General features: G+C 39.7%; 4 protein-coding genes and 1 long non-coding RNA gene across 8 annotated transcripts; 3 read left to right on the forward strand and 2 right to left on the reverse strand.

Annotated features, from left to right (window-relative positions):
• Positions 1–6,053: 6,053 nt before the first annotated feature.
• Positions 6,054–35,042, forward strand: LOC134521128 (uncharacterized). Of its 4 annotated transcripts, XR_010072632.1 has the most exons (11): positions 6,054–6,166; positions 9,282–10,909; positions 13,969–14,142; positions 16,713–16,799; positions 23,011–23,160; positions 24,929–25,020; positions 25,771–25,868; positions 28,631–28,885; positions 31,309–31,871; positions 33,593–33,613; positions 34,815–35,042. It is a non-coding gene; the product is annotated as an uncharacterized LOC134521128 (long non-coding RNA). The 4 variants fall into 4 exon arrangements; XR_010072631.1 differs by lacking the exon at positions 23,011–23,160; XR_010072633.1 differs by lacking the exon at positions 23,011–23,160 and having other exon boundaries at positions 25,771–25,853.
• A 3,670-nt stretch (positions 35,043–38,712) lies between these two features.
• On the forward strand, positions 38,713–61,491 carry TMC3 (transmembrane channel like 3). Its single transcript, XM_063347068.1, has 22 exons — positions 38,713–39,260; positions 40,545–40,688; positions 42,009–42,084; positions 45,060–45,141; positions 45,848–45,954; positions 46,989–47,087; positions 47,180–47,322; positions 48,750–48,897; positions 49,831–49,874; positions 50,032–50,179; positions 50,953–51,062; positions 51,221–51,299; positions 51,786–52,025; positions 53,571–53,699; positions 54,378–54,445; positions 54,704–54,832; positions 55,613–55,723; positions 56,251–56,376; positions 57,644–57,722; positions 57,921–57,963; positions 59,306–59,603; positions 60,342–61,491. Exons 1-22 carry the CDS (start codon positions 39,151–39,153, stop codon positions 61,180–61,182), a joined length of 3,354 nt encoding a protein of 1,117 aa, XP_063203138.1. The 5' UTR covers positions 38,713–39,150; the 3' UTR covers positions 61,183–61,491.
• A 906-nt stretch (positions 61,492–62,397) lies between these two features.
• On the forward strand, positions 62,398–67,620 carry STARD5 (StAR related lipid transfer domain containing 5). The gene is made up of 6 exons (XM_063347046.1): positions 62,398–62,630; positions 62,709–62,758; positions 62,883–63,015; positions 64,344–64,461; positions 65,483–65,576; positions 66,147–67,620. The coding sequence occupies exons 1-6, from the start codon at positions 62,541–62,543 to the stop codon at positions 66,292–66,294; spliced, it is 633 nt and encodes a 210-aa protein (XP_063203116.1). The 5' UTR covers positions 62,398–62,540; the 3' UTR covers positions 66,295–67,620.
• Positions 67,621–70,121: 2,501 nt separating this feature from the next.
• Positions 70,122–103,380, reverse strand: IL16 (interleukin 16). Its single transcript, XM_063347204.1, has 20 exons — positions 103,054–103,380; positions 93,281–93,417; positions 92,476–92,608; positions 89,533–89,626; positions 88,935–89,077; positions 86,530–86,640; positions 85,105–85,219; positions 84,814–84,887; positions 84,507–84,720; positions 83,284–83,401; positions 81,968–82,100; positions 81,014–81,101; positions 80,085–80,560; positions 77,471–77,612; positions 75,161–76,256; positions 74,471–74,654; positions 72,791–72,892; positions 71,826–72,078; positions 70,804–70,929; positions 70,122–70,546 (listed from the first exon to the last, which is right to left on the reverse strand). Exons 1-20 carry the CDS (start codon positions 103,363–103,365, stop codon positions 70,353–70,355), a joined length of 4,245 nt encoding a protein of 1,414 aa, XP_063203274.1. The 5' UTR covers positions 103,366–103,380; the 3' UTR covers positions 70,122–70,352.
• A 25,219-nt stretch (positions 103,381–128,599) lies between these two features.
• CFAP161 (cilia and flagella associated protein 161) lies at positions 128,600–135,884 on the reverse strand. Its single transcript, XM_063347324.1, has 7 exons — positions 135,809–135,884; positions 135,555–135,644; positions 135,146–135,381; positions 133,781–133,865; positions 132,834–132,992; positions 131,651–131,724; positions 128,600–130,683 (listed from the first exon to the last, which is right to left on the reverse strand). Exons 1-7 carry the CDS (start codon positions 135,869–135,871, stop codon positions 130,497–130,499), a joined length of 894 nt encoding a protein of 297 aa, XP_063203394.1. The 5' UTR covers positions 135,872–135,884; the 3' UTR covers positions 128,600–130,496.
• Between the last annotated feature and the right edge of the window lie 8,295 nt (positions 135,885–144,179).

A 144,179-nucleotide genomic window follows, 5' to 3' on the forward strand; every position in this document is an offset into this window, starting at 1 on the left:
TTGCCCGAGGAAGGAAGGGATTGCTCTAGATGGTGCTAATAAGTGGTAATTTTGGTTTTGGCACTGTTTTTCCTCCCCTCTCTTTTCCCGTCTGCCAAATTCACTATACTTTGGCACTGTTTGGTTTGTGACCTTTTTAACTAACTTGTTTCTGGGGTTTGTTACTTATTTTCTTTCATTACCCTCATCGTCTAACCTGAGCACTTGCCACTGCTTACACATCCTACTCCAAAGGCAGGGATCATCATCCAAATCCAGGAGAAAATGCTTGGCCAGGATTGAGAGCTAAACATCAGCTAGTGGGTTAAAAGTAAATAGACCGAAAAGCTGGTCAACACCAGCTTTTTTCCAGTTTTTGAAGATGGTTAAGTGGCAGCTTGGAGAGCCTTCATGTCACAGGGAGACATGAGAGAAAAGAAGGAAGAGAAGTCTATCGAGAGTTTCACTTCACTGTCTGAAAAATTGTGCTTACTCTTATTCTTTCCGTGCCATCACTTTTGTCCTTCTTCCAGAAGTTTCTGTTCTCATCTTCCTCAGCTGTATCATAGCAAAAGCACATCCACCCAGCTGCTGCTCAGGTGAGTGATTCATGTGTTCAAATTCCATTCAACACGTAAAGTACGAGGTATTTTTGCTTATCTGTTATTAACTTATCTATTATTATCCCAGCAAGATTCTACTCTTGGCATTCATTTTAATTGCTCAATATATTTATTCTTCAGAAATCCTCTGTCCCCTGCAGCTTGGAAATGTGGATGGATCTGAATGACATACAAGCAAAATCTGATTTGGGATATACTGATACGGGTAGAAGATATATTGATATGTTCCTTTAATGCTGTATTTACGTGACAGGTGAAGTCAAGAGAACAGAACAGTTATGTCACAGTGAAGACCTTTCAAAAAAAAATCTTCACCGACACTGGTAGAAATACCTTCTGATCGCATTTAGGTAACTTAACACTTCTGTAGCTGGTACTTTTTGTTTTGTGATTGTGTTGTAGTTGTGCAACAAAATTGAAAAGAAAGAAGTAATATATTTGGGGTGGATTTCATGTCATTAAGTTGAAGTGTATCATTTCCTTAAAAAAGTTAACTTGGCAAGAGATTTAAAATGTGTGTTAATTAATAGATACAAATTACTGTAATCACATCAAGATATAAATGACTGTAATCATGTCCGCTTAAATCTTTCAGTGATTATAATGCCATCATTTCAGTGTCATGCTTCTAACAAGATATTAATTTCTTGTTGCGAGTAGTTTTGGAACTGGTATAACTGTGTATCTCAGAGCCCATCGCTCTCAGGGGAGACAAATATCACTTTCAGTGGCAGAAAAAGATTTGTAAAGGCAAGAGAAGTTACTGTAGGTGGACGTGCAAATCAGATAACTGTGAGCCTGTATTGACCTACCTACCAGAGTGCCATGCCATCGCTGCCCCTTTTTGGAAAACAGTTGTGGGGATTGCACGGGGAAAGCGGAATCCAAGGGGGCATCCAATGCTAACATTGACTTCTCCCAACTTAAGCGAAAAGGAGTCGGGGCACTGAAAAATTTTCAGAAGCGGAGATGTGATGTGTGTAATACATAGAGAGCCCTGAGGCTGTGTGATTACAAGGGTTTTAAACCACTGTTTTCTTCACTGCTGTATGAGAGTCCTGGACTTTACCAGGGCGCTGCACCCACACAACACAGAGGTCCCCTGTAGAGAAACATATGCCCACAGCACCCTGAATATTGAGAGCGACTTGAGAAAATTGTTATGAAAGTTAGTGAAAAGGGGCTGCTATTTCCTACAAATTTAAGGGTGAACTGCTATGCTGTTTAGCTCCTGCTTTCATCAAAATTAATATGGACCTTTGTAAGCCAGAACAAGGGAGAGGAGTCAGTTTTGTTACGTTTTTCTGAGTGTCACTTTTCCCAGTGTGGGTAAGGGAGAAGGAACTGTTTGGCACTGGAAGCTTCTGCTCTGTAGTCAAAGGAGGGCGTTCATAAGTTACAGATGTTTACTGTGTCAGGCTGGATTTTTTCCCTCTCTCTTTCGGGGAGATTTTTTTAAAAGTAAGTGTTTAAAAAAGAAAGTGCTTCTGGAGTCTAAACTGATTTCCAAACTTCTGATTTTCTTGCCTCTTTGCTTGATAGCGTCTTTGAACATCTATAATTTAAATAGTGGTACTTTTGAGAAATGTATTTTCCAGTGAAATATTTTCCTTATTTTCTCTTAATGACTGGCCCTGTTCATTGAGAAGAAATATGCAAATAATGTTATTTCCAGGGAGGAGAGTTAATAGCCTTTAATGGCTTAAATTCTGTGAACAATCACGCCCATGAGGAGCTCCTTACATGAACAGTCCTGGTAAACTCAACAGGACTCTTCATGCGGTAAAATTACTCATACACGAGTGTTTGAGAGCCAAAATGTCAGTGTTCCTCTCCCACGTTCCTCCTGTTCCTTCATGAAAGAAAGCCAGCACATGAACATCAGAAGGCATTTTTAGTCTAATATGTCCCAAATAAGGATTTAATCTAGACTAAACAATTGTTTTGAATATTTGTCGTAACTATTAATTATTGAAAATGTTTTGAATTTTTCTATTAATTTCCGAGCTTTTATTTCTTGATTTAAATCATCTGTAGCGTTCCTACTTAGTGTTTTCACTTGGTATTTAACGTTTATAATATCTGTTTATTACAATTTAACAACCTCTACAGTTAGCTGCGTTTTACTTAAAGTGAATTTATTACTCAAAAAATGTTCTGGAATGAGTGATTTATCAAAGAAGCAAAAATAGCTTAAACTTCTTTCCTGCTAACAAGGCTCTGCATAATTGTTTAATTGTAAATGCATATTTAAAGCCTATACAATAAGCTGTGGACACTTACCAAAGACATACCATCTGTAAAAAGCTGACTTTTTTTTTTTCTGGCATAAGGTTACTTCAAAAGTTGCAATTTCCCTTGCAGGTACTGAAGTTATCCAATTACACTTCTTATTATTTATTACAATTAGTGTATTCTTGGTACAGCTCTTTCGTGGATGCATGTTTCAATTAATTGATAAAACAGCTATTTTTCTGAGCCAGTTAGGAAAACTGATCACAGTAGGCCTGTGAGTTTTTGGAAGCAAGTATGCAAAATTTCCCATAGTGTTTTTTGGGGGGTTGGTTTTGTTTTTGTTTTTTTTTTTTTTTTGTTTGTTTTGTTTTTTTTTGGTCTACTGCATTATCCTTGATCCTAATGGAAAACTAAAAACTAACTGCATTTAATTTAGGCTGATGATGAGTTGACTCTGTATCTGATCTACAGCTGCTGAGAAAGTTAGGTGATTCACCCTATAATTAGGTCTCTGCAACACCTTCCTCCTACAGAAAGGGGTAGATGGATTCGGGGTTGTTTTCCTGTGGTCACCAATGCGAGGGACCCACCTGAGTGACAAGTGCTTACATTCATTTGGAATTTTTAATCATGGCTTAACACTTGTCAGCTTCAAAATATACACTGTTGGGAAATTAGTGTCACATCATGTGATACAGCGGTTGTAAGGCTGCAAAGAAAACAGATTGTTTGATTTTTTTTTTTTTTTTATTTTTTTTCCTTCCCTAGCTAAGGTTAACTGTCTGGACAGCTGTGAGTCAGGCCTTCAAGACACGCTGCTTTATCTGATTGGTCTCAGTCTTGATCTGGCACATGAAAGGAAATGTGAGGAAGTTTCAAGCAGAGATCATTTTGCAAGTCCAAAGATGAGGGTAAGGTCAAATTTGCTTGTGTTTTCACAGTATCTCATTACAAACGTAAAACAAAGTGCCATGCAGACAATATATATATGAGGTTTAGTGTAGCAATGATTTTCACCTTCAGGAGATTTACATTGCGGGCGTATTTTTCATGTTCTGTTTACCAGTATCAAAAGAAAATACCACAGTAAAGAAAGAGCAGTTATATTTTTTTAAAGGTGACTCTTCCTTCTAGGGAACAAACATATGGTGACTTTATCTAAGTTTTGACGTCTAACTTGCACAGGTGTTGCCAGCGTCTCATGAGGCCGCAGGGTAATGTTAGCATTTAGTTAAGGAGTAAGTTGCTATTATTCATGTTACATTAATTTAGCCCATAATGTTCTTGTGACTGCTTGTCTCCTGTAGGAAACTACCACTTCTTCCATGCATCCAGAGCTGTGGAGTTTACTGCAGGAATCTATGGGGTGGGAAAACAGACCTTTTTTTAAATTATTTTTTTAATAGTTTCCCTTATGGTCATTGTGAGCCGTGCGTGAAACCTAAGAATTTTAGCCTGCAGGGTGGAAGGAGCAGTCTCTGACCCATGAGGATCACCAGAATATGGATGAGCATTGCCTTACAAAGCCAGTCCTATGTACTGCCTTCCCACTGGAGAAACTTGGTCCCAGTCTCTGGGCTGGCTCCTCAGTTTGTAAAAGTTGTCTTAATTCTGCCAGGGTCTTGGTGAAATTTCCTAATTACTCATTTATCTGAAAATTTTTAGATCTTAAGTGTGTGCATTGTTACGCTGCAATACTTTATAGCTTCGTGTGCTCAGTTTTTCTTACAGGAGAATTGTTGGTTAGCTATACATTTCAGTAAAACCATATTTTAAAATGTTGTTAGCCATTGTAACATGCAGTAAATTCTGTGGTTAAAGGAAGAAGCATATTGAGCAAGTCTCCATGCTCTCTTCAATCGCGTGAAATGCTATTTTGTGTATGCTGGGCATGAGGAACAGGTCTGCACGCTTGTGACTGTTGCAGCGTAAATGTCATATTTCTCAATATCTACCACAGAGAAGCAGAAGTTGGGAGGGTTTTTCTCTCCAAAAATACAAATGCAGAAGAGGTAAGAACAGATGCTGTCATTGGTTGCATTTCAACAACTCCCCTGGGGTCGCTGGGCATCAGCATTTTTGCACTTTGCACGTTCAGCTATGCATGGAGGCCTTGTGCATGTAGTTGTATTAGATGTTTAATGTGATTCATACCCAGGCAAAGCACTTTGTTTCCTTAAGCATTTTCACATTTTGTTTTTTTATGTACAGCTGCATTAAATGTTGGAATATAGGTGATGCATCTTGTATGATGAAGAATCTTTTCTGAGGTCTTCAGGTGTCTTCAGCTGAGATTTTAAAAAGTAATATCGTTATCCCCCAAACTAAAAATGCATGTGATGAAATAAATCAGCCTCCCTTCATGAAGACGGTCGTTATAAATGCCATGAAAATATAAGATTATAAATTGGCTGTAGACTATCTTAATAGCTGTCATGCAAATTATTCTACTACTCTAATCACATAAATAAGCATAGTCAACGCATTATAAATATGGCCACAATAACTGACACCTTTCTGAATCCTTTTGGGATCTCTCTTTAGAGAGGTAATTACAATGGTGTAAACTATAATGTAAAAATAAAATCAAAGTGAAGTGAACGATGTGTTGCTAGACAAAACTTGATTGAAAAGGTAGAGCATTGATCTGTTAGAAATTAGCTATGTTTTTACTTTAATTTCTAAATTCTCCAAGGTTTTAGTCTGTTTGGGGTTCGTGTGCAAGTAGATGGTGGTTCTTTTGTCTTCATAAAAGCATTTTTTGTAATCGAAAGGGCACAGTACTGGGATGGTCTGGTCACTTGGATGGTTATTAGGGAGAGCTGTGCACAAGCTGGAACTAAACTAAACCCTCAACACAAATCCCCACTGTGCTCCAAGAGGAGGAGAATACAAACAGGAGCATGATATCTCCTCGTGTCTCCTGGCTTGCCTTAATAAGAGCTATGAGGATTTCTGGGGAATAATAATACATGCATGTTCAGCTATCCTACAGCAATCAATATAGAAGTGCCCTCCCATTAGGTGACAGAGTCTGCTCAGAAAAACTCAGTTATGTGTTAGGACAATTCCTGCATAATTTTTATCACTTCCTTTAGAAGGTCTTTCACTTACAAATTTTGGGAGTGTCAAAATACTCCTCTGCTTTTCTGTTCTGTTTTCATCATTTTTTCATAATACCATGAAACCATGTTTAACTTTCTTCCAGGGAGAGCTATCTCCATACAAATTTATCCGGATCAATCTGTGTCCAATCTGTTACTGGCTTGATCAGACAGAAATGGATGATATCAGTGGAGCTGGCATATTGCTCCTAACCCTTCCTGATGGTACGTTCAATACTTGAAAATACCAAAGGTCTAAATTTAAAGAAAGCTCTATAAAATCATTGTCCCCTTTCCAAGAAAAGGGCCAATTCCTACAACATGTACCTCATCTCTCTAAAAGTCTTAGTCTGAAATCACTTTTTGCTGCTATTTGGTCTTTATTCCCTTTCACTTCTAGAACGTGCTATATTTCCCCAAAATACACCCCTAGCTTTCAACTTTTCCTGATTATTTTGCAGGTTTTTATTTATAACAGTAATGAGTGCTTGCCGTTTAGCAGACTTGTTTTTCCTTCCAAAGGCAGTGCCTTTCATTATTAACTTTCAAAGAGCAAATCAATCCCACTAAGCTGCCACACTTTTTATGCTAATTATTTTTCCATTTGCTGTGAGTGTTTCTTATTCCACATCTGCATTAATATGATTTTGGTCTTCTCCCTTTTAAAAATAACATTAATACTCATTTATGTCCCTTTAATTTCCAGCTTTATTAAGGCATTATTGACTCCCACCTTCATGAATGTTTGCCCTCGAAGTTTTTAACCTTTGTCATAAACATGCACTTTTGCTGCTACCATTAGCTGGCGTTAGCCATATATAGCCCATTACTTGAGCTCCAATTCAGCTCCCAGTTCTCCCAAGGTGCTGTCAAGAATCATTCTCTCGTAGCCAGCCTTACACCAGAGGAGCAGGGAGAACAATTTCAACATTTTAAGAGCTGCACCTCAGTATGATCTTGTTCACAGTCAAGAATATCACCTCTTAAAGGATTCTCTTACTCTTTCTTGGCTAATGGAAAACCTTTGGATATTTCTGATAGTGTAAGCCCCCTGTGCTGTCTATGGTAAAACATCCAGACATTCCAAGACAATGGTGGTCTGAGCCTGAATCATAACTGTAGTACATTTTTGTGGGTATTACTGCCTTTTTCATTCTTTGTGGCAGATCATTTAATCCATGCACCCAGACTCTCCTCTGTCACGTATGTGACTGTGCGTGAAAAGAATAGCTGCCCAGTAACATAATACATTCCAGTGACATATACTTGTGACTTTGCTAATTTTGAGGTGTGACTACTGACTACAAGAAGAACCTGACAAGATACAGGTTCTTATTTTGGTCTTTGGACAAAAATATCATGCATTCCATAAGGATGTGATGGACTATATGAAAAACAATATTGTTTGTGTTTGATAATCTGCATTTTTAGCTTATTCAGTCAACTCTGAGTTTGAAAAGCAAAGACAAAAAACAAAAGGAGATAGTTTTGGAGAGAAGTGATAGCCAATCTGTGATATTAGTCAAGAAAACTTCATTGGTGGCGTGAGTCAATTGAAAGGAGTTAAAAAAAAAAATAAATCTGACAATTCCCTGTTAACAAGTTTTATATTTTAGGAATTCTGCATGTTCTGTTGTTGATTTGTAATTGATATTATACATACACACACATTTTCATCAGCTGAACAACATAGGTTGTTTAGGTCTCCTGGCAAAGCCCGTTTGTACAGCATGTACAACGGCTTTACCTCACTGTAAAGCTCTAATTTAGCCTTTTCCTTCCTTTGCTCTCAAGTTCATGTGGATTCTTTGTGTGCTGATATTTGTACCAGTGATGTGTATCTTTTTCTAAGGTTTTAGAAGACTGGTATTCGCATCTTCTCACTAGAACAGAGGAGATACCTGTCTGGGTCACAACAGGTTGGGAAGATGATTTAAAAGCTGCACAATAATAAGGCTTAAAAGTCTTAGTCCAAGGGAGAGGCTAGACCAGTGTCAAGTCATCCCAGAAGATTTGACTCCCACTGAAAAAGATATGCTAGTCTCAAAAACTTTGGAAAATTGCTTATTAATAAGCTTTTAGAGGGTCAGTCTGTAGGAAGGCGCTGCACTGTATAGGCTGGTAGAGTCTCTCTCTGGACACAGGCTGCCTCAGAAACCCTGATTTTTAATTTATTTTTTTTTCTGCGTTCTACCCAATGTATTAATTACTTTGTTAAATTTACTCCCGAATTTACACATAAATGTGCCAGTCCCCTTCTGCTCCTGTCTATCTTAGAAGCAGCATGAGAAATGCGGTTTTTCCTCACTTACTTTTCAGTACAACACAATGATTATTAGTTTTTAAATAGAAAATAAACTCACGTTAGGGATCTTGCGTTTTCACAGGCAACATTTAAAAACCCAAAGACTGATGGCCTCTCGCACTCAAAATTCCTTGTTATTATACTTCAATTTGAATTACTCTCAGTTGGTTTGGAACGTCTTTTTTCTAGGCATAAGCCCAATTTTTTCCGCTCTAGCTTACAGAGGAATATACACTAGATAATATAATATTGATGCATGGTTTTTTGCTCACTGTGAGATGCCTTTTAAATATAGACATTGAATACATGTACATATATTGCAAGGTAACAGTAAGAAATCCTAATACAATCTATACTGGGCAGTCACGTAGATTATTCAGGTTACTTTAGTGTATAGAATCAAATAACTCTTTTACAATTAAAAATTCACAGAAAACGTTCTCAGGATGCAACTTTCCCAGCAAATGCGTCCTCCAACATTTCAATATATGCTGCAGTTAATGCCCTTGGGAGGAAGGGTACAATGTAGTGATCCTACACTGATTGTAGGGTAGCCGATGTCGGTGGTGTGAAGCCAGCTACACGTACGTATCTATCCCACTGGCTTTGCAAATAGTGTTTCCCAACACTGGCGCTGTACCTAACTTTTCCATTTTAATAAGATGTAAATGTATTTTTAAACAGCGATTGCGTTTGATGTGCTTCTTTAAAGGGTTTTCTCTTAAAAGGGCTTTCTGGCCTCTGATTTCCTGGAAACTTAAACGCCTCCATTAGGCTGGTTTAGGTGAATGTGGGCTTTCCAGAGGGCCATTCACGTGTTTCATTCAGCAGTAAGGAATGGACATAATGAGTAGAGTGGCGTTATAGGCAAAATGCTTATCTTATGCCCCTAAGGCAGTCGTAGCCAATAGGTACCGCTTCAGCAGCCCTGCATAGATCTGATTTCAATGTGGGGTAGGGATGAATCCTGAAGCCGGTTTCTGATGATAACGTAAATGAATGTCAGGAAAATTAACTCACTGTATGGTCTTCTAGGCCTTTGTTTCATCTCTGGAGGAAGGTGGAGGAAATCCATGCAGGAAAAATCCACCAAGGGGTATTTAACAAAAAGACAAATCTCTGAACCAGAAATCACTGGAAGCTGGGAGAGGACACCTGGGAAAGTATCGTTTACTCTCCTGTTACGGTCTTCTGCATTTATCTTCTATCACACAGGATAATTTGTCTTAACCTAGTACAGCTGTTCTTATGTCTTGCACTAAGATTTCTATGGATTTATTGATACATAGTGGATATTTACACGTCTGGTTTAGCCAGTATGTGGTATAGTTCTTCCTAAATCCCCTGTAGAGCCGATGGGGACCAAAATATTCCTGCAGAAGGTGTTTCGGAGAAAAATCCTAGCTTGGGTTCTTTTTTTTCTGGGCAATCCTCTATCCGCTGACAACAGAGGGAGATAAAACAGCTGAGCTGGCTGATATAAGCCGCATAGTGTTGAGTGGTTTCTCCTGACTCCAGCGTGTCCATCGCCACTGAATGTACGCCCTTAACACAGAACATGCAAAATCGGTGGCAAGTCCTGTGTAACAAAAGTTTGTGTTGTGCTGTGTCAAAACACCACATCAGATTTAACAGAGAATAACAATCATAATGCAATTACACTGTTTCATAGCTACAAGGAGAACAAGACACAATGAGGCTTTTTGTTGGGTGCACGTGGCTTTTTATCACTAGTAAGCTGCAGTGTAAAATTCGCTGCCTCTCTCAAGCCCCCGAGGGACACCTCTTGACCCTTCTGACTGCTGCTCAGCATGGTGGATTGGGCAGCTCAGCGGGGCCGTGAAGAGCCCTTGTTCTGGTGGTGTACCCCGTTTGCTGCCGGCACAGTCCCAAGCCGAGAGCCCAACAGAGAAACAATGTGCGAAGATTTGCCCGTGCAGGGTGGGACAGAGGGGAGGACTCTGCGGTAGGTGGGGTGAGGCTACCGCAGTTTGGAGACGCTGGCGTAAATGTTGGTGACTGAACGTGCCCCTTGAGCTGTGCTGGAGCTGCCACGGCACCTGGTCCCGCGGGCCTCCAGCCCTGCTTGTGTTTTCTCACTTTATATGAGAGAACCAGCAGAATAACAAAAGACTATTTCTAACACGCTTCACATTTTTTTTTCCCCCTCTTTGTCTCGGATTATTCTGAACATAGCTTAAACCCTAGTGCCCTCTTCTGATCTTGCAGTAGGTGTCAGCTCTGGGCACACCTGTCCCTGCAGCTCCAGCTCAGCAGACAGCGGCAGCCGATTGTTTGAAGTTAGGCAAGCATTTGGGGACACAGATATTTTAATTTGTAATCAGCTTTAAAGCCTTAAAGCCTTCAACATTTGCTCTGATCAGAAACAGGAGCTTAGGCATAAATTAGTCTTTCCTATTTATAAAAACCATTTTTTTCTCCCCTGGCAGGAGCCATAGGCTTGATCTGAAGTCCACTGAAGTAAAGGGATAAACCCTTATCAGCTCTGGCCCAGCCCTTAATACAGCAAGTTCTTTGGCCAGTAGAGTCACTTAGGCTCAATGAGGCGTACTGTTACAAGATCTTCAAGGGACAAATGCTAATTAAGGATAATCTTGTAGAAAATGTTACTTTTTTTGACAAATTCAACACGGGAAATACTGGTAAGTGATAATTCTACAATTCCTTACTTTTGGGAGGCTTTTCAATGCCACTAACCCAAATTTAGCTTATGCGCGTAACGCATAGTAGGCATACCTCTTACGCTCAGATAGCTACAGACTATATGAATAGGTTCGTTCATCATTTATAGGCTGCCACCTCTGGGATGGAAGGCAGCAGCTGTCAAGGAGCACGCAGCGGTGCTGCACAGCAGCCTCCAGGCACATGCAGAAACCGCGTCCAGTTTGCATTGTAGGGCGATTCCATGCAAGGGGAAGTAGAAGCCTCTTCTTTATAAAAATGTATGTTTGTTTTCCAAAATCATGTGAAAATCATATTTTTAACTGAGCACCATTTAAAAAAATTCTAATAAAATGTTTGCCCTTACGGCACTTGATCTGTCCGAAATATGCTAAATGTTGCTAAATCTCGGAACGCTAAATTTACTGCTAAATAAGGTTATGAATTAATTTTCACAGTACTGGCTTTTCTAGACTGTGGCTGCTTGCTTATGTTTTAAGCAGCTAATATTCTGCAAACTCAGAGTTGTGCAACTGCAAATAAACATTCTCCACTGACAAAACTATTTGTTGATAATTTTAGATGGGAATTGTTGAGAGACTGATGGGCAGATTAACACTAGAGGCCTCTCTAGCAAGAGGTTTATCAACACATTAAGCAACAAAAGGGTTATTTATAGTACTTTCCTGAAATACGCTTTTTCCAGCTCTCTGTTGCCATCTTGAGTCTCTTGTCTTCTTCAACAGAAAATTCAAGTTGGGGCGTAACACTTATAGCAACGAAGCAAAAATAGAGTTCCACTCGTGATGACTAGAGCCCTCTCCAGTCATCAGGTATAAAAGAAACAGCATTGTTTAGTTTAATTGGGATTATACACATTGTGACAAACTATAGCAAGAGTTGAAGCAGAACACCGAGGCAGTGTGATGTTAGTGGAAATTTGTTGCAAGCAGTGGCAGAAATAAGGTTCTTGGAAAGGAACTGAGCTTGGAAACTTCTTGGAAAGGAATTCTTGGATACGTGCATCACGCAGACACCACTGGTTGTGTTGGTGAGAGGAGCTAATGAGAGTTTAGAGGATATTTGCAGGGGGACAGAGAAATACTGAAAGCGCTATCTGTTATGCAGATATTTTAATATCTTTCTCTTTGTCCTATAATTGCCCTTCAGAAATTTTTCGCCACCTTCTAAAAATGAGTAAGATAGGGCAGATCAGGTATTGTGGTTCCTATGATCCTAACTACATACTAAAGAAATTCTACGTATTTCAAAGTCCCTTGGAATAGATGGCATAAAAAGTAGAAGTCTGAGGTCTTACTATGTGGGCATTTCTCCAACACCCCCTGCTTTCTACTTTGTAATGTTCAGACTTCTTTTTATAACTTTTAGAAGTCTCTTTTTGTATTATTCCCTATTCTCTCCTCACAGCCTTATTTCACACTTGGTGACAGTCTTTTCAGCCAGTATTGAGAACTCAGTATTTTATGAGTAATCAGTGTCCCAGGCAGCAGGAATATTGTTGTGAGATCATTGTTACTAATTGAATACTTGGTGGGGGATCTCTTCCCCTCCACTGAGTGCTTGACATATACTAAAAATAAGCTGCTAAAATTTGGTTCTGATAAAATCTACTCTCCGTAGCCCATTTTAGAGTCTTGAGTGTATTTGGGCACAATATTAGCAATCCCAAGTATTTTCCTCTTCCAAACAAAGGGTACTGTTTTAAGGTGCCATTTACACTCCTTTCTGATAAATCTCATAGTAGCAGCTGACACTAACACAGTTTAAACTGTTCTAGCACAGGGTTAAATTAAACCCTGATGAAAACAGCCCGAGCTGGATTTTCCGCCCCACTTTCTGCTGCAGCAGATATCGGTGTTCTCTCTCAGCTTCTTGACCTGGGAGTTTCTGCAGTGTGTGCCAAGCCAGTACAACCAGCTTCTAGACCCTCCTGACTGGTGCAGGGGATACGCTGGGGTGAGATACAGAGGTGCCATTCATTAATGCCCAAACGCAAGTAAAACTTGGAAGGTGTAAGGCCTCAAGACTATTGCTCTGTAGAAGAACTGGCACAAAGGAAGAATATATGTTTTGTGCCTACCACAGCTGAACAAATAGGTGTCTCCCCAGTCCTCTGGAAACCTAAAGCCCGCTACCTTTTCGTGGTTGTGTACTCTTTTCAGTACTCACGTTGCCTTCCTAGGATTTGGGTAGTTCTTCGGATACTGGTTATATGTCAACCTTAGCATTTCTTCAAAAGAATGACCTAATTTATTGGATTCTGCCTTCTGTAATCTGACTGCTGGTAGTGGTCTTCCAGAGAAGTACTTGGGTGTGTGTTAGGCACACCAATTTTAGGCTCCCAGAATTCATGGAGCTGATTATTTTTAATAAAATTCTTGGGAATAATTTTTGGATGCTGTGTATTTGCATTTGATGTCCCCACACTGCTGTAGTGCTGTCTTCAATGCTCCTTTTTATGTATTTCCTGCAAATGCCACATTAAATGATCACGGGACTCTTGGAAAAACAACAGGAAATGATATAATGGTACCCACAAGTTCTGTATGTTGACTTTTCTACAGACTTGCTAGTCTCTGAGCCTAAAAATTGTTGGTAAAATGAAGATATTTGATCTTATTCTCTGTTCTTGATTCTTGTTTGCGTGCTAGAAGCCCTGACCTTTTGCTGCTTTATTATGGGGAAAAAAAAATGAAAAAGAGAAAAAGAACTAATTATAGAGATTACTGTGGTTTTGATTATAGGGATAGCTGTTTAATTTAGTTGCTTTACATTCCTAAGTAACTATTAGCAGGAATTCATATGGACACACTCTATTATCTGCAAGTAAGCTACAGCTTGCACTGAGATGCAGCAGCAATGTCTGTATAATAGAATTGTAGCTCTGCTATAAAATTTGTAGGACATGGAATAAATAATTGCCTTTTAAGTCTACCTCACTACATTCAAACGACAAAAGATAATGTATAAAATGGAGGAAAGCTATAGAAAAACTATTTTCTGTGGCATTTTTCCTCAGTAGCCTTACAGGGGTCATAAGCTGTGGGAGGACAAGACAAAGATTTCAGTGGAAAATTGTAGAATATCACCTGATGACAACATCGCCGAAGCAGGAATAGCTGGAAGATCTGTGCTTTTGGCCATGTCTAAGGGGATCTCAAAGTGCTTCTTGGAAGATTTTTAATTTTTATAGGTGAGTATTTTAAATCCTTATCTCTTTGTTGGCCTGGAAATAGCTTTGCTTTTGAAGATACGATGACTCTTTCTGGTTTATTGTAATGAATTTACCAAATAACTTCCCCGTCTTATGGGTTTAGTTTCCATCTGAGGGATAATTTACCCCCTAGACGCTAGCAATAAACAAGACCTATCAGATTGTTTAGTGCCTTCCAGCCTCATTTGGATAATTCCTTCAGTAAATTCCCTCCTCATCTGGGATGATTCCTCAATAAATTCCCCAGGCCAAGTTGGGTTTTCACCACGTTCCTTTAAAGTCTCATCACTGGATGAGTCCCAATAGATGTCTTCGTCTAGCAAAGTGTCGGGGTGGTGAAACTGTGCCTCCTTGCCTGCCAGGCAACGTGCTGTCTCTTCACTCGTGCCATGCTGTTGACAGTGGCTTGCCGGCAGCCTGCGGTGATGTTCCTACCTTGTGCATTCCTCGTATATGTTACTGTAGGAGGTATGAATACAGTTTTAAACTGATAGTCACAAACCCAAGGAAATGAAAAGAGCAATCTGCCTTCTCTGAAACCTGCAATGAAGCCCTTCCCTGTGTTAAAATAACTCCGGTACCAGCAACAGTCTAATCTCACCAGGATGAGGTCAAAAAGTGCTATTTTACCCTAAAGCAGGATATTTCACTTAAGCAGTAGATGAAATTAATCTCTCCTGATCTCTCCATTGCGACTGCTGGATGGCTTCCAAGACTCAAGCAGGCCTGTGCAGCATTTGCTGGAGTACTTCAGGATTCCTGCGGTCTGAAAAAAGACACATCCTATAAATGCTGCTTTAGCTCTTCATTCATGGGGCTGGCGGCTCTGTAATGAGGCAGAGGATAGAACGCAGCGGTGGACCTTGGTGGCTGCGTTTTCTGAGCCTTTCAGAAGGACTCAAACCAAGTGCAGTTGCTCTGGTTGTAGCTCATCAGTCCCAGACTGTATCCTCTCTAGAACGGAGACGCTTACAGTTGTCCTTAAATCATTAAGCACTTTCACGGTGATCTTGCTTTCACTTTCCTATAAAGGATGCAAACCCTGGCCTACAAATATTAACAATTTTTTTCCCTTTGAAAAATCTAGGTTCACTCCCCCGTCCCCTTCTTTTTTTTCTTTCCTCCTCTTGAGAATTGTCCTATTGATGTGACTGATTTATCCCCAGCTTTGACTTTTTTTTATAATTTCAGTTGTAGGGATTTTTTTCCATGCACATATTTTATTTTGAGGGGACGCTGATGTCAATCAGATGGTTTAGCTATTTAATCACTGTCTTTGGTATACTATGTATTATATACTATATATTTTTTTTTATCACATGAAATGATAAAAATTAAAGACATCTTGGGTCTTTTGAGAATATTTTAACTCCACAGACACAAGATTCTAAGGTCCACTGTGACTTCTGAGTTTTCTACTTCACAATTAATTGAAATGGGACATGAATTTGTATTTTCTGAATGAGAACAGTCCCTCTTCAGCATTTATTTTGTTAAGATAGACAACATGCAACATAAATTCTGAATAAAACTGACATCAGCTCAGTGTAGTAATATATTGAACAGAAAGCTTACTGAAAAATCTTTATTTTTCCCCCGCCAGCAGAAAACCACTGTATTACTGTGCTACGCAAGTTATTTGCTTTCTACTGCTTAGGAGTTTAGACTGTTTGCAAAGTCTGCAAATGAAAACAAAAAGTATTGGAAACTTCTGCTGTATTTATTGAAAAAAATACCACTCTTAGTTGTTCACTTAAATCTTTTGTCACAGATTTTTGTAGCCATGTTATATTGCTACCAAAAAGATTTGATTCAACTGAGGAGGTAAATGAAACCAATGCGTGTTGTCATAATTGACAATGAATTAAAATTAAGCCTCTTTCCACTGTAAATACTTACCTGTCAGGTAGTGCAAAAATTCACTTTGGGATACATGTTTACAGTGGGAACACTGACTGCTCTTTAAGTAGTCATAATGTTCTGAATGGTGTTGCTAAAACTTTGTTAGGCCTTCTTTGTTTTCTGACAGACTGTATGAAATGTCAGGTAATACACTTTCAGAGCATGAACCATCCTGCCACTCTGCTGTTTTAATCAGTGTGAAAGGAATCATTTAATTCACTATCCCATTGATTTCCCGAGTCTGCTCATTTTAATGGGCTGAATATTTTCCTAATTTATCTGCTAATCATTAGGAACACGTTTGACCCCAGTTCAGAGACTGTTATGTCCTAAATTTCAAGCATGGGTTAACATGGTACAGAGCAATTTTATGTAATGGAATTAGAGCATTTTGCACACACTGAGGTGAGAACAAGTAGGGCTGACTGTTTGTATGCGTAGGGTTGTGTGTACTCATCTACACCTGAACACATAAAGGGCAGGATTTTCACTGGTTAATGCAACTTCCCTAGCAGGGCTTAATTACCAGAAATAAAGTGCATGCGATGACAAGAAAAGCCAGTTTATCATGTAATTAAATTGGTCATGCATGGGTTTTGAGAGATGTTCTTGAGCTAGGTGAATAATTGTATGTTCTTTCATTGTAGTGTCTGTACTGTAAATGGATTCATGTATCTTCCCTGGAATGAAACATGGTTTTCTGAACAATTACCACCTGCCAAGAGTGAGGAAAGGTGAGATTAACTTCTCGCACTATCACAAACTTGTTCGGTGCAAATCTGCAAACTATATGTATAAATCAAGGATTAGTTTTGTTAGGATTCCTTCCCTGCACCAAATTAAATGCCTGGAAAACATTGCTCATCTTTCTCATCTAACAGAAAATAATCCTTATTCTCTATTTATGGGAATTTTGGATATTATTGATTTATACAGCATTATCAATACAAGTCAATGCTTGTTAGAAATAAGCCTGAGCAATTAAATAAAGGCAGGGATTTTTTAGATGTCTAAAATTTGGCCACATTTAAATTTGGACCTGCCATGAATAGCAAGAAAGAGGTTCCTACTAAGTCTCAGAGCATACTGCTAAATAAGACTTAGTCTCAAAACTAATCTGTTTTAAAATATGATTAGGTGCTTTCATAAAGCCTTGAGTCTTAATTTCACTGCAAATGGCAGTACTTGGGTATGAGATAATGTTCTGTTTCCTGTTGGGCTATTCTTAGACCTAGAAAACCAAGCTTCCCAGACCTCCCTAGAAATAGGCTTATTCCCAAAAAGAAAAGCTGACAACAAGAATTATTAATGTCCCCAAAACCTAACTCCTACTCTGCAAGATAAATAGAAATAGTTCAACCATCTGCAATAGTGTCAGTAGAGTTACATAACTTATATAATATCTGGAGTCAAGAAGAAAAGATAAGGGAATAATTAAAAGTCATCCTATAGGCAATACAATACTTTGTGACAGCTACAATATTTAGGAAAGTACGTATAGACTAAACGTAGTTTTGATATCGCTTCAGGAAACCTACAAGAGAAATTATGTCATTTTAACCGAACTCCTTTAACTGCGATGAAATGTCTGGTTTGATCCCCTCTTGGAGAACCATGTCTTCATGTTCCAGGATGATGTACTTGTTGCTCGGCTTCTTTTTGTTTCTAGTTATGCAGTGAGTGTTGACTGACAAACGGCAAATGTCATATGCCTCCTCCTCACCCTGTAACCAGAAGGTTGGGGTTAAAAGTGGGAGGGAAGGATGGGACAGGAATAAATCAGAGCACGAGAAATTTGGCAGCATCAGAAATCTGTATGTACAGTGAAGTGCGGAATGACACATTAAGGCCAACCACCTTCATTATAAATTACATGTGGTAAATTACAAGATAAAATTATTTCAGAAACTAAATCTATCCCGTATTGGTATGTTGCATTATCCTGAAGTGACCCTGGGCAGCCAAATGTTCTTGCAGTCTGTCCTTGGCTCCTTTTGCATTATACAGGTTCCTAAGCCAAATTTGTTAAGTTAAACATCTGAGCTGTAAATAAAGATCCCCAAAGCCTACTGTGCTTTCCCTGTTCTAAGAGCCCCTTCACAGTATGGCCCCAATTCAACTAAGTACTTAATATGTACTTAAATCCCACTTAAATCAATGGGATTTAAACATTTGCTTAAATGCTTTGCTAAATCATGGCCTATTAAACTGTCTATGCTGGAGATCAAATTGTAATTTATATTGCTCTGATTTCTTTCTGGTGTTATACATGTGACCCGAAACTACATTTCACTGTAGTCTTGCTTGGACCAAAGCTGGAAGTGTTTAGAGGGAATGTGTGCAAGACCTGTATTCGTCATGTGCAAGAAACAGGTTTTAATTGTTTTGGACACCAGCTATTGTAAACTTGTATTCCTGATAGAGTGAAGTCAAATAAGCTCAGCTAAGAGACTGAATGTTTTTCAAGCACCAACATTTTGAAGATTAGTAACATGAAATTTTCCTTTTTTCAGTAGTGATTGCAGCCCCTGGTAAACGTGGGAACATACAGTTTGTACAGAACAGGGATACATAAAAATATTTAAGGAGGAAGAGAGTTAGAAGTTTTTTTCTTCTTTGGTTGATTTGTTTGTGATCTTGTCTTGCTTTTTTTTTTTCAAAATGCAGCTAGGATTGACAAGAAAAACAGTCTTTTGTAGCAGAGGAGGCAGCAAGAGAAGAAGTTGCCAAAAGGGCCATCAAGACTCCCCAAGTAATTTGATGTGTAGGGAAAAATATGTCAAAAATATTGCAACTGTATATGCTATAAATTTTTTAGAAGTCACGTGTCTCACTATGCCTGGGATGCCCAAAGAGATTACTTTGGCCTTATCACTGTTTTTTTGGAAAAGATTGAGGACGGATGGTGGGAAAGTGAGGACTCTTCTTGACTTCTCCTATAATGTAAGCTCTCTGCTTGCAGTGGAAACCAGCCAAAAGACAGCTCATATGCCAAGAAAGCCCAAGTTAAGAGATGAGGGGAAAATACCAGATGCTTACACTTGTCTTGGATTTTCTCAAAGCTGCTAATACTGGTTTTCTGCTTAATTAGCCAAATAAGGGATGGACTGTGCTTCTGTTTCATGTACAGCTCTTTCTTGGATCGTATGAGTTAGCCACCTCTAGGGCACTGCTGTCCATGTAAGAGGAAGAGCTAGATGTTGGTTTCTTAAACAACATTGACGGGAGATAATTGCCGTAGAACACATCCCATACTCCTCGCCCACAACACAGCTACCCTACCAGAATTGCCCCAAGATTGGGATTCCTGAGACAGCTCGTTGTCCGAAAGTTAGTTTAGGTTTCTGTTCTGGGAAGAAATTACTCTCAATGGGTAAGTTTTCTCAAGTGGACAAGATTCATTTCTAGTTAAAGTGTTTTGTCTTTTGTTCACCACTTAGTTTTCTTTTAAGCAGCTAGGCTTTTCCCAAGACATCTCACTATTTTGTCTATAACCTCATGGGTATGGACGGACAAATAAGTCTATTTCTCTTGGACATGAAGTGACCTTTCTGTAAGGGATGTTTTTCATGGGCATCCGTAAGCATTCTTCAGTGGTTTTGTGCCTCCTGAAAGGTGCAGTTAAGTCAAACATGCATTGAGGTGGTCTAATTGTGCAGAATCATAAGACTGTATAGAAGGGCATTTCTAGTAAAGAAAAGGTGAGCCTCTCAACTGAGGAAAAACTGCATGGCATTGAGCAACTGTGGAATCAGCAGAGTTAAAAAAGCAAACAGGTTCTGGAGAGAGGAGTAAGTGGGATCGATAAAACCACCAATATTAGATATTATAAAGCCATTTAAAGTATACTTATTCTTTGTGTCACTTGTTTTGCTGCATAATTACAAAGCTTATGGCACTTGATTATTCTACCGAATATAACCGATGTGGCCTTTTCAGACAGCAGATGTAAGTGGTCTGAACGCATACAATTTCATGCGAATTGTAATATTCCATTTGTTTCCATAATTTTATGAGATATACATAGATATTCATCTGTATGTAGTATTATAGGAAAAATTAAATACATGCAGGATAAAGGTAATGTTTATATTCAGAATATAGTTTGACGATAATTTATTACTAGCATTTTTTTCCAAATGATGATGCATTAATTTTAATCCTACTTCAGAATGTAAAACGTTCAAAAAAATTAGAGTTCATCTCTGATTGACAATGCTTGTTATGTATTAATTGATATATATTATAAGACTGTTTCTATCCATGATTTTTTTAACATCTCCAGTGAGATGTTTCACAGACTTCTGTGAAAGGGAGAAAACAGTAATTTGTTGAGCAGGGAAAGTAACTCTCTTTTCATACTTTATGTGATGATCCAATTTCTTCATATTTGTGTATTCATTGAGGACTCTTTCTTTTTCAATTTCCTTTGTTCCCGAGCTTGGATAAAAATTATCACTTCTTTTAAAAATCTTAGAATATTGCAGCGCACTTTGTTTCACCTCAAAGGCTGGTTTGTGAATTGTACATGAAAGCATTCCGTGTTTTCATGTTGTTTTTTTAAGATTTAAAGTTTCCCCAAATATTTACTACTGCTACCCACCCTTTTCTCACAACCGTCAAGTGCAGATATAAAAAGATGCCCCCTCCCATTTTCACATTCTTTATCACATACTGAATTAAATTAGAAAGGAAAATGGAAAAGGAACTAAATTGTAATTATTACTATCTTCAAATGATCATAACTTGATTTAATTTCAAATAAAGCATTAATACAATGTAAATTTTTCTTGGTGGGAAATTCCATTAATGGAACGGTTTCCCAGGGAAACAGAAACAAAGTGATTAACTGTCCTTTCTACTTTAGTAATAGAGATATTTCTAAAATAAATAACTTTGCCTAGTTCAGCATTTGTCTCTTACATATTTATGTACGGGTCTGGGACCTCAGCCTATACATGGTATGTTCTGGACCTTGTTTTGGGATGTCTTAACTCTCTCTGTCTTAATTCTCGCACTTTTTAGAGGTTGTAAATTGCAAGGAGGCTACAACAGAATCTCCTTCAGATTCTATAATAAGAAAAAGGGAAAAAGTTATACATGTGTCTAATTTCAGTGACACAATGACTGAAAGTATTTTAAAAAAACAAATGAGAAATACGTCCAAATACAAATTCTCATGAAAAGTTCAGAGTTTCAAAATTAGATAATTTTAATGGTACTCTCATGGTTGTTTTTTCAGTTAGAAAATTAACCTCCAGAAATGTCCCCCTAGCTAAATGAGGTTTCTGCAATGTTGAAATTAATCAATCCACTCTTCAATAAGAGCAAAGCCTCAAATCCACAAGCACGAAACAACAGCTAGTAATGGCTATATAAATTGATTTCAGAAGGTTACGTGGGCACATTCGGGGCTTAGAGAACAAAGTCTTTATGGCCTTATCCAAGCGGATATCTGTGTGACTCACGTTATTTTGCATACACTGTAATAATGAAAATTAAGGGACTGGTTTTAGATGAGGCCGTGAAGTTTGATTTATGTTGGAAAGTTGGATCAGAGGTTTTTCTTCTGCTGAACGAGGTCCGTGGACGTCTGACACTGAATCATTTTGTTCACTACTGGGGCAGGAAGAGGGATATTGTCTGGTTTGAGGAGAAAAACAAAGGTACCAAGTATGTGTGTGAGGGTAGATTATTTTGGCTGACGGTTGGGCACATTTAAAGGATAACAATAGGGTTTCTCGTTAGACCTAGATGAAAATCAAAGTCAGCAACAGTAGCTGGCTTTCAAGCTAAGGTTGTGGCTGAGGTTGGCATCAATACTTTGACTAAACTTCAGAAGAATCAGTCTGAAAAATGGGTGTATGGTAAGAAGCGGATGTAAATCTGTAACTAATCATGCCTAAAGCCTGACTGGGTAGAAATAGGTAGGCTTTGGTTTACTGTTTAGACAAAAATTTGCTCCAATATAGGCATATCAAATGGATTTGAATAAGTGTAAGCATTCTGAATGGCAGAGAAACCTGATAAGTGCTAGATTTCAACAAAGAGAGGGATAGAGATGTATTTTGGAAAAGTCTTCTGTAGGGTTTCTCTGTGGGAGTTTCCAAACTAAGGCTGTAATTAGATACAGGCTAAAAAAGGGATCAGGGGCTGTGTCGACATTTAATATCTGTTGCAGAAGAGGTTCCCAGGCTAAAATCAATGCTATGTCCTTCAGACCTCAGAAAATTACAGCTAGGGCAAGGGCATGTAGATCTCCCTGGATGACAGTTTTTGCGTTGCCCATGCTAAAACTGTTTCAGGTAGGATGAGGTAGAATTTGGGTTGCAGCTGTTCACAGTAAGACAGAGCGCGAGTAGGAGTCCTCGGCTTCGATTTCTGTTTAGGTGGTGTTGAGATTCCTTGTCACGGCAAGGTTTCCAGGGCTAGGTGACTGCCCAAGCTTTTCCTACTCAAGCTTATGTTTGGATTTATGAGTATGTTTGGCTGAATAAAAGCGTAAGACCCACAGCCAGTGTTGAGCTAAGACATGGAAAGGCCAACTATCAAAAAATACAAAATGAAAAGGGATAGGTGGTGTCGTGACCTAGGCACTGTGAACAGTAGTCGAAACAGCTGAATGACAGCCAAACACAGGAAAGATGAAAGGACTGACAATCAGCATAACCAACAGAAAAAGCATAATTGCAGAAGACAGAAATGTAGTGGCTTCAAAAGATCTCCCGAAAAAAACATTTATTTCAAAAAAAGCAGAAAGAAAAACTAATCTGATGCTGATGATTTGAATCATGTGCAGCATATAACCAAAACCTGAATGAGAACAACAAAATGAAAAACAGGAAGGAAAAAAAAACCCAACACCTCCAAAAAAGGGGGTATTGATGATTATTTTTTTTTCCATCCTTTTCATCCTTTGCCTTTGGATTCGCATTTTGAAAGAAGCAACTTTTTGGAGTTTCCATGGGCGTTTGAAATACTTTGGAGCCCTCCGACAGCCCTCAGCTCCCATGTCGCAGTCTCTGCAGCCACCTCGCGGGGAGGCTGCGCCTCTTCGCTTGGGCAGAGCCAGAGAGGGACGCTCCTACGGCACACGTCAGTGAATTAGTGACTCTACATGCTGGTAGACGATTTCTCCTTTACATTTAAATCCTGCTTTTTTCCCCTCCCCTAATCACCATAAACTTACTATAAGAGTAAGTATGCAGCGTTTGGGGCACCGACTGTAGAGCAGCTGAAGGTCCCTTTCATGCTGAAGCTAAATCTATCGTGTTATGGCACGGGAATCATCAGAGTTGCTGCTGACTTCCCTAAGGAGCCTTGGAAGGGTTAGCTGTGCCGACAGGCTGAAAGGCTGAGCGGTCCAGTTCTGTTTCCTCCTTCCATCAACTGAGATGCCTTCTATTTTCCCGTTCTCTCTGATTATACCCTTAGTGTTCCCATCCTGCCAACTCAACCACCCAAATTCGACTTGGCGACAGTATTCCCTTTCTTTTTGTAACTGCTTTGCTGTCTTTCCCTCTATGTCTTCCTGGCAGTTCTTTGCTCTGCAAACCAGTGAAACAAAGGATGCTCACTTCACTAGAAACAGCAATCATTTTACCGAGGATTTTGTGGATTCAGCTTATAGGAAGGCAGAGCCCAAGCAAGCTTCCTAGCTTGCTAACTAGGTGGGAGAGTTGATCTGCTTGAGGGTAGGAAGGCTCTACAGAGGGACCTGGACAGGCTGGATGGATGGGCCAAGGCCAGTTGTATGAGGTTTAATAAGGCCAAGTGCCAGGTCCTGCATTTCGGTCACAACAACCCCAAGCAACGCTACAGGCTTGGGGAAGAGTGGCTGGAAAGCTGCCCGGCAGAAAAGGACCTGGGGGTGCTGGTGGTCGGACAGCTTAACATGAGCCAGCAGTGTGCCCAGGTGGCCAAGAAGGCCAACAGCATTCTGGCCAGGAATTCAGTCAGGAATAGCATGGCCAGCAGGAGCAGGGAAGTGATGGTGCCTCTGTACTCGGCACTGGGGAGGCCTCACCTCGAGTACTGTGTTCAGTTCTGGGCCCCTCTGTACAAGAGGGACATTGAGGTGCTGGAGCGGGTCCAGAGGAGAGCTACCAGGCTGGTGAGGGGTCTGGAGACCAGGCCATATGAGGAGAGGCTGAGGGAGCTGGGCATGTTTAGCTTGGAGAAGAGGAGGCTGAGGGGAGACCTCATTGCCCTCTACAGCTCCCTGAAAGGAGGTTGGAGAGAGGTGGGTGTTGGCCTCTTCTCCCAGGTGAATAACGACAGGACCAGAGGAAATGGTCTGAAGTTGCGGCAGGGGAGGTTTAGATTAGATATTAGGAAGAATTACTTTACTGAAAGAGTGGTGAGGCACTGGAACAGCCTGCCCAGGGAGGTGGTTGAGTCACCATCCCTAGAGGTATTTAAGAAACGTCTAGATTTGGCACTTCAGGGCATGCTCTAGTGACAGAGATTGTAGGGGGTTTTTTTTTTTGGTGTGTGTATGGTTGGACTCGATGATCTCAAAGGTCCTTTCCAACCATGAAGATTCTATGATTCTACGATTCCTTCAGAAACAGATTATTCCTGATGGGATCAAGTGATGGAGGTACAGACCATTCAGTTCACAAATTCTTCTCTAAGGACTCTTAATGCCTTTTGACGATGCTTATCCCTGTGTCCTGCTTCTGTACTGCTGCCAGCAGTCAGACTTTTGCCACAGCATGTGCTGTTACATATTCCAGTGAAGCTTTCCTTTCTACTTCTAGTGCTTCTTCAGCAGCTTGGGTCAGAAAGGTAGGGGCTGTTAACCCAGCCAGGTAGAAATACATTCGTAACACTGACTATCATTTTCCTTTGAATTCCTTAGGGGAGCTTCCTGAAGATCTCTGTCAAACTGGCCTACCCCCACCTGGCCTTGTTTAACCATGCACTTGCCTGCAGGAGGATTCCACTCCTCAGGTTTGTTTCCTGATGACCTTGTTTCCTTCACTCGGTGGGCAGTGTGGAAATGGTTTCTTGGTGATGGCTCATGCCTTTGTTCTAAATATACACCTTGTTTATTGTGGGTAAATTTCTGAACCAAGATTATCTGTGCACTGTTTTGGGAGGCCGTGGCAAAAGGCTGCCATGAGAAGCTCAGCTCCAAAGCCTTCTGAAGAGCTGAGTAGTTGGAGAGGCTGCGGCCTCTGCATCCTCCTGAGGTTCCTCTGGCTTTTGACCACCACTGAAGGTAGCTCTGTCAACTGTGCGTCAGAAATGTGCACACAAAAAATTATTAAAAAAAAAATAATAACATTTTTCTTGTAGTACTCATTTAAATGCTCAGAGACTACTATCCCCAATAGATGATCTTGCAATGAAAAGGATTAAACAGCCGAACCACCTACGTGTGGGTAAAAAGCAACATAAATTGATTAAGCAGTTGTCAACCAGATCTGAGATGTGGGATGAGATGTGAGAGCTAAATCAAAGTGTAATTACCAAGAGCGTAACAATTATTGACATGCCTATCCGGGTTTTGAAAGATGTTTGTTACTAAAAGAAAATCTTCAGACATCTCAATGTTTCCCCTGTAAGTTCTGTTCCTAGGAATCTCTCACGATTTTGTCCTAACCTGATAACTCATCTTCATACGTTACTCATATTATTTGTTGAAACACAGATGGTTCACGAACTATCATTGAAACTCATTGCTAATTGATCTTTTAGATATTCTGAGATCTGAACTTTGTGGCACATTTGGAGATGACACGCTGTTTATCATACCGGTCTCGCAGAGGAATTCCTTTCAGGTTGGTTTGGACATGGTGAGTCATAGCGTCCTGAATAACTGAGCTCCAGCATTGGGTCTCATGCAGCCTGTTCCCCTCCGATTCTTCCTGCCATGGTCTGGTGGCTGATGCCCTGCTACATTTCCCGTGTCTATAAAATTGTATCTTGTGGACACTTCCTCTAATCACGAGACAAACGCTTTAGGCATTGCTTTTATGCCTTTTCTTTCCATTACGGAATTTCCTGCTAGGTGCTGAATGAGAATAGGCCAGAGTGAGAATATTACCATGAATAATAGGTGCAGGAGAATTTTCAATTTCTAAAATGGAAATTTGTCATCCGGTGACTTGAACCTTTCCCTTTCAGGTATTCTTGGTTCCTAATTATCTATAGCAAATCACGTTAACGTTAAATGGTCCAGGAAATTAGTGCGTGTCATCTCAAATGATAGAATCTTGTTTAGCTACATTCATCTCAGATTCCAGTTGTTTTGTCTCTGTGTATGTCTGTGGAATTATTCTGTTGGCTTTTTTCCGCAGAGAAGTGCAAGTTCCTAATCTCATTGATCTGGTTCCTTCATATTAGGTCATGTTACAAATTCCAAATCAGATTACAACAAAATCAGATTAGTTTCTTGTTCTTAAACAGAATAGCTTAAATGTCTAGACCCGGTACTTAAGAATTCATATTTTACAGAATTTGTCTACTCTGGGTGTGCAGGAGCAGCAGAGCACTCAGTACTGGATGGATCACCTGATTAATTTTATTTCAAGGAGACTTTCCATAGTAAGCAAGCAGTGGATTAAACTAAGAGCCTGAGAAAGTAATTTTCAGAAGAATTCTCTGGCAGCTGAAATGTCACTGCTGTTCCCACTGCAAGATTCATTCACATTCTCCAAAAACTCTTATGAACATGACATATCACGTGATCTGCACTCCAAACTTGTTTTATGACCTGGCACTTACAGTATATTGATTTTATTATTCATCATTACGAGAAGAAAGAAATTTGTTCTATGACACTTAGACAACGGAGTCACATTTCTAGGAAACACACTACTCGTCTGAATCAGACATCTCTCTTTTGATCAAAAGCATCTAATTACTTATGAGAGCTTCACCTTTCAGCAGAAGGTGCTGTTTCTGTAAATGTATGAACCTGTTCTAGGTCAGAGGGTGTGGGACCAGACTTTGAAGAAAGCTGTATTGCATTCCCACATTTTCAGCTGCTCCATGATGGGAAATTAATTGAAGGTGGAGTCCTCATCCTACAGAAACAGTGTTTTCAAGGTCTTTACAAGTGGAATCCTTGCTTGCACTATAGCATTTTCAAAGCCCTTAGAAAGCACTGGAAAAACTACAGAAAAACCTTCAGTAAGCTTTGAATTGTAGCCTAAATATCCCTTCATTTAGGTTTCCTGTTGATAAATGTTAATAACAGTAATACTTATTTCTCTAGTCATCTGCAGGTATTAAGCAATTACCATGGCATTGAATATTTATGCTATACTGAATTAGTGCTTAAAAAGTTCACTAAAGACTTAAGCAAAAAGGATAAAGTAACAAAAATAATATATATTTTTAATGTTTCTGAGATTGAAAGTAAAGAAAAAAAAAACAACCCTAAATGAAAAAGTGATGCAGTCCATATATCTCACAGGAAGGAAGGATAATAAAAGTATCTTGCATGTTGCATAGGGTCTTTTTTTGTTCCTAATTAATTGCTCACTCTTTAACGAATCCAAAGAACAGTCTTTAGTTTAAAATGCTTACCTGGATTTCAAATGGGGATTTAATTGTTTCTAGTTTTTCACATCAGTTTCCTGTGACTTTAGTATTCTTGGGCTCATCTCAGATTCCTAGTGCCACCTTACACTGTGCAATTAAAATAGACATGCACAACTGTATCTGGAGTTGTTTTTCAGCTAGAAGTGTTTTGTTGTAAGTGTACTGCAAGGAAGTTGGTATAAAAGAACAAGGGGGAATAATATATAAAAAAAGAGAAATGGTATGACTTAAGGTTATTGCTATTTGAACGGACCATACATCTGACGTCCCAGATTGTACCAATTACTAGTTCAAGAACAGTGGTAGAGTTGCTAGTCAAACAGCCAAGAAAAACATTCCCAGTCTTCCCAATGAAATTGCGATGGTTGAAAAGAAATATTCAGGTCAGAGTACACCCTAATAAAACACCCACCTTTTTTCCGTGTTTAGAGGAAAATATCTTCTTTTGAATGTTTTATTTGCTTTCCCAAGAGCTAACGTAAATTTTATTAAGGATAAAACTCATTTACCAGAGGAACCCGTTAACTCGACAGCAAGCCATATCCAGGGAAGCAACTTGGCCACACGGTGGAGCTTTCTGCTCTCGCTGCGGGAAAGGATGGTCAAAAGAGCCGGCTGACTCGGCCAGAATCCTCCAGAGGGAGATACTAAGTCCTTAAGTTCTCCTAGAAATACCGTTCTTTAGGGTGATTTATGCTTATATCTGCAAGGAGAGGTGTGGATATTTGCTTTGTTTTCTCCCCCCCGCCCCAGGTCTGGAAACTGTGTCTAGTAGTGAAATTAATTACCAATGCATTTCATTCAGACCCACAAATTCCTGTTTATTTCCAGTGTTATGGTTGCACTTAACCTACTGCCACATGCAGCCTATTCATCAGCCCTAGATACGTAAAAATTCATCATACATATACATTTATTTTACCAATAAAAGCAGTATACTATCCTCACCCTGTTTCCTCACTGCTCTTCTGCCTACAAGGAGCTCATTATACACTTTGCCTTCCTCCAGGCTCATGTTGTATAGTACTTGACTTGGATTGCATTGAAAGGAAAGGCTAAGGACCAGCAGCAGATGCAGGAACATTACTTAATAAATTGCTAATCCATCCTCATTAACAAAGAAGTCCTTCCAGAGTGGATATTAAGACAAAGAGCTTTTGGCATTTGTGTAGACTTAAGGGAACGTCTGTGTTTGTGATGGCAGAAGATTCATTGTGTGATAATAGAAACGAAGCCTCAAAGGAAAATCTTTTCACTGATCAAAGTAAGACTTTTTATAAGAACTTTCACTAGTGTTCTTTTTCCTTTCTTCCTCTCCCCCCGCCTTTTCTTACCTATTGGTAGATATGTCATCCCTTTAGAAATGAGTGCTCATCTTGAAAGAACTCATCATTAGATTGTACAATGATACTTTCAGTGGTTCTGTTCTCCCACTCGTGTGTGCTTTGAATTAGAATACAAATGTAAAAGTCTGTTCATACGTACAAATTGCACACACCGAATTAAATAATTTCCTAACTTGGAGTTGGTTCGGTTTAATTATTTAGGCTTTTAAACCACTTATGCAATTAAACAAATCAGTATTAGTTACAGCTAAGATGATTTATGAGTACACAAAGAGATTGCACTTGCTTAATTAAACCTGCAAAAAATTATTTGATTCCATTGATAGAAATTCTGCATTTAGGTTTCACCTTGGAAACGTTTTTAAATTGTGAAAAGAATGACCTATCTTAAAACCTTGAGAAGAATATATGTTTTTGTTTTTTTTAAAATGTGTGAAAATTCAATTTTGTCTTTAGAAGAGAAAGCGACTGTAATCAGGGAAAGACAAGAAAGGGGAGCAAAACATGAAGCTGATCAGTTTAATTTTGTTGTGCAACATTTATGAAAAGCTAAATATTAACGTTAGGTTGTGATCCATGATCCTGTTATCAAGGCTTAAACCGCTTTGCATGAGCTGAGCCTTAGAGGCTGCCCATATGCATCTTCGTAGCACATACCAAATCTTAGATGAGTTAATTTAGCTAAGCCCATACTGTCTATTATAGGGCTCTCTCCAAGCATTCCACCTACAATGCATATAAAAATACCATGAGACCAGTGAACACAACAGACAAACTTAGGAAAACCAGCCCGGGTTTGATGGGTGCTGGCAGGAAAGAGACAATCGTTACCACAGCATCTGAGGAAGTCTCTACGTTGCTTATATAATTTGAAGTTTTTCTTCTAACTTTTGGGGCTCAAAAGCTCCACTTCCATAACCTCGATGATAACATTTAATCCAGCATCAGAGTAAGGCTTACGTATTTGCACCATGAGGTCCTTGGAAAGAACACTATTTGAAATACAGAGACACTGCAATTTTGTTAGTATTTCCTTAGTGTTTGTAAACTATATCTTGCATTTTTTGCATTGTTTTTATAATCCTTTTGCACTGAGGATAGCACACACAAAAGCCCCCCAAATCCAAGCAAGCAAAAAAATCCAGGATCCTTACTCTGCAAAAATGGGTTAAGAAAAGATCTTCCCTTGAAGATGTGAGTGGTCTGTGCTGTCTTCTAAAAGCTAGGCTATGAGCGTTTAGTGCAAAGGCTGGGGGTCTGACTTACCATCTGCTGAAGTCAGGGGCAAAAATGTTATTTTATTCACCATTGTGATGTTCACTTCTGTTCAGCTGAATCGCATCAATTTAGAATACTCAAAAGCTCTATAGCTGTGTCTTTTCCTTTTGAGACTAAAAAGCTATTATGAGAAAATCTGTTATGTTGAAAAAGCGAGGGTGCTAATGGATTATTAAATGTCTGGGTTAACCTTACTAGAGATGTTTTCATTGGGATAACTCAATTTAATACAGTATAATAGAATTTTCGAGTATATGTTAAAGTCCAAATGGTAATGTGTAAAAGCAAAGAATGAAAGTCCCTTTGAGAAATCTGCCTGAAAGCTGATTATTTGAAATTGCTGTAACCTTATAACTCTTTATTCCTGTGATGGGATGATATAATTTAGAAGTGGGTGGCTTAGTGATATACGTTTCATTTAGATTCTTCCTAATAGGTGACATTTATTGAAAGCTTACTCTTGAACTGTGTTCCATGCCTTGTGCTATCTATCTGCCTTGGAGCTGTTGGACGCTGTAATTACATTTTGCTTCATTTCCTGTATAATTTATGTGAAAATCCTTCCATGGTAGGAAAGTACAAAGTCAAGATAATGAGAACACGACAATGTATAAGATTTAAGATGGTTGTTTAGATTGCAGCTGGAATTGCCCATGACTCAGGCACTTTCAAGGTCATCCAACACAAAGTAAGCTCAGGCAGCACAGTGCTTTTGAGACTATATAAAATAAAAACATTTTGCTACTTCTAATAAACATCAATCTTAACATCATTATTCCTAGAAATTGAGGTGTGTCTTATGGGTAGAGTATGAAGAAACGCCAAATCTTACTGTGTTGAGTTACTGTGGCATTTAGCCACTAGCACGCTTTGTGTGAAGAATATAAAGAGTAGTTTTGTGCCAGGGCATAATGTTTTGAAGTCTCTAAAGCTTTGCTATTTTGTTTTATCACGCTTTCAAAGTTTTCCTCTTGGCAGTTTCTTGATGGCACAAGATGTATTTTTAACTAATGTGTTTTCTTAATGCCAATTTTTCTTTTTTCCCTTTAAAAAACTCTTGTAGCTACCGTTATGCTGCCAGTTCCTCTCTTCACCCGCCTGGTCTACATTACATCTAGGGACAATCAACTGGATTTGTTTTCCAGGCTCAAGATATTGTATATATTTATTCTGCACTGTTGATTCTGAGGGTTTGTGGACTTAGTTTAGGTAGAATTTCTGAATCCTGTTTTAATGCTGCAAACTCTGTATATGCTTGGCTGTCTTCCATTACATTCTTACCATATATATCACATGCTAAGAAACAGAATTGGGCCACAAGACAACTTCCAATGAGCATGTTGGCCACTGAAAGCAACGTTTGATTTGCTTCACATCCTTGGTCTAAAGAGAGAGAAAGCGTGCTTCAAATTCCCTGTGGGAAAACTACAGGGAGCAACTTCCCCCAGAGAACAAAAGTGATGGATTTTGGTGAAGCTTTGAAGTCTCATCTTGGGAAGATTAAAGGAGTTTGGGGACTGAATAAGGAAACAAGGAGACAAGTTTAACAGAGGAAGAAGGTACATTTCCAAGCAAGGGAGGAGAGGAGAGGACCAGCCAGAGCTTGGAGGAAACATCCTCTAAAAGGTACGGGCTGTGAATGAACTACTGTGGGGGGATCTTGTGGCCCTTAAAAACTCTCAGGCTCTTGTTACATGGCACCTTTGACACAAATCCATGCTACTGTTGAAAGGGATGAACCCACCCGACTTCCTGCATCCTCCTTGTTCGCTCCCACCACCTCTCTTGTGCTCACAGCAAGGGTCATGCTGCTGAATGGTAGCCAAATCAAAGAACTGATCGGCTGAAAACTAATCTGGGCAGCTGGGAGAGCAGGGGATTGTCAGAACTATTATGCAGAGGTGTTGAATTCAAGTGATGATGTACGCACAGCCCGGTACAGCTAGCTTTTCTAACTACTGCGTTGTTGCGATATCCTGGAGAGCAAGCGGAACAAGAACATCTCTTTGCAAACAATAATTTCAGTAGCTGTGTTTGGGTTTTTTCCTTGGACAAATGATGATCGTTGGTTGCTAATGAGTTAACTGTTGTGTATCTAAACAACCTCCTAGGTGATGCAACAATAGAATTAGTAACATTCGTTATGCATTGAATTAAGCTGATCCGGATTTCCTCTCCCATTTTTTGTGAATATCTGGTTTGTGAAGAGGTTAGACAACAAATGCAGGCGAACTAATCTTATTTCAGTGCCAAAGGCCCTCTAAAATTGGGGCGCAATTTTAGGCTGTGAAATTGAGCGGATGTTACAAAAAGCAAGGGAACTAGAACGTAGATTTTTATGGATGTCTGCTCCAGCCACACCCCACTTCTCCCAGGTTTTTGACCTGTAAGACTTTCCTAAGTATCATCACTCCATAAATTTTTAGTCTATCAGAACTGTTTCTTGTATTTAATACGCGACACATTAAGTGACAGTGTCACTTTTTTCTTCCCACTCTGTAACTAGCTGATATAGCCTAAGCATTATTTTAGAAGGGGAAAAGTATGATTTTTCTGAATCCCTTTCATTTGAGACACAGACGGTATTCAGGTCTTGTACCTCCTCAGTGCCTGCTTTCAACATTAGGGTACTGGACAAAATTATCATAATCTTTTTTATATTCCTTTAAATGAAATTGTTGTGGTAACTCTGTTGTTCCACGCTAGGCATGTGGGATAAAACTTTTTGCGGTCTTGGAATAAACATGTAGCACCTCAGCCCTCATGGATGGTAGAAGATCTGGGGAAGAACAAGGAGTGCCTAAAGAACTTGAGCAGTGCAAAATCAAGCTCTGAGAGATCAGGAGGTAGTTGAGGGGCTTCGTTATTGGTGCTCAGAAGCCCTTGTCTTGGCTTAAAAAACTGCTGACTGCTGTTTCACTTCTCCTTAGCTTAAGAACTTCACCACATGCATTTCAAAGTGACGCTGAAGGTTGTGGTTTTGGCGAATATCAGAAATGGTGCAGAACAACATTCTGATGTTTGAAGGGCAATTAAAACCAACTTAAATTGAACCAGTCCCAAACTTTCTGCATTTCAAATGTTGACAGTTCTTTGCTTCCTCACCACGGGCCAAAATGAGACAATCCCATGGAAGAATGTGTTCCCAAAAGGCCCTTAAAAATAGTAGTGCAAATTCAAGGTTTTCATCTCAGTCAAAAATGCAAAACCAACCCCCAGACCTGATTATTCAGTTACTTTTACCATTGTGAATTCCTTGAACATTTCCTCTTTTCTTCTAAAATGGGCAATTTCTTTTTATTTATTTATTTTTAAATGTCCTGACATTATCTTCTTCGTTTTCCTAGGTCTGGCTTGTAACAACTCACGTAAGTCTGAAAAATAATTTGGTTACAGTGCTTTCAGAAAGGTCTCTGGTGAAATGAATATGTCTGTAGGATGCTCAACATACTGCCGGATAGACAAAGCGGTGCAAAATCCAGGTTCCCTCGTAGCAGAAGTAGCTACAGCCTATGACACCCGAAAAATAAATTTTCTTACGGTGCCTCATTACTTTCTGGCCACCCAAAAGTAGAGAGGTGTGAGTCACGGGGGCAGTGTCGTGCACACAGGGCAGTGCTGCGAGCCATGTGCCTCAGTTGAACTGGCTTTAAAAGCTGGAGGGGCCTGCTCTGCCCCACCACGGGCGCTTGGCTTGGCATGTGGCTGCTTCTCTTTCTCCTCAGCCCCTCTCTGCTCCCCTTCTGTTTGTCCTTAGCCACTGCGTAGCATTAGGCCAATTGCCTAATTGCACTGACAATTTTCTGAATTCAATGGATTCTGTTGTGGATTGTACTGTCACGGGAATGTATATTTTAGTAGTCATGATACTCATCTAATGAATAAAAACAGTCATCTTATGATGTAAGATCGGTTAACTGCACAGGAAGGGCTTTTTAAATGGAATATTTTTTTATGTGGGATGTGAATTCACAAAGAAAATTGAACCACGATGGGAGTATTCCCCTTGATCCAAGTCTGATAAATGTCAGCAAGAGTTATCAACATGCTGAAATTGAAGGGCAAAACCTACTGTATGAAATTAAACTGTCCAAACAATCTTAAGGGGAGACAATGATTTAACAGAGTTCAGCAGATCAATTTCACTCTCAGTAAGTGAAGATGATGGCTTTGGAATTGTTATCCTGGAAATCCCGTAACTGCTCTTACGTCCAGCTGCACATCTTTAATATCTTTTGGGGGCTGAACAGGTGAACTGAGATTGTAATCTGAGAGTGGAGCATCCTTCTTTGAAGTCCAACTGCGTTGTCTTTTGATCCTTAGCTCTTTCAGCTCTAAAACTAATGGTCCTCAAACTAAAAGGAGTTTCAGAATTTTCACACAAACCTGGACGCTGTACAGCATCATTACCTATCACTGATTTCTGTGGGGTTGAATGTTTTTAGCTCTACTGATAATTAGTTCACTTAAAGATGCACAAGTCTCTTTTTCAGTGTTTCCAAATACTTATTCTCCCCCACCTGTTTTATGTACTTAAGGATCTGGAGGGATAATATTCTCTTTTTACAGATATGACTGGAAAACTTGGTCCTTTCTGAATTTTTTACCTTGGAATTGGGATCAACAGTGTTGTGAACCTCCCAAGCAGGGAGATTTTGAAAAGATCCGAGTTTAACTGCAATGCTGGAAAGATGGGTAAAATGTCAACTGAAACTCCACGGGAACGGATGAGCATAGAGAACATAGCCTACTGTTCGCCTGCATTTTCAGTAAGCAGAGTTCACCAAGCTGGCTTTTTCCTGGGTAAGTGTTTGAAAATGCAAAATGATCCTATGGATCAAATGTGAGGCTTCCTATTACACGCAGAGAGCTGCCACTATATGTTTTGCAGTAAAAGGTTAATGTCCTGGTTTACATCCAGTTAATGGCAATTGAAATCAAATCTATAACCCCTGTAGTATTCATTCAGAGTAAAACCAAACCCCAGTAGGTTTCTGGCTTCAATAGAGCATATTGAAATGGGCAGCTGGGTGTTCTGGCTGCTAAACTGCTTGCTGAGTTGAAAAGCTAAACCAAACCCCTCCTCGTGATCTGAGTTAACGCTTGAGTGGTTTAAAGAGGCCATTGCAGGGTTCAGGGGCGACGGAGGATGCCACCAACTTCAGGGATAAGCTCTTGAAGCCTGTTTTCTATTTTCTCTTTAAAAGCACTCTGCACCCTCCAGAGCCCTCCAGATGGGCTCTGAATTCACGAGTCTCTCGCTGCTCGTTGTGCTTTTAGTGTTCGGTACTAACTTCAGATTATGTATGTGGTTCCAGCACTGGCAGTACTAGAACTATATAAATGTCAGGCTTCAATTATCCCTTTGTTTTTCGGACTTTAGTCTTTCTCCTAACAAACAGAAACAAAATTAATATCCTTGTGGACGTGTTAAGATATATTAGCTAATTAAATTTATGTAAATGATTAATGTTAGCATTTTAATGTTTTTGGTAGTGTTATACCACCACCATATCAAAGGATACTGCTTGATCTGTGAAATGTAGTAAGCTCTGGGAGCTACCAATGATGTAAAGTCTTAATCTCTCCAGCGTGGTTCCTTCAAATAAAAACTAGGGTATCCAAAAGCTGAGGGAAAAGCGGGAAGTAGGAAGGGTAATACAGAGGGAGAAACAGCTGAGCTTCTCTCCTGTAGCTTTTGGAGATGTAGCTTAGGTTCTCTGAGGGATTCAGGGCATTACTGTGTCAAAAACCTACTCTCTGGGTGTAGGGGAATTTTCCTCAGTGAGATGTCTGTCTGCAACATGATTTTAATGTTTCTGCGCATAACTGGAATAAGCAGGAAACTAATGGACTTTAGTAGATTGGCCCGACTACAGAGGCACTTCTTGTGAGCTAAGGCATCAGAATCTGGCCCCTAAGGCCGTGCCCAAGAGGGCAAAGAAGTAACTACAACCAAGGAAATATATTTGAACTGACATATTATGGCTTTTAAATTGTAAAATGGAAAGCATATCTTGCAGCAGGTCAAAAAAAGTGGTGATGTGGGTGTGTTTGCAGTACACGGAGCATCAAAGGTTTAAAGGGGCGTTTCTGGCATTCAGATAATTCCTCTGTTTGTTTTTCCAGCTGGAAAGAGATGATAAGCCTTTTAGTGAAGACATATTTCTGGGCTGATACCCGTTCCTTTTGGCTGTTTGCTTTCACTTGACGCACAGCGAGGACAGTAGGATGATGCTTCTGTCCTGTGATCTAGAAGCCGAACAGGAAAGCCATTCCAAGGCTGGGGGATTTAAGTATGGTACAGATAGTTTGATATGCCAAAGCTCTAACAGCCTCTACTTTACAGATTCTCTATGAAAAATAATAAAATGCAGTACAGAAGAAGTAAAATTATTATAGTCCATCCTTCTTGGGAAGCTGCAAACTGTGGGAAGCCCACACCCTTTAAGTCTGTATTGTGGCTAAAGGAGGTGTGTACAAGAGATGCTTGGAATGGAGCTGGGACTGGCGAGTTCAGTTCATGGGAAAACCTGTGTAGTAAGTAGAACATGGCCAAGTGGTGGTCCCACCAGTGGTTTTTATGAGGTTTAAAAAGTCATGCACATGTGACAAAAGAGGGAGAGAAGGGGGTGGTGCAGAATGCAGCTGCCTGGTTTTACTGAACTCTGAATAGAGGCATTTCTTTACCATTTCGGTGCTTTTGTGCCAATGGAACTCCCAGATTTCTGGGGAAGCTTCAAACAATATACAGCTGGGGCTCTGGGCGTTGCTATTGACTACATTTTGGAAATGCAGAGTTGTCTTTATCTGAGATGACCCTTCCTTGTCATCTAAAAACTGTGGAGTGAATTACACCAAATGGACTTTCAAAACTGTAAAACCATATGAGTAACTCTCAGAGTATAAATAATGAGGCTTGTGACTGCTTAGCCCTTTAGTTATTTAACTAAATGAAGTATAGTGCAACGGACAGAAACATGATTGCGAAAAAATAAAATTTCTCAGAAAGCGGCAATATTTTAGATTAACTCAGGGCAGAGGGAAAAAGCCGCCTGTGCTATTCTCTACAGGAAATTTAGCAGGGAGAACTTAATGTTCTTTCTTGTCAGAGGTTGCAAATAAAAGTTAACTACAACAGACCATTGATTTACGTAACTCAAGCCCTTGCCGCATTGCACACAGAGTTATTAAGGAGAGAAAATACCACGCTAGGAACAAGTGAAAACTCTCTGTAAACTCTTGTTTTCTTTCCCACGTTCTGTGTGTCAAATTTTGGCCAGAGAAACTATTCATATCAAGATTTCTCGGTCTGTTTTCCTGTTTTAATAATGTGACCCAGAATATCCGCAACTTCTACGATGGAGAAAGGCACTGGAAATTCACTCGACCACGTGTCAAGTTCCTCAGCTGCCCTGGTCCCAGCAAAGCTCGGAGCAGTCTCTGCTGTCCCAACAACCCGACACCAGTATCACAGAGATGCTGGTGGAGAGGTGGTGTTGGAGCTGACTACAGGAACGATGTCAGGGGACTCTCCACCATGAAACTACGGCTGCCGGCAAGTACAGTTGCCCAGTAGTTAATCTTGGATGAAATGGATGGATTACTTTTTGAGTAGATGTAAGCTGGGTCAAAGCTATTGACAAAATGGTTGAGCCACTCAAAACTGAAAGCTGGTGGTTTGCTGTCAGTTTTACCATGAACGTGAATACTTGGAGTGAATTAGGAAGTTCATGCCCATGTGATGTTAGTTAATGATGTAATAATATGTAAGCATCATATGATAGGCACTGAGTGCATCATTACTGTGCAATGCAGAAATACTATCCTTATTTAAGGATGGAAAATAAGGCATAAAAGTGCAAGAATTTGCCCCAGGACATAGAGAAAGTAAGAGAAAGAATAGGTGTTTAATATAGGCTCCTCAAGCTCACAGCACCAGTCCATTTGTTGTCTTTTAAAGTGATTCTCAGTGTTAAATATACTTTTAGTATCTATTAAATTAATTTTGTATTAAAATTAGTTAAGTAATAGAGCTGAAGAAATGGGAAATGAGCATCAGATGATAACGTTTTCCAGTGTTCTAGCTCTAGAAATAAGCATTATTATTATCACCAATAATCTAGTCAACGCTTATTGTAAATATTAAAGATGACACAGTAATCACTGGAATTGAGCGTAAGTGAGATATTTCAACTAGCAAGAAAAAGCTAATTGCTTGGTAATCTGTACTTGTCTGAATAACAGGTATTTTGACTACCTCCAAGAGAAAAGCCATAAATTTTAGGTATAACAAATGGAGGCCATGGGGAGAGGTTGGGGCCAGGGCCCAGGACAGCAGCAGCCATGTGTTCTGTCCGGGCTGTCCTCTGGGAGAGGATCTGGAAGTCCTGCGGGAGAATGACGTCGCATTTTTCTCTGTTGGTAAAGGCTAAAATGTAAACTGTCTCTCTTTCCCCCAGCAAGAACATTCTCAAGCACGTGAAGCAAAGATGTCAGCAGCACATCCAGTGCATCCATGGGAAACACCACACAGAGCGGGCCAGCGTGGTACGGTGGGATGGTGCTTGGAGAGAATACCTCCCCTGCAACAAGGGAAACTTGGCTTTAAATTAAGGCCCGCAGCTGGCCCACCCTTGGACTCTGCTCCCTACCTCACCTCTGGGCATCTCGCTTAGAAGCGCCCTGGCAGGGGCTGCCGCGCGCTGCCGCTTTAAGGGATGCAGGCACTGCCAGGAGAGGTCCTCTCCAGGGCTGGAGCAGCAATCCTCTGCTCGGCAGGGCTCGCAGTCGCTCCCTGCTCTCCACTTAACAACATTTGGCTGCTTACGAGACATCTGACCGGCGAGCTGAAGGCTTCCTTCTAGTGCGGCAGTTTCACCTGCTGCGGGCGGCAGCTGCCACCATGGCAGCAGCAACGGGCTCCGCTGCGGCAAAAACTGCCAAGTCCTGCAAAAAGTACCGAACGGTGAAGCGACACGCCGGCATCTACACCTACCAGGAGCCGCCCCACAGGTAAGAGACCCTCCTCTCTCCTGAACTGCAAATCTGCCTTGCCTAGCACAGAAGTGGGATCGTGCCTTCTGGCTTTCATTTAGACAGCGTAGTAACATGAAAAGGAGCATGAGAAAAATCACTCTTCTCTCTATAGTAAGATGTATTCTAAAACTCTTTTTTTTTTTTTAAATTTTCACAAAAGTCATGTTTCATACTGCAACATAAACACTGAACATAAAACAGTGTAACTCCAATGAGTTCAGGGTACAGCAGGGTAAGAAATCTCTATGTACTTTTCCTGTCTATTATACATTTCCCTCCAATGTCACCTGTGACGGGAGGGGACAGGACTGTGGATTGATGGATCAGTGGTCTGATGAGCTATGTCCTTTGAACGTTCTTACAAGGCATGGCTTTAGGTTATGGTTTATTTCCAAGTGATTAAAAGGTGTTGCTTTTTCAGCAAAATTGCAGGCGACTTTCCCAATAAGTACATGGCAATACAGTTAGAAAACTTCCTAGCTGGTGGTTGTTGCAGTACTTCAGATCTCGTCATTTCATTCAGGGGAAAGAGTCACCACAGGTTTTTAGACCTGGGCCTTTACAAGGAAGGATATTTGCTGCTGTTTCTTATGCAATACCCAGTTTCAAAGAGGGAATTGAGAGCTGTAGGTTAGCAAAGGTGGTGACAGCATCAGAAAAGGTGATTTAATAATCATCCACAGGAATCTGCATCAAAGCACATGAATCTTTATACAGGGATGAGTAATTCCTGGTGTTGCGAGGTCCCACACTCCTGTCCCCCTCAGCAGGGAACAGGAACGAGGAACAGGAACTCTGAGCATCTGTTCCCCCCATTCTAACAAGAAAATACTTTATCATTATTACAATCAAAATAAAAGGCCAACACCACACGGTGAATAAATGAACGTTAAGTGCTTTTGCTGGAAATGTTTAGACAGCACTTTGTTCCAGAAAAATATACAGAGTGTGTTGGTAGCATGATGTACAAGCTGTATGCCTGGAAATGCTCGGAAAGACTGGGATTCCTGTTGGGGAGCGGGGATGATTTATGACTGAGCAGTAAGAGGTGGGGAGGAAGAGAGGCGCATCCTGGAGACGGGGGAATAATCCAAATTATTCATCGACTTTAAAACCATAAGGTTGTGTGAGTTCCCCAGCTCGCTGCTGTTATATTGCTGTAATAGGTTGGATCCTGTGCAAATCAACAGTTTGCTGGGGATCTGAAGGGGAATAATTTGTCTTGTTTTTCCTCTTGTGGGGTGTGTGCTGGGCTGCCAGCAACTCGGACGATGATATGGGTGAAGAGAAGGCTGAGAGCCATGACCCAGAGCAGATCTTTCAGAACATCCAGTACCAGAAGGAGATTATGTCCAACATCCGCTGCCGGCCGTGGCCGATGAGGCAGAAGCTGAGGGCGCTCAGGTAACTGTGCTGGCACGAAAGCTTTCAGGGCCACTGACTGTGACAGTGCTTCCAGCCTCAGAAGTTTTTTCAGTGTAAGCTGGAAGGGATTGCGCACAGAAATGATTTAGAGCCGCCAGGAAAGCATGCCGTGAGGCTGCTGTGACAAGATCCGAGGGCTGGCTGAAGGCAGCAGCCTTGGGGTGGGATGTCTGGAGGTGAAGTTGTCTCCTGTGGCTGCCTTTAGACAGCCACTGTACAGAAGAGAGAGCAAGAAACCACGCTTTGTCTATTAACTACTAAAACAAGTGTGTCAGCTATTCAGCAGCCTGAGGAAAGGCTGTTGGTAATGCTCAGTAATACCTTTTTAAGCTGACTTGTTTCACTCTGTCCCAAAAAGGAGAAACAGTCTGCTGTTTTCACGGTAATTGCAGTTGACGATCACCTGGTATGAGAACAGAGGCTGGTCGTAATCTTCAGGTAACATATTGTAAAGAGCAGTAAATACTGGACACTTGTAGGTTTAAAATGTACATTCAGGGTAGTAATAATATGTTTCACAGTTTAAGAGATTGCAATTATTATATTAATAATTCCAAATTTACAACAAAAGAGTAGGTGCCTCACTCCTTGTGCCACCTGTCTAAATTGTGTCAGCTTGTTCACAGCGTGATCTGTTTGGGGCTTGCTTTATTTTTCCTTTTCATCTGGCATCTTTCTCTTAAAACCCTGTATGATGCTAGGGTGGCATTTTAGTCACGAGGAATCCCTACCAGCAGCAGGGCACTTGTGTAATCTTGGAAGAAAAGAGAGATTTTTCTGTCTTGGGCAGAATCTGTGAGCTGCTCCTGTTGATGAGGTTTTGGTGGTCCCCATCCACCTTCTGCTGAGGTCAAAGACTGCGTACGACCAGAGGAATACGTACCTCTGCATCTTACAGGAGCGCTACACCGTATTTGCAGAAGAGGTGTTAGTATACACATGAGATTAACCAGACTGTAACGGGGATCTTGTTATTTTACTCATTTTGGTTGTGCCATTTTATAAGAAAGACTTTGCAACAAACAGGCAGAGACAATAACTAGAGGAATAGAAAACTCTCCCGGTCGTCAAACTTTTGAATGTTGAGTTTTCTCAGACAAAATTCTCAATGGTTTTAAAGTGTCAGTAAAATCCTCAATAGGAAAAGAAACAAGCTTTGCCTGAATAAGGATTTTATGGGGAGACGGACCATGATTGTACTTCAGAGCATTTGAGAACTTTGCTAGTCGCTGCTTGTGCAGGGTAAGGGGCTCGGAGTAACAGGATCAACGTAGAATGAACTTCCACCTTCTCGTGCAGACAGGCGAAGGAGATCGTGCTGAAGTACGAAGGGAGGCTCACTAGAACAAGAGGTTACCAAGCCGCTGGTGCAGAGGTATGGCTGCTTTTTATTCAGTTACAGCTCTTTTCTATACCAATAATCATCTGCGATTTTCATTCACAGAAGCGTGTTTGCTATGCAGTGCTGATCTCCAACTCAAGAGCTCTGTAGAGGGTAGAAAATGCAGTTGAAAGCTGCTTTTTTTTTTTTTTTTTCCTATTGTGAATTTAGTAATTACATTTTTGCAGACTAATTTGATGTGTTGAGGAATGGATGTTCTATTAACGCAGTATAAACTTCCCTTGCAAATAATCTACGAATACTGATGCCTGCTAGAGGGGGTGATGGGAACGGGATACCGACAACACGATGCCAGTATTCTCTGAAGAGCTGTTTTACCAGACTCTGGGGCCACAGTTCAATAGTTTAGTATGAAAAATGTGTCTAGCTTTTAGTTTGGAAGACAATCCTACAATAGCTTATGGTAAATACGTTGTTAGAGAAGGCTTTTGCTTGTATAATATTCAAAGAATTTGCATCCAATCTTAGCAAATCTATTTACGCCACTGAAAATAGACCCTGCCCTAATTTCGGGAAATCAATAACATGTAGGAAACTGTCCCTCATATGCAACCAACAGAGAAGAGATCTTTAGTCATCTAAGCAGTCAAGAATATTTTTGTCATCATAATCAGCAGACTGTTCATGAGGAACTTATCTTAATTCAAAAAGGCAGGGTTGTAACGGTAAAATAGAACACCATGCATTTTATTCATGTGAACAAGTGAAAGGCTGTATGTGTGTCTGTTGTTCTGTTACGTTGCCCCACAGCAAAGGTTAAAAGTACAACTCTCCAAGGTAGGAGAGAGTCGTTTTTCCTTGTTCTGCCTTTGCGTGTGCAGCAAACGCAGTGGAAGCAATAAATGCTTTTAAAACAAATACTGGTTTTTGCCTTTGACTCGAGCGGAACTAAGATGTTACCTAGAAAGAGAAGTGCCAGGGGTCTGCAATACATGGCGGTAAATCAGAGATCGGGCTCATTACTTCTTCATATTCCCCTCCCTATAAAAAAAAACAGAGGCTTTCATCTTAGAGTTCACAATGAATAAAAGTTTGTATCTAACCTAATTGCTTCTATTGCATGCATTTGCTTGAAGATATTCAGCAGTAATTAGCGCCACTCAGCATGTGTAGGGGAACTGCATTCTTTTTTCCTAGCACAAATTAGGGAATATAGCCTTTACATCAGGGATAAATTCAGCAAATGCAACAAAATGAGCTACCTTTTTTTTTTTTTTTTTTTTTTTTAACTGGAAGGACTTCATTTTCATGTATTCTCTCAGAAAATAGCATGGTGACCGAGACAAAAACTGTAGCGCAGCAAAACAAGCACTACATCATCAACATTAAGAGCTCAATAGTTGCACATGTGCTAAGAACAAAACACAGCTGTGAGCGTATACGTTTTTAAATAAGTTTTTTAAATTGGCAAAATATAAACTGTTCACAATTGGACAATACATTCATGCCATTATTTAAGAAAATCAAAGTTAAAATACCCTTTACTGTTTTGACACTGAAAGCATTTTTCCTTTTCAGTTCAATTATTTTATATTTGCGTTGTATTTTTTTTTATGTTTGCAGTTAACATCATATACCCATACTCTGGATTCTAAAGGTATAAATTATCTGTTCAGGTACACAGTAGGCAGGAAAAGAGGTGATAGCTATCTAATTATAATTTTAAGAAATACATGGTCACCTCTGTATTTTTTTATACATGTGCAGTACAACTGGCACAAGCTGCTCGATTCCTTTCTCAGCCTCGTGAACCCTGTTTTCCAATGAAAGCAGCAATCCTAGCAATTCTCATGCAATTCACAGCATCTACCGTTTCTTTGTTTAACTAGAATACTTCCCCTTCATGCAATAAAATACTCATACCGCCATAAAATTTAATTAACTTTGCCTAAAGATATTGATGATATATTCGATCATTAAAATGTTATTTACTTCTCTTTGGTTTCAGATTAGATTTCACGATATAATATTGACACTGCTGCTTACTAAAATATAGGGCTTTTTTTAACAACTAGCTGTACTAGGAATACTTTATAATGCATGATATACAAGTATTATTTTTTCTGATGGTACTGTAAAGTTATTAGCTCTAACTCGACAAATCAAAAACTGCAATTAGTTTTGCACATGCAGATTTTGTTTCTTCTCCCACGTGCGTATGCGCACCCCACTGTGCAGGAAGATGCTTTCCTCTGCCCACGCGAAAAATGGAAGATGAATAAAAGCTCTACAAAATATAACCACAGGTTTTCTGCAGGTGTCAGCTGTAAGACACACAGCTGAGATGATAGTAGTTGAATTTGCTGCTGTTGACTACGAAAGCTTATTTTCCAGAATTTTCCAGAAAAACTGGCATTATGCTTCTTTTAAATTTGAAGTTAGTTGCCTGTTCACTTGTTCGTCCTAGAAATCAAATTTTTGAGGCGCAGTGCAGCGGGATTCCCTCACAAATTACAGAGAGGCTAGGCGTCCCGGCCGTACCCAACTTGGATGACTTCTGCTCCCCGAGCCACTGCCCAGCCGCTGCTCCCCGCCACAGCCCCAGCCGTGGAGACGGGGACAGGGAATGGTGCCTGTTGGCCACCTCCTGTTGGTTCCTCACGATCTTTATGTGTAAAAGACGTAGATTGGTGGCTCCTGGCTGTCCCCTCAGAGGTGTATAAAGGGCGCTCTGTCTCACTTTTTCACTTTTCCGGAGTTTGGCGGGTGAGCAGAGTCAGGGACTGCTGTGCCCCCCACGATCTGTGTGTTTCAAAAACCCACCACGGTTTGCTTTACCCACCTTACCCACAGACGCGCTCTAAGACCTTAGTAATAACTGCTTGTAATATTTCTTGTGATACAAGACGAAAGATATGAGCAAATCACTCTGCATTTCTATTTTTTTTTTTTTTTACGTGTAAAACTCTTGTATTTCTCATTTCTCTGCTTTTTTTTTTTTTCCTCAGCTTTGGAGGAAGTTTATTCGGCTCGCATATAATTTTGTGGTAATCTTTATTCCATGGGAAATGAGAATAAAGAAAATCGAGAGTAAGTATAAAGATTTAATGGTATTGAACAGTAAAGCACTTGCTAAAATGCTAGATCTTAGGGTTTATTTTTTAATTTAGTGAATTCAATAATATTTGGAAGCGTGTTAAATGCTAACTTTCAGCAGTGACATTTTCATTTTAAACTGCTTTTTCTTCTTTTCCTAGTTCCTCAGACACTGCGCAGTCCTCGTCTATGGTCTTAGTGGGGGGTAACTCTTAAAAAGTCAAATTTGTCCCGTTGCGGTTCTGAAAACGCAGCGAGATTTGGTTCTGGTTTATCACGGTCCACGGGGCAGCATCCTCGGGCCAACATCCCGAGATCTGCCCAGGGTTAAGTGCGGTTGTAACCTGTGTCAGCAGCCCTTGAGTCTTTGAACTGAATTAAAGCAGCCCTTAACGTTACGTCAGCGGCCAGGTCACACCTCTCTGCTTCGGTGGTAAAGGAAAATGGATGGATGGTGTCAGCCAGCACCGCCGCTGCTTGCCTTAAATGCTGCTGGTAATTGTGAGACTTCCCCAACAGAGCTGGTGCTGGAATTACAATTTCCTCATTGACACATTAACATTTTCTCTACTTTGCCGTATGCCCTGCATGAATAAGAAAGGTTTTTCTTTTGTTTTATTGGCCGAATAATGCTTCATGAATAAATTATGTGAGCTTTTATAGACTGTGTAGCTCAGATAACTATTTTCTGTGGTTTAAGGTCATTTTGGGTCTGGAGTTGCCTCTTACTTCATCTTCTTGAGATGGTTGTTTGGAATCAATATTGTACTTACCATAATGACAGGAGCATTTGTAGTCTTACCAGAGGTAAGAACATGTTGTTAATATTTACAGAAAAATGCTTACTGTTGCACTTTCCTTTTTGAATTAAACAAATGCCACGCTTAAAGGCATACATCAATTTGAAATGTACAATTTAAAATGAATTATTTAAAATAAATTCCACTATTAAGAGGTTTTTTTCTCCGCCAAAGGATAAGAGAATTTTGCTATTAGTGTTAGAGATGATATTTTGTCAACATGGTACTAATGCTTTTACAGAATATGTTTGTATCCGATTACTAAAATGGAGAACCAAATCCTAAAAGCTGTACTTGGTGTTGAGTATGCTCAAGTCCTATTAGTGTCATTTACAGGCAGAAAAACATAACATCCCTCTTCAGAATCTGGATTATTGTCCATTAGAAATAATTTTCCAGATCTTCTGAATAGCCGTAATTTTGTTTAGTTCGTGCACGCAAGTAAGGCTATTTGTTAACTTTATTAAATTATTCGTAAATATTATTTTGCCTGACCCAAACTGTGCTTTAATAGCATTATCAGAAAACATGGGGATATCTGATTTTTCTTCTCATTGGCTAAACTAAAAAGAAAAGTAAGTACCAAACAAACAAACAAAAAAGTAAACTGAAATTAAAAAGGTATTCACTTTCATTTTTTACTTTTTTAAGGAAAAGGAGATTTAATCTTGAAATGCCATTTTGAGATCGAACTCTGTCATACTTAATTTAGAAATGCTTAAATTAAAACAAACGTAACTTTTAAAGCTGTTTTGTTAATGGTTTCAGTTGATCTCTCCCTTCATTTCTCAGCCATTTTGAAGATGTCACAGAGCGCTAAACTTCCCCATAGGTAGACCTTAGATAGCAAAAAAACCCCCATTGTTTAGTGGAAAATGAATGCAGGATTTCTCACGGGGTTTCTAGTTTAGGACGAGGAACGACCCAATTCTCGCCATCCTGATGGCATCGTGGGTGTGGGCGGCTCTTGGTGGGTTCTGCGGTGCAGCCCCAGGCCAGGGGGGCTCGCACCGCTTCTGAGACCTCCTCTCTCTTTCCCAGCTACTGGCCGGAGCACCGTTCGGCAGCACTGTCAGCAAGACCATCCCCAAGGATCACATTAAATCTGCTCAAGACCTGGACACCATCTGGTCGCTAGGGGCAAGACTAAAACCACTCTTATTGTTTCCCTGTCGCTGTGCTGTTGTAATCATTAGTTACTTGCTCCTACTTACGGGTTCTGGTCTTTGCAGGGCTACCTCCAGTACTCTGTTTTGTTTTATGGCTACTACGGTCATGACAGGAAGATTGGGAAAGCTGGATATCGGCTGCCTCTTGCCTACTTCCTTGTGGGAATGGCAGTGTTTGCTTACAGCTTCATCATTCTCTTAAAAAAGTAAGACTTCGCATTTATTGCTGTTCGTAAGCTTGTGTGTTCAGGCAACCATTAATGGTGTATTTATCCCCTTTCCTCTGTATTTATTCTGCCTAGCTCTACGAACCTGTTCAAATCTGCTGATATCAGGGAGGCAGACTGAGTTTAATTCTAGTTTGCTCTTCATCTCGCAATCAATTATCTTTGCACTCTCTTCAGTTTCCCAGTCTATAAAGGGAGGGCAGCACAGAAGATGACGTGTGATTTGTGTTTCTAGGTCTGTCAATCACGGAAGCCCTTTCTGTTCTCTTTTCTGGTATAAATGACAGAAATTTGTATTTTAAGTGTAATGCTTTCAGCGTTATAATTCCCATCTACTGAAATACAAATATAAAAATTCCATCCTAGATGTAATGCCATATGCATTGTTTCAGCCGGTAGATGGCATCCCGTTAGAATGTAAGCTTAATTTCTTTGCTGATGAAGGGGCCAGGAGTAGGAGTCACTTAGCAGAGAGCACCAGACCGCTGGCGTGGACCATAAATCTCGGAACGTGCAATGCTTGGAGATGGGCAAGGTCACTCTGTCCTCTCCTGATTTGCTTTCCCTTCCCTTCTGGATACCTATTTCTCTGTGTCAGTGCAGTCCAGAGACATTTTTAGTGCTGCCTGTAATAACTCTCAGTTTTGAAGCTGAACCTTCCCTTTTCGCTTATTTTTATTCTACCTGCTGGTTTGTGCCAAGGGTCACCCAAATGTCTGACACTGATCTACGCATCTGCAGTTTCTGGATACGATTAGCTCTTCCCCTTCTGACTGAGCTCCCTGACTCTTTGCTCAGCTGCTTACAGTCCCCCTTTTACCGTTGTCCTTTTGGATGCCCTTTCTTTCATAAGTTATTAATCTTCATTTCATTTCTTACGCTTTGCACTATTCTGCCATCTTGCCACTCTGAGATGAGTAGGTGGGGTTTTCTTTCTTTTTCCTAACGTCTGTAAAATGGCACTGGCTTTCTCTTTGACAGTAACATAAATTTTCAGGGCGAAAACAAACAGATCTTGTGCATGATCACAATTTTGCCAAAGTAGCTTGTAGTCACAGTAATAGTGACAGTATCTTCCAGCTGGATCCTACCTGGAGATCGTAAAACTTAAATACGGTTAAGCCCACAGCTCTAGTGAGATTTATTTGCTTTATTTGTCAGCTACAAAGAATGTAAATATCAAAATGCCCTTCCACAGTGAGTCACTCTGGCAGTAGAACAAAAGTGAAGCTCATGCTCTGAGCCTCACCCTGTTTGATTTTCTTCAGAAAGCTGCCAACAATGACACTAATTGCTGCAAATTTTTCGTTTCTAAAGGCATAGACATCTGAACCAAATCAGTGATTTCCTTCATATTCATCTTCACACATTAACAACAGTTGATTATTTGTTATATTTTTTTACAGAATGGCAAAGAACTCGAGAATGAGTTTAGCAAGTGCCTCTGATGAAAATTACACTTTCTGTTGGAGACTCTTCTGTGCTTGGGACTATTTAATAGGAAACCCTGAGGCTGCAGAGAGCAAAGCTGCTGCCATAGTTAATAGCATTCGGGTGAGCAACTGACCTTCAAATTATTTAGAGTTGATTTGTTTGTTAATCTGTAAGATATATATGTCTCTCCTCTTGTTCCCTTGCATTTCATGTTGGTTTTTGGTGTTCATTTACAGACCTCTTTGCCTAGGGGAGGGCTGGTGTCGCATCTCTGTGTGGTGTTGCAGCCACATCACACTTGCTGACACTGTCATTCCATCCCAGCGAGGCCGTTGTGTTCTTCTTCGGAAGAGTTTTCTTTAATGCCACTGTATGTGTGACAAGAAGTTAGATAACTAGAAACAAATTTGATCTAATGCAATTTCATTGAGTAATAGAATCAAATTCGTGTTAGCAATGTAAAAACGCTCATTTATTTCAACTCTCCGTAACAAACGGTCCAGGGACATCTTACAGCTCTCTCAATATTAGAAAATTGCTTTAAATACAGATGTTTTCCATTTAGAATTTAAGAACAGATGTGCTTTTCATCTAAAGTAATTTATTTCCAAAATGTAGCGTGTTCTCGTTAAGTCATGGAACAAAATTACTTCAAATTGTGTTAAGGATAAATTAATAAGCTGTGATATTTAGTTATTTCGATGACGGAGGATAACTTTTGACAGTTCTGTATTATATTACTGACACGTGGATTCTATAGGCACGTCCTGGAAAAAGATCCGGTAGTGTAAACCTCCGGTTGTACCCCACTGAACACGCATGACTGAAAGTGCCCGGATATTTGATTACTGTGTATTTGTTTCTCAGAAACCTCCTTCGCGAGTTAAGCTCGCTTACCACCCCTAAAGCACTATGCAGGACAGAGATGTATTTGTCTACTTGCACTTTCAGGATGTGGAATTTTTTATTAGTATACTTGATACTTTCTGTGAAAGATATATGCATTGTGTCTGCTGAACACTATTAAAATGATAACGCTGTGTTTCTTTCAAGGAAGCTATATTGGAAGAGCAGGAAAAGAAGAAAAGCAAAAACTTGTATGTATCTAAGACCAGAGACACTTTGCAGAGCACTGTTTCAATGCAGACAGCAGTGCTAATCTGCTTGTCTCGTACTTCTAAAACCTTGTTAGAAAAAACCCTGGTGTCATAAAACAACCTACTGTGTTGGCTGTGTCTTTTTTTGTTCCCCCAGGGCAGTGACTATAAGCTTAAGAATTATTGCAAACATCCTTGTGCTTCTCTCGCTTGCTGGTAGTATTTACATCATATACTTTGTCGTGGATCGATCCCAAAGGTTAGAGCACACCAAAAAGGAACTGACTCTTTGGGAAAAAAACGAGGTACACCGTCTTTCTGTCACCTCTGTGTTGGAAGCAGGATTATTGTCTCGGGGCTCTCCGCAGCAATGGTGTGCACTGAGGCGGAAACTGCAAGAGATCGGCCAGGAGCGATGAGGAAGGAGAGGGCAGCGTGGGGGTTACCAGCATCTCTCTTTGCCCACTTGCTGCCTCTGCTCTGCAGCGAGGTGTTGGCAGAGCTGCAGTGGGCAGGGGGACGCCGCAGGTCCTCGTTTCATGCGGACTGCAGATCTGCCTGGCCCCTGTTTTGTGAGGACAGAGCGTAAACTCTCCTGTCACTTACAAATCTACTTTTGCACCCACGATTGAGCTGAGCGAACGCTGGGCCAAGGGACTAGAAAGGAACGAGCTTTGACAACAGCTGATTTCAGCTGGGGGATACTGAATGTTCTGTGAATATTTCCCATCAGCGGAATGAGTGGATACTGAGAGTAGGAAGGGAATAGATATGGAGAAGCTACTCTTCCATTTCAGGGGAAGATGCTGGCTTCATATTTCCCATGTGTTAAGTCTTTATTTTAATTAATAAAGCAGAAACTTTGAAGCTAGAATGTCTGAAGTAAAGATTCCAGATCTATAATTCTGGATCACAACTACTGTTATTACTGAAGGCAATAATAGATTTTTTTCAGCATCTCCTCCAAGAAAAGCAATCACGATTGTATGTGCATCAGCAGTATCTCAATCAGCAGCCAAGGTACCACAGAAAATCCACACGCAAAGCCACAAAAAGGCTGCGTCTTTCTGTTCCGTAGGTAAGCGTAGTTGTGTCACTCATCACGATGATCGCACCCTCTGCTTTTGAACTTGTGGCAGCTCTGGAGATGTATCATCCAAGGACGACTCTTCGCTTCCAGCTTGCGAGGTATGGGCTTTATGCGGTGTAGAAAATATGTGGGAAGAAAAGGGAGGAAGAGGAGAGATGTGCTCTGCTCCCATGTTTTAGTCCAGCCAAACCAGAGAACGTGTGAGAAGCCGATGGGATAACAATGCCAGTAACCTGTATCTTACTCTCGTTCTCAGGGTTCTTGTTCTGTACCTGGGAAACCTCTACAGTTTAATCATTGCTCTCCTGGATAAAGTGGACAGTATGAGTGTCACTGTAAGTTTAACTTGGTGTTTTCTGATGTGTAAAGCTAGTAGACTTTATAGATTGAGTTCCATTTATCGTGATATATAGGAAGTCAGATGAAAACTTGTTTGATTAAAACATTAGTTTGACAGAATTGTAGAGTTAAGTTTAGTTTGTAGTGTTCATTTACAACTGCTTGTAGGTTTTTAGGATAACTGGATTCATTTGATTGCTGATGTAACACGATAATTAAATTTCTGTGCATTACTTTACTATTTAAAAAAAAAAAAAACATCACTTTAGGGCAAATATTTCCAGCTACCTAAAATCGTCTTTCAGTACTGTCCTTACAAGTTCCATCTGACTCCGTACACTGACAGTTACTTAACAGTCACCTTAACTGCTGCTTCAAAAGACATGAAGAAATGCCTCTATGTGTGTTATGTTGTAGCAGGTACAGACATCTTCAGGCATGTACAGCTGAAAAAGTAGCTTTCAGGACATTTATTATTTCAGGACTCTGACGTTAACAACAATGCAAGTAATTCCACCACCTTCTCAGCGACCAAAACTTTTTCTAAAGAAGACAATTTATCTACAACTATTCCTGACGTACAAATTAAGACAAATGGCATTGCCACATTGGAAGAGTCTCGTGCTCAAGGCTTCACAGTCTCTGACTCACTGGTTAACAAAACAGTTTCCTTCAACACCCAGAACCCACAGGATCAGTGCTGGGAGACGTATGTTGGTCAAGTACGTAATTGTTTTATTACATCACCAACTTATTCCTAATCCACATTTGACATAAAAATTACAATTATGTTGTGCTGTGTTCCATTTTAGAGCTTTTCTTTGTATAAATTCCAGAATTTAGCTAAGGATTGTGTAGAAAGTGTAAAGACTACGCCAAGTGATTTGGCCCCAGATACAAGCATTCTTCTTTGTTCAGTATCTACAACGTGTTTAGTGTTGTACAAATGTTCTTTCACCAGGCTTTGGTCTCTGTCTTCAGCTCTGCACAGGCAGATATCTACAGATGCGTGAGACAGATCCTATTTTAATAGGATGCATCCTATTGAACTCAGGGAGAGAAACACGACTATAAAAATGTTTAGAAGTAACATGTGCCCTGTGCAGATTCAGGCTGGTGCCTGGACCGATGGGGATGCAGACCCGAGCCAAGCACGAGATTGTGCGCTTGGTCATCTGTACGGTATCTCTGAATTCTCTATTCATTCTGCCTCAGTAAATCACTAGAGAATCAAGTGTTCTTGAGCAATAAAAGGTTTCAAAGTGCTGTCAGTCCATAAGCATGGAGGCAGTTGGGCGGCAGTATGCATGTTCCCACGGTCAGATTGCAGAAAATCTGCAGACTTCATGTGACACTTTTTGTTTCCCTGCGTGTGAAGCAGACATCGCTTGTGGCCTTTACTTTGAGTGACTAGCAGTGGCACTAACACATACAGAGAGAAAGTCTGACCACACAAAATTCAAAAGGTGTCATTTGATCCAGCGTACTTTGGTCTCTGTCAGTGTTGCACTAATGTCTAGGCCACTAGATTAAGGATGCTAACGTGCTTCTGACTTGCTGAGCTCCTGGTTCCAGAGTGAGCGGTATTAAAGGTCTTGTTTGATCATCTGGAGTAAAAGTCCCTTGCTAGGTTCGAAAGGCTGATTTCTGTTCTTGCATGCCCCTCTTCCTATTGCACAGGCACCAGGAAATTTTTGGAATGGGCTAGAGATGTTTGGAACTGAATCTTTTCTATTTAACTGTATGCTTTTAAAGCTCAGTTAAATATAGGATAACCTCATTCATTTTTAAGCACTAAACAGGTCTCTCTTATGGCTTGATGATCCTACTGCCACTGGGTTTGGTTTTGTAGGAGTAATAAGTATTTCTCATTGTGAAGCACTTAGCAAGTTTGTACTACAGCAGTTAGTATAATGACGGATTAGGTACAACATGGAAAAAAGCCAACCCATTTCAGCTTATCTAGATAAACTTTCAGAACAGTCATTAAAAAGAAAGCTTGAAGTTCTGATGGACCAGAGTTTTATTGCTGCAAGCAACAGGGGGCACACTGGAAGCTTGATTGTATTAGTTTTCTTTGCTAGAACAAAGGCCAATGAGGGAAAAATCAAACAGGAAAAGCTTAAAATGAAAAAGTTTATATATTCAAATCATATTTCATCAGTATACTAAGCTTAAGCCAAAATACAATCACAAATGCAAAAGAGCCACATGCATCCCATTTGCTTCCAGAATGACTCAGTATGTGTGAACAATATGTATTCCAGGAGATGCTAAAGCTTTCAATTATCGACATGATTTTCACAGTCGCAAGCATCCTGCTAATTGATTTTTTCCGTGGACTGTGTGTGCGATATTTAAGTGACTGCTGGTGCTGGGATCTAGAGAGCAAGTTTGTAAGTACGGTCTTTATTTTATCAAACTAAAATGCTGAAGATAGCTAGGCTCCTTCCCTTGGTATTGAACTTCCTTAAGGCCTTTCAACAGATAAAGAATTTCTTGGTAGCACACATCTATGAAGGCATAGCTAACACTGAGTTTCAATTGGAGGGCACGGGGTGAATTCTGAGACAGGATGTTTTTCTCAAGCCTACTTTCATGGCCATGGTGCAAAAACCTCTTTGTCTTTCCCAAAATGAGATCATGGAGCAGTCCCAGAGTCAAAGATGAGACTGAGGGCATGGGGTCGCTGCCCACATCCTCTCTTCTGTAGCTGTAACCTCTACCCATAATGTAGACAGTGGTCCAAGAAGCAACAACCAAAAACATACAGCCCTTTAAGAAAATTACAGTGGGTAATATTTGGGTAGCAAGATGCTGTTGGCATGAAAAGCCGAGGACTGTTCTCAGTCTAACTAAAGAAGTGAAGTAAACTAGAGAGGAATTAGTTTGTTTAAGCCCCTGCTGCAGAGTAGGTTTTACTGTGCTCCCACTGCCGGCCAAAAGCTGGTATTTGGTCTGGATGTTTCAGGCTACGTGTTGTCTGTGAACTCATGCCATCAAATGCTTCTAATAAATGATCAGGAAAAAAAAAAGATTGGCAAGGTGTTCATCCTACATTGTGTTTCTTGTAGCCAGAATATGGAGAATTCAAAATTGCAGAGAATGTATTGCATTTGGTCTACAACCAAGGAATGATCTGGTATGTATAGTCTGGAAGTGGTTTCTCTTGTCCTTTGTTGGCTGATTACTAAGTCAATCTGATGATTTCCAATGAAACCTATTCAAGCAGGATATTAGTAATGCAGTCCTTTATACTTTATTATAATAAGAGATTGTCTGTTGATAGTGAGCTGTTGTTTACCTCTGGTGGTTTGTTGTTGGTTTTTTTTCATGTGTTCTTTTGCTATTAAAATTGCTTCTGGCAACACTGAGCACTGAAATGATATTGTTTTTCCAGGATGGGAGCTTTCTTTTCACCCTGCTTACCAGCATTCAATGTTCTCAAGCTGATTGGACTCATGTACCTGAGGAGCTGGGCTGTGTTAACGTGTAATGTACCACATCAGCAGGTTTTCAGAGCGTCTCGGTTAGTCAAAATAAGAGAAAAAGATAAAGAATAAATAATGCAAATAATGGAAATGTTTTCTGTGCATAGGAAGAAAATGACAGGAGATTTTAGCTCTGAGAGTTGATAATCAAATTTGACAGTAATACTCGTAGCAAAGGACTGTGACAAAAACATAGTTAAAGCAGGGAAGTTAAAGATACGCAAGAACTGAAAAACAAATCGGGGAATATTCCTAGACCAATATATGTGGCCTAACATAAATGCTTTATTCCCATACAACTCTGAGCACAATGACCTACGTATGTTAACTGTTGCAAGTTCTATTTTTTGATGTTTCTTTCTTTGAAAGCTACAAAGTATCTGCTTTTGTCTGTTGCATCGCACAACAGAATTCCCCATTTTTCTGAAATAATTTAGGGCATCTCTAAATCTTAAGAATCAGTTATTTCTAACACGTTTTGAAGTGTTAGAAACTTCTGCCTTCTGAACTTCTGCCACTGTTCTGTTTGTCCCCCAACACAACTGGGCAGCCAGGGCGGTTTTTACAGAAGGATGCTAAAAACAGCTCCCTGCCTGCAGCAGCGGCGTCTGGAAAGCAGCGCAGAGAGCTGCTCTTAATGTCGTCATTAAGAGTCTGTTTAAACTGGTTCTGTTCAGACTTTCTAATCATAGCAGAATGATTTTGATCTTTCAGAAATGTAGATCTTGAACTTGTTAGGTAGATACGCTTGCACCTTTCTTGTTGCCTGTTTTTCTCTCTGATTAGGATAATCTGAAACATGTTACGCCTTCTTGCAGGTCCAATAATTTCTACTTGGCCATGTTGCTGTTCATGTTGTTCTTATGCATGTTACCAACAATTTTTGCTATTGCCCGATATAAACCATCTTTAAACTGTGGTCCTTTCAGGTAAGTTATAATGGACTAATGAAAATGGCAAAATTTGATTTCACCCTCTCACAACAATTCATCAGGTTCAATAATACCCAAATTACCGTTAAAAGGCAAAAAAAGTTTATATACAGGACAATCTTTTTCTGCTGCTGATGTTTTCCAGTTTAACTTTAACTAGGTGAATATGTCAATGTCCTGAGTGAGGCTTGACATTTTGCTTTGTATCCATGGTTCAGCTATTTTATGTTTACGTAAGGTAATGTGCCACCGAGCAATCTAGCAAACATCACTGTCCTGTGGCTCAATTCAAGCACCCTCCAAGCCTGGCCAACGCTTTTGTGCTTTGGAAAAATTGGTTAAAAAGCAAATAACGAACAAGTTGCTTTTATCTTTTTTTTTTTTTTTCCTTTCACCGAACTGTTCAAAGTAGTTCTGGATGAAACTCCGTGTTTACTTGGTGCAACACTGCTTAACAAGTTAATGTACTTAGGATTTCTTACAACTTAATTTTACTTTCTTTTTTTTTCCCTCCCTTCTTGTAGTGGACAAGAAAAAATATATGATATTGTTTCTGAAACGATTCAAAATGATTTTCCCGCATGGTTCAACACGGTGATTACTTATGTCAGCAGTCCTGTGGTTGTCCTCCCTGCACTGCTACTTTTATTGTAAGTACTCTGTTTCTCACAGGCACGTTAAATTGTTGTATTAATTCTGGCCTTATCTCTGGGGAGTCAAATGTTGATGCTGAGGAACAAATGCTGCATTATTGTAATTTTATTAAGCCTATCTGAAAAACAACCAATTTATTGAATATATGGTATGTGGATTAGATGGGAATGAGAGTATGTTAAAAAGACTGTCATCCCATTTTCAAAAGGAATTTCTTGTTCTGGGATACCTTGTTAGCTCAAGTTCACTACATCGCGTCAAGGCTTGCACTGCTGCTGGGTACGGGAAGATTTAAGATCCTTCTTCCCTCTTAAGAGCTCCTCGGAAATTAATATTCTATTTCCTCATGGTCATTAGTTTAGTTTATGACTCTGAACAGGGCTCAGTCTATCACCCAAAGCAGCTACCCAGTCATCCTGATTTCTGACGAGATAAATCAATTATGAAGGTCTGCTCTGAAGTGTTAATGTAATATAACTTGCTGCAGACTTTCCAGTGGAAGTCCGTTCTTACTCTCGTTTCTCAATAATTATTTACAGCTGGGAATTAATACTTACTTTGAGCTGTAAATTAATTTTGCTCTATGAAGTATCATTTGTCTTGCATGTACCTTTGTATCATTTTTTCCCCTGCAAACTACAGACGAATGCAGAGGTTGCCCCATCAGTGGGCTTTCCAGACAAATCAAAAAGAACGAAGCAATACCTTCCTAATTGTAATTTTTTCCTCTAAGGACCCATCCATGTAAATATGAACATATTTACAAATTTAAGTAGATCTATTGGCCAGGTCTGATCTCGGCTGTGCCAGTGTAAACAAGGTGTTACTCCCGTCAGTCAACAAAGCTACATTGGTATGAGTGTGCAAACTCAGCTGTAATGCTGGTGTCCCTGTTCCGTAACCTTGGACTAGGAAAAAAAGGCGAGAAAATATTTATAGAAATTTTCATTTTGAGCACGTCCAGAATTTAAACCAAAAAAAAAAAAGCTAGCAATGCACACAGGGTTACACGCACAATGAAAAGACCTGCAAAAAAACACAGGCACAATTAGAACTGCTCTTAAATCTGTTTTCAGCGTCACTTCTTTCTTTCTTTCATGTATGTTTGCTTGAAAGAAGGCAGTGATCCATTATCATGGTATAAAGAAAAGTGCTACAAAGCAGCAACTGAACCTGTACATCATTTTGATGACCTATGAACCCTCAAAGAGAAAACAGTCAAGAATGTCTGATGTGACTCATAATCACCTCTTTCACTTCTAGCATGTTAATCTATTACCTACAAAGTATTGCGAGATCATTAAAATTCACCAACAATCAACTGAGAATGAAGATCCAAACAGTAAGTACAGTTCAAAGCACTTTTACGTGCAATTTGGGGGGATCTTCAGGAAAGTACTAGCCTAATTAAATCTCTGAAGTGACTTTCAATGTTCCACGATGTAAAACCAATCCTGTATTTATCATCCTTATGCAGCAGTGGATTTACTCTCTAAACCATAATAATTTACTGCTTTTCATTCTTCTGAATGTATTTTAGGAAAGAACTGAAGACAAGAAGAAGGTGGTTCAGATGGCAGTAGGTAAGTTGGTGAGCTTTAGAGACGCCACTATTAATAAAGTATTTAGATGCAAAATCATTTTGATTTCTCATACACGTAGGGAAGTTCAACTACATTTTTAAAAAAACTGTTTCCTGTAGAGTCCTCCGTTTAGATGGTTTTCGAGCTCAGCTTGACTTAGTCTTGGCAGCACTGAAAGACGAGGTGTGTAGTTTATACCAAAGTTCTCCTGGGATCTTTGGACTGAGTGTTTCCTTGCTTTTATCACCAACAGGACAGGACCTGGGAGGCATCTCTGATTCAAATCATGTCAGACCTTGCATAAAATTGAGAGGCTAGCAGGCAGAAGAGGAGGAAGGGCATGGCCCCTATCCTTTAACCTGAGACGGTTGAATATTTCATCAGCAATGAAAAGTTTTCAGACTTAATTGTCTACTTTGCCTGAGGGAATTTGAAACCTGCACCTTCCACTTCTCAGATTTTAGCAATGAGAAACCACAGAAAGGTCCTTCTAATACCTCTCAGCGAAAGGAACAGGTGAAAATTTGCCAAGCCAAGGAGAAGACATGATTCAGTGGCCTTATGGTTAGATCTTGATGCTACTGTGACCCCCTTATAGCTCTCCAGTGGACACATAAATGGTGAAATACCTGATGTATTGCAGAATCACAGAATGGTTTAGGTTGGAAGGGATCTTAAAGATCACCCAGTTCCAACCCCCCTGCCCTGGGCAGGGACACCTCCCACTAGACCAGGCTGCTCAAAGCCCCATCCAGCCTGGCCTTGAACGCTTCCAGGGATGGGGCAGCCACAACTTCCCTGGGCAACCTGTTCCAGTGCCTCACTATCCTTACTGTAAAGAACTTCCTCCTCATAGCCAATCTAAATCTACCCTCTTTCAGTGATCAGGAGTGACTATTAAGGGCGAGTAGGTATGTGTCCTAGGTGGACTTCCTTTGTTACAGAAACCCAGTTCAGCTTTTGGCTGTGATGAGCACAGTCACTGGAGCCAGTTTGCTGAATTCGGCCACCTTCGTATTGGTAGTGGTATATATTGTGAACTAAAATGTGGGTCTTAAAAAGAGACATTGGATTGTTGCCCATATTGGAATCCTACAGTGCAACGTTCAGTGTTTTTTTGTATGTTCCTCAATACTACATCTGGCATGTACTGTAGTTATGTCAATCCACCACTTTATCACCATGTCTCCCAGCGCGACACCAGTTTCTCTTTTCTGAACACAGTGGGGTTCTGTTAGCACTGGACCCCCTGACTGAAGGGTGAATTTGAGCTGCTGCATTTACGCGGCAACTTCTAAATTTAGAGGCCTGGACAGTTCCTGTAATAATTTCTGTTTTCTAGCCAGAATCCAAAATCTGGATGGGAATGACAAGAGACCAGAGCAAGAAAATGATATTATGAGCCAGGAGTCTTCTGTTCGGTCCTCAACTCCCCGAAAGAATGGCAGTGTCTTGAACTTTGAATCTCCCGTGAGCAAAGGCACCAGAATACAAACCATTTCCCAGTCTGTGCCTCAAACTGTGCCCTCAACTGATGTTGCAAGACCTGTCAACGCAACTCCCACAACTTCCACCTCTTTAACGCCAGCTCCCTCAGTATCAAGCGTACAGAAACCAAGGAATGATCACATCACAAACAGGCAAGACTGCTTTGGTTTTGAAACGGCATTTCTTCCAGCAGCTCCATGACATACCTGTGTTTGTTTACAAAATAGCTGTGTATTCAGACTGTCTGGAGCAGTAAAACAGCTGAGGAATTTTTAAAAAGCAGATGCATTCATGGGTCCTATTCAGAGTGCTGGTGATACCACCTTCTTCACTCTCCCTTAACTGAGAGGGGATTATAAAACTTTTGAAATGATGTAGTTGATGGAGTTTAGACACACCTCAAGCAAAGGTAAATACTAAGCTTGCCCTCAGGCTTGTAACTGAAATAGTTTGTGCAGGACACTGTTTCCATGAACACAGCAAACACGGTCGGAGTGAAGGAACTCTGTGCAGAATGCCTGTAGAGCCTAGCCGTAGGACAACCACTTTTGGACTTGTTGGTTCAGACAGCAGACTAATGCTTTAAGCTACCTGGTTTTGCTCAAGTGATCAGAGACAAAGAGCATTTTTAAACGGTTCCCAGAATAATAAGAAAACAAAATGGGAACGTAACCTGAGAGGACAATTGTCTGCTGCCTTTTTCCAGGGAAAACTCCTACAGTATGTTTCTCAACCTGGTCCTAAAAATTTGCAACGATGAAGATTCCATAATCTCTACCCTTACAAACTAGTGTTTGATTTCCAGAGCAATTAATTTTTTATATGTATGAATTAGACTGATGGATGAGTGTAACTCTTGATATTTCCTTCTTTTTTTTTCCTTCCTAAAGGTACCCAAGCGTTGTGCATGGGAGTGCAAGTGAGCTCTGTAAAACAAAGCCTTACGCACCAGTGCCTTTCAAAAAGCACATTGAAGATGTTCATTCTGAGCCACTCTTCAGAAAAGGCATTCGGCAGGTAAATCCGGAGGCCCTCGGGGCAGGAGCTCCTGTTTTTGTGGGACGCAGACCGTATGCTACCAGGTATTTTGTTGTTAACGAAAATGAGCCCCGCAAAAAATCGCTCCGTTCTACCTCCCGACTCCAAAGGCACTTCAGAAAAGACGAATCAGGAGACGTTATTGAGCTGTATCCACGCAATGTCAGACGATACGTGGTTCGAACACCACACCAGATGTATTCTCCTCATCCCAGTGAAGATGAGGAGGATGAAGAGGAACTTGGGAGAGAATTCATGAACAGATCCCATCGCCCTCGCTCACTGTCTGATCTTCGCCCACCAGCAAGATTTTACATAGGGGAACGTGCTGATGGCCACATTCTTACAAGCAAAGATCTGGCCAGAATGCATTACAAATCCTGGGACGATGGTTTCGAGCTAGACCTGGACAGGCCTCCATACGCCTACAAGAAAGTGCACCTGAACTATCCTGAGCCCCGTGTGAAACCAAAATCAAAGCAAAAGGTGGAGCAATCTCTAACAGAATCTGATTCCATTTCCATTGAATCCAGCAGTGATCCGCAGAACAGCAGCAACGACCAGTATATCCAGGTCATTCACAGCAAGGAAAAGTATCCGAAACCTGGGACAAAACTCACCAAAAAGAAATCCAAAAACAGCGTTGATCTAAGTGTGTCTGAGCCTAACGAACTGGTATGCTCAAATGTCTGAGGAAGTGCCCCGACCTTTTCGTGTTTTGAACGGGTGTACGTGCATTTGCTCTATTTGCTGTGTGAGGTCTATCGGAGTAACTACAACATAGTCTTTGCAACAACAGTGTATGCTGCCATTCGAGGTGGGAAAAGCATAGTTAGCCTCGTGTTTTCCTGTAACTGTACCTCGCTTTAATATCACAACTCGTATGTTGCAGAACTTGGAAGAGAAAGTTATTCCAATTTATTACTTACTGTTACGGTGTTAAAAACCAAAACCACTACCTACTGGAAAATCAAAAGCTATGTACTTGGGGCACTCTCATTAAACCAGTACAAAAATATGTCATATGAGGCTCTCTTTGACACAGTCACAGCTAAAGATGCTTACACTGAATAAATTCAGCAGGTAATCAGCTTCCTACGAATAGAGTTGCTGTTTACAGTACAGTTTATGACATCTTGACATGCCTAGTTTGACTATGGTGTGTGTCTCAAACAAATCAGCAATAGGTTAATTACAGAGAACACTGAGTTTCTTTAGAGTGTACTGCACGGGCAATGGAGTTATTTGATCGCAGCAGTGCACGCCAGCCTTCTAAATGAAATCCTAGGTCTTCTATTAATTTTCTGGTGACACTCCTCAGCCCAGCCTGATAAGCTGCACTGTAGAGAACTTTCTGTTCCTGGCCTTCAAAAAACTTCCTTCGCTGCTCCTAATTTAATTCTATCCCGTTTTTTCGCACACCGCTGTAATTTTACGCCTTCTTTAGGTGCTGAAGATTGCCCTTTTTTGTGCGTTGTTCGGATTACGCGGGATAAGAGACCTGTCGGCTTTAGCCAGAACCGTGCTGTCTGCACCAAGCCGCGCTGTGCACTACAGGCTGGAGGCCGGACGGAGGACGGATGTCTGCCGCTGCCCCAGGCCTCGCAGGGCTGCGTGCGCCCGGCCGCCATGGCTGCAAGTGCGTGAGTGGGGCGGCCCCCTCTTAGGTAAGAGGACAGCAAAGCCTCCGCCATGGCTCCCTGTTGCTTTGAAAGCCGCGGGGCCGTTTCCGCCCGGCGGCTCTGCTGCCCGGAGGCTGCCGGAGGGGCGGCCCGCTGTCCGGGAGAGCCAGGCCACGGCCACCCGCGGCTCCGGGCTGGCTGCGCGGCCGACCCCGGCTCCGCCACCATGAGGCAAGGCGAGGCAAGGCAAGGCAAGGCAAGGCAAGGCAAACCAAGGCAACCCGTCGCCTCCGCGGTGCCGGCCGGGCTGGGCCGGCGGGAGGCCGCGGCCCCTCAGGTGAGGGGGCGGTGCCGCCATCGGCCCACGGGGCGGTGCGGCCCGGCGCCCTCATAGGCGGCGGCGGCGCGGAGGCTCCGCCCTGCCCGGCCATGGACTACGCGGTGCTCGCCGAGGCGGCGGCCGAGAAGATGGGGCTTTACCGGCGAGACCCCGGCGGCTGGCGGGGCTGCCGGCGCACGGTGAGCGGGCGGGGGCGGCTGAGGAGGGGCGGGGGGGTTCTGTCCCGGCCGGGCGGCTGAAGCCTCCCCTCCCCGCAGAGCGAGGTGTCGGTTTCGTGGAGACCCTCCGCGGAGTTCGCGGGCAACGCGTGAGTACGGCCGGCGCCCCGCCGCCCTTTCCCGCCGCGGCGGGGTGAGGGATCGCCCCGCGGGGGCGCTGGGGGCCAGGCGGGGCCGAGCAGCGGGCTTGGGTTTGGTTTCGTCCCGCCGCAGGTACAGGGGAGAGGGGATCGTGCCTGCCAGCCCCCAGGATGTCTGGGAATGCATAAAGCCGGTGGCCGGCGGGGCCAGGACCAAGTGGGACCAAAACGTGAAGGACTTCGAGGTCGTCGAAGCCATCAGCGATGTAAGTTCCTGAAAGCTGCTCTGGCGCAATTAACGCAGCGCTGCGTTTGGAAGCGTTGGGCTGTGCACAGACGTGGTGCCTCGTGAGACAGCCTGTGTTACCTGCAGGGAGGTAAAGGTCTCAAGAAGTTGTACAGCCTCTCTGTCTGGATCAGCCTGTCAATACTGGGATTGGACGTATTTTTCTTTTTCACGAATTGCTTACATTCTCCTAACAACGGCTTATCTTTCTGAAAGGAGCTACTAATATGTTTTTGGCAAAATACTGTGTACTTAAAAGATGTACATTTCTACCATTAAAGATTCCAGCACTGCTGTAGATCAAGCAAAGTATCATTTTGCTAAACAAGCTGTTTGCGGGAGAAGAGGAGGCACAGAGAATACGCAGGCTTAGCTAAGCAGTGAAGCGTTCATGTCATCAGCCATTAATTCAGGCCCCGTCTTTCACCACGGCAGCAGGCGACGCTCTGCCTTTAGCTGTCTGACTGACCTGGGGACTCGGCGCTTTGCCTCAGTGTCTCTGTCATAAAAATGGAGATGCTGCACTTGGATCATTACAGATGAAATGGGCTATGTACGAGCAGTCATTTCTGGTATTGCGATTATACAGTCTAATTTCCAATTTATTTTGATTTTTAACCGTGTCAGAACCTTAAAAGGGCATTGGATTTACATCCCCAAATCTGAAGTGGGTGTAGGTGCTTGGAGACGGGGTATAAACACAACCAGTCCAGGGATGTTTGTGGAAGTCCTGGGAAGATATTTTTTTCTTTTTGGGAGAACCTTACAGACCTACAGTATTCATTACAAACTTCAATTTTAGTAATGTTGCAACCTGCCACTCGAAATTCATAGACCTTATCAGACTTGCCAGCACTTACCAGTGTGGTAGAAACCTCTGTTTTGGGAAGCCTATCACCACAGAGTCTCCATAGAGGGGATAGTAGTGTTAAGGTTTCTGCAGTGTAACAAATCTCGCTATCAAGTGGTATTCCATGTGATATGGTACTTCCTGGAAGGGAGAAGTATTTTAACTCTTCTATGAGTATAGATGTGCCAGATTTGCTTTTCAGCATCCCTTGTAGTATCTGTCCTTAAACAACCTGGAAGCCACGCGTTATCACTGTTTTTCTCCATTAAACTGTCCTTCATCGACGTATTGTAGTGCCTTTTAGCTATGCTGATTTGCATTCTGTTCAACAAAGGGTGTAATAGAACTTCGTGATACAGTTTATAAAGTGTAACTGAAAGAGTACTAAAAAGTACAGGGATTTTTTTGCTGTACTTTTGAAAGCGTTAACTGACGTAACTCTGTTTTGTGATTTCGAGACTGTCTCTGTATGCAGAACCACAACCCCTTCAGCTTTCATGAAGATTATTTCACCAAGAGAATTTGTGGATGTGGTACTAATAAAGGAATATGAAGATGGGACAATGCTATCTGCTGGTAAGATGCTTGTGTTGTCAACGTGTTCACATTATGTTAAGAGATAACTAGCAGATACTGGAAATAAATTTAAAATAAAAAGTAATTAACGTGCTGTTTAGTAGTTCTAATCCTGATCTAATCTTGATCAGGACATAAAATACTAGTGGTCTCTTTACGTCGCTGTATATATGAGTATATAAGTCATGTTAATGTTCAGGTAACGACGATACTGTTGGCCTGTGGTTTCTTCCCTCACTATGCTTTTGAGATTGAATAAGTATTTCATTTACTATTAAGTTCTGGTTTTTTTGTGTGTGTGCTTTTGTTGCTTTTTAAGAATTTACAGAAATTCTAAAAGGAGTTCCGTTTAGGCTAAATCCTGTTTTAACATTTTCTGCAATGCCTCTAGATTTTGGCGAAGCCATTGAATAAACGTACCACTCCTGTATGCGGAACTAATCGTTCTTATGAAAATGAACACTGTGCTGATTTTTAAGGGGCTGCCACTGCCTGGAAGGATGTTTCTTTGTTTTTTCACTTTTATGCTGTTGCTTAACTGTTACAAGTCAGTGCTTTTATTGCCCCACTGTGTAGCTGTCCTGTTTTCCCATCCTGTTCAGGAATGCCTTGCCAGGAATTTATGTACTTGCTAGAGTGCGGCTTCTCAGCAGTCAGGTGGCATATACCTCTGTGGCATGGATTTGTTGGAAGTAACTCGAATGACCTTTCAAGAAAATCAATGCCCTCACGCCACATGGGTTCAATGAAACTCCCTCAAAGTGTCTTGATGCTTACTTCAGAGCTTAGTAACAATTGCTTCTAAATTTAATGCTTCTTTGATTTCTCCACTCCATGGCCAGAGTGGTTCCTTTTAATGTTTTTTCCTGACCACTTGTATAGCACAGCCCCATATTGAAAAAGTTTTACTGCTATTCTTCTTAAATGTATTCTATACTGAGTTTGCTTCTCAGCTGGTGCTTTGAGTACCAAGGACACTTTCTGTGAAAATGATGCTTTTCTTGAATGCTTTTTCTTATAGCCACCAATGTGGAACACCCACTGTGTCCTCCTCAATCAAATTTCGTGAGAGGTTTTAATTATCCCTGTGGCTGTTTCTGTATACCTCTTCCAGGGTAAGAAGTGATATATGTGAATGTTATGTATTCTAAAGCCCCTCTTATCCATTGTGTGGTGTGTTTATGTGTATGTGGCCCCATGTGATCTGTTGCCTCTTGGCAATAACATGTTTCTGTCTTCTTTTGACTGGTAATCGTGATGACTGTGACCTTTCCGTACTCTTTTTTGTGCAATGAATTACTCTGTTTTCATTTCCTAGAGGGAAGTCTTTAATGTTACAGGAACCGTTGTCATGGTAGGATTCTCGCTGACCTCTTAAACTGAGATTCAGCAGAACATACAAATATGGTCTTAATTTTTGGTAAATGAGTATTCAGTTGCTTATTACATTGGCATAATTCATAAACAGAATCATGTGCCTAGTTAAGGCCTAGTTTAACTGTAATTTGACTTGTGGAGATAGCCACATTCACTGAAATTTGGAATTAATATCTGGTTTTTGGTTTGTTTTTTTTTAAAAAGTACTTGGAAATATCTATTGTCAGATAATGCATGTAAGAGTCGTCGTAAAGTTCTTAATGCTTTTAAACCACTGGCTATGAAAATCACTTGTGTTGTCTTTGCAGGGAGCCAGACAGGACTCAGCTCCTCAGTTTCTTTCAGACTGATCTCGGTGGCTACCTTCCCCAGACAGTGGTGGATTCCTTCTTTCCAGCTAGCATAGCTGCATTTTACAGCAACCTGACCAAAGCTGTTAAGGCATTAAAAGTGTGACAAGACCAATAGCTGACATCGCCAGCTGAGGGCAGGAAAAAAACTGACAGCTTGATGGTAGAAATAGGAAGTTGGTGTTACAGGACTTTACTACCAGCAAAGATGCTTAGGAAAGGGGAATGATGGATTAAGTAAAGTAAATTTTTAAAACAGCATTTTCTACCTGTCTCTATTCAAAGCAATGCATTCTTTTCTTACACAGTATCCTTCGTTTTCATAATTTGAAAAATATCACACCAGAGGCTGGAAGAATCCTGGAGGCAGCACTGGTGGCTGTCTGCAGGGAGGGGATGCACACATTAGATCTGTTCTTGGCCACACTGTCCGCCTCTGTGAGGAGCAACGTTGCTAAAATCCACTTAGCACTACAGCGTTAGCCAGGTGCAGGGCAGCCCTGTTTTGTCTCTGAAGCTCCCCAAAGACTCCTGTGGAACGATGTTCTTTCCCCAAATGAAGAGGGAGCTCTTTTGCTGCCAGCACTCAGAGCTGCTAAGATGCTTCAGTGGGTCCAAGCCAGCAAATGGTAAAAGCCAGAACAAATTGTATCGTGTGGAGGATCAGTACTTCAGTACTAACGGTAAATATGCCTTAAGTGCTTTTTTTCTAAGTCAAAGTCTACCACTGCAAATCAGTTCATAGATCTGTGGGCTGACAAATAGACGCTCTTCCTTTCTCCTCTCTGTACCAAAAACAGTGATTTCCGCAATGTCATAATACAAGCTGCACTGACATAGTGGCAATAAAGAGGATTAAGCACTTTACTTGCATTTTTTAAAATGCTTGAAATGAGCATTTTTAACTGCACTTGAACGTTTTTCAGTCTCTTGTGGTGAGAGGTTTTAACGGGTAAATAATCTTTTCTGTAGCTTAGTCTTGACTTGACAGGCCATAAGGACGCTGCTTTTTTTCTAAGATTGGTTTGCCTCACAGCACTATCTTGGGAAATCAGCTCCTGATCTTGTGTGCATTGGTGTGTCCAGCTTTAGAAGATATTTATGGTGCTGGTTACTGCAGAAATGTCAGACATTACTATGGATTACGTATGGTTGCAAAAGGAAAACTAATTGCTGAATTAGGAATTTAAATGCAGGTTGTGATTTTAATGCTGTAACCTGATTATTTAGCAAGGTTAATATGCTCTGCTTTCTGTCCCAATATTTGTTTTATATTTGGTATAGGGCATGGACTTGCACACAAAGTTTCCCACTGTAAATCTCGCCCTATGGAATAGATTTTTCAAGGCAACAGTTTTTAATCTAGTCTTCTTTGTGTACAAAGATGTAAAAACTTGTATAAGTGTGATGAAATAAATATTTTTCTGCTACATCTTGCTGTTTTCCTGGATCATCCTTTAAAATGGTTCCTCATGCACCTGCTTTGCCATCAAGGAAACATAAGAGCCACTTGGACCTCCAGCATCTCACTGAATTCAAGGCAAGGAAAAGCCTTCACACCCATTTACGCTCCCCACTAACTGGGGATAAAGGTGTTTTGGGGAGAGCACTCACCCTCCCACTTTCTTTGCCCTTGGTCTTTATTCCCAATGTAGATTGCTGCTTTCTGTACTTATGAAGAGTAACAAATTTGCTGAGAAGAGATTTGGGCCCTGATCTTAGAGTCTCATATGTGTTTATCTAAATGTACTAAAGTTGTTAGGCATGAAGTTCAGTATCTCGGCAAGTTTTTGCAGGATTATGATTAATTTAATTAGCAAAATGTTCAAGGAGTAGAGCTCAGGTCATCACTTGTTATTCCTGCAAGTAAACCCTTTGCAGGCAACGGGGCTTTTAATTAGCTACTTATTGTATATTTAATTATATTTTTTTTTATTGCTCTGACCGATAAAGATGGTCAGTGAGGCTCTTCCTTGGAGTAATTTCAGGATCCCTTTTCTGGGTGCTCAACATGTTCTATCCAGAAGGAATTAAGAGCCCTAAAAATTCAACCTTCTGCTCTGCCAAGTTGGAAATGGAAATGTCTTGGCAAAGATCATCTTGTAAGATGTTGGAGGACTCCCCAGTGAGACACACTGCCTGTCACACAACACGTTTTGACTTCTTTTGATCTTGGCAGATGCCAAGAAATGCAGAGGCATGCAAAAACTGAAAAACTTTGGAAGGAAAGTGAGAAGAGTTCCGCTGGAAACAAACAAGATCAAACCTGTCTTGGTGGTTCTATGTCAGTTCTTAAATTGATAAATAGCTGTTTCAGGTGAGGACACCTTCAGCAGATGGCATTGAAGTAGTTAAAGCGTTCTGTGCTATTGCTGTAGCTACTCCAGTCTGTTAAAGTTAGGGACCTGACTAAAAAGTGTAATCTGTCTTTTGCAGGAAATAGATTTAACCATGCTAGAGGGTTCAGGCCTGCTTTGTATAGAAATCATTCGTGTATTTCCTATATTGGTGGTAGGGCAAAGAACTGGAAAATTTTAGAATCTTTTATATGCACCAGGCCTTTTCTTAGACTTTGTTAAGCCTAAACCAATAATGCAGATTAAGTTAAATACAAGAAATTCTACCAAAAGAAAAAAATATTCAGAGAGTTTCAGGTAGGTACCAGTTAAAAAATGTACAAAAAGATTCCCTCTCACATTTTTCCTCCTATTTTGGTTGCTACCCAATTCATAAAAATTTTGTTTTGAGGTTTGGTTGGTTTTTGGAAAAGACAACTTGGTTGGGAAGGGGTTTGGAAGCGCGGGGGCAGATGGCTCATCAAGAATGTTCCTTCCAGGTTTAACATAGAGTTGACTTGTGAGGAAAGGCCAAAGCAAGTCATGCCTGAATTCAATTAATACCTTCTGCTGTCTGTCCTGCTTCCCTTTATTCCTCTTTCTGTAACATTGTGTTATGTGCACAGAAAATAGCTTCTGAACTCCTGCAGTTTATGCTTTGGTGAAATTAAGTAACCAAAGAAGTGTGCAGTAAATTCCCAACTATGGGAAGGTGAACAGCCAAGGACAATAACCAGTGCAGCCACCTGGCTTTCAACGGGCGAGTCACTACTTCCATCCTCATGTTACACTTCTCCCGTTAGTGAAATAGGTCAGAGAAGACCAAATGGGTGCACAAGGCCATCTCGCCATAGATACATGGCCTGCTGCTGGTAGAATTCCATACAGTGCTTAGAGAGCGCTGCCAAAACACCTATTAGCAGCATTTGAAGCATAGATTTATCTCCAAGTTATTTGGTGTTTCCTGAAAAAACGTTTGGATTCAGAACTTTTAACTCCCGAATACTCTCACTGGTACTTTCCCTTACAAAATTAACACAAAGACATTTCAAAAAAAGCGTGTGGTTAGAAGGTAAGAGTTGGTTCTAAATGGCCTTGTTACTCCCCTGCTGTAGTCCTCTGTGACCTCTGGTCAGAGGAAGGTTAGAAAAACCTCCGCTGTATTACCCTCAGCTTCCTGCCTCACCTTGCAAGACCCTGAGACACTCCTTTTCCCCCCGCCCCGTGTTTGCTGGCTGGAGTTGAGGTGGCTTGGTCAACTGCTAGTAGAAAGTTACCCTAAACAGGTTTTGACTGTCCTGGCTGTTCTGTGGTTTGAATGGAAAAGCTGGAGTTTTCCAGGGCACGTTGTCATTTTGACACATAATGTTGCATCCCTTCTTCTGCCCTTTATGCATTCTCTAAGGCTTTTCCTTTGCTGCAGTGCTTAGGCTTGCAGACACGTTTCTCTCCTCCTGGGATGGTAAGGTAGGGAGCAAGACTTGCAGAGCAGGACTGAAAACTTACCATAGAATGTGCTTCTGATATTTGTTAAGTTAATTAATGGCTTAAAATAGAAGAGTGCTATAGCTGTCACATATTTTATTACAGCCGGTATATTATTAATAGTCATTGTTTTATAATTCTATACTTTGGAACATCTGTTTCTGAATGTTGAAATAAGAATCGTGCGCATTTTGTGCACATCTTGTTTCGTCACAGACAGCTTGCTCTGTAACTGTGTACTTCTCATATGCGCTTTCTGAGTATCTGGCTGTGGTAGCCAAATGGCTGCAAGTAATAAAATCCCTTTTTGTTTGTAACATTGGCAGTAGTCTAATTCCTCCTCTTACAAAGTTTCAGATGACTTGGTGGTAACAGAGCTTGGATTCTTCCTCTTGATGATAGCTGTGATGGGCCCATCGGGTAATGCCTTGATGGTATTCCATGCTTCAAAACGAGTGAGTCCTTGCATGGCAGTTGTGTGCACTTGTAACAGCTCATCGCCAGGCTGAACAGCGCTGCTTTGTTCTAATGCAGTCCCTGGGGAAAGAAAATTAATTTCCTTTAATTCTTTGTGCGGAGGAGTCTTTAACGGATCTTTCACTTAATAGGGTTCACCAGCATGTTTGGTATAAACCACCTGGTCTCAGCAGGCAACAAACTACTGGTACTGTACAGGACAATGCTGCATTTACAAAAAAATACTGTTTTCATGGGTATAAATCAGCAGTCAGCTATGAACTGCACAAGTTTGTATCAGCTAAGAAACCGCTGTGTATGCATTTAAGTGTGTTTACCTTTAAATATCCTGTTGATGACGATGGGTTTATCTCCATGGATAGAGCCCTTCCCTCCTTCCAGACTGAATCCTAAACCAGCAGGTGTTTTTTCTAGAGTTACAGTGCAGATTGTATCTTCAGTTGCTGGAAACAAAAGGGAAGTTAGCAGATGGGCACCACATAGTCTGAAAAGCTAAAACATCTGTTACAAAAAATGAACTTCTGTTTTGTTTGCAAAGGCACCATAAACCGCTGAATGAAAGACAAACCTATAATTTTTAATTCCTCCTTTTGTCATTGTAAGGCCCTCTGGGAAGCTGCGGAGAGAAAGTTGTGTTTGAATTTATGGCGGAATGGAAATAAAAAAATGAAAAGTGGTGACATTTACTAGAATTAGAAAAATCCATTCAATGAACAAAATTTAAGGTAAACATATTTAACTTGATGTTAGTTATGAAATTGTTATCCACTGCAAAGTAGCTAATCTTTATTTGCAGTACGTAAATAAAGCTACAGATCTCCAGATTATGCTTTTTATTAAAAAAAACCCACAACACAAAAATATCTTAAGAATGTGATCTGACTTTTCTGACCTTTATATGTTTCAGATGTAGCCACCTGCTCTATCAAACAATAGCACATTGTTCAAACAGAAATTCTCTTTCACAGAAGAAAAAGACTTGTAAACTAGAATCTAATAATATTAGAATAAAGAATCACTGTTCACTGAGTTGTCATTATACTTTCAATTAGATGTGTTACTACAATAATAATCTTTTTATGCCTACAGAAATTCAGATAGAGGATCAGGCTTGGTTTTTTTCAGAGGGTTCCTGTATCCTAGAAATCCATTAATTCTTTCCCTTTTCAACAAAATTATTCCAAATGTCTGCTTCGGGAATGTTTTTTTTAACCACACTGTCTTTAATCACGGTTCTCAGATTCACGCAGCCAATGCTGAGCTGCTTTATGAATACCCGGGACTTCAGGTGGTGAGTAAACAGCAGGTGGGGGCTGCAAGGTAATGCCACTGAACTTACCAGACTCTTGTGAGGCATCACTTGCTACTGAAGATGTACTAGAATTGATTGAAACGTTGAGATTTTTTTCCCCATCTTTAGCTTTTCTAGTGACAACAACGGCTTGTCTGGGTTGTCGAGCCTGTCGCATGATTGCTGAGGCATCGTTGTGAGTTGCTCCTTTAAGAGATTTTCCATTAATGGATAGTACTTCATCTCCTTTCTGAATAGTTCCTTCCTGAGATGCTAATCCATTGGGAAACACTTTGTGAACCTATTGAAGAGCCCAGTCACCCCACACACACACAAGGAAAAAAGGAAAAAAAGGACAAATCACTAAGTCACTCAGTTAATACTTTTTATCATGTGTATTTTTCCATTCTTTGCCAGGAAAAGTTGCTTCTAGCACATTTCAGGACTGAGGGCTGAATAAATTTGTACAGAAAATTTTTCCTGGGCACAGCGCTCCTCAAGCAGCTAGGAAATCTGTCCAAGACCCAGTATCAGATGGCCAAGGCCTTGCTGCTGCCCATGGTATGTACCTTGCCTTTGCTTCTTCCTTACCCTCTTGCTGCTCTGCTGGTGGGAGGAAGAAGGTGTAAAGCTAGTCTCTTAACTTCCAGACCCCTTATGTGTCTATGCGCTCACTTCATTCCTCCTGGGCACCCTGCATGCTCTTCTATAAGCATGAAAATAAGGTGTTGGTTACTTCCTGCTGAGGTCTGTGTGTTGTTCTGCCTTGGCTTTCAGAGCTGTTGGGGAGTACGGTGCCCAAGGAAACAGGACACCACTGCCGGTCACCTGGAGAAGGCAGCTTGTGCAGGAGAATCCAGATTTCACCAATTAAGACCATGATTCTTCTAACCCTATCAGTGCAGCTGCCTACTTTGATTATGCCAAAAGCCAATCTCTGTAGTAGAAAACCGGTGAGTTATATATTTTTAGGTAGAGTAGTTGGAGTATTTTTTAAGAAAGATGCTACTTACTGTTACCACTTTGTTTTCCAGATCAATGCCTCCTGCCAGGCTGAATCCAAGCCCAGTATCTTCTTCTTTATGCAAAATTGTAACGTGAATATCATCAAATTCCTCGGCAGAGAAAGAAATAATATCAAGAACTTCCCAATAGATATGTCAAGATGATTGGAAAATGAGCATGTTTTCTTTTTATCCCTTGTGCATTTTATAATGAGACTTGGTGGCATAAGCATAATACTGAGACGAGTTTAGTATTTGGTTTTGATCAAATTTACCTATCAGTTATCTATTTTAAAAATGCTATTCTGTGTCTAAAATTATTCTGGTTTGGTAAAGAGATTATCAGTTGTATCTGGACCATAAATTGAATTATATTAAAGAGTATAGATATCATGTTCTGTAGAAACAGAAAATACTACTAAATCATGTTAGAGGACCTTTTCATTGAAAAAGTGGAAAAGGAATTTGGCATACAACTCATGTGGATATAAGTGTCACTCCTTAAAAATTGTTTCTCAGTCTTATTTTTAAAAACTGTTTTAGTAACGGATAGAGTAAGCTGTCTCTGACTGTGTTATCCCAAAGATGAGTTTGTATAGGATGGTAACAACTCCTGTTTAACCTAGTTTCCTAAGGAAACATGGCTTTCTTGACCACAGTTTCACAACCACATTCAGTATGGGATGTTGTGTCTTGTTTCCTTCCACAATTGAATCCACTGGCCAGCTGCAGCCAGGCAGAGGGTACTTGCTGCTCAGAGATTATCCTGAAAGTTCTGTGCAAAACAGATGACTTGATATGAGAGGCTAATGTTCCATCCAGGGCAACATCGCAACACAGCTTTTACTGTTACCTCAGAACAAAAACATCAACAGGGGATGTTGACAAGAAACACAAGTTGATACAAAACTTGCGTTCCATAAATTCTGCTTGTCAAACTGCTTTTTGGTTGCAATATACTAGCAAAGTTTCCTGTAGTCAGTAAGAGTTTGTCTCTGACGTGAGAATATGTCTACCTAGTATTCTGAGAGGCAGACATGAATTCGCTACCTGGGCTTTGTGCAGTGTAGACACAAACCAGGACTAACCTGGGAGACGTGCTACTGTAGTTAGTGAAGAGGCAAAAACTGTATTATCTTAGGCTCATTGGTCCGTTAATGCAGTTATGCTGCTTTTGCACAGCTTGGAGTGTCTTAACAGAGTAACCACGTAGCTGCCAACAGAAGCTGAACTGTTTTCAATTTAGAGCTCTGGATGTTATCAGCTTTTTCTTTGAGTGTAAGCAGCCTTTGAAAGTCTTTACGTTTCTGGAATGTACACACTTAACCTTGATTTTGACTAACTCTGAGGTTTATTGCAATTCTAGATAAATCCAGTAAGACTAAAGATAGTTCAGTATCCCAAAACCAGACATTGGGTATCTCAGACCGGCAACCTAAAAAGAAAGGCCTCCAAAATATCAATGCCTACTTCTGCATACAGCGACCCATTAGTTAAATGGGTATGACTCTTGCTTAGTTATCTTTGAAAACTTCTTCAAGATTTTTGATCATAAGAGCTAAACGTTACTACTGCTACATATTGAGATGACTGTTTTATTTTTTATAAAATCAAGTTGCAAAGATTAACCGGGTGCATCCACTCCACAGCTTTCTGGAAATCACGCACAAAAAGAAAAAGTAAATTTACCTTTAAGGTTGCCTCGTCTAGCGATTTGACTTCCTCTATAAGCTTTGCTAACTCTTCAGGGGAAAGCAGAGAGATGACAGACTGCCCTGACACACCGGATGCCTGAGGTGAGCCGTGTTCCTGTTTCTCTTCCTCTTTCTCATTGTCTGCTAGGCTCACAGTATATTCTCTCAACTCAGAGAGGCTGTCCCATTGTGACAAGAATAAAAAAGAAACGTTGAGTTATGAAAGAACATACGCACAAAAGCATAGTACAGACAATTTTGGAGCAGTCATCTTTTGATCTTACCAGCATTTAATTGGCGTGGTAGCTCCTATAATAAGTATTATAAATACATACAAATGTAAATTACTCCTGTTAGCCTAACAGAAGTAGGATCCACCACATAAATAGGCACAATCTCTTGGCCCCTGGCAAAAACAGAGTTAAATCTCCTTTATTATGGAGATACTAGAAATATTCCTCCTTAAGTAGGAGGAAGCTTGAAATACACATGCACTTATATGGTAAAAATTTAAAACAAGTGTAACAGTCATGCAAGTCATTTAACATTTGTGCTCTAAAAAAAGTTCTTAGTCTGTGCTCTACTACTGAGTGCTACTACCTTAGAATGTTAATCTGTCAGCAGATCAGCACACATGCTCACCAATGCTGATCTGCAAATCTGGTTTTTAAATACGGTATCTTACTTTAGTGAAAACCCAGTGTCCAGGTGATGATTCTCACTTGCAGGTGAGGGAGAAGTCCCATCTTCCTCCACAGAGGACTGGGACAATGTGTCCAGAGCTTCCCAGGCATTGTTTCCAGAAGAGACTGGAGACTGGGGAAGGCAAAGCAAAGATTTCATTAAAGCAGATGACACCTGGCTACTGATGGAATAGATTTTGCTACATTTTTCATCATATGCCTTCATCATCTCACAAGACTGAGTAGCAGTAAGTGGGAAGCTTCGTGATCTTAGGCTGTGTGCTTTTGCTACCGATACAAGACGGGAAGTTGCAATGTCTTCTGTAATTGAGAGACCCGAGGAATTTTCAGTGTTGCCATTGTTGCTTTTCTCTGAGCGAGCCGCAAGGACCTCCCTGGGAGAGGAAGATCTATCTAGGCTCTTTGTACCCATGACCACAGGTGACTTTGACTGTTGTTGGCTAGTTTCACAGGACTGGAGAAAGGCTTGGTTTAAATGGGCTGGAGCCACTTCTGACCCTGTTGCAGTGGGAGAGTGTTCTTTCTGGACTGATGGTTTCAGGCTAAACCGTCGGTGTATTTTTTCAGGTGACTGTGGAGCACTCAGGGATTCAAATGAGCTTATTCTTTGTTTTATTGATGATCCCCTAGGAGAGCCGCGGGATAAACTGGATTGCAGTTCTTTGCTGGAAATACTCTCAAGGTCAGGAGGACTTTGATCTGTCTGTGGTTTTAGATCTGAATTTGCTTTCCTCAGTCCTTTCAGACTTTGGCGAAACCAGGCTGGCTTAGGTGCAACAGGAGGTCCCTTTTTCACACTGTCATTTTCATCTGATTTTAGCACTTTTGAACCAACTGTTTCTGATTCTGATTTCTTCAGAACTGTCTCTGAGCTGCTTCGATTTTGATTCTCTTTGTTTGTGTTGATGCCAGGTTGCAAATCTAAGTGGACGTTGTCTTCAGTCATGGTAGGATTAAATAAGCTTTTTATGCAATCGGAAATTTTAACCCAAGGGTCTTCTGTTGTTGTATCAAGACTATAATCTACCCGTGCTTGTCTTTTAAGTATAGGTCTTTGTATTGATGAAAGTGGATTCCCTGTATTAAAGAAACATTGATTATAAACAGGCCTCCTTCTAATTCTCCTTCTTCATCCCTTAACTATGCATTGCTAATAATTCATTAAACTTCAATTTCATTCAGGCCTCCAATAGGTATTTTTTAAAGTTTCTTAAAAATTTAAAATTTTTTAAAATTCGGAACTCTTGATCTACAAGTTCCTATTCTTGACACTTAAATTAACTGAAAAAATAAGGCTCTTCTGTACTTATACACAAGATCCCTTTTCTAAAGGGCCTGAAACTTCTAAAGGTAACCGGAAGTTCTGGGGTGCTGAAGTCATAACCTAGGCTATAACAGTTAAAATAGAAGGCTAAAATTGCAATGTTGTTTGCAGCCTAGTGAAAAGGTGGTGTTACCGTAAATTCTTTCAAAAAATATTTTTTCTCTCCTACCTTTATAAGTATATCCTGCTCTAAAAAGACTCTTCCATGAAGATCTTTGATTAATATTCATGCTTCCTTAAATTTGTGCAGGCATTTCCAGTTGTATTTTTCTAGTACGTAAAAACTTAATTCTAATGTAAGAATATTTTTTACATCACAGACAAATTAAGCATTTTAATACTAACCACGGTAGAGCTGAATGGCAGCAAACTTTTGTTTGTTCAGTTGCACAGATACTGTTATCTGCTTCAGTGTAAATATAAATGATATTTTTTAAGGCACCATTATTTTTTTAATGATCTGAGCCAGAAGTTACAGAATCATGTAACGGTATAGGTTGTAAGATAAAAGACCTCTTGAAATTGTCTAGTTTTCTTAACACTAAGTTTCCTTAATTGTGTCTAGCACAACAAGATGCTTATTATCAGTGGTTTGTAACATTGCAACACATGAGCCTTGAAACTATGCATAAAAAAGTCCTCTAGAAATGCTAAATCTAACCTCTAATATCAAATTTTCAATATAAATAAGCAGTTTCATCTGAAGAAATACAGCAGAAGTATACCTGTCCATTAGCTCTTTTTTACAATAAATCATCTATTATGCTGATTTCTTATAGTTTCTCCTTTTTTTCAAAGATTAATCAATAGTTTGAAATTTCATCTCTTCACCCCAAAATATACAGGTATGGGTTGATGTCTACATTTGAAGAGAAAGGTGAAGTCAGCTGGAGACCCATTTTGGAATCCAAACTAAATGCTAGGTTCAGCTGCAAAAAAAAAAAAAAGTTCATGGAATTAAACGTACCTAAGTTAGCTTTTCTTTCTTGATCTCTGCCCGCTGGACAAGCAGTTCTGTGTTCAGTATCACATGCTGTAGGAGAAGTGGTAAAGACACTGTGGGTTACATCAGTCTGATGTCCCTCTAGCATTGGTTCTCCAACTTCCTGCTGAACAAACAGGAAACAGAAGTGTGTCAGAATGTAATTATACAAACCACCCTATATATGAATCTGAAAAAAACCCATAGTTTCATTTGGTTTTAAACTGAAAAGAAATATTGAATAGAAATAAAGCTTTCACTTCTGCTTGGGACGTAATCCTCATGGGACTTAATTTATTTTATATTTCAAGAGCACTGGCATGATATCTTTTTGGTTACACTTGTAAACAGACTATGAAAAGATGCAATTAACATCTCAAAAATTTAGTAATAAACTAGAAGACTGGCTACTATCATTTTCAATTTTTGTAAAAATCAGCCATTCAGTAGACTTCTGCAAACCAGTCAAGCAAATTTCCTCAAACTTCATATTAAACTCTCTTTTCTGTTGAAGCCTTTTGCCCTTAAGCACAAGCTAGACATGTTAAATTATTTCTGCAGTTTCAGAGCTCTCCCTTTCTTGGTTTTGGCTGGAGACATAGAGTCAGAGGATTAGTTTGAGGTTTCAGTAAGTGCCACTCTCAATGTCATTAACACATGCTCTTGAACTACTTGGTTCCTTTGTAACTAATGACACCAAGTTACATCTGCCCTGCTGTGACACTGGAAGTGCTCTCTGCTATGTAGTTAAGCTTCAGAATTACTAATAAGAACCAAAACCAAACTGGAACAGAGTGTGAAGGCCTTGAAACAAATGAGATCTATTACCGAAAAAATCAGTAATAGAACCATTTCTTAGTTTTTCTGTAAAAAAGGTGGTGTTTGTTATGCAACTTTCTTATTCTAGGAAAACCTTTCTCCATCCCCTGCTTACCACGGTCCTTCTTGAAAGTTGCACTTGTGTTCTGTTGCTGTTAAGATGTGGATATCAGACATTCAGTAAGTGAAGCAGACAATTTGGAAGCACTGCAAACGTACAGTTTGCTCTTACTCTTTACTGATGGCAGTTATACTTACCTTTTTACGGATGCAGTTTAAAGCACAGTTGAAAATATCAATTAAGCATTCTTGGTTATGAAAAAGCAACCTTACAGTCTGCAGGACCCCCATTAAAAAATGTGGTATGCAGGCCTCAAACTGACTAATACGAAATGTTTCAGGAATGAAGGTTAAAAAAAATTTAAAACCAGTAATAAAACCTTCTCTTAAAGATCTGAAGTATATTCTGACAAGAAACCTTTTCTCCCAGGGACTTAAAAGAGCTATTGCCCTGAGATATACAGACTGTCTTACTAGAGGAAGTTATCTTCAGTAACAGAGTTTGACTTTTTTTAGACTTTATTGATATTAAGATTCTTCTTTTTTTCTCCTTATCATTTAAAATAAATGAGTACTGAAGAATAAGTTACATGCAGCGATAAGTTCAACAAGTACTTATCTCCATGAATTTCGTTTCGGAAAGGTGATTTTCTAGTAGCTGTTGATCAATACGTTTCTCCTGCTCTCTTCTTCGGGGATGGTAGAAGAATGACCTTACATGAGGTGCTAAATTTAAATTTTCTTGGGTATTAACCTTATACACGACCTTCAGTCTCTGCTGTATTTTTTTTATTTTGATCTCTGCAGATTGGGATCTGAGGTGGGTGTTGTTTGCTTTGCATTGAGATCTGCTCGTTTCTGCTCGCATATTACTAAACCCAGGGGAAAGAGGTTTCATTTTGAACAAACCACAACTTTGTTTCAACATGCAGATCTCACAATCCCTCACGCTCATGCAAATGTGAAACACCGTCTTTCTGTTCTATCTTAGATAAGACAGGAAACTGAAATTTAGTAACGTACAAATATACACTCAGTTTTCAAATACTGTAGGTCATCCACAAATACGTATGTGTCTTGCAATCTAAATGGGTTTATTTAGTACCTACTGGTCTCAAGAAATGTATATGAGCCCAAGACTACCTGCTGTACATAAAGTTAGTGCTTTCTTCCAATAGAAATCCACTACTGAAACGCAGAAATTGTTTCACAACTTCTCTACTTCATAAGTGATTGACTCTGTAAGTGTCGAGGTTAGGATCAACCATACCAAGCTGACACCAGAGGCTGTACAAATTCCAGTCCCAGCCCAGAGCACATCCCTGTTCCAGTCACGCTGGAACCAGAGTGTCTGACACCACCAGTGGCGCACGTTCACAGGAATGATAGTGACGGACTCAGATTCATTCTTGCTGCTGCTCTCACTGAGATTTTAACTCAGATTCCTTGATATGGAAGAAAATTTCCTTCAGGAACTTCTCTGCCTTCTGATCTTACTTTGAACATCACGTTTTGACCTAAACTGGCTTCACTAAGACATATACGTTGTTTTCAAAATAGAAGAGCCTCATCCCCTTTGCCCAGTCCTCACATATTTGTGCACACTTTCTCTTTCTCTCCTGCCTTTCTTCCTGCCATCATACAAGGTCATTTAGCCGTCCTCCTTCCCCTGCCTCACAGATATGCAAATACAAGAAAAATTTTCCAAATTTTTCCTTACCTGAACGCTTGCAGAAGGTGATACAGCCACTTCCGATACAAGGTTTTCTTTTCCATCTGCGTTACACTGGTCATTACATGTACAGTCCTGCTTAAAATATTTCCTCGGTGGAGGTTTTGGCTTTGATGATCTAGGCTTTCTAACGAGGATCTCTGATGATTTCTTAGTGTTTTGCAAAGGTCGACCTCCCTCACTGCAAGTAGGAGGGGAATTTCTCTCTGAATTATTACCAGACAATGAGTACAGGAGGCCAGGTTGTCTGGTAATTGGTACATCAATGCTATGTACTCTTGCTTTCAAGTCAGTCAGTTGGTATGCAGCACCATTATTACAGGAGGACCTGGGGTTGTAGCTGCTGTCACTGCTGGAGCGGGTCATTAGCTTCTGTGTCCTGCGGTTGCAATGCACAGCATTCCTTTCAATGTGTTTTTCACATGGGTGTCTTCCGTGCCAGCTCATTTCTAGTTTTTTAACACCTGTATCAGGAACATGTTCAAAATGTCTAATCAGATACATGCAAAGTGGTCACTTCAAAGATTCACTTCAAAAATTTGCAGCTAAGTACCATTAGTTCATGCAAAGGTATGATTTATACATTAAAGACTTGTAGATTAAAGAGTCAACAGTTACATTCTTGGATGGCAAAATAATGTTACATTTACCCTATACATATATATATATATCTCTCAGCGAGAGGAAGTTTGCACAAAAAATTTTGCTGGCGGTCAGACAGATGTGATCTTTTCTCATCACTCCAGTAACGTATCTTAGGAGGCACGTTAGCAATGCTGTCCTGTGAGGTTTCCTCCTCTTCCTTTCTGCTCTGGGTTTCTTCACTGTTACCAAGGATTCTAATACAGCAGGTACTCATCCTATAGATCTTTTAAGTCAAAATTACCATGTCTCAATGAATGCACTTATTCCCTTACCTTCAGTACTCCATTGGTGTTTCTCCTTTCCAAATCTGTTGTTTTCCACGGCTTGTGCAACAGCTTCTTTTAGCTGTTGCTCAGACACCTAGGAAATATCATGATCATGCCATTTTACTCTCATGAAATTGCTGTGGGGTGAGTAACATTGAAACATTTATTCCTTTCACAGTTTTCCAAGTCCCGCAAGTCCTCTAATGGAAAGGAATAGACCTGGTGATATCACACATCAGTTAAAGCTAAGTAAGTGCACACCATTATATTTTTATATATTCCAGTATAGCCGAAGTATATCTATGGATGTGCTGTTTATATTGGTTGTTTAGGTAAAATGGAATCTTTCAAAGGTAAATGTTCTTTTGTGTATTTCACTAGAAATGGAGTTCTGGATTTACCAGTATAAGGTAATTTAAGACTGCTTTTTTATGATAATTTATGCAACAATTTAAAATTGATAATAATTTATACTGTATTTGGTGTGAGGAAGCATTTTGTAGAAAAACCTTGCAAGAATAAAATATTTTACTTTAATATTAACTTAATTATGAATATTATCTGTGCAAGACCTAAATTTTAATTACTGAAAGACAAGTGTATAAACATTTCTTTCTTTTGGGGGGGTATGTTCCCACTTTCAATTTATTTTCTTATTATTGGGAATTCTTTCTTGAATAAAAAATATGTTTCGGTTCATTCCTTAAAGTTTATTTCTGTAGTTTCCTTATTCACAGAACAGAAACTCATGCGAGACTGTCTCCAGTGGTCTTTGAATCTCACGTGGTTATATTTAAGTGCATTATCTTAGGTTTGTTTGCGTGCAGCAATGCTTATAAAGAGATCACCATTTTTGTTATTAAAATTTTTCCACCTGTTTTAGATTAGCGCTGCTCCCTCACTTAGTTTTCGTTCTCAATATGTGCTTTATTGAAAGTTGGAAAGAATACAGTGTGCTACCTGTGGTTCAGGGTGTCTGCTAATAATAATCTGTACTGCACCAGGATCACAATGGCTTAACACAGCATAAACTTCATTAAGAGTCATATTTTGTACTGAAGCTTCATTAATTTCAATAATTTCATCTCCACACCTACAGAGATATTAAAAAAGAGAGAAGATGTAAACAAAACAGATTTTCTTTTTCTCCCAACCTTGTCTCACCCACGTGAAACATACAAAAAGCAAATTCATGTTGTTGACCTCTAATTTGATCATCGATTAAACCATTATGCCTTTCTGTTTCTGTTACAGAAAATAGAATGGGAATGAGTTGTACATCAAGGTTTTTTTAGATCTGCCTTATTGCATGCAGCCTTTGAGCTTTCTTCATGTTCAGCTATGCACACTTTGTGTCTGTGATCTTCCTGCTGTATGCAGCTCAGCTACTGTGCTTCCACCTACATCTTCCGTCCTTTTAACTTAACACTTCACTTTTCACATCTTTATGATCTGCCAGTGTTATTTAAGGTCAGAAAGGATGTTCTGTTTCTGCTACATATGAATAGCTTGTTAACAGAAAAATTCTAGTGACAAACTATTGTAATCCCACTGACTGCTAGACTGAATCTTTCCGGATGAAATCCAAACTTGGCCCCCATGGAAACTGATACTGCCCTTCTCTACTCTGCTGCAAATACCCATGCACATTAGGAGGCCAACTGAAGGCATTGATTCATATCATACAAACTTTCAAATAGCATAAGGCCACAGTTCTCCCAGCTAAAGTTTTAGACACGTAGAGAGGAGGGTTACAGGGCACCTAAAGTTAAATAGAAAAGCCTTCACTGAAAAAATCTAAATATGCTCAACACTACTAATCATAATTTCATAAATCTTACAAAGTAAATCTCTACATTCACACTAAAGCTCATTTCAGCAAATCTGTATTTCTATTGTGCAAGACAGGATGGAATTGGAGGAGTTTGTCAGGGAAAACCAGTGCTCAAACAAGCCAGATTATGCCATATGTTTGGGGTTTTTCAGATACTTTATCATTTGTAAATGTTCTCCAGGAAGAATGCTATATGCTTGTCTAAGACCCATAAAGCTAGCCCAGCCTGGACAAGAGACAATAATTTCACTGGGTTGCTATATATCTGGAAATCCCACATATCCAAAATATGCATGCTCATACCCTCAGAATACCACATATGCTTTAAACCCCAAACTCCCAGAAAGCACTAGATTTCCTACCCAAACGGGTCAAGAATAAACCCATAAAACAGAGCAATGAAAAACTTGTGCTATAAAGCAGACATTCTTTCTCATCCTACCTGAGTCTCCCATCCATATGCGCCACTGAGCCTGGTGAGAGAGTATGAATAAAAATCCCTGAAATGCACTGGAAGTAAGGGATGCTACATAACCCGATTCCAAGGCCAACACCTGGCTCTGAAAGAATTAATAATAATTTAAAAAGACATAAGAAGCAGTCAAAACAAAACATTGGAGAGACCTTTTTTAAAAATGTCTTCAATTTTATTATTTTTTCTGTACAAACCAGAACCCAAGTCCTGTGTTCATGAATGTTTCACGTTCAATATTCACTGCTGCTCCTACTGCTTTTTTCTTTTCATTTTTTTCCCCTATTTTTCCCCCCTCGTGATTAAAGTGAGTGCACACCAATAGTGCTTGTATGGTTCCAATTCCGATCTGTTTGCAATTCATTACTGGTGTGTCACAGACACAATGCAATGCAGATTTATTTTGCAAAATATCCATCATTACAAAAGAATTCAAATGACTTTACAAGGAGAGAGGAGGGGGGAGAACAAAAATTAAGGAGGAAAAAAACCCCAATCAGAAATTAAGGATGGGTGGGTATTGTTTGCTGTAACATCTCAATCCCCTTTCTCTTTTATATACTACAGCTTTACATTTTTTGTGAATTTACCCTCTTTGCCCTGGACAATTGCTCTGACGTCAGATCCCATACTATGTGTTTGGTAAATCATACCGTCACCTCATAGAGACTTTGTTTTGCTTGTTGCTTTGATGTTCCCATACTTAAAAGTTTATTTCGTTATGCCAGTGGTTGTTTATAAATAGAAGATGACAGTTGGAGAGGAGGTAAAAGAACTACAAGAAGATACAGATATGTATTTTATTTGGTTTTAAGCCTTTTCAAGAATGAAATGAACTGCTTGCATAATACGGGTAAGAGTTGCATACTCTGCTTAATAATTGGTAGTTGTTGCCAAGAGGTTTACTTTTTCACGTGAAGGATATGAATGTGACTCTAATGTTTTCATGAAAAAAAAAAGAATGATTGGCTCTTGAGGACAGATGGTATTCAAAATCCTGCTGTTGATAGATACTTGTTAGCACTAGCAGACTCCAAGATCTAATTTGCTATATTAAAAAAAAAAAAAAAAACAAAACCCAACTTATTTCAGGAAGAATCAGGTTAGTGAGGAAAGACATTCAGAGAGAAAATAAGCAGTGTTTTGTCAATCAGTGCCTTGTTTGACAGTGCTCAGTTAATTTTAGTGCTTACCTTTGTTTAGGGTAACTTCCATTATGACCCTGTCATTGGGCTTTGTAGCATTTAAGGAGAATGCTGCACTTTCTGAACTGAAAGAGCTGTTTTCTTTGGTTATGCATGTACTAGAGCTCAGTGACTGACACAAGTGGGGTGACAGACAGCTGGAAGCAGAATGAGGCGTGCTGAAGCTTGTCCTGACTGTAAGTGTTAGAAGGCCCTTTTTGGTCTGCTAGAAAGAAAAGATAACGAATGAATAGGTTGGGTTCACATGCACATTGAGTGTAAAGACATAAATTGTTCTGGAAGGAGTGTGCGTAACCTTGAATTTTTGTAAAGCATCATGATGTGTTAATCCATGCATGGATTCTCCATTCAGTTCCAGGATTTCATCACCTGTTTTTAAAGAGAAAAATTGTACTATGTTACTATTACTGTATTGTGCAATAAGTTACACGATACATGTACGGAAAAGGAGTCTTGCAAATGCAATAATGTAAAATGCAGGTGTAAAAGTCATTTATGGCTCATTTCAGCTTCACTTTAATCTGCTTTTAGGTATCATTCTTTGGGAATCTGGAGTGGGAAAAGGGAGAGAAGAGACGTTTCTCACCTTCTTGTAGCCTTCCATCAGCAGCAGCAGCTCCACTAGGAAAGATGGTTTTGACATAGATGCCTATTGGTCCATAAATGCTGTCTTTCCCTCCAACAATACTGAAGCCCAAACCCTAATTTATGGAAGAAAAACAGTGTGTGTGAGACCCCATGTTCAGTTCTCATAGTAGTTCATTTGCAGTTTCTTCTGCATTACCTACATCAGCAGTACTAGTAAAGAAAGTAGTACAATCCATGAAAAAATAGTCAACCACATGCCAGTAGTAAAAGCAAATGAAAATTTCAGTGGAATATCCTTACGATTTGCTTTTTGTTTGTTTCAATAAATTAATTCACTATTATAAACACACAGGAAGGTGTCTAAATTAGTTTTTTTTTTTCCCCTTGAAACAACAGGCAGCCTTGAGAGATTAATTTATCTATTCTCCTTAATTTCCTTTCCCATAAATGATATTAATAAAAAACACCATATAAGATCTTAATATTACTACTGATTTCAGGCACACAGATGGAGATTTCTCTCTCTTACCCTCTACCAAACAGAGTTAATGTGTATTGTAAGTTTCAGCAACACCAATAGACCTTTGTAGGGAAATACTTCTCATCTACTTATTCTTTGGCCTTTCTCCCCTTATATAAAAGTCAAACACTACCTGCCACATCCCTCAAATGAAAAGTGAAAGTGCTGATGACACCCTTGTAGACTCCCAAAATACAGGCAACAAATGATTATTTGATAAATAATGATGACACTTCATGGAACAATTTCTGAGAATCATCTCACATCTTAAATAGTTATAATATTAAATATTTTAACTTAAAAGGTTATTAATGAACAAATTTAGAACCTTATTCAACAAGTTCGAAAGCTATGTGTTTAAGTTTATAACTTCTGTATTCTCTTTTTAAGCACCTTCAATTACATTACTTTTGTAGATGCAACTATCTTCTGTCTTTCTCTAGACTTTCTTATGGTTTTTGCAAAAGTTTATTGTTTTTTATTGAGGTCCTGTGTATTCCTGGTAGCTCTTGTTCTCCTTCTCAACAGAACTGTCCTTACGGCTCAACTCTGACTTGGAGGAAGCTCTAAGGTTTCTATGCTGGTGCAGCTCACAGATGACACAGAGTCTATGATTTCAAGCCTACCTCCAGCTGCCAAAACCGGTAGCAGCGAATGTCAGTGTTGGTGTTGCTAGCTTGATGGGGATGTGTTAATAGAATCTGAAGACTGTGCTTCAGCAAAGAGATATTCAGAAGTTTATTAAGAAACAAGTGATGATAACTAATCACTCCTGGAAAAGACTGGATATGAATTGGCAATCCAGAAGTAGCAACCTTAATACCTGTACTCTCTTCCCTGCACTTTGCAGATTACATTTGTGAAATGAAGTAGAACTCTATGGTAAAACAACAGAGACCTCACCTTCCCTTGTCCTTTCATCAACACGATGTTTGAGATTACTGAAGCCTGTGAGACGCAGGATGTGTGCACTAACTGTGCTGTACTCAGTGATCTAGATGGCCTTGAAATTGCCTGTAAACATAAAAAAAAAATTGTTTTAATGGAGAACCAGAAATTCTTGGACATACATTAGGACAATTTGTTTATTTCAAATTTTCCTCCTTATAACTGATGGTACTAACTGTTTAAAAACAAATTATCAATTCTCTCAATCAGTTTGCACAGAACTGATGACCATGCTGAGTAGTCTCGACATTTTATGCTGAAACAGACTTTTTCCATGATACATTCAGGAGTTAATGGCCTGAAGATAAATTTTTCTGATTTTGTCTTTCTTTAAATATTCAAGACTCAAACTCTGAAGACCTGCTCACTGAAACTGTCCTGCAGTGACCGAACTAGATTGAAACTAGAATGTTGGCCCTTGAAGTGGTGCGGTGGTGTAGAAAGATATATTTGTGCTCTCACTTGATTCTCCATGCCAAAATCCCATTTGCAGCTATTAGGGGTCTTAAACAAGTATTATCATAATTTCCTCTAAGAACTGAACTAAGAAACAAGAAATTCTAACTTCTTCCCCAGTCTTGCCACTAAATAACTTTATATTGGGACATATAGAACCTGTTTTCAGCATTTCCTCAAAAATATGAATTAGTGCTCACAAAAGCTCTTCAGACTGTGAATTACCCTGCACTGCATCCGTTAAGTCACCACATTGGCTTCTTCCTACAGCTGAGAGAGGTGAAGCGCATCCTTTATGTTTGATAACCAAGACAAGCAATTTCTCAGTGCTTGTCCTCCCTCCGTTCCACAGATGGTGGATTTCTTAACTCCAGCTTCTGAGATTTGACCCATTTTAATGAACCTTTAATGAAATGTTTAATGAGAAACCTCCTATTTGAACATGAAATTAGGTATTACAAACTAATTTAAGCAATGACAAAAGTCATTATCTAAAGCTAACTATACATGAAGTTTAGTAGGCCAAGAGTTAATTGCACTCATTACCAGTCCAAGAGAGTTCAACACTTTCTTTTTAATGCAGCAAAGTGAAACTAACCGGTGTTGAAATGTATGGAACGTCAGCCAAAATTTCAGCTTCTGCATATGCAAAAAATAAGTCTTGATTTTGACATGAAAGCAAGATTATTCTTTCAACGTGGGATTGGGAACATGGTTTAGAGGGAAATGTCTATTCCATACCAAAAACAAATTCTCCAAAAAGTATACCTCTGCCAGATCAGTTTATTCTGCTGTGGGTCTTCTGAATCTGAAATTGGAAGTTTTCAAATTTCTTTTGCTTCTGGGTGTGGGGGGGTGTACTTTGTATTTCTGCGTGTAGTGGGTGACGACACCCAAAACCAGGATGCAACTGAAGAGCCTCTGCCAACGGGCAGCATCTGCCCACACAGAACCTTCAGGCAGGAAGAGACCCAGCAAATCCCTCAGGGTCTGTCTGTACGGGTGTTGTTTGGTTGGGTTTTTTGCTCCATTTTGCCACCTCCTCACCCCCATTAGAACCTTAGGTCAGGCTGTGGTGCCCGCAGGGTGAGGGACTGGCCAACAAAAGGCAGGGGAGCAGTGGCGAGATGCCCAGCCAGCCCTCAGGCAGGGCAGGAGGTGGCAGCTGAGTGTGAGGAGCTTCGTCTCCATCTCCCTGCTCCAGGCTTGAGCCTGGGGACCTTCAGCCATAAATACCCACACCCTCTCTACCCTGCCCAACCTCCACTCTCCCAGCCTTTGGTGAATCACTTGAAATCCATCAGGAGAGCAAGAGACGGACAGTCTCTAGCCTACATTAATGGGATTGTTTAAATATGTCTGATTCACTGTGGGGAGAAAGGGGGCTGCCTCAGGCAGCTGGGGTCAGTGACTGCCAGCCATGAGGCGAGTCCATACCTGCTTGTGGCCATGGCTGGGCCAATGGAGGTGACTTGGGAGGCTTGCGGCGGTGGGGCCCAAGGCTCAGGCCGGGGTTTTATCGGCCATGTGCACAGAGCATCTCCACGGCCAGCGGCGGGAGACACCGGGGAAGGGCCTCTTCAGTGGTGAGCTCTGAGGTGGTTACCGAGGTGGGGCGAACCACACAGCAGGATTTACACACACTGTAAAACCTGCTGGGGTAACGGGAGGGAGAAGCTGCTGAAGAAATGGGGTTTTGCTGGTGCAGAGCCTTTCCCGCTTTCCTGCTCCTCGCAGAGTAGGGATGTGGTTAAAAAGCGGAGGAAGCAGGCATGCGCCATCTTCCCTGACAGGGCCTGCAAGGAAGGTAGGTTTTGGAGGGAAAGTGACTGCCAAGGTCATTGAGAGGTTCTTAATGGAAATGGTTTTGTCTGTTTTTCAGGTTGATTTCCTGTAGCACTTACTGGGGTTCTCCCACCAGAGCAGTCCAGCTGTTGGGAAAGAGATTTGCGGCTGGTGTGGAGAGCGTGGGGCTGACGGTCTCTGAAGGGCACGGCTTTCCGGGGCGCCGCGCAATCCATCTCCCCTGCCCAGTACGCGTTTACACCTGTCAGACAGGGGAAGAGAGGCTGAATTATTTCTCAAACATTGGATGTGTCTGCATATTAATTTTATGAGGTAAATGTTACTTAGAAATGTTTTTTCTCTTGTAAATCTCTCTGTGAGGGGAGTGATCTTTTTCAGTCCTCACTGTGGGGATGACCATTGACGTGAAATATAGCGAAAAGCAAACATTCCCTACCAAAAAAGCATTGGCCTGTTTAGAATACATCTTAAAAAACAGGAAATTGAATGCTTATGCACAAAACCCCTGACTGTAGGATATTGAGAATACAAAAGCTGATGCTTTGATATATCAGCAATTCTTAGCTGAGGATCCCAGACTAAATTTGGACGATAATTGCAGTTTCTTTCAACACTGCAATATCATCACACAATGAAGTGCTGTGCTGTGCACTCCCTGAATATTACAAGAGAAAAGATTACTTCTTTGCAACTTACTGGTGGAGTTACTGCGAGTCCGTTGACATGCAAATTTACTGTGCAAAAAGCCATTTTGTATTTCCAAAGGCCTTTCCTTACCGGTTGCCGTTTCCTAAAAAAAAAACAAAACAAAAAGAAAGGAAGGAAATAAATTAAAAAAACAAGCTAGTGCTATGCAAGAAATTCTTGAAAGTGATCTAAACTCAAAACCAAACTTTCTCCTAATTTGACTTGCACCAATTTCAGCCTGAATCAAAAAAACATGGAGCAAAATTAATTATTTTAAATAATTAGGATGATAAAGGAGAATGCAGGTCAAAAACTTTGCTATAAGCATGATTATAACTTGCCAAAGTAATAAGATAGAAATAGAGTCCTCTCTTTAGTCAAAACAGACAGAAAACTGGTTCAAACAGATGGTTCAAACAAATTCATATGTTGATATATAGATAAACTATAGCCATGCTTGTTAATTTCTGGGATAACTGGAGCTTTTAGGTATTCTGTTTCCATCACCTTAGAAGAGTGCTATTTCCAAGAGGAAAATTCTTAAGCCCAGGTTTGCAATGTTGGATAGGTGTTTAACTTCTCCTGATTTCAGAGGGACAGTTTGTAGTCAAAATACAATCTGGGTGTTTAAAAACCTTTGAGGACTAGGCTTTAGTGTTTTCCAAAACTTCATCCTCTTCAACTTGGAAACTTGTAGTTGCTTTTGAAAATATGTACGCTAATTCTAGCGTTTAAACACTTGTGCATAAAACACTCAGGTTTCTAAATGCAGGTTTTTAGAACGGTTTGAAAATAAATAAATGATCCCATCTGAGTAACAGTTGATGTTAGGTATGATTTCTGGATGCGTATTGTTCCTGAAAGTCCTGCTTCTGTTGTGACATAGGGAATGACGTTGATCCTGAGGAAGTCGTCGTTAAAGGAAAAATAGTATTAAATACAAACAGCATATGGAAACTGATTGAAACACAGTAAAACTCAAAATATAAAAGGGGTTTGCTCAGTGATATTCTCCACGGGCTAAGAAGGCCACAAGAGCAGCATCAGAACAGGATCTACATGTCCTAATCCGTCTCAAGCCAACCAAGACAAACACTTTCTTCCAGAAGCCTGGTTTTAGTAGTGCTGTTAGGGGATACCTCGAGAACTAATGAATGGTAATTTTCCTCTTCGACAGCAGGTGGAGGCATTGCCAAGTAGCAAAATCCTGCTAGGGCTTTCTAGTCCCATTCCCCTAGGGAACTTGTCAGAATAAGAAATGCAAAGATCCTTAAAGGGGCATTTTGAAAATTATTTTGCAGTGTTTCTTTTAACCAGATAGCTAACTTGAAAAGCCTTTGCTATTAGCCTTTAATTAATTTGGTGCAGGCTTGTCTTAAATGCACAGTTTGCCTGGCTGCCTCTTGGGTGGTACTATGCTACAAATATTTAATACAGGTCATCTCCGTCCACTTAGGCATTTAAAGGAGAGAAAATAAACAAAAATCTTGGCAGAATCCAGCAGACGTCTGGGTGGGAAAGTTCAGTGCCATCCTAGAAAGAGGAGCACTCTACTCAGACCTGATAGCGGCTCCAGTCAGGGGTCTTTTCTCAGTCTATGATTATATCAGAGCTTTCTGTGTGACCCTATCATAGATAACAAGCAGAAACTGTCTTTTTTGCTTGATTATGAAGATCTGAAGCCTGCAACAAATCTCTGGCTGAGGTCTCTTGTTTTTAAAGTGGTAAATGTGTGGTAGGGGACTAACTCTGTCTAGTCATCAGCCTCAAGTTTCCTCCAGAATTTGCAAGTGAAAAGCATTTGGTTGCCATCTAGTTTGGGGTGGGGATGAGAGGACAAGCCTGAAATGAAATGTGACTAATCCAATGAAATGGACTCTGAAAGAAAGACCAAAAGGGTTTTCCACCGAGAGATTTAGTGATGACCTGGGGTTGTTGACCTGTTAATGCTGCCTCCCTTCTCTCTGTAGCAGACTCCAGTAACATTCACTATAGGACTTTTCTAGCTTATAAATCCTAGATCCACAAAATGACTTCAGTACAGAGCCTTCTCTCTGGCTGGAAGGCTACTTCCCAGAGCCTTCTCTTCTCCAGGCTGAACAACCCCAACTCTCTCAGCCTGTCCTCACAGCAGAGGGGCTCCAGCCCTCTGATCCTCTTTGTGGCCCTCCTCTGGACTTGCTGTGACAGATCCATGTCCTTCTTATGCTGGGGGCTGCACAGCTGGATGCAGTACTCCAGGTGGTGTCTCATGGGAGCAGAGTAGAGGGGCAGAATCAACTCCCTTGACCTGCTGGACGCTCTGCTTTTGATATAGCCCAGGATGTGGTTGGCTTTCTAGGCTGCAATCGCACATTGCCAGCTCATGTTGAGCTTCTCATCAACCAACACACCCAAGTCCTCCTCCTCAGGGCTGATCTCTATCCATTCTCTGCCCAGCCTATATTTGTGCTTGAGATTGCCCTGACCCAAGTGTAGGACCTTGTACTTGGCCTTGTTGATCTTCACTGAGGTTTGCATGGGACCACCTCTCAAGCCTTTCCAGGTCCCTCTGGATAGCATCCCTTCCCTCCACCATTTCAACTGCACCACATTGCTTGGTGTCATCTGCAAGCTTGGGGATTTAAGGAATCTTTCCTTAAATCCACCTCTGTCTTTGCTTAACTTGCAAATGGAAAGTTAACATTGGAAGCCTATGTGTTTCTAAAAGGAGGGGCTTTACAGCCCTTGCTAGAATTTCCCAGGGCCTTGGCCTCCCCATAGTCTCTGTTTATCTGGGAAAAAGCTATGCTGAAAGTCACCAGAGTCTGACCACAAGAGGTTTGGGATTTCATCAGGAAGCTCAAAAACATGTTCTTCAAATGTCTGGTGCACAAATTCCCCTTCTCTCTCAAGTAAACGTTCTCAAATCACACCACCGTTGTGAGAGGGGACCGCTACTTTCATGCTTACTTTGCTAGCCACCATCATGTTCAACAGCCGCGTTGTTGGGTTAATGAGAGGTTCAGCCTCCCTGCTGGATGGATCTTTAAGTGATTGTCCATTTAGTGTTAACAGTTCATCCCTTGGGCTCAGGCGACCAACCCTTTAAAAAAGAAAAAAGGAACATGCTTGTATATAATTTTACAAAGAACAATATGGCACTATTGTGCTACACGTCTTGCTAGCTGAGGTGTCAGCTGCAATCATCCCTTTGCTTTGAACAGAACTGTCACGAGATGTCTTGATGTGTGATGCACCCCATCCCCGCCAGGATTTTTTCCTGTTGCTGCTCTCTTCTTGCTAAGTCCTAGCGATCAATGGCTGCCTTTCCACATACAGCTTACATCCAGGCTAACGTGACAGCATAGAATAGCCCAAGCCAGGCAAAATATTCCTCCTTTCTCACCATCTTGCATTTGCAAGTTGATCAGAGGTACGCTTTACTCCCTTTCAGGAATTTTGGTTCACATTGCTTTCCAGTGGCCTTGCTATGCTGGTAACACCCTAATGACATTGCCCTTTAATAGGGCAACCAGGAAAACAGCATTTGAAAATGTCATGTTATATTCAATCTTTCATTTTTCCAGGGTTTATACATTAGTGCAAGTGAGAAGCATTAGATCCCTGAATGGTCACAGTTGTATTTTTCTAGAATCTAGACCTGTCTCTCCAACTGGAAGTGTTGTAAGAAATGTAAACATCATTGCCTTTCTCTGAAAAATCCGTGCAGACAACTGGCTCCCTAATAAGCTTGCTGACTCCATGTGTGCTGTACCTGTTTGCTGCACCTCCAGCAGGCACCTGGCTGCCCGTGAACCCTTTCCAGAGAGATGTGCAGTTTGGACTCCTAGAGAGCTTGATTCCTGAGCTTCTGTTCCCTGTGGTTGTACACAGCCTGCAGATGCAGCTGTCCTGATTCAGAAGATGAAAGGTTGCATGAAAGAAAATGTACCAAGGATGTTAAAAGTTACTTACAGTTATCTTGAGCCTTTTAAAGAAATGCAGAAAATGGTCTTGTTCTTAGAACGAGATTGCCTCCGAGTAGAACAGGAGCAGGGCTTTAACACTGTGCAGTTGTAAAAGAATAATTGTATTACAGAGTCAGTGTTTAAAAGTTGTTTTCCTTAGGACTTCAGTGGCTTCTGGCTACAAGAGGGAAGTATTAGAATAGAGTGCCCCTTTACATAGAGGGGAAGAGAGCAGATAATAGACGTTTCATAGTAACTGGACAAGTTTGCCTATGCTAAGAAAAGACAGGCAGGAAAATAAACATATGCCATAAAAGGAAATACTCTGGAAAACAGAAGAGGTCTGAATGGAAAATAAGTGTATACAAAACACTAGAAGCTCCACCCCTGCTGCTGACTTGTTAAGTGGGGGCAGGGGAGCAGAGAAGACTGCAGCAGTGGAAGATTCTTTGTCCACTCCAGACTGGTTGAGGTTGCTGTAGTCTGTGTGTTGCATCTGGAGGACTAATTGTAAGCACATTTTTAATATGGTTATGAATCATTAACATATGGACTTACAGAAGGAGAATAATGTCTTAAATCATATGAGTAAGTAAAGCAAAGAATGGATTGAGTAAGCACATCAAGGATGACACATTTGTCTAGGAAATACACTCCTGCAGCACTAATGCATGAACAATTAAAATTTTAAAGAGACAAGGACAGCTGGGAAGTTAGCACACAATTTCTTTTCCATTTGCTTAGTAAAACTCCTAATTCAAGTATTCACTCATTTTTCTCCCACATGAACCCACCTCCTCTGCCCTCGACAGCCTCTCCATACTCCACATAGTGAAGGGGGCTCTCAGTGTATCCTGGATCCAGGCTTGCTCACGAGAGATTTGTATGGCTGAGGTATAGATTTCTGAAGGGGAGGCAAATTTCATATGTTAGGACAGGCCACAAAATATAGCAGTGGTCAACTGTCTGTATTGCTCCCAGGTCCTCTGGTCAGAGCGGGATGAAGTATTTCTAGTAATCTGTAGTCCTCTGACAGCACAAGGAAACCTTCTTTGCCATCAGTAGGGCTTCATTTCTGCCCTAAGCAGAGTTCCTCCAGCCCTGAGGGTTAGAATCATTATGCCCTTTCACCACAAATCAATAGGGATCACATCATACCTGACTGACAGCAAACACAAACTGCAAATTTTACAGCAATGTCAGTAAAGGTCATTATCTTCCAGGCTGACTGTTGAAGCCTGGCTCCCATTCTGAGACCTGCCAGAGTAAATCTAAGGCTGTGAATGAATGAAGTGTTTAACTTTGAGCCCTAGGCTCACTGCATGCTGAATTCAGTAGGTAGGGGCTATACTTGCATTGACTGACTTGTTAACTCTGTGGGTTTGCTTACATTCCAGATTGTCTGCCATTAATGAGGAGTGTCTGAATTTTACGAAGCCTGTTTTGTTCATGAAGAGTGCTTCTAGTGAGTAACAGGTAAGTGTATAAGCATGGATAGAATTCTATTTTAAACCAGTTCATTTGAACTCTAGTATTAGTTTTGGCGATCCTATATTTATTTTTCACCAATGGTAAAGATCTTGGGAAGTACGTACTTGAAATCAGGACTATGTTATGTTCTTTTTTATCTTATGGCAGTGCTTTGAATTCTTCGGCATGGTAACAAAAGAAAGACTAGAATTACGATGTCTTAAAATTTCAGATCTTGTGTAGCAAAAAAAGTGAGCTACCTTTTCTGTTTGTATTGGACCTTTGTTTTAGGTATCAGTAAGAAATTACAAGTCAGATTCTGCATACATGAAGCATCCATTAAACTCAGAGGGTTTTCAACGGGGTAGTGTGCTTGTTCTAAAACGTGAGAAATGTAAGATAGCTATTAAAGTTTGGCAATTATTCTGCTGGTTGGCAAAGTATTTAGAGACATCAGCTGATGATGGATTGGGGCTGTTGTGAAAGAATAATAGTATTATAGAGTCGGTTAAAAAAAAAGTAATTTCCTTTTTTTTCTGTAGTCAGAATTCAAGTTTGGACTTGCCAACTTCTCTTCTTTAGGAGTCTTTGCTCTTGTGTACTACTCCCTTGAAATATCTATATGTCTTCTCACAGATACTGGTCAGACACACGGGCAGAACTTTGCATAGCTGTTCTTTATCCTTCATTTTGTTCTTGATTTTAACTTAATGGTGTGCCTTTTCAGACTATGCCCAACTCATCTCTGTTAAGAGCACATTCATGCTTATGCCCTTCCTGCAACTTGTTCATAGTGTACAGCTGCTATGTTCATGGTGTTTATAAAAATCTTCATAGTTAATTGTCCAAAAGTGATTTGGCTCTCATCAGTTTCACAGGACATCACAGGGTGCAGTGGGTTTGGCTCTGAGGTTTTTCATTGCAGCAGCACCATGTAAGTCCTTTGGGGAAGACATTGTATTTTGTACAATGGGAGACATGCTAGTCTGGAAATTCTGGGTTGTATTGGGACATACATGTGAAATGACACCAAATAAAAACTTTTATGAGTATTCTTTCTAAGAGCAGTTAGTTGCATGCACTTAGTCAGAAGGAAAGTAGAGGTTAAATCTATTGTACACTGCAAAAAAAAAATCTTGGAAACAATTTTTGTTTAAATCTATAGTCATCTTACCAAGTTGAGCTACATTTCAAATAAGCTCTGTGTGCTAATCGTTTCTGCAATTCATTTATGTGAATTACTTAAGTAAAAAAAAAAAAAAAGAAAAGAAAGGTTTTATTGGTCTGTAGGGAGGGACATGTGGCAAATATCTGTATGTTGTCAGCATCTGCACTTTTCTGGGGCCTGGATATAGATCACTATATTCACATCCAAGTTATTGCAACATGACAGAAAATTAATAAAAGCTGTTCTTTAGAAAAATAAACATTTGACCAATTCATGTGCCAACAGTCAATTTGCTTTGGTTTTTTTTCTTTAGTATGTTTTATTTCCTGTCTCACTTATTATTTTATGCATAGAAATACTGATGATGGTTCCAAGAGTAAATACAGTATTTATTTTGCATCCTCCTCTTTTTTAAAGTGTCCTGCTCATTTTGAAAGGTGCTTTATAGCACTACATGTAGTGAATGCTGAAAATTTGCTAAAATGTTGGTAGGTTTTGTGTGTGGGCAGGTGGATTCTAGGTCAACCTTGCCTACTTATTATTAGAACATACGTTTAAAAGCGTATTTGCTGCCAGTGAATAAAATCTTTCTGCTTATAAGGGGCTTTGCCACCAAGTACTTCAAGACTCTGGGGAAACTTGTATCTGTATTATAATATCCACTCATCACTGTGAAAACAAAATGAATAAAGTCTGTGGGAGTGCATTATACGCACTAATTTGTCTTTAATTTGTCTTTAAACTGAATCTGCTTGGCTGAAAGATGGTAAAAATCGAAGGTGGAGTTCAAGAGCCTTCTTGAATGCATTTTTGTCACAGGTGAGAGTAGATTAATTTTTCATGTGTTCAGTTCTGGAAAAGTAATTTGCATGTCCAGGCCAGCTCTCTCCTTCTGCTCCCCTTTTTTTGTCATGTAAAATGTAAAGCTTCTGAGGATGTTTTTCTATCTGACATTTAAAAGATTTCTTTTTCCCTTCATGCTCTCATTAGACATTTCTTGCCCAGAGTCCCGTCTCAACACATCTAATTCCAGATGTTGTTTAGAAATAAGGGTAACCATGGCATCTGTGGAAAACTGAAAAACTTTTGTGCACTCTTAAACGTAAGACACAGTACTTAGATTGTCCCTGAAATGAAGTAAAGTGTTATACAAGGCTAGTTCAAGTAAGGTCTTTGACTGAGTTAACCAAGCGTATGACAATGAGCTGATTGACTGCTGTTTTAAAAAAAGAAAAAAAAATAAAACAAAAAAAAATCTAACAACAGTACAATAATGAATTTAAATATTTAGCTTTTCTGGCCTGCTGATTGTGAAATGGCTGGGATTTCCAAGTGGAAGATTAAGAGAATAAAGTCTTTGGGGATTTTCTTCTAGAAGCATTTTTTTCTGTATCAGTTCTAACAGAGAAAGGGCCAGAGTCTCTCTGGCATAAACTGACATGACTCCACCGATTCTGACATATCCTGGCCAATGTCTTGGTCTTTTCAAAATATTTATAGTAGATGTAATACATTTTCCCAGCAGCATATTCCCTTTGCAATTTATAAAATGGCAGAAGTTAGAAAGCCTTTGGATGATGCAAGAAGCAGGGCATGGGATTATGGTTCTGCCCTAGATAGACGATTCAGCACATCAAATGTTACAGACGGACCTTTCCACCCATCATCTGGCCTTTGGTATGTTTTTCTGGGAGCCTTTTCCCTGGCCCACGTCTTGCAGCACGCACTGTCTTAATATAACAGCCTCTTTCCCAACTTGCTCTGGGGATAACATGGCCCCGATGTCACAAAAGCAAGAAGTCCAGGAAGACAGAAAGAGGGAACAAGTAGGAAAAGGGAAGAGAACACATAAATGTCTAAATAAATGCAGTCTCCTTTCCTGGCTTTGTTTTTCCATCCTGCCCATAGGCTCATGTTTTAGACATTACAGTCTGTTGCTGTAATACTTGTCCTGGTACCAAAGGGCCAACTAACTCGTGTTTGCATAAAGGCGAGTTAATAAAAATATATTCTGGTGATGACCAAGGGAGAAAAATGACCTTTTGCTTTTTTCGTCCTTCAAGCAGAGGGTCAGGGACTAAAGGAAGCAAGGAAAGAGAAGTTTCTAGAACTGAATGGAGCTATGCAGTCAGATCAGCTTGGATCCAATGTTTGTATAACCAGTCAGCCTTTTCCTGCCACAGTTTATTCTAGGTGCTGTTTCAGTCCTGCTAGCAGCCCCTCCGGCTGGTAACTCTCTGTGCTTCCCAGGGCACTTGTGGTGCAGGGAAGAGGTAATGGAACGCTTCTTGAAGAAGCTCTCAAACCCATCAGAGACTGCTGTTCTCTGAAGAATAGGAGTTGATATTACCTAGTCCTGTCTGTTACCTCTACAACTGGCATAGGTTCAGTCTTTGTAGTGATACGAACAGGAAAGGCCATCTTCCACGGTGTTTGCTGTGTCAGTGCACAAGGTATCAGACACTGCTTACAATTTTTTTGTTTTCTTTTCCTTTCAGGCCACATGAAAATTGCTGATTTTGTGAGAAGCAAACTATAAAGGAGATCTGCTTGTTTATACACAGACAAGCTGCTCCAGTTCTGTTCATACCAGACTAAGCACACCTCATCTTTGAAGCTAAATGGTCCAGGACCTGGCTGAACAGATGACACCCAAGTAATCCTGGGTGCTCTAGACACAATAAGCAATAGTCAATACGAGTGAATATTGGAACACATAAACCAAATGAATTAAAAGACCGTTCATCTGCTCTCATCATTGCTGACAATACATTAGAGAAGGAAAAAAAATATCTTTGCTATTTAGAATATATAATGAAAGGAGATACTTTGAAGAGGATGTAGAGATTAATGGATAAGACTGAGACGTTCTTTCCTAGGTACTCATAAAGCATAAGTTGTTATGCGCTATAAGATTTTGATACAGCTTTTCTTTGCCTGGGTGTACATGGTGATGTATTATTTGCTTCTACTGCTTTCCTGTACAATCAGCCAGGCAGAAGGAGAGAAATGGCTGGGAAGTTTATGAAGTAATAGTCGTTAGTGGGAACATCTCTACTTGCCTTTCTGCTGAGCAACAGGCAGATGAATGAAGCTGCTGTTGCAACGCACAAAATGTGCCGAGGACACAGAGAATAAAAGAAGGAAAAATGTGTCACTTAATAGCAAGTGGGGAGTAGTAAGGTGATGCACTTTGCTGCAGATACAATTCCTTCACTTTTCCTGACTGTTGCTTTCTCTTCCTCTCACTTTATTTGCTTTGAAGTATTCCATGGTCAACTGTTTCCTCTTTTCCTGTCTTTGTAATTCCACACTCTCTCTTCCCTTTTCCCAAATTATCTCCCATTTTCTTCCATTCTCTGTATGTCATGGCAGCAGCTTTTCTGTCACAAAAAACGACTGGAAACAGGACTCCAGCAGGGTAGTGAGATATCTGTGGCATAAGGGTAGGCTGAGGTCAAAGAAGGACATAACCACTAAGGACTGTTACACAGGGCCCTGTGTGACATAGAGTGGCCGTGTCTCAGCAGGATCTGAATGACCATCTGGTCATCCAAATGTCTGAGGTATCTGCATAGTTCATACGGATGTAGCACTGACTGAGGTTTTTGCTCTGAATGTAATGAACAACTAAATAGCTGTTGCTGTTGGGCTCCTATTTAAGTCTTCTCTCAACCTGATTTCTTTCCACTTGTTTATAACTTCTGTACAGATGAAAGGTCAATCCTTGCAGTTTTACATGTTGAGTGTGCCACCATGCCACATACTGTTGTAAAGAAGTTGCCTAGAAGATACACTTGTGAACTGAAACCCCTATCATCTGGTACCGCCCACGTATCATCACAGTAAAAATGGTAGGCAGCATCACAGTTAAATAATGTCCGTCCTCTGCCTTTTTGGTTCACTAGTGGTGTAAATGCAGACTATGGATGCTTTGGTTAAAAACAAAAATATCTGCACAGGTACACGATATTTTTTTGCATCTGTGGGCCAACCTTTGCAATACTTCTCACAAGAGCCAAATTTACCCAAGATACAAGGTTGTGGTCCCTTCCCACACACATGCTAGCATTGCGGTATCAGTAGGATCATAGAGGAGCAGTGATATCAAATTGCGGTCCCACCCCAATCAGGGTAGTACTGCTGGCACCAAAACCTGTGCATGTTTTGGTGAAAAGAAGAATGAATAAAACCTGGTATCATCAGAATTTCAGCCTTCTGAAATTCTCTGGTGTATAGTGTGATCTGAATTCCAGCTCAAAGTCTTTTCTACAGGTAGTGCAATAAGAACAAAGTGTTTCTGTGGGGACTGTCTGGACTCTAATATAGGTTGTGCTCATGCTGCAGTGCTTCCCTCAATGTCTACATCAGTGTTTTCTATTGAATACTGAAGTGAAAGGAATTGATGTCATGATGCACAGATGCCCTCTCCTCAAAAATCCTCCTCTTGCCTCTCATTTCCTTGTTGTAGGTAATCCTAAAGATTTTGAAATCGGGAAAATGTGACTCTAGTACATATGCAGAAGTCCTGAAACACTGCTTGATTTGCTCGTGGTTTATGCAATAGTGAATCCCATGCAATCAGCAGAGTATGGCTCAAAGAGATACTTAAATTTTTGAACAGAGAGAGGAACTGGTATTTGGAATACTGATATTCCAGGTTTCCCTTTAGCTCTGGAGAAGAGATGCACTGGGAGCATTAAATCATGTAGCACTTTTAAACATTCTTCTCTCTTTCCAATGTGGCAACAAAAATTAAGTTGTTCAGTTCTGTGGGAGTTATTAGCACCTTCAGAGTCATGCTTAGGGCTGCAGGCACTGGAAAGCAGAATAATAGCGGAATATCCTCAGCAACACCACAGAAAGAATGGAATCAATTTTCTTGAACAAAGACAAGGATCCTTCAGCTCTGAGTCACACATCATGAATTTCTGAAGTGTCACATGGAAATGGAGAGAGTAAGTGTTAGGCTGGGACTTGAAAAATGCTTGTTGACTCCTTTCTTAAAGAGAGAGGTTTTAAGCTTAAACTCTCTAAGGCACGTGGTACAGGAAGATTGTTCTGTCAGGCTTGTGCCATATGGATGATAGAGATCACTGCTTTCATAATATAGGGCAAAGCCTCGGCAACAGTAGTACAGGATAAGTCAGTGTAGGTGTTACCAAAGTTCATCCTATTTAGCATGAGGAGATAAGACTTTTTAGAATCACTCTACTGGTCCACAGTTCTGAAAGGTATGGAAGATTAGCAAGTAGCATCTGAAGAGGTTTATATTGCTATGAGACCTCTGGAGAGGTAATTTACTGTACCCCTTGTCTACAATGGCACTAAGCAATCCAAATGCTGCTGTAAGAGATTGCGTCTCTGACTAATTTATGTCACTATCCATCCAGGCTCCTGACCCATCCTATTCAGTGGCACTAACACTCCAGCCTAAGAGTGCATTTATACCCTCAGCAGTTATATTTTATCTGTGCAATGGCATTAGTTATGAAACTTACTCTGTTCCCCGGATCCCTATTTGAGCTGCTTGGCAGCTATAAAAGCAAATGATCTAAACTTACAGTCTGCAATAAGATACTGAGTAGTTTCATATGGGTAGGGATCACAACACTTATTGGAGCCCCACATATTTTGGAGGTACGCAATCAAGTAGACTGTGGCAGCTGACACACACCTAAGAAAATGCTTCAGCCTTGTTAAAAGAGAAGTGGGGGGGAGTCCACAGAGGCCAGCTCCTTCTTCACTCACAGAAGGAAATCTGCAGGGTGCATATGGACTGTTTCCAAAAGGGAGGGGGTGGTATGCTTTTGCAGGTGACTGAGTGTATTTTGGGACTTGGGTAAGCGTCACCTATTCATATTTTCTGTCAGAATGAAGCAGAAAATTGGTTTGGTTTTGTCCTCATGCTGGGACTTTGCCAAGGGCTGAAACACCTCACATCCAGATCTCTGTCCTGCTGCAGTCTTTGCAATATTGGGCTGCATGCTGTGATCATTAGCAAGAAACTCAAGGGGTATGGGGAGATTCTGATTTTCAGTAACGCCATATCTTTAGATGTAGAGGTCTAGTTTTAGCCAATTTCTGTTGAAGATATGCAAAATACAATAAAGTATATGTCCTGGTTTGAGGTAAAACAGAGTATATAAGGAAGTATATAAGGAAGAAATATTACAGATGAAAGAAACAGTTGTTCCACATAAGCCACTCTTTTCCCAGGTAAAAGGCATATAATAAGGGAGGTCCCAGGAGGACACAAACTGTATCGAAAGACGTGTCGTACTTGCAGTGAGGTCCCTTTTACGCATCTCACCAACAGGTAGAGAGAAAGTGGAAAAATTAGGATATGTCACTGAAAAGTAACTTTTTAAAAGCATCTAAAATATATTGCTCAGACTGAAAAATTGTCCAGCTCTTTAGGGTTAATGTAGTTAGTTCTTGATTAAACAATAATGTTGTAATATGAGGCTGTTAAGAGTTTTGCATCTCTAGGAAAAAGTGACATCTCTGGTGGTTTTAGAGCCATCACTACCTCCTTCCTGAATTGGAGAGCAAGAACATCTGTCTGCTGAATCTCCTGTGTCTTTCATAGTATTAATATAATTCATACTTGCACAGCTTATGAAATCTCATGGTATCACACTTTACAAATGCACTTTACTATAGTGACAGTTTTATATTCTGACCTGAATGTTACATTATAGGTTGAAAGCATGGAGAGTGGCCTAGCAGTCACTGATTTCAGCAGAATGTCAATCAGCAGAGTGCAAGAGCGCATCAGGAAAGCTAATACATTTTCATGCTGTTTATACAGAGCAGGAACACTGCAGGCTCATAGACTCTGAAAAAGCCAAGTAGAATTCTGTGTTCCCGAGAAATATCAATCCATTTAGGAACTACTGCAATGGGAAACATTACAATACACTGTACTGAGTTGCCTACCTTGGTGAGTAACTTTCTTCTCATGTTGTTGCAGTTTTCATTTGCTGCAGCTTTGGACTGGACCATGCTGGTGATCACACGCGGAGGATCAGGTGGGCTGTCTTCTGTCTCTGATGTGTATGGCAGTTGTGTTCTAGGACAGCAGTCAAAATCCTCTTGAACCCAACTGGTAGAGATCTCAAAGGGGTCGGGGCATTTCTCATCAGGACTTGACCCATCGTCACTGTTTTTGGCGTTGCAAAGTATAAGTGATCTTGAAATGGAGCGAAACTTTTTTGACTTCCTGTTCCCAGAATTGCTCTTTCGATCCATCTTCAAAGAGCTGGTGGTGCTGCTCTTTTTCCTATCATTCTCCCATTTATGCGGCATGATACTTTCAATAACTTTCTCCGCTTCTCTGGTGCTAAACATCCTCCAGGAAAGGAAATATAAAAAGTAAGTTGTAATATACCCCACTTTCTCCCACTTAATAACCTACGCTACTGAAAAGCCCTAATGAATAATCGAATCAACAGAGCCTTTCAGTCTGCTAACAGCCACGTGATATCTCATGACTTGCTAATTCTGTTTCTGTGCAGTGCTCTACTAAATTCTCCTTCACCTTTTCATTCTCTTCCCGTGCTCCCCAAGCACAACAGAGTGCTTTTAATAAATGTTTTTGATGCTTCCATTGTGCTGCTTCCTTTGGGCTTCTGCTGAATTTGCATGTTGCAATCCCAAATTGAAAAGGAAGCTACTTTAAAAGCATTATTCTATCCTTCTAACGTTATTTGGAAAGGGGAAGCTCCTTCTGAAGTTTGATTCATGAAACCACTATAATTCAAAGAAGATTAATCAAATTGTCGAGGTTAAGTTCTCCGCCTGGCACATCTGATTTGTAAGTGGTTTAGCAAAAGTAGATCTTAGCCATGAGAGAGTAAGGAATGTCAGGCTGATATAAAACTCCTACTTTTGCAGATCAGAACTCACTTAAGACCGTGCATTTAACAGTAACAGAGAGATCCAGTGAAGCACTTAAGATGTGAATATCTGATTAGGGATTGAACTCTGTAAAGGAATATAGCTCCAATACATCCATCAAAAAGTGTCCCATTACGGAAATGGTTTGTTTCAGCATATGATTCAGCATACAAAATTAAGAGACGATGGAAGAAATGCTATACAATCAAAATGTGGCAAAAATTGGAGCTTTTGTAAAATGAGTAGAGTAATGAGCATGTTACGATAACAAAGGGGAGCTTTGTTAAACTGTTTCCTTTTCTCTCAGAAAAGGTTTTCTAGAAATATTTTAGTAGGTACATGTCAGTGCTGAAAATTCAGTAAGAAGAAGTCTAAATTAATTACTTTGGCTTTCTCACTTAGGTTTTATTGTCATATTTATTACACAAACTTTTCTGTTCTCTTCACAGTACCTAATTGATAGTGTATGCTGCCATTTTAGAGAAAACACCAATTGAAACTAAAGGATTTGCATAAATCAAAGATGCTATAGGTATTATACACAAAATTGAAAATCAATGTAATTTGAAAAGCACTTCTCAAGTATACTCTTGAGAGAAAAAGTTTGTACATTGTGCTCTAAACTGGGTTGTTGTTTGGTTTGGGTTGGGTTTTTTCCCTGCTACTATGCAGAATTAGGTATGTATGTATGCACTTTGTACCTGAAATGCCACTGGTGATACAGGAATAGAAAAAGGCAGATTTTCTGAAGACTCGTAACAGCCACAACAATAATCATGGGCCTGCAAGTTCTGACCAAGCTAGATTCATATAATAAGTCCAAGTTAACCTTATAACAAATCTGCAGGATTGTTTTTCTTTCTATTTTTTTTTCTCTCTCTCAAACAAATAACCAGGAAAAACAAAACCAGATGATAAACATTATGCCATTGAGTACCTGTCTAAAGGAGCTGTATGGCCTTGCTGGAGAAATAGACCATTCAGCGTGAATCTGAATTTGTTTGGATTTGTAAAAGAAAAAATAAAAATTGCACATCGCTTTTTCAGGAGCAGCAAAGAGGTCCCTTCATCTCCCAGGGAGAAGGATGTTTATTCGTGCAGTCCTTCCTGGCGTTTTTGATAGGTAATGCTCCTATAGCCTTCCATCATAACTTATTTTCCATCATACCAGTCCTAATATTGCTCTGCTCCCTGACGTCTCTTTTCCAAAACAAAATCCTTAACACTTCAGAAACTCGTGCCCTGAGTATTGGAACTTGTCAGATTTCCTAGCAGGACGCTATTCCGGGGCAAAATTTAATTTGAAAGTATCCAGAGAACATGTCAAGTTCCACAAAGCTGGTGTGTTTTCTGCCCTTCTCCTGTGTGTCTTTGGGATCTTTTCTGCTCCTGTGGGAGAATCTGACATTGGCACCGAAGTCACTGGGCTCCCAGCCTTCCCCACAGTGGCATGAGGGAAGCTTTCAGGGTCAAACTGAACTAGCATATTCTTCTTTCCCTTCAACACACAGAATGTTCTACTTTTTTCTTTTTTCAGACTAGACTCTCTTCTTGTGAATAACAAGATTTGCAAACGTGGCTGAATGCAGCCATGGTGTGGATGGAGGACTGCCCAACAGCACAGACGCACTCCCTTCCTGTGACACAGAGCACACGCTCAATAAAAGAGCATCTAAGCCTATGTGTAAGGACATGGGGGCCAGAGGGGATAGGGAAAGGTATGATGTAGATGGAAGCTCAGCTTTAACACGTGGACTTTGTGGTTGACACAGTGTCTTATTTCTCTAGGACTAGTCTCCTTTCCTGCGCTACTGAGAGAAGCTACTTTTTCAAACCTCTATGCGGTAATTTATTTTGAAGTACAGAGAAGAAAAGTGCTATGAATTATATTAGAAAAACAATTTTGACAACTGAAATAAGTAGTTGTTGGTGGTGTAATTTAGCATTACAAATTTGCAAATTTTTATATGCTTTTTTTGTTGATTATATTAGTTAAAAGCTGACTGACACTTATCCCTACTAATATATAAAGGCTTTCAAGGTCTGGAGATTTTGTGTGTTTGTTTTTAAAAAAGTCAGTTTGTAGCATTTTGGTAAGCCTAGAAGTTTAGTCTGCCATAGTAGGTATGTACTTAATTGCAATTTTTGAGTTGGGAAATCCCTATTAACATTCCCGGTGTATTAGGAAATTAATCTTGTAAAGCTTGATGTTGCTTTTCCTGCATGTCTGAAGGTAGGTAAAATCACAATTTGGCCCATTAGAGCAGAGTGTGGAGTTGAAAAAGCAATAGGATGGCTAGGGTGATGGGAACTTATGCAAGTACCTCCCCTCAGCACCAGGGTAGAATGCAACAGAGCTAACTTGCTGAAGGTGTGTGGAAAGTGCATCACCTGAAAATCTGCAACAGGGACTGGTGCTCCTTCTGTGATTCTGGCAATCTCGATTACACTCTAGCAATAAGTATGCCAGAAACAAGCCTGAGTTGCATATTCAGACACAAACAATCTTGCCTATGGGGGAAAATTAGAAGAAATAGCACTTTTCATTCAAGGATTTCAATGTTTTACAAACATTTACTGCACTCTTACTTCCCCAAAGAGAAAGAATTAAAAAAAGAGCTATTAAGCACATGGGTAAGCAGAGGACTTGATAGCTTAATGGTCAAAATACAGCTCTCTCGAGACTGGCAGACTATAATGAAGGATGGAAAGATGCAAGAGCCCTTTCTCACTCTGCCTGAAGCTGCTACACTCTTAAGAGAGGGCACTGCCATCAGTAGTAAACGCTCCAAGAGATGCTTCTCTGATTATTCTGAGCATCTGGGATGCAGAGAACAGAGAAGCACCTGTTGAAACAGTGAAGGAAACATTGTTTTAAGTGCATTCTGCCATCCCACCTCTCTGCAATGCTCCTGAGGAATTTTAGCTTATGCAGAGAGAACATCTCTTTTGCCCTGCTGTATTATCTATTTCCTCCTCCCCCAGCCCCACCAGAGCTCCATCAGCTCCAAAGACCAAGTTTAACCCTGGATGACTTACCTAGTAGCTCAAAGCAACCCAGTGGCTGAGGTGAAAATAAACCCAGTAGACCTGAAGACTTCCAGTTAAATACTCGCTCTTGCTCTAAGTATTAGAGTCTTAGTTAAGACAACCCAAGTCTTAACTAAGGCAACATCCTTTCCAGAGCTGCTGATTCAGGGTTGCATAAGTGACAGAAATATAGGAGGTACCAAAAACATAGTCTATAAGTTTTCCAATAAAAATATCCAGAAATGTTATTTTACACAGAAAACAATATCACAAGTGCCAGAGAAGCTTTATGATTCATTTCCATCTTCCACTAAATTTAATTCAAGGTATTGTGGGTATGGACAATTACTTCAAAGTCAATTCTCCAAACCATTTATCTCTCCTTCCAGTGCACTCACTGCTTGTCATTTTCTCTTGCCATTCTTATACCTCCAGCATGCCTGATGGAAGTTGTCTGTGGTTTGTAATGCAAACCAAATGTTCCTTCTCTGTTTCTTTTTTTTTTTTCCCCCAAGCTTTATTTTTCCAGCTTTAAGTCTAAAAAGCCCTAACTCAGTCGGCGAACAAAATACATGATCTGAGCTGTGCCCATTTGGTTCAAATTTTTGGTTGGATATTAAACTGAGTATTTACAAGATGCAAATAATTTGGTGTAGCTCCCAGATTGAATGCGAATGCTCTGCTGTTAACCAGACAGTAGGAAAGATAGAACTTTGCTTTACTAGCAAGAACAAGCTGAGTTTTATATTACCAAGTGCTAACAGCATGATATCTTGCATCCCATTTTAATCTAGATCTTGTGATCTTTGTCAGATTCATTACTGAGCAGTGGTATTAGCACTGAACTACTGCAGAAGTCTAGGATCTCCAGGCAGTAGGAAGAGTTAGAGGTTTGGAAGTTTTCTAATAAAGAGTAAGAAACTCTTGAAGAGTTGAATATACTGCTAAAAAATTTTAAAAATTAAAAATCCCTAATTGTAATATAAAAATTCAAAAGGAGGAACTTACAACAGCGAGGCAGACAAACCTGACTCCTGCAGAATGCTGTTCCTCTTCATAGGCCTGGCAAAAAAAGACAGAGTGAATAATTGAAAACACACTCTCATGGTGTCACGTGACTCGGTTTCAGTAATTCTGCTCAGTACATTGGAACGGAGCTATTGTTTCCTAATTGAAGAAAATGTCAGCAAGGATAGATAAACAAAAGCAATGGGATGCAGTATTGGGGAAACTCTTTCCAGCAGGCTCCCAGCTACCCAGAGAAGGCAAGACCATTTAAGGAGTTTGTGTCATTTGTTTTTACCCATCACTCTCTGGTCCTAGGATTGATGGGGTGCGGGCATGTTAAACCTAGTTGAGGGGAGGTGGGGGGGAACAGCCAGAATCCGTGATAATCAAGTGCAGGATTTCCTGCTGGAGGCTGAGATGGCAAGCATGTTTCTCATAATTTTTAGCAGATATTTTAAACATTAAGCTAGTAAGAATTTCATAGGCCACTTCTGCTCCGGGAGCAAAACATAATAGGAGCCACTTTTGAATGCCAAGCCGTTGTAGTGGGTACCATGGAGTGGCATGGTCTCTTGAACCTATAAGTTCTCAAATACTCTCACCGTTATGGGCTAGACTGCAACTTTGTGATCCAACCTGATCAAGGACTCAAAAAATTGTTGCTTTTTCCATAGAGCATCTGGGAAATGAGAACTATGCCATGGATTCTAAATTGCCTCAATTACACCTTTCATTTGCTGCAAAGTAAATGGTTCACAGTCTATTCTACTATTGTGGCAACTCCCCCCACAAAACACTGCTTGAGTTGCACCTATCATCAGTTGTGGGAACAGGCAGCCACCTTTCTGCCACATCCCTGGGCACGCTTATCTGGTTTTCATCAATCACACAGATCGATGTGTCAGTCCCCACTTGTCAACCCTCAGCCCTGCTCACACTGACAAAAAACAATCTTGCTGCAGAACCCTACTTTATCTTGATGGATATGTGTGATAAGATACATAGGGCATTTGTAAATTTAAAAAAAAAAAATGTTCCATAACATAAAGAATTGTCTCTGAAACAGTTTTTGCTAGTTTATTGAAATAGTGAGGCCTCATTGGAATGTTCTCACAAACTATAGATCCTATACTTTTCAGGAAAATGTAAACAGAAACCTGAATTTTACACCTGGCCCTGTCTGGTCGTGGAAATGGTCAACAAGAGAGTACTTAGACATCTCCTGCCCTCTGTGTTTTGTGGCTTGAAGGTCCTGGTTTTATTGGTCTGTCACTAAACTTGCAAAAGAGAGAGAAATTATAAAATCGGTTTAAAATATTGCTAAATATTTTATATTGCTAAATATTTATAAATATTTAATATAAATAAATAAATGATGCTAAAAATTTAGCTAAATATTAGCTAAATATTGCTAAAAAAACTAGTATGGTCTCATGTTTAGTGGTCCTGTGACTTCTGGATAAAACATGGACTGTGGAGACAAGCATCTGCACCATGAGAATGATGTATGTACAGGGAGAAAAAGTGAAGATGAAATCTCTCCTCTGTACAGTGTCTGCAGGAGCACTGAAATACTCTGACCCTAATAATGCCATTGTGGGTAATTTCTATTTTAAGTGTTTACAAAAAGGAAAGAATTTAACATTATTTTCCCAACAATTAAGTTTTCAGGATACTCGTTCCCCAAAGGAAATCTGTTGTAAAGGAAATGGTTTTAACCTGGATCACTGATGACAATAAACGTGGAACGTTACCCAATTCTTTTAAATTCTAGTCTTGTAGAAAAACCATGATTTGAAACTGAGTAGTGAACAACAGTTATCAATTAGCTTTCCTGGAAAGGAAGAGAAACAGGGAGCTGATTTTGTGTTTTGGGAAATAGTTCCTCACTATTTAAATAAAGAGGACAGTGGCCTTGTACATAAAATGGGGTTTTATAGTGTTAGTACTATAAAAATGAAATATCAATGAGGAAGCAAAGCCACATACTGTTTACCACTTAACTGTCTTACGCTGTAACACACACATGTTTTTGTTTAGCAATAGAGAACTCATTCACACAAAATCTCAACAGCCCGTGAGTTTTGATCCAAACTGATTGAGCTGGAAGCTCAAAAGCATTGGAAAGCTTTTTTTTATTTCTTCCCATTGTCACATGCTATTGCATTTCCTGACTATGGGCTGAATACTGCAGTCCCTAAGCCACTGGGAGTTTTGTTCATTCAGAATCTGGACTTCTGCCAGGGCCAGCAGCAGTAACATAAATATCACAAGGAGGGGCTGTTTTTTCATGTTGTTTCACTCTAACCTTTTGCAGTTTTTTCCATCTTCTCTGTACAGTAATTGTTCAGTGCCAGTGGTGAACTGAAAAGCACATTTTTAGAAGCCATAAGGAAAAGGAGAGAGAGAGAGAGAACCTCTGCTGCGCCTGCCATGTTGCGCTAATGGTATGCTTTGATATTGGATACTATGGTCAATCTTCATTACTTAGCTCAAAGGTATTGTACCAGGAAAAGGGCAATCAACACTGATCAGAGGCTGGAATTTTGTATTAAAAAACTGAAGTTACGTGGACTCTCCTTTGTAGACAGGAGCTGCATTGATAAAGGTTTATGAGATAATAGGTACTCTAAGGAAAATCGGCTGGGTTTCTTTACCGCCTTCTCGTGTAAGGGACAGGAAAAGAAAAATGCAGTAAAACAGAGTTTAAATAACTAAAAGGAAATACTTGAAACCTAAAGCATAATTAACATGTGGAACAAGAAGATAGCAGGAATCACAAGCATTTTAAAGTTAGCTGTTTTGTCTTTGATTTCAGTGGGACAGAGATTTCACCCTAAGAGGCGAGTTGATGAAAATAATACCTGCAGTTAAAGGGAATAGCATGCAGAAGGGGCAGAAACTCTTGCTTCAGGGTAAAAGTCAAATGGTACCATTCACAGGTAGAGTGGTACTTCTGCTCTGGGATAGGGTCCTAGTTACCATAAAATAGAGGAACTTTTCTGATGTCTGGAGTTAGTGTCTATTGGAGGTGGGAAGAGGAAGTAGAGGAGCCATTGTATTTAATTTTTATGAGAGTTCTTCTCTTTTGCCTGACTAAAATCAGGATGCGTCTGGAACCATGGCAGATACAGGAGCTGATCTCTCTTTTTCCAAAATTATTTTCCATATCCAAAGGTTTGGATTCTAGAGGACAAATATGCAGACTATTCAGTACTAAATATTTTGCCTGTTGCTACTGGTGATAACCTTTTCCAAAAAGGAGCACATAAATTTAAGCAGAACATTAGTACTGGGCAAAGCAAATCTAAGTAATGATGGAACTTAGCTTCAGTCCTGATCTCCACCCAACACCAAATACTGCTTATGTTAATAGGAAAGAAAGCCAATAATTTGTAGTGCTCTAGTTTTTGCCCTGTCCTTACATTGCTCAGCAAATTGATGAATTACTTCTACCTTAAACACAGTCACAATTTTCACATGTTGCCATATTCCAGAAAACAATTATGTTGCACAGGATAATCCATCCCCTCGTTGCTGCTAAACCAGGACTGGATTAGTCATCTCTGTCTTGGGTTTCGCAACTTTCACTCTGCCCTTCCATCCGTCAAAACATAGCAACATGGCACACTGAATCACCCTCTAAACACAGTTAATCCAGTATCCTTCTCCAGCAATGGCTAACAGCAATTGCTTCAAAGGAATTACCTTGTAAAAAAAAAAAAAAAAAAAGAATCAAGAGAGAGGTTGCTTTCAGGAAGAGCTTTTTTCTGAGTACCTTATTGGTAACGGTAGGCTGGCACTCAGAGGTTTTGTAAGTATTCCAAAATTGTTGGAGCTTTTTACATTACAATTGGATAGTCTTGTTTTAGCAGAAGCTACAGCTACCCCATAATGGATAAGTATTACATTATCTCAAATTAAGTAAATCTCTTTCTAATTCCTTTCGTCACTTAGTACCTAACTTTTGCCAGGAAGCACAAGGAATTATTTATTTTTTTTTCTTCTACAGATGAAATGAATCCTGTGTAATGTAACTGTAATTTATCCATTTCTGGCTCACATTAAGCTTTTGATTTCAAAAGTATCCAGAGGCAATGAGTTTCATGTGTTACATAAAAATGTACTTCCTTGTAATTGTATTAAATTCACTGCCTTTAAGATTTGTTCAGTTCTTGTACTAGGAAAAATATCCGTATCTTCAAGTCTCCATAGAATCCTTTTCTCATTGATCTCTGCACTGATGTCATCCTCTGTCTGCTACGTACTTTTATCTTTTCTTCTTCTGCCCCTCCTTTCTCTTAGCTTCATGCTGCTTTCATATGTTTGGATCTCCTCCTTTTTCTTCAGATCCTTTTTTAAAAATCCACTTCCCTTTGTGAACTTTATTACCTGACTCTTTCATAATGGTGTCCAGCTCTGCAGCCTTCTAGACCGTTTTCCAGTTAATTGCCTTCCTGTGAGTTAATAAAAGTTCCTAGACCTTGTCTTCCCAAATACATTTGTGTTGCATGACGTGCACTCACACTGTGCATGATTACTGACCTTATTCTAGTGTCCTTACTTGTTGGAGTGCCATAGAGATAAGCTGTAAAGTATTGCTTATATAGGTCCATGGAAAAGAGTCTAATACCAAGTGTACACTCATCAAAAAGTATTTTTACCTCATCTTGAGAATGTATGCTGGAACTCTATGAAGAATACATACAATTCTTTCAATATATACATACTGTATACATACAATGCTTTGTTTACAGAAAAAAATAGCCCATGTGATCTACATAAGTATTGTGTTAAGAGTGTGTGATGGAAAAAATAACAGCACTATCAGTGTAAAGGGCATTGACTGTAGCTACAGTGTGGTATATGAGGCATAGCAAAAATGGTACCCTTTTAACAGAGTGTTGTGGGTTGTGTTTGTTGTTTTACTGTTTTTGTACTGGGTATATAGACTGTGCATAAGCAATTATGTTGGGGCTTAGAGAAACACTACAGAATATTTGTGTCAGCTATGAAGTTGCTAAATATCTGGTACTAAAGAGAAGGTCCATCAATTTTAAGGCTGTTGACCAATACGCATTTTATAACTTACTGCAGCACCAGAGTAGTAAAAACATTATGTGAGCTCCCCTGTATGGTGTCATTCTAATTTAAAACAAATATTTTAAAAAGTTATGACTTTACCTCTTCTTTCCATATTTGCAGTCACATAATGTTCCTTTTTCATCTGACTTTGCATTCCTTTTGATTTATAGTCCCCTGAACTGTAGGCTGACATAAGGGGCCCTTTAGGTTGAGTGAAAGGAGAATTACCAATTGCCAAAACTATGATTTATCAGGAAAAAAGTAAAGGGCAAAAGAAAAATGAACTTACTCTACATGCAAAAATCATATGAAAATTTTCTCTGTATTTTTCATCAGTTCAGTATAAGAGGTGTATTTAGACCTGTCTAGTTTTACGTTTTATTGTGAGCCTGTGGTGGATTCTGTCATGTTCCTTGCTACTGCATCTCCATGAACAGCCAGATATGAATGAATGGAAGTACTGAAAAGGTGAATATATTTAGTCCATCTGAGTACCAGTGGCAGAATTTATTCTGTATTTCATGCTCTGGCACAGGCACCACTTTCTACAGTAGTCTGATCTCAGTCTCACTGAAGTCAGGGGCTTATTATCCTTTAGTATTTCATAGATAGCATGCATGGTTCTGTCTTCGTTGCTTGGTTTGCTGGTTTGGGTTTTGGGGTGTTTTTGAGGGGAGGTGTTGTGGAGTTTTTTGTTTTGTTCTGATTTTAATTAGCATTGTCAGTGATTGATGAGGAATTATGCAATCTCTTTTCTTGGATATCTATGCCTGAATAAGATGACTTTACCACATTTATAAGTACAGTTGTAGTTTCAACTTCAAGGCTTTAACAGTAGCTACTTCTGAGGATTTGTCATTCCTGGTGCCTGGCAGAGGCAAAGCTACTTAGTACAGGCTGCTGCTTAACGCTGCACTTAACAAGTCTTGAGGACCCTTCACATTTCTGCTGCTTTACTTTATCTCTAAGGCTGTGACAATCAGAATGAAACTGAGTGGATGATTTTTATTTGTGGTGTTGAAGATAACAGTATAAAGCTCCAGTGGCAGCTCTCTTGCTCTTAACTTCTGCAATACTGTAGCTTTTAACACTAACCTTAGTCATAATGCGCACTATGTATGTTACTCACAAGCATTATTGTTGACACCAAAATGAGACTAGACTATATTTTACAGGCTTCTTATGGGTGAAACAGTATAATCTCTCACACAAATAGCTCCCTGGTAAGACACAAAACACAATGCTTCTGGTACTTCATGAGATCTGATAACACCATGCTCATAGGTGCGATAGATGGTGCTGGAGTCAGCGGTAGCACACTGAACGGTCTGGAATCCAGTGTCTTTGGGAGATAACTTTTCTTCCATGTTTTGAAATCAACCTACACCTTCAGAGCAGTATCTAATGTTAAATAGCTTAGAGGTAGTGACGGAGAGAAATCAGCTGAGGATTTCCTGATCTTGGACTTTGTTTTTCCTACAGAATCAAAGGTTTGAAGCCCAGGAGTTGTTGTTCTGATTAGCTAGTCTAATTGACCTGTCAAAGAGAAAAAAAATTTAACCTGTAATTCCTGCACTGATGTCAATAACCTCTGCAGGTAGAGCATATCTTTTAAAATATGCACCAAATTTGAATGTAAAGACATTATTTCACCAATCTTGAAAACTTGCTATATCCTCAGATACAGTGTTACTCCGGTTAGTTTTTTTAGTTAGTTTAAAAGAACTCTAGTTCTTTTAAACATCACTGTGTCCTGATACTCATTTGCTATTATTTCTGTATTTGTCCGAAAGATCTTGACTATTACTGTTATGGCACAATAAAGGCCCATGATCACTTTCCTAGCATTTTTTGTGAAGATCAGTAAAGGGGGACCATGGGGGGTGAGCAGTGTCATGGAACTTTATTGCATGACCTGATATTTGATTGTTTTGGGGTTTTTGTGATGATCTCAGTTTAAACATTGGGGAATTAACAGTTAGGTCCACAGTGTCTGTAGTGCAGGGCTACTGGATAGTACGTACTTACTTAAAGGACTCTAAATGCATAAAATGGGTAGAGGAAAAATGTTAAGATACTGACAATATCAGTTTAGGCTCAGTATTAATTTGGGCAAAGGCGTAAACTATCTATAACTGAACCTTACCAACCACATCTAATACACACCACTCACTATAAAGCAGTAACAATCTGCTCCAGCTCATTTTTTAACAGAACACTGCATTGAGTCTGGAGATCTCCTTCCAGCTCTGATAGCGACCTTCTGTTTTGACCTTAGATAGGTTTACTTTCACGCACTTCTGAACCCTTGTCCTAGTCAATGAAAATGAGTTGTGGGTGTCACCTTCTTTCTTGAATGTGTGGGGTGGGGATTTCTCTGAGGAAAAGAACTGTAAGATAATTAAATGTTTTGTTGGGTTTTTTTAAAGGGAAAAATGCACAAAACTATTAACAAGTACTCTTAGAAAACAATAAGAATTTGCCGGTGTTAAGTAATGATATCCTATACCAACCCATCTCATATTATGCAGAATCTATCACATATAAAGTTTATTTCATATGATCATGCAAGTTATTTTACAGTGTATAGTATCACAGAATCACAGAATTGTAGGGGTTGGAAGGGACCTTTGGAGATCATGTAGTCCAACCCCCCTGCCAAAGCAGGTTCACCTAGAGCAGGCCGGACAGGAACACATCCAGGCAGGTTTTGAATGTCTCCAGAGAAGGAGACTCCACAACCTCTCTGGGCAGCCAAATGTGTCATACTGTAATACAGACAGCATAAATACTATGTTATAACAGCACTAGGCAAATAAAACCAGCAGATCACTTCACTGGTGCTCTCTAATAGCAAAGAGCTGTAAAAGTGATGAGGAGGCCACCGTCTGTTGGGTCAGTCCTTCAGCATAAATTGAAGTAATTTGACAGCCCCACAGCTTTATGTCATCTGTTCACAGCCACAGGCTGGTACAGTGGGGGAAGAGGGGAGTGTTTTGTCCCCACCTCCACCCTGACGGCAATCCCCCTGCAGAGGAGCAGCGTGGGGTGCTCCACAAGCCTCTGCGCTCACTGCGTCTCCCAAGGGGCTGCTCGCCGGGAGGTATGTGCTCAGCTCAGAGCACACCAGCTCCACAACAAATGAGGTTACACTGGCATTATGGTTAATATAGCATCAACATGTATGTGCTATACTAGCCTGCATGTTTTGTCTGTGGGCTCATACTGTATGAATCAGTTACTAATGAGGCTCATCATAACGGGTACTATTAAGTGAACACTGCATTAATAATGCTGGCAAGGTTTCAAGTCTACAGATGTTATTTATAGTAGATGACTAAACAAATACGTATTCCCTTTGAGGCTGAGACTCTGGAGCAATTTACTGATTTCCTGTATAGGCTAGTTCATACAGAGATTCAAGTAAACAGTGCAGTTGGATGTCTTGCTTGGAATTATGCTCTGAAACTGTAGTAGATAATCATATTAATGTTTAATTTTAAAATGGTTTTGAAATGTGTATGTGTTTTCAGAGGATTAGATGCTACATCTATGCAGCTCTCATGGAGGAATACATTTTTTGCATTACTTCTTTAAAGAAAAATAAAATATTTAAAGAATATAGCCTGCAGTTACACAGCAGAGTTGAAATGAGTAGAAAGTTTAGAAACAATTCTGGAAAAGAAATGGACTTAGCAAAAGTTAAAAAAAATATTCCTGTGTCCTCTCCTTTCCATCTGGTTTTGAAATTAATTCATTTCTCTTATTTATGAAGATTAATTGCCAGTAAGAAAGATTTCATAGATTTAAAGTGCTTTTGAGTAATGAATAATTTGATTTGTGATTTTGTTTCTTTTCTGCCTTTTATAATATTCCAGGTTTAGAGAGGCCTCCAAAACTGAGGAAAGTTATGAGCTCACAAAAATCTCTGGTCTACTCTGCTGGGTTTTTTATGTGTCGGGAGAAATAGAAGAAATATTATACAGCAGTAAGTGCCCTAAATTAAGGTACTTCCATGTAGAGCATCTTTGTTTTATGTCATAATGCTGATAATTGAACAAATTTCTACATAATTTAAAAATAAAACAGCAATGACAGTGAATAGACAGACAAAAACATAGTTGATGAAACACCTCTGTTTTTACCTCTGATCTGTTCACATATTTCTTTTAAAGTCTTAAATTAAAACAGTTGAAAATGATACATACTGACATGCAAACACAGCTGACTGTATGATGCCTAAATAATTTGCTATAAAAATATCACTTACCATTGCCAAGTATCTTCTTAGTTAAGTCCACTATTATCATGCCTTCTTGGTTATGAAATATGCAGCAGAGTCAATTCCCAGTGTGTTAAATACTCGGCAAAATAATAAATGCAGTGTAACTCCACAGTGTTTGGATATTTGACTGTAACTCCTAAGCATTCAAAGTGACTACTCAATGTAACAACTTTTCCTCTGCAGAAAATGCCTTGCTATTTGCCAGCAAATCTTTAATGCTTTAGATTGGGTATTTCCAACTACCGCCCTACTTGCTAGGCAGATGTGTATAAAAGAGATGTTATTTCACTGAATCAACCACTGAGATCGTAACCCTTTTCCTGTACCACAAACAGAAATGTAAAACCTCAGACTTTCCTTTTGGACTTTTACTGACTTGTGTCTGTTGTAAGAAAGCAAAACACAACTAGTCCAAGGGCTAATATATGGAAAATGTGTTAAAATGTTTTAGATCATCTCATGGCTTCTCATTCCTGCAATTCATTGGTTAACTGGCTCGTTCTGTGTTTATGTAGTTGCATGGTACAAATACAACACCTAAATTTCTTGCCCAAAGTTGAAATGATTCATTTATTACTTTTTACAGACACACGCCCCCCCCCGCACAAAAAAAAAAAAAAAAGAAGAAGAAAGAAAACACACAGTGCTCATTTAACCCAAGTGAGTGAAAACGCCTTTCATAAGGTCTGCAAGGGCTTTGGGAGGTTTTTCTTTGGTGAATAAAGTCTGTGTAGTGGAGGGAAGAGTTTTGTCTGAGAATGGCTGAAATCAAGCTAAAGCAGGCACAAACTAGGATCCTTTTGCTGTGTGAAAATAAGATAATAGTAAAGGAGGTGCAAATGTTACATCAGGTCACTTGAGAGGGATTCGTTGTTTTAGAGAAGTGAGTGGAGGAGGGAGGAGGTATTTTTGTGAGGGTTTGTAAGGCTCTGCTAGTGCTTTTTTCTCTGAAATTATATAATTTATCAACGTTTATTTATGTCTTTTTGTGAGGTAATTACTCACCCTAAATAGATAATATGTAGGCTTTCCATCTTCTTGGTACTTATAAATATTAGTTAATTAAATGTTATAGCCACAGTGGAGAGAGCGCAACAGAAATCATGAGTGAGTGCCATACTAAGAAGTGGAAAATAGGACTGAGTAAAGACATTTCCTCTGGTCCTTTTTCTATACTGGAGTGAACAGGGCTATGTGATAAGTCACTGTTCCATAGGAGGTACCACCCTGATTTCTGATACTGGCTGTGGATCCAGATGCTGTCAGAAAGTGGGAATTACAATGGGCGACCCTTATTCTGCTGCCTGTGTCACAGCCATAAAGTAAGTACCTCTTGCACACCTCTGATGGGATAGTGTTATTCTGCCTTCGTTCATCATCCTCTCCAGATGGGTATTAGACTTAATCAAATTCTAGCCCTAACAGCTTGTTTCAGGACCACAGCTGGAATCAGCATGTCTAGACTAGCACTGATTTATTCCTGGCTCTCAGACCTGTGTGCATGCTACTATTCCATATGCTTCCTGTTAGAGAGGTAATAATGCAATTTCACAGCATAACTTTAATTTTTCTTTTTTCCTCCCCTTTTTATTGTAATTAGAATTTATTTTGCTCATGTGGGAAAGTGCCCTGCCCCTGGCTTGGACAAGACTACTGACAGTTCTGCTGGAACAGAGCAAACTTCCAGACAAACAAAATTAAGTTCACAAAGGAAACAGTTAAATTTTCTGACTGCCTTCACTGTCACAGAAAATGCTAAACACATTTGTAAGTTATATAAAACTGCATCAGTTCATATTTTCCCCTCCCGGTTTCACAGCCCAGAACAGCAAAAGGACCTTGTGACATCTCTAGACTCTCAAGAGTTTAGTAATAAAAATAAAAATCCTCAGCAGAAAACAACACTCCACACCCTCCCGCTGCTGGGCAAATGAGTTTCCCATTTTCCTCACTTATCCTCAGACTAAACAATGTTAAATTTACAAATCTGACATCTATTTATAGCAAGCACTCTACCCTAGGAAACAGAGGTTGGTGTATATCATTGTCCATAATCCACGGGGCAGCTTTCAACCTGGCATGTCAAGTAATTAGGAGAGAAACCTCCTGCCTTAATTAATATCTGAGCAATATATGCACTGTGGCAAGCTATAGCCCTAGGCTGGGTGGTGTGTATGTGTGTGTGGGGTGTTCCTCTGCTGTAAATTAACTTCTGATTTTAGTTTTTCTCATTTACCATGGATAGTAATTGATAATGTCACCAGCATCATGCGCTTCTATCAGCAGTCTGTAGAACATGGGGAAGTGACCTGCTGTGTAGCTACTGCGGGGGAGGCAAATTAATGGATGTCCAACAGCGCTGATAATCCTGACAGCAGACACTGAAGGAACCAAGCTGGTGAGCTGCGCCTGCCGTGAGGGGAAAGTGGGCTAATGCCGTGTGGGGAGTAGTGGGATAACTGGTGTGAGACTGAAAGCAGCAGAGAGTAGTTCAGGTATGTAAGTGCGGGAAAGAAATATGTGAAGGAGGAAAGTTCTTGAATTAGGATGCTAGGCTGGATTTGAGGAAGTGAGTAAAGATTGAATGGAAGGTGCTGGGTATAGGCATCAGCTGAGCCTAAACTGGATAAAACAGGGTGCTGGATTGGGCTCTACAGACTGGGCTCAGGGGGGAGCAGAGAAGAGGTTTTGTGAGGAACTGACCCTTTTCCTTTTTCTCTGGAGCAGCCGGGAAATTACATTCAGGCCTTGTGCTCAAAAGAAGCTTATCCACAATTTGTATGCCATTTTTCATTCATTCATCTCAGTCGGTATGACAAAGGTCAGTGGCTCCCGCTATCCTTGTTTACAAACTGATGAACTGAGGAGCAGAGAAATTGTTTAGAGAAAAAAAACCCCACACCTTAATTTGAAGGATGTCATGATTATGACACCCTTTAAAAATCTTTCATTTTGTAGAAGTTAGTCTATGCCCCTAAATCCCTTTTCATTCCCTTTTCCAGGTGATTCCTGTTTCTTTTCAGATAATGAAAGCAAAATAAGCTAATCTTAAAATGAAGAATATTTTATTGATGTATTTGTTGGTATTGTTTTTATTTCCAGTGTTATTCTCCAATCCATCTTTAATATAGTCTGACATCTTGTTTGCTTTTTTGACCACTACTGTGCACTGAGTAGAAGTTTCCATTAAGCTGTCCACAGTAACTCCTAGATCTTTTTCTTGAGTGATTTTGCAAACCATCAGTGTATATGAATAGTTCGAATTGTTCATTTCAATACACATTACCTCACACTTACCTACACTAAATTTCAGCTGCCATCTTGTCCAGTCCCTTCCTTTAGGGTTGTTTTTTTTAAAGTTGTGGCTAAATGAAAGTTCATCATTAAGGTAATTAGAACTTCCTGGAATGTTTATTCTGCTCCATTCAATTTACCACAGCAGCAATGTACTGTTTTGGGCATAGTGGCTAATCTGATTTCAACAGTTAATACTCTCATAACCAAGTTTGGGAGCTACTTTTCTGTTTAGTTCTTTTTTCAAAAGTCTGCCAAGCCATTCATATTTTGCGTTAATGTCCTTCTGGATTGGAAGAATGTAATGTAGTAATTGGCAAAATCAGGTAAAATAGATTCACCTCACTAATGGTTTGTTTTCTTTACCTAAGTGAAGCTATTAATTATAAATTATTAGGTGTTGCCCTGATTTGTACTCAACATGCAAATGTTACGTAGATTAATGAATTTTGAGATGTAAACCCAATACGCTTTTTATTCTATAACCAGTGGCTTTGTCATACCAGCATCCTTTTGCAGCAACAGGAACTATATGAGGCAAATTGTTTTTAACTATGGCAAAGATATTTTTTTTATCTCTAAAACACTCTTTCAGGTGAAATTTTTCAACTTTGATCAACAAGGAAGAAAAGTATCAACACAAAACTTCATAGACTGTTATTGAAGAATATAACTATGGCTATATTTTACTACTAAACTGTAAAGATGATCATTGTTTATTTCTGTGGGGAAAATAACCTATGTTCCTGCTTCCTGCAGAAGCTTAATATCATATTGGATTCTCCCCAGGTACAGATAGCTCTGCAAGTTTAAATATATTTTGAACAGCTTTAGGTTTTTTGGTGTTCTTTTTCTCTGTAATTTTGTTTTCATGGATGTGTTTTCTGAACCCTTTAAGAACTCCTTTCATTGCCTATCAGTTCAGTATCAACTTCATTGTCCCACCCTCAGGAAGCCTGTCTTAGCCAACAATACTGTTATGTTGCAGGCACAAGAACTGTAGGTGATGAATACTCTCTTTATGACAGTTACACAGGAGGATTGTGCTCACTTAATTACACTGCTCATTTGGAAAAGTTGCTGCCCTACCCCAGCATGTTAATAAGTTGTCTTTCATAGAATAGCTTCAAATATGTTTGACAAATCATTATTGCACATTTATACCAATTCTGACAACATCTGTCTTTACAATATGAACCTTGCATTATTGCAGAAAACCTAAAATTGCTATAGATTACATGGGCTGACCGAAAAAACCTTCACCACTTTTTGGCTTATATGTAAAGCTTAACTTCTAAAACCAAACAGCTGATGTTTGTGTCGTGTAACAGGCCAAATATGTGGTATAAATCGACTTTGCCTCAATTCTTTCTGTGATGAATGAATGTTCTGTTCTCAGAAATAATTGCTTAGATGAAAAGGTTGCACACATCAACCATATAGTGCAAATGGTTACTCCCCAAATCCTTGTTAAGCTAATTTCACAGGAAGCAGGAATTTGTGTTGGTGTTCCTGAATGCTGTATAAAGGCTAGTGTTCAGTAGAAGCCATTCACTAGTCCCAAAGTGTGATACTGTTTAAAATCAGTTAGCACTTAAGGACAAAATTCCATAACCGCCTAACATGGCACACTCAGTTGATATGCAGTTAGACATTAATTAGCATGGGACAGAGGAAAATGGTGAATTACAAGTACTTCTGGAAGCATCAAAATTTTCAGTGAGCAGTGAGAACACTAAGCTATGTTGTATCAAGGCCATAGATCGTAATTATTGAGATAGCTACATGTATCCCTTTTAAACAAATTGTCATTTGTGTCTCAAAAAGGAATGTGGAGAAAGATAATAGATCCAGAGGATTTTTGTAGGGATAAATTAATAACTTAATCAAAATTGATAACTTTATTAATTCAACCTGTAAAATTTGGTGCCATTTCGGATCAAATATATGCAGACAAATCTTATGGTAAATTTTAGAATTCCAAGACACTTAAGAACAATGATAACATTTTCTTTGTAATATTTCTGTCTTGTTCTTATGAGTACCTAAAATACTTCTTACTATCTTCCTTTAGGAAAGATCTATGCCCGTTTAACAGGGAGGGATGCTGATTCGCAGATATGATAAATGAGGAATGAAAAGGCACATGATACATGTGTGACAAAGTGCAGAATTATCATTACCATTATCTGTTTTAGCTAGGGAAATGGAAGGAGTTTTGTCTTTGTTTGAAACAGTGAACAGAGGTACATAGTTCAAACACAGAGGATTTTTGGCCTGGGTAATCTCATTGCTCTTTACCTCTATGTACTATGATCACTGATATATGATGGTGCCAAAAAACAAGACAGAGTTAGCTATTGCCCCTCACTTGAGCTGCACCTATTTACCATGTACAGAAGAAATTAGTGCACCCCTCATTTTTGTAATTATGATCTGTTATACATTTTACTTCACAACAGGGATAAGCATGAACTTGTAACGCCAGGCAGCTATGTGACCACCTAATCACTGGGTGACTGCCTCTTCCTCTGATGCTGGTCTCAGGGCTTACCATAGCTGACCGCTTTCTTCAAGAGCTTGCTAGGCCAGAGTTAACTGCACTAAGTCTATAAGGCTTGCAATTTTGTACTCAGACCTTCCCCTTTATCCTGCTTCCCTTCTCCAGACAACAAGGCTGGAGGCCCTCTCTAATTACCTTTTAAGCTGCGCATTCTGTTAAAGAGTTCGAATGCTCATGGATTCAACTATGCCTGCTTGGGACTCCCAAAAAACGTTTTACCAATACCACAGCAACCTGCTCAAATTATTAATGTTTGTTCAATTTAAGGCCTAAAAATATTTTATTGGTCATAAATATTTCTGTACAATATATTACAATTATTCTATTAATATAATAAATATTTCTGTACAATATGGTGACTTCCGCCAGAATTCCTGGTTTGATCCAAAACTGGTGTTTCAATAAGAAAGTTTTGAAGAGCAGAATTCAACAGCCCTTTCGGCAGAAAATTCAGAAAACTCAGTAAAATAGAGTCACAGAATCATAGAATACCAGGTTGCAAAGGACCTCAAGGATCATCTGATCCAACCTTTCTTGGCAAAAGCACAATCTAAACAAGGTGGCCCATCACTCTGTGCAGCTGAATCTTAGAAGTCTCCAATGTTGAGAAATCCACCACTTCCCTGGGGAGATTATTCCAATGGCTGATTGTTCTCATTGTGAAAATTTTTCCTCTTGTCCTAATTAGGACCTTATCACAGAACTTAGGCCACCGAGGTTAAAAGCTGCTTTTATTACAATTATGAATTATTGAACACACAGTAAAGTGATCTGGGTCCTCTAATCAACATGCTCTAGAAAGAATTATCAATCACACTGACTGGTTTAGGAGGGACAAAGAGCGCAGCTCATAAAATAGCACATCTCCACGCAACTTCTTAGTTTCCCTGTAACACTGAGTAGAACCTTAGGTCGGCTGGATTTGAGGACAGAGTTGTGCAGCAAGCAGAAAGGCGAATGGCGATGGATAAGAAAAAAGGGGGTATGGTGAAGCATTAAGCGTAGCTAGACTGTTATTCTGGATTACTATGAGATACCATGGCAGAGGGGCTGGAACTAGATAATCTTTAAGGTCCTCCAACCCAAACTATTCTATGATTCTACCTTGGGGCCATTTATAATCAGACCTGAATATGTCCCTGACTACTAAATATTACACTGAAAGAACTAATTAGTTCAGGTAGTTTCAAAAGAAAACGATATTTTCAGATGAGGAAAGATTGTTCTCATGCACATGCTGAACTGCATGTTATTTCTGCATCAGCATTAAAGTACTCAGTGCGTGCATGTGTATATAGTGCCAATTCGTTTTTATTTCTATCTATATGTGTATTTATATGGCAAAATATGCCTCTTTTCATGGTCAGTTAAATTCACTGATTATTTGAAAAACTATAATACATCTTGGGTGTTCCGGGTAAACTGATGCTGCCAAAATTGTCAGCAAAAAGACCGGAAAAACTGATGAACCTTATACTTTTCCCCAAACAACTGCTCAGTTGTTTCTTCAGGATATAGAAGAGGCAGAAAGTCCAAGCAAGACAAGTGGTAGGAAACCAGGGAGGAAGGATAGAAATTGCTGTCTGATGGGGATTTCACAAACTGCTGTTTAATCTTTTAGAGACCCTATAACAATAATCCACGCTAATTAACATTTTAGGAGTGTTGAGAGGTTTTGCGCGTAAAGGAAATATAACTCACATAACAATTTTAATTCAGTGCTTTGCTTATTCACTAGTTTGTTGCTTTCATTTTGCTTGGGGATTCAATGTTTTTGTAAATTCTACAGGTAACATTTTCAGAAACAGCTAAATTCCATTTTTGAAAGTGATTTTCTTAGTCAGACTAAGATCTCCAAAGGTACGTACAACCTAATTCCTAACGGTTTTAATGTGAACAAGCTGCAGAAACAGCTTTTCAGTTTCTCAGGACCAGTGTCACTTTCGCAAATGGGACTTAAACTAACAGTTGGTTAGGTATTTTTAACTAGTATGCCATATAATTAAAAACTAAATATATATATAAAAATAAATACTGCCATGCGTAATTCTTATGCCCCTCTGTGGGTTTGTCAGACCCACAGGGACAGGACTGTGGTTTGTGGGCTCTTCTCCTAGCAACTGCTATTAACGTCAGAATTACTTGGGCAGCTCCATCTTCATACCCCACACTAAGAGTTTACTAGATGATGCTGTATTATGTGCAGATTTCATGTGTCTGTATCTCTGCTTATTTGCACCAGATCTGCTTCAATTTCTTGTTGTCTTACAATCATTTTTAACAACAGCTTTATGCTATTACTTACTGAACTTCTCTGCTGTAGTTCTTCATATTTAAGAAAAATAATATGAAGATATGGTCCCTGCCCCAAGGAGCCTATAATTAAAACAAGACCAGCATTATAGAAACATATATACTAGCTGGCCTGTAACTGGATGGTCTGTTTAGTTTTGTTTTGACGTACTGTATGAAACAGCATTTAACAGATGTTGGGAAATTAACTCTCTGAGCTTCTCATATAAACACACAGCAGAGATGTATGTGTATGAATTAATTTCATCATAGAGTGTGGGTATTAATGTCATCGGGCATTTTTTAATGTTTGTGCCTATTCTACTGTGCTTCGAGTCTTCCTTGCCAGAAAATATAGAGACTTCTCTAGAGAAAGCTAAGGGACTCTGTTGTAGGAATGCTTTCTAGTGCAATGCTGATGGTTTTGTTCTCTTGCATAAAAGACATTGCCTTGTACAAGGCCACCAGTGAAAAAAACTGAAGAAAAGTGTCAATTGTTTTATTACATAACCTCCATACAGACTGTTGACAAAAAAAACCCCAAAACCAAACAAACCAAAATGGGTGGGTCTCCTTTGGCAAGCTGTCAGCTTGGCAAGTGCTCCCTCTCATTATAAGTAATGCTAACCTACCATGCAAATCATGTAGTTGACATTAATATGGCTGCTCATATCCCAGCTGAAATAGCACACATCCAGCAAGGTGACAGGTCTTTCCACTCCTGTTACTCAGGGGAATGCAGTATTGAGGATTAGATTCACTTTTACGGCTTCCAGAGTGAAGCCAAACCAGAACAAAGAGAGGAGCCAGCAAACTATGGCTTGCCCTCTTCTGTACAGGCAGGGAAATCAGGCAGGTCAGGCAGAGAATGGAGGCAAGACCAGGGACAAAGCTTAAACCAGAACAGAATTAGAAGAGAAGTGTAGCTGACAAAATGATGCATAGATTTTCTAATTTCCACTTGTATTTAATGTATTTTGCATTTCATATCTGCATTTTTATTTTGTGTCCCCCTTAATTTAGTTTTCATGCATTAAAAAGTGTTTCTAAAGCAACAGCTATGCTTTTAAAAGAACATTCCTCCTCCTCCCCCCCCCCAATTACAACAGACATGCAATATTAATTTAGGGTGAGTGGGCACACATGTTATCAAAATTACCCTCTTACCTGCCAACTCCACCAAATTTTCCAGTACTTGGGTATTTTCTTCCACCGCTGCATGGAATTTCTTATTGTAATGTTCTCTGTGCTTTTTTTTTGTGCTGCTTTTTTCCCCCTCAGTTGTTTTCCAGTTACTAAACCTGCATATGGCCTCCTCCTCTGATCAGCTGTCTGAACTAAACAATACTTCATGACAATCACTGGAAAGAAAAGCAGCCTTTGAAGATACTGATGTGATTTGGCAGAGGGGACAGGGACTTGTGCTGAGTGCTAGAAGAGCACCTTATAACCACGGCAAATCAGTAAGTTTGAGCTCGATGACATGGCAGAGGAGAAGTGACGTGAAATATAAGTTGGGGAAGCATGCAAAACAGGGAAAGTAAAAAAGGCAGATTTAAAACTGGATTTTCATTTTCCTCTGTTACGAATGTGTGAGTTTATTAGGAGGAAGATGCTTTTCTTCGCTGACTCTTTGAATTCTCTGTACCTTTACTTCAATATTGTGCTGTTAACACACATCTGCACAACAAAACGTGCAGATGTGAGTTCTCTCTGTGCCTTAGGCCTATGAAAAGCTGTATTAGCACAGCACTAAATCTGAACTAATGCACCCTGTCCCTCAGCAAGGACTAATAGCTCAGGATCAGCTTCATGCTAACAGCTTTTGAGCTGCCTGGAATGGAGGCAAAGTGAGTTTTATCTTCCCACAATGTACTTCGTAGAGCTATCCATACTGGGTCTAATTTGGAAGAAGCATTAAAAGCTTTCTTAATATATGATTTTGCTTTTCTTTGGTATATGTCAAAGTGCTTTGCAAATGAGGCAAGCATCACTGTTCATATTTCATGATATGCAATACTAGGAAAAGCAAAATTACAGTGCTTAGCTTACGCAATGGCCGCAGTGCTTCGCTATGCAATGGCCAGGTCTGGAGTGTGGTTCAGATCTCCGTTACCCTATCCACTAGTCTCTAACTGGCAGTTGCAGGTTTGTTCAGATTCTGCGCTAATATTCAGTCACATAATTCTTGATATTAAATCTTATGTTTATCAATAAATGTCCCCAATGGCCAAATTAGAAACACTGCAGGGTATTCTACGCAGCCTAAGTTTTTCTAGTTTAATACCTACAAAATCAAAGCAGGATTATGTCAACCTACTGTGAAAAATGTGCAGAATTTTAATCTCTACGAATTGCAACAATAACAATTGCCCTATAAAAACATGCATCGGTTGTCACACATCAGGTTCCATATCTTTATATACAAAGTGAAAGAAAATGCTCCTAAAGACAATTTCCTCTAAGTATGTTTTGGTTAAAAATTAAATAATATTCCAACTAGCTTTAAGAAGTTGATTGTATGCAATACACAATGTTCTACATTCTCCTATTTACTTTTGTTGCTTAACTTTATTTTCCAAAAAACAAGATAAAACATTAATGGTATCTTCTAGCCCAGAATTCAAGCCTGATTTAACTTGGTTAGCTTTTGTGGCATTGCATCAGAGACTCATTTGGATTTAAACATTTCAGGTCAGTTTACACATGTAGCAATAATTGTGCTGTTTGGAAAAATATGGTGCCATCATGTGGACAATATTAAGAAGTGTATAATACAGTTTTTAAAAGAAAAACTGGGTAACAGATAAATATCTGTATTTGATGTCACAAATCAGATGAATTATAAATATGTACTATATGATATAAGAAGCTATGTAAAAATCTGTGTGTTTAAAACAGTATTAGGTAAGAAGAAAAATTAATAATGGAATCAGGAATTGTTGATTCAATCCTGTTTATTTTCCAACAGCTCAGGAAGTCCTTTCCGATGAGTAAAGACTGATCAAAACACACACAAGAGTCTCCAAGCCACTTTTAATGAGCACGTAATTCCAACATTTGATGTCCATACAGACTCATTTCTGTATCTGTTTATCTCTAAGACTTTACAAATCTTGGGTTTGTACAGCCTGTGTTGCTTCTCTCCCCCACAGCTGCGCACACACACTCACACAAACACTATTATCCATAACATTAGCCAGGCAAGGCACTCTGCCCACACAGTTCTCATTCCTGCATGAGTTCACACGAAGCTTTGTTTCAGCAATGGTTTTGGTTTAAGGCGTCTTCTTGTTTCTTACATTTAACCAAGAGGAAAGAGACTTTGCCAGATTCAAAATAGCTATCCCTAATACCAATAAATGTCCACAGCGGTCAAATTACAAACACTGCTGTGCACTCACACAGCCTAAGTTTTTCTAGTTTAATACCTACCAAATAAAAGCAGAATTATGTCAATCAATTGTGAAAATGTGCAGAATTTTAATCTCTGTAAATTGGAGTAATAACAGTGCCTCTATAAAAACATCCGTTATTTGCCATACATCAGGTTTTGTATCTTTATGTAGAAAGTGAAAGGAAAAGTTCCTAATTTCCTCTATAATACCTCATCTATAACTGACCTTTGAAGGTTTGCACACAAGTCTGATTCAAAAACTGTCCTCTGTGATACACTCCCCCAAAGCAAACCTGCATGTCACAGAACTGTAATGCGTCTCCTGCTTCAAGACCCTGCATGCAATTCACTTACTTTGTGCAGAAAGAGCCCGCTCTTGTGGTACAGTAAGAAATGGAATACGTATACATGTAGCTTTATTAAATGGATACAATGGAATGTCGCATAAGAAGATTCTCTGTGGTGCTGTTTGAGCTTCCATATAAAGACAGGTAACTATGAAATAATGACATCTGTTTTCTATGCCTTTTCATCTCCTGCTCTTATTTTGTTGTATAAGAAAATGTGAGTTCCAGCTGAAATTTTTACCATTCTTGGACCGTTTTTTTTTTCTTGTGGATTCTCTGGTGTCTAATTAGGTATGAACATAGACTACAATCTTTTTATTATTGGATAAACTCACAGTCTCTCTTATTCTTTTTCTACTTTGGCATTTATTTTCATGAAACTTGTGGAGGCTCAATTTTCTCTGGCAATTTTACCTTGCTGTCAAACTTGGTAGAAATGATTATGGATTGAAAAATTCTGAGGGCGGGAGGCAAATGGAACATGGTGACCCATGGATAAGGCTGTCAGAAGTCTCTAGTCTGTATCACTGTGCTCAAATTCTTGACTACTTGGCATTTAAATGTTTAGAATACATGGACAAAGGTAAAAAACTCAATTTATACCTTTTAAAATTAATTCTCATAAATCTGAAGCCAATCTTGAGATAGAGACGTCACTCATGATTTTTTAATAATTGGCAACATTGTGCTAGACACAGCATGGAACAAGACTAACAACCAATTTTCTTTCAGATGAACTTTAAATGTCAAAATATCCCATGGTAGCTTGCGTGAGTTTGGTTTTCAGTGTTTTGGAAACCGTACACTCATCGTCTTAAAAAAGTGTGACACTGGTTTGGTTTTGGACGAATTGGTTAAATGCACTCTGAAGGCTAGTAATATAGTGAAAATATATTAGAATTCCTGGATTCTGACATCTTTTGCCATCAGTGCACATGAAAATGGGAAAACGAACCCTTCCTGATTCAAGAATTTTTGATGTTGTGCATAGTTCATCAAGTTTTATTAGTTTTTGCCCACTGTATAACCTCGATGAGTTAATGAGATTATGCAATATTACTAATAGTAGACTTCCATTTCCATTTTTTAAAACAAAAATGTCTAAAACTAAAATTTGAAAAGAAAAATCAAGAATTGGAATTGCATCAACCTCTGTCAGCTGTAGTCTGGGATTTTTATATTCTATGTCTCTTCACAAAACTCATTCTTTCTGATCCCACTTGGGTGAGGGTGGGGTCTATCGATCATTGTACCATCCTCATTACTGGGATTCCCTGTAACTATTACCCAGTAATTCTTATCTTCTTCAGCTTTATGGGAGTCCAGATAAGTGTGACAAATTACTTCATATTCTTTCCCAAAATAAGACCTGCAAAGTCAAAGAACAGGGGACAGGCAGGGGGAATTAATATATACAGAAATTCTGCAAATCTGCATTATCTGCAAATTGTTCAAAGTTTTCTCGTGTTTCTCTTGGCTTACTCAGAAATATCACCATGCACTTTCAAATATCAGACCCTTAGAAGAAACACAATAGCCCACTTTGTTTCCTGTGAATAATTTAGGAATTTGAAATCAAAGGGAAATGCCACCTTTCTAGCTTCAGAGCTAAAGCAACCCCATCAGTATAAGGCACTGACACACCAACTCAGTACGTACAGCTGGTTAGGTTCTCATCACCATTCACATCGCCATTTCTCTGTGACTGAGGAAGCTTCTGGCTGCTTAATAACTGTTTTGGCCTCAAACTTTCAGACCTTGTTTCATTCTCAAAACCTGATACAAGTCCTCAGTCAGATCTTCAGAATTTAATGGGAAACAATTGGTATACTCTAACAATGCTTAATCAATATTAATTTAATGCATGCACATTAACTTGAATCGTTGGATTAACTTCAATTTCTTGAGATTGATTCATATGGACATAAGCAATATACAGTTTTACGCAGTGTGCTTTTACTTAGTTCTCTTACTCCTTACACTTCTTAGTACGTAATTTTTTTCTTAAAAAAAAAAAAAAAAACAAACAAAAAACTAATTGCTCAAGATACTCAAAGGGAGAACCACCAAGAAACTAGAGAAGGCTAGAAGCATGATATGATATGAATTAAAAAGCAAAAAAAAGAACAAACAAATACAATTGAGCTGATTGTCTGCCGTATCACAGTAGGCACAAGGTACAGCCCAGAAATAAAATAAGAGAAAGGAGAATGTGCATTCTTCGTTCTTTTCCATTTCCTCAGTGCATTCCTAAAGCAACTATCTTGCTTCTTACAGTAATTCTTGATGTTGGCACATCATTACGCACATCCCTGCCAGTTATAAATTATTCTTACCATGTCCAAAAGTTCCTTGGAACGGCTAAGCTCCGATTAGTATGGCAATGAGTAATAATCATTTTAGAGTTTGCCTGGAAATAAAACAAGGGAAGACAGTTGACAGACATTTTTACACTGATTTTAACTATTCTTATTCAAATAAAATGCTTTTATTTACTGTTAGTGTAAGTCTGCATTGCTCTGCATCACTCAGACTGTTGTACGTTGACAGTGAGACATTTTACACCCTATCAGTTCACAACACAACTGTCTTAACAGCTCATACCAGCCAAATGCTTAGCCCTCAGGTCAGACACATTCTCCTGTCCAATACATTCCATTCCACTCCCTTGTCCTCGGCATTTCAAAAAATAAAGTTAAGCAAGTAGTAGAGAGTCATTCCAGTGGCCTGTGCCATCAGGGTAATTCCTCTTACAATTGATATTTGCCATACGAGAGACCCAGACGGTGTGGGGACACAGCCAAATATGGACCTTTGTATTTTACCAATTTGCAGTTTTTTACGTATAACAGAATTAAATTTTAGTCACCTCCATTTACCAATACTATGAATAAAGAATGTTGTCTCTGACAATTACATAATTTTGACTGTGTTTATTGGTAAGCTGATTCATGTAAATGAGTCACAGTTCAAGGCTGTAGAGGAATATTTATGATATTTGCTATACACCAGCACTCAGGAAGCTTAGCAGTTATGTGGAACAGGAATGTACTGCATCTGCTTAATGTATTTACAAAAGGTTAAAAACAAAATTTGGAAAAGTATCGCCTTATTCAGATGCCTTGGGGTTTTTTTTCATACTTTTTAAATTTAGTGTACAGGAGTTTTTACATAATCACAGCTCCCAATATTGGAAATGCAATTTAGTGCTCAGAAGTCCTGAAAAGCAGATTCCGAGTACTGCATCCTCACAACATGACAACGTCAACCTTTAAAAAAATTCTGGTGAGAAAAACTGAGCAAGTCAACTTCAAAATGAACACCAGAACCTAATAACTGTGTACGCAGATTCCCTGGTTAAAGAGATTGTTCCTTCCTTCTTCTCCTTCCTAATATTATTGGTCAGAACTTACATAAGGAAAATATGTAAAAAAAAATGGACACAACATTTTTTCTAAGTGCTCCATCTACTGTTTCAATTAAATCTTCATAACATTTTCTATAGTTTTAATTTCTTACAGGAACTGGAAATCCTTCATGTTCAAGACGCAGCTGAGGATCCAAGAAGGTAGCTTGCCAGCAAGTCAAATAGGAAAGCGTATCTGTCAAAAACACTTGCTGAAGGTGAGATTTTTTAGCAAATCTTATGAATGATTTATGGTCACTTGCTAGATATAACTGCAAATAAAAATATATATTAAGGACAGTATAAATATACAGAAAACAAGATATGTAATTTAAAAAAAATATTTTTCAACACAAATAATTTTCTCTTGGCTCCAGAAAAATCAGTCTGCCAAGCTAAAGCTAGACATACAAAGCCCGTAACATAGATCCTATACTGTTGATAAACTTATTGAGGAGCTATTCCATAAACAGACTGCTTAATACTAATCTAAAATTGAATTTACATTCCAAAGATTCTCTCTCACTGAAGCGGTTGTTGAGAGGGAAATTTTTTTCAAAGTTGCGGTGATTTAAGTGCACGCGTAACACGTAATGTCGTATTTGCTTCTAACTTGCAGACGGAAACAACGTTAACATTTAATAGAAATCTGCTCCCTCAGAATGACAGAATAGTATGTTATTTCTATACCTACTATGGATTTATCTTCAGAAGAAGTGAAATCTTCTCAGTCTGGATTTATTTAAAGAAAAAGTAACATATCCCTCTCCTCCCCCTGATGAATTCTTTCATGATTCACAAACTAATTTTAATTTCCTTTTTTTCTTTTTTAAAATCTCCTGTATCCAGTCATTCTGGCTGACAGCCCCCTTGGCCTGCACACCTGATCTCAGGCAAGTTGCATAAACTTTCTGAATAGGTATTGCTTATCTTGATCTATGTGTGATTCTGAATCTGTTCTGTAAAGCTGATGTTGAACCACTGTACAGCCTATATATAGTGATTAAATGCACACTATCAGTATATGCTACCAGTGCCATTTGCAACTTTATTGCCTTACCATTTGGTCAGAAAACCCTCCTGTTGTTCCAAGACGAAAGTTTTGTCCAAATCTAATGGGTTCACCCACTGCACCTCCATCAACACTGTTAAAATTGTAAAAAGAAAGACATTCACATAATTGGCTTTACTATTCTTTTTGTTTGCTTGCTTTGGTCTATAGTTAGGTCTTGTGGCAACACTTTGTATTAAGTTTACTTTTAAAAAAAGGCAAAATATCTTAACTGAAAAGACATTTCATACTTGACTCACTGGTTAAAATATTTAACAGAATAGAAACAGACTGTATTGATTACTTTTCGTGATGCATTCATTAACATGCAGGGTAGAAAGATAATGTCCAATGAAAAACCAATGAGAATTCAGCACTGAGGCACCCTTTAAAAGATACTTAATAGAAGCATATGAAAAAGCACAGACTAAAAGCAGAACAGTGCATGTTTTTCATTGTCTGTAACTTAAAATATGTTGCTAATAATTTATGTAACTGATATTCAATAATTTGGTTCATTACATCAACATACATGCTGGTATACCCCTATTTACAGAATGATTTCTGTATTTTACATTAAAGAATCGCTAAATTAACTTTCTAAGTGTATTCAGAGTAAAACACTTATGTTGCTGATGAACTTAGCAGTCAATTAATGAGGGAGACTTGATAGTGTTCAATGCCAATGACTCTAAGATCAGACAGCAGCTCAGCAAAGATATTTTCGTTGCAGTTCTAGAAGGCCTAAATTATACTTTTGGCATCAAAATTCTTCCTTAGGTCTAATCCAAAGTGTTTTGCTGAGGATTATATGGGCTAGTTTGTAGTCTTATGCACTATCATCACTGTTAAATGCATGCGCCCAGGCAGAGTCTTCCACCGTTGAGGAGGACCCTGTTCTTCTGTTTCTTCTCCCACAAACAGCTGGAATTAAACAGGTCTTTGAGACAGAGAATATGCTGTTTGGTTGGGGTTTTTTTTAGGACAACAGAAACACTGCCCACTCATTTACAGCAAAAGCATTGACACAAATTTCTGCTTCAGAGACCTTATTTGCAGGCAAATGAACAATAATACTAAATGATATTTGGACATGTTTTTTATTCTACAGCTGCAGCATTTACCAAATGATACAGTGAATTCGATTCTGTTTTCACACGAGTTCTAAGCTGATTTAAACTTCCTTGTAATTATTCACAGTAATATGCAGAGTAGAATCAAGCTTAATGCATGACCCAAGTTAAAGTCTTTCTTAAATAAATTAACCTCACTCGAATTCACTCCTATATTAGCAAACTTCATTCCATATTTCTCAAAACAAGATACTGAAAGCTAACATAATAATTGAAAACAACTCAGAATAAAGTACCAAACCTTAAAATACAAAAAGTATTTCGACCCACGGGGTCCACGCTCTCAACTGCGCTGACTCCGCAAGGGGCTTGCAACGATTCGGCCGAATACAGGGATATTTCATCCAGATTAATTGCCAGAGTCAGACTGTCGCAGGCTCCAGGGCAACGCTCCCCCCAGGATTTGCTGTCCGGGTGCAGAAGCATCACAGTGTCTCCAAAATGAACAAAGCCATCCTTCAACACCGAAAGCTGTATCTAAATTAAAATACACGTATTTTTTTACAGAATTATCTGAACCTAATAACAGAAGTATTTTAGCATATAAAATGCTAATCCATAGCACTCTTAATGCCTAAAGAACACTAATAACAGCTATGCCGTTCTATGTGGAGTCAGAGAGGACTGATATAACCTGCTTAAAACATTACCTTCTTGAAAAGATTGTCTTGAAGTTTGCTTATTTTCTGTATCAAAAGTTCTCCTCGTTCTCTTTTATGCATAAAATCCCTCAAGCGGTCCTGCTCGCAAAGGAGAGAGAGAGAGGGGGCAGACATGTTATCCAGCACTCACAATCTCACGTTTAAACCGAATTTAAAGAACCAGGGGGAAACACCGCGAGGTGGAGCGGCGGGCGAGGCACCCGGGAGCCAGAGAGGAGCGAAGGCCCCGGCTCCACCGCTACCTCCTCCAGGCAGGCATCCTCCTCCCAGTTCCCGATGAGCACCCCGGCCCTGTAGGCGGCCATGCTGCCGCCTAGGCCGCGCGGCGTCCGCCGTCGCCATGGCGACCGCTCTAGTCAGCGATTGGCCGCTGGAGAGGCAGAGTTCGCCAATCAGCGGGAGCGAGCGGGAGCGGGCGGGAGCTCTTAATGCCCCGCGGCGGCGCGGCCCAAAAGCTGAGGGAGGGGGCGCGGCGAGCGAGGTCTTGGGGAGAAAAAAACGCAATAAATGTTAAAAACAGGTGGCAGACCAAGGTCTAGCAGGGACAGGCTTCGGCAAGTGAAAAAAAAATAAAATCCACCAAACAAAAAAACTCCATTTGGATTCCCTTGTGGTTTTGCCCAGTTTGACAGGAGCTCTGAAAGCAGGAGACCTGCTTTTCCCTGGGGTGGCTGGGCTGAGCACTTGTCATAGAGTCACAGAATGGTTGAGTTGGAAAGGACCTTAACGATCATCCAGTTCCAACCCCCTGCCCTGGGCAGGGACACCTCCCACTAGACCAGGCTGCTCCAAGCCCCATCCAGCCTGGCCTTGAACACCTCCAGGGATGGGGCAGCCACAGCTTCTCTGGGCAACCTGCTCCAGTGTCTCACTACCCTCATAGTGAAAAGTTTCTTCCTGATACCTAATCTAATCTAAATCTACTCTCTTCCTGTTTAAAACCATTACCCCTCGTCCTATCGCTACATGCCCTTGTAAAACGTCCCCCTCCAGCTTTCTTGTAGGCCCCCTTCAGATACTGAAAGGCCACTATGAGGTCTCCTGGCAGCCTCCTCTTCACCAGGCTGAAAAAGCCCAACGCTCTCAGCCTGTCCTCACAGCAGAGGTGCTCCAACCCTCTGATTATCTTTATGGCCTCCTCTGGACTGTCTCCAACAGGTCCATGTCCTTCCTGTGTGAGGACTCCAAAGCTGGATGCTGGGATGCAGCAAATCCTGCAGGGGTGTGCTGAGAGGGTGGCTGTGCTCCTGGGCCCAAAGCAGCTCTTCATCTCCTCGTGCCTGTCTAAGGGGTTTCTGGTCACCTGGCTTAATGTTTATGCCTTTTCAGGTGACAGTGTACATGAAAATACTTCTGGTCCTGGTTCAGTCATGTGATGGTGTAGTTGCACAAGTGGAAGATGCTGAAACTCAAGAATTTGAGGCAAGCTATAGTCTTAGCATGGGGCTTTATTTACAATCCAAATAGTCTTTTACATTCTGTATTGGTCAAAGAGGTGCATCAGCTTAACACAACAAACAAATTCATGACACTAACACTACAGTATTGGTTAATATTTTGAATCGTAGAATAGTTTGGGTTGGACCTTTAAAGGTCATCTAGTTCAACCCCCCTGCAATGGGCAGGGACATCTTCAACTAGATCAGGTTGCTCAGAGCCCCGTCCAACCTGAACTTGAATGTTTCCAGGGATGGGGCATCTACCACCTCTCTGGGCAAACTGTGCCAGTGTTTCACCACCCTCATTGTAAAAAAAATCTTCCTTATATCTAGTCTGAGCGCATGCATTAGGCGAATGTTTTGATTACAAGTGTTTTGGGGTTTTATTATTTTAATTTTGAAATCTACTATGGCAAGATAGGCTAAGAGAATATGCTATGTGTATACTTTCCAAATAGCTTAATCCAATGATTCTCAATGATGGTGTAGATCCTTCCACAGGACATTAATCCCTTTTCAAGTGTCACGGTTTTCTTGTAAGCTTAATATTGTAAGGTTTCAATGCTGGACAACTTAAAAAGCTTAAAAGAAAATGGATTCTGTATGAACAGCTGGGCTATGTGTTATCATCAGACTGTTTGAGCAACAATTCACATGAAACCTGTCTCGTTTGTGTTTTGGTTTTGGGTTTTTTCAACCCAAAAGTTATTACACAAAAAAGTTATTCAGCACATCCCGAATCTTTTAAGGACTAAGTGCAATCCATTTTTGTTCAAGTAGCACCACTTTGTGGTCAGTTCTGGTAAGTGACACTTTTATACACCTAGCCATGTTAGAAGTAATGCTGAAATTGTTTAATTGAAATAGGGAAGAAACTTTCTTCATCATGGACGAATATCAAAAGCCAAACACATTTTGGAAGTCTCAGATGTGATTTGAAATCTGACGTGTTTTCAGAAAAGAGATTTAATAATTTCCTTTGTTGCTAGTAATATCTACTTAGCATTTAAAAGTACATTCATGCTTTTCACAGAGCTAAGGTTTTGATTAGGGTGACTGGTTAATCATACTGGTATATAAATGATAAAGTGGATTTATCACGCTTCTGTTCAAAACTGCATAATATATTTGAAGTTAAACAATTTACTTTTGCTTATCTCAATGTGCAATGTCTAAGAAGTTTCAAATCTCTGATTTTTTTTTTTTGTTTCAGAATGAAGCTACTTTTAAATCAATATTCAGTAATAAATCATTGTTATAAAACTATGTATTACACTTAGCCATATCATTAAGAAGAACACATACACTCTGGTTTGCCGTGTATGTAGGTAATATATAGAATCCACAGAAAACGTCCATCCTTTTGTAGCCTTATGCACCATCTATGCTTAGTTACTTACAGACTCTGATGCAAATATTACATAGAAAGAGGTATTTGTACTCAAAATGTAATTGTGTACAGAAATATCTCCATGCATTTCTTAGTAGGATTATGCTGTGGCTAAATGTGTCACCTGAAAGGTTTTCATTTCTGATTGCATAGTATTCCATTAAAATAAACAAAAAGAGATGTCTATAAACGTATTCCTCCTGCAGGAAAGGTTACTGGCCTGTTCAACTCAGATCAGTTTTGTTTCGAGCAGATAAGAATCTATGTTTATCCTAACAGTTGTTTGCGTTATTAAACAGTGTGAAGAAACGCTGTACTTGTGAAAGAATTGGTCTGTTTTGTGTGTTAACTTATGCCAGCATACAAACTGACCAGACTTAAAGATATATGTGATTTATTTGAAACATTAGTATATCCTTTTTTTTCTTTAAGTCCTTGTTAAATACAATTTTAGTCTGTGTCCTTTCAGAGATTCTTCCCCTACTGTTCTATAGTTACAGCTATTTCCCCTTTCTCTTTTCTCATTTCTTTTTTTAACGAAAGTGAACTAGATGGTTGAAAAGATCCGAAATACCATATAGAGCTGTCTAGGCCATTAGTTGACATAAAAGGCTGGGATGGCTAGGCTTTTAATTGCCTTAAGACTGTTAGTAATGTATGAGATGGAGCATGTTTTAAATACTGTAGTATATAAATGCATTGGTATGTATCAGTAGTACAAATTATCATTGTTTAGTCAAATATGGCAAAAAGGGCTGGGTCTGAGTAGATGTGAACATAAATTAAGTCCAAGAAAGAGGTATGCCATCTTTATTTAGAAGAAGTGACAGAGCTTTAAGTTTTCTGCGAGCTCTTCCACTCATATACCTTCTTATTTCATGGTGGAAAACATGATTTTTACTTGTATCTGCTCTGTGGCAATTTATGAAATTCTATTCGTACTGAAAAAAACAATGTTTAATCATATGCAGATTGTATGAGAATATTTTTAATACCTGCCTTTACTGCATTGGGAGAGTATCTGTGTTTTTTCCTGTTTTCCTTTGTTTTTCCTGTTGAAAATTATGCATGTGTCAAATTTGATTAACAGTACAGAGTAAATAATACTCCATAGGAGTAGAATATATGTTCTTCAGGATGATTTGTCTCCTTTCATTTTATTATTTCACACTAGCGTTATTCTGACACATGCTATGAATCGGAGCATAGCTATCATTTTTCTTTGCTGTTATTAGGTTTCTGGCTATTAAAATGATTAATCTGCTTTTAAGAATCTAACTTAAGTTTCTTATTCTAACCTATTCCCCAAACACTCATCTGTTCACAGCACAAAAAGAATTAAGTAGTTTATGCGATAAGATTTAAAGATTATTGTTTTGCCAGACGCTTGTACTGATGTCTCCCATTTTGGCTGTGAATTTCAGTGTGGAGTTTTCCTGTAATGCTTGTTGCTGAGGAGCAATCAACCTGATCATGGTATAGTAATTTCTGAAATGTAGTAATCCATTAAACAGGCCTCCCAGTCTACTTTTTGCAAGAAAGGGGAGCAGGATGCTTGTGTGTTGTATTGACAGTAAGTTTGCTGATGTATGTACACAAGTGGAAAGTTTCCCAATATTAGATCTGGTTGAAGACATCCAAAATGGCCATGATTGCTCATTTGTTGTTTTATAACCAAAAGATTCTGCTAGAGACAGAGGGAAGGGAGAGGGAATAATTTGCAATGTGTCTAAGACTACCAAACACTTGCCAATTAAAGTTTGGATTGAGTTATCCACATCTCCATGGTATTTTCATTCTACTGGTCTCTAATTTAGACTTGTACAGAGCATGCCCGTTTGAGAAATTGCTGTATAATGGAATATTTTTTCTTCAAATTGAGCTATTTCATCATGACTGACCATGCTAGCTATTTGAAGATTTTCTCCTCTGCCTGTCTGAATCTTATTCAGGAGGTGGGCTCGAAAAAACACTAGAGCTCCCAATCTCTCAGAAAAAGGTCATTTCAGAAGCAGTAACTTATAAAAAGAATATAGAAATACTAAAGTATGTCTCCAAGGAATAACATTGTCTTTTGTAAAGAGATCCTTATTAACTCTGAAGAAGCTAGAACACTTTAATCGGCAATAAATAGCTCAGCTGAGAACTGCTGTTTATTAGCACAAGCAGAAACACTATTAACAAAGCTATATTTGCTTCTTATGTTTGTCTCTTCACAGGACTGTGCACTATGTATGTCTACCTTCACGCAATTTAAAAATTCTTATTTTTCAAGCTATAGAGTATTTATCTGAGGTATCATGACCAGAACAATGAGACTGGCCATGTCATTGGCGAGGTGAAAGGTTGATATTTAATGTGCAGCATTTAATGTACGTGATATGATCTCAGCTGACTTCTTTGAAGCACTACTTGCCAGAGACCTACTTGAAGAGACTTTTGTTAAGAGATGTTCCACCCTACTTCCAATATATTGAGTGCATTGCATTTACTGAACTACAAAGTTCTGTCATCACCCACAGGCACTGACACAAAATCATTGTGGGTGAGGCGTGGTCCTATTTATAAAGGGTGGAAATCAGGTCATTGTCTCTCTTGTTTACTGAACTGTTTAAACTTTGGTTTCCATGAATACTCATGCTTGAGATTTTGAAATTTGCTTTTTGTTAGCAATTTTTGCATATAAAAAGCGTGATTGTCTGTAAGGGCAAATAAAAGCCCTAAACTCCGTGACTTTAGCTGACTTTGACTATGGGGGTTGCTCAAACGTGCAGTCCTGCCAATGTGAACCTACTGCTCCTGAAACTGAAAAGCAACGTTTTTGCATGACCTCTTGTGAACCCCGCTCATTCTCTTTCTTCCCACTTCAGGGCTAACTATAGATAGTGCTTAAGGTTGCCTTTGCTTCCCTGTTTAGCCTTGCCTGCAGCGTGATCCTTATCTTCTATTGTGAATTGCCTGTGTGCATCAATCATGGCCCGGTTGTGTCGCTTCTCTCCTTTTGGGTTTTACTTCTCCCTGTGATGATAGTGTCAAGATAGAAAACAGTCTGTTCCCTTAGTTTTACATAGTGGAAATATCTGCTTCAGTCTCTTGAAGCAAAGTATCACGTTTACAAATGCCGCTAGAGATGCATATCAGTCCATCTTCAAACCTTTGCTAAATTTGCTTATTAGAAGCTGTATCCCACTGTTCCCACATCAGAAGTTTATTTGTGATAGTCAAGGTTTAGACATAACGAAATGTCAGAATACTTTACTTTGGTTCAAATGAATCTGTATGTTACATAAAATGAACTGTTAAGAAGCAGGAACAGAAACTGACTTAAGTATTTATACCACAAAACATGAATCAGTTAAATATTTCTGGCATAACAAAAAGGAACATGATGAGAATCTTTTGTCCTAAGGGGAAAAGAACATGTGTATTGTAACTGTTTTTAACATTTTCTGCCACCATTCCACTATTTATGGTTTTGATTTGGATGACCTTACTCTGGCAGTGTATTTATGTCAGACATCACAGCCTACAGAAAATACTTTATACGTCTGAAGACCCTGGCAACTGTTCTAATTTGAGACTCTGAACATTTTAGTATTTCTGTGTCGCTGTTGGTTAGTAAATTAGCACTTCGTAGTTGGTAGCTTTTCTTTGAGCTGCGGGAGAGAAATGCTATTTCAATATAATGCTGAGGACTCAAGGAACAGACAGAGCACAAATAATGTAATAAATAACAAAATTATTAAAATGACCATTGTAAAGGTACAGTGTATTTGCTAGTCCAAAATGGTAAGCTAGACCATTCATTCTTTGAATACCTGTTCTTGGGAGAAATAACTTTCTTGCTGAAATAACTTTTAAGTATTGGTAGGCGTCCTGCTGTTTGCTCTTTTCAGTGGAATGGAATGATACAGAATTGGCCATTTTTCTCCAAGTTTTGCCTGAATCCCCCTGGAAAAAAAAATAAAAATGGGGGGGATTAGTGTAAAAGTAAGCATTGGGGCTCTTCAGGAAGGAGGCAGAATATCTGTCTGCGGGAAGAGTACTTTTTGCTCTGGGGTGAGAGCGCTGCTCTATTGGTGTCTGTATTGCGCACATAGAAATAGAAGCCTGGGCAGCTCCCACAAGGGGGTGTCTGTACTTCCTTCTGGGTAAAGGGAGCCCCGAAAGCCCCACTGAAATGCATTTCTGTCGCATTATATGGGGAACTTCGGATTAGGGTTCACTTCAGAATAAAAGGTGTTTAAAATGTGTTATTTATGTTCGTTGAGAAAATGAAAGTGCAGCTTTCCCGCCTCTTTCAACGATGTCTCCAATAGCAGAAAGCTATTTTCAATAATACATGCAGAGCTGATTAAAAGGTAAAGATATATTATGAAGATCACCAGGCCACATCCATTGCCATTATTTAAACTTTTGGGAATCTGTCTATGAGGGAGGAAGTAAATATACAAAAGAATGCACAGAGTCATCCTAATCCATACAATCTATTCATATTTTACATGGTCCCTAAGAAACTTTGTTTAATCTTTGTAGGAATTACTGAGGAGTAAGTAATATCAAATAAATGCAGAAGTTTCAAGGCTATTTAGGTTTTTTAACTAGCGCTTTCACATGGAAAGTGAAACACCGATAGTCTTTGAACAGCCTTAACCAGTATTAGCTGTAGGAAACAAGAAATGAAAGAACAAAATTAGTGATATAAAAACTAATGCGCTGTATTTAATAAGAGGAAAAGCTAATAGATTTTTTGTCTTGTTGCAAGACACACCACTGAAGTAAATGGACATATTTGCATAAGATGATAATCAAAGAGGGAATACATTTGCATTTAGCTCCATTTTACGTAGTCTTTTGACATGAAAAACTGTTCTGTCTCTTACAGAAGTCATGTGGGGATGGAGTTCTCTACAGAGAACAATCACGAAATCCAAAAAGCACATTTTAATCTCTGTTGATCCTGGCAGCAGCCTTTGGCAAAACTTAAAGCAGCAATGGTGTCTTACAGAAGACTGGCATGATTTCCCATGATGTAACAGGATATGTAAATGATTCAGTAGAGTCAACTTTGAGATAAAAAATTTCTGAATAGAGGTGGTCGTGCAGGAATGCAAATTCCAAGGCTTAAGAGTACAAATATGCAATTAAGGCAACGATGCAAACTTTTAAATCAAAATATTAGTGAATGTGCAAAATAAGAAACATCAAAGGACTAGTTAGGTTAGCAAAGAAGTTTCCTGTGGCAGTCTAGGCCACTTGCATATGATATGCCTTTGGGAAACAGAATAAATTCAGAGAGGAGAAAGGTGAATTAACCTTGGGACACCAGCTGGATCTGAACAGTGTCGGTAAGGAGAGAGAAAAGTTTGCCTCTTAGTGGCTGAATGGAGAAATAAGTGGCATTCTTCTGATTCTTTCAGATGGAGGGCATGAAGAAAAAATCAAATCTGACCATGTGGTTCTGGTTGATAAGGGATGCAATAGTGTTATCATAACAGAGAAGGAAGCTTTAGAATAAACATTTCCCCCCCACACCCCCTTCTCTTTTCTTCCATTGTTCTGCTCCTCTTAAATTCCATTTTATTTACTTTTGCTACCTCTCAAGTTGTTTTCTTCATTCACTTAGTTTCTGTTTCCTAATCACCTATTTTATAGAATCTGTCAACGCTGCTTAGTCCTTTGAAAGTTCATAGGCACTTCCGATGAGACTCTTCCGTTACAGGTATTTTTGCTGATGTGAATTCCCTCAGGTACTCACTGAGTATCATACATATTCTCGTTATT

Source organism: Chroicocephalus ridibundus, chromosome 9 (assembly GCF_963924245.1).
Source record: "Chroicocephalus ridibundus chromosome 9, bChrRid1.1, whole genome shotgun sequence".
Taxonomy (NCBI): Eukaryota; Metazoa; Chordata; class Aves; order Charadriiformes; family Laridae; genus Chroicocephalus; species Chroicocephalus ridibundus.

Excerpts from the sequence above, each read along its gene's own strand:
- IL16 (XM_063347204.1), bottom strand. The coding sequence starts at position 103,365 with ATGGATCGAAAGAGCAATTCTGGGAACAGGAAGTCAAAAAAGTTTCGC. Across the intron at positions 89,078-89,532 it reads GACTCGCAGTAACTCCACCA|GTGTAAACGCGTACTGGGCA; the intron begins GTAAGTTGCAAA and ends CCTGTCTGACAG. Across the intron at positions 72,893-74,470 it reads TAGACGAGGCAACCTTAAAG|GAATTTGATGATATTCACGT; the intron begins GTAAATTTACTT and ends TTCTCTGCCGAG.
- CFAP161 (XM_063347324.1), bottom strand. The coding sequence starts at position 135,871 with ATGGCCGCCTACAGGGCCGGGGTGCTCATCGGGAACTGGGAGGAGGAT. Across the intron at positions 132,993-133,780 it reads GAGGGTTTTCTGACCAAATG|TTATATCTAGCAAGTGACCA; the intron begins GTAAGGCAATAA and ends TTTTATTTGCAG. Across the intron at positions 131,725-132,833 it reads ATGAAGGATTTCCAGTTCCT|GCAAACTCTAAAATGATTAT; the intron begins GTAAGAAATTAA and ends TTTTATTTCCAG.
- TMC3 (XM_063347068.1), top strand. The coding sequence starts at position 39,151 with ATGGCAGCAGCAACGGGCTCCGCTGCGGCAAAAACTGCCAAGTCCTGC. Across the intron at positions 53,700-54,377 it reads GGGATCTAGAGAGCAAGTTT|CCAGAATATGGAGAATTCAA; the intron begins GTAAGTACGGTC and ends TGTTTCTTGTAG. Across the intron at positions 54,833-55,612 it reads CAGGTTTTCAGAGCGTCTCG|GTCCAATAATTTCTACTTGG; the intron begins GTTAGTCAAAAT and ends GCCTTCTTGCAG.
- STARD5 (XM_063347046.1), top strand. The coding sequence starts at position 62,541 with ATGGACTACGCGGTGCTCGCCGAGGCGGCGGCCGAGAAGATGGGGCTT. Across the intron at positions 62,759-62,882 it reads GCGGAGTTCGCGGGCAACGC|GTACAGGGGAGAGGGGATCG; the intron begins GTGAGTACGGCC and ends GTCCCGCCGCAG. Across the intron at positions 63,016-64,343 it reads TCGTCGAAGCCATCAGCGAT|ACTGTCTCTGTATGCAGAAC; the intron begins GTAAGTTCCTGA and ends TGTGATTTCGAG.